The sequence below is a fragment of the Haemaphysalis longicornis genome, unplaced genomic scaffold (assembly GCF_048455015.1).
Source record: "Haemaphysalis longicornis isolate Haplotype H1 unplaced genomic scaffold, Haemaphysalis longicornis Haplotype H1 scaffold_1, whole genome shotgun sequence".
Classification (NCBI taxonomy): Eukaryota; Metazoa; Arthropoda; class Arachnida; order Ixodida; family Ixodidae; genus Haemaphysalis; species Haemaphysalis longicornis.
In genome coordinates, this window is record NW_027526203.1 from 291,195,473 (window position 1) to 291,339,651 (window position 144,179).

General features: G+C 47.1%; 1 protein-coding gene across 3 annotated transcripts; it reads left to right on the plus strand.

The window, feature by feature from the left end:
* Window positions 1-46,676: 46,676 nt before the first annotated feature.
* Window positions 46,677-120,088, plus strand: LOC144147917 (ubiquitin carboxyl-terminal hydrolase 20-like). 3 transcript variants are annotated; one of them, XM_077679598.1, is made up of 23 exons: window positions 46,677-46,947; window positions 47,402-47,465; window positions 57,751-57,886; window positions 57,983-58,102; window positions 60,878-61,100; window positions 63,124-63,193; window positions 64,020-64,133; window positions 65,817-65,895; window positions 70,442-70,681; window positions 73,067-73,261; window positions 76,626-76,810; window positions 79,057-79,207; window positions 80,060-80,174; window positions 85,062-85,127; window positions 88,665-88,791; window positions 96,878-96,947; window positions 98,963-99,068; window positions 102,416-102,497; window positions 105,938-106,046; window positions 108,024-108,129; window positions 115,787-115,867; window positions 115,993-116,115; window positions 119,964-120,088. In XM_077679598.1, exons 3-23 carry the CDS (start codon window positions 57,806-57,808, stop codon window positions 120,011-120,013), a joined length of 2,493 nt encoding a protein of 830 aa, XP_077535724.1. In that variant the 5' UTR covers window positions 46,677-46,947; window positions 47,402-47,465; window positions 57,751-57,805; the 3' UTR covers window positions 120,014-120,088. The 3 variants fall into 3 exon arrangements, with proteins under 3 accessions (XP_077535724.1, XP_077535722.1, XP_077535723.1); XM_077679596.1 differs by having other exon boundaries at window positions 46,680-46,947; window positions 73,064-73,261; XM_077679597.1 differs by lacking the exon at window positions 47,402-47,465 and having other exon boundaries at window positions 46,680-46,947; window positions 73,064-73,261.
* Window positions 120,089-144,179: the final 24,091 nt, after the last annotated feature.

The window sequence follows — 144,179 nt, forward strand, 5'->3', positions numbered from 1 at the left end:
GTGGGGGCCCATTAGGCCTCCGCCACCCCCCTACCCTGAACCCAATGTAAAATAAAGTGGCACTACTACTACTACCTGCAACAAGGTGACTACCATATATCTATCGCGCAGCATGCGAAGCCGCAAGACAAAGGTCCACCACAGAGGAATACCACGCGAGGGAAAACACAAAAGAGTAAGAAAACGCAACGCATGTGGCGCTAAGGTCGTTGACACCAGCTGCAGCGCCGAGCGCCCGAGATGAGAGCACGAGCTCGCGCCGGGCGCCGGCCAGTCGGAAGCTTCCAGCGCCGACGGTGGAAGCAGAGGCGATCCCGTGGTGAAGAACACAGAGGCGGTATGGAGTGTCACCGGGACCCATGGCGCTCAGGCGTTTGGACCAGCGCTGCGTCCAAAAAGGTCATCCCCGACTCAAACCCCTCGTCCTTCTCCTTCGCAATCCAGTCGTGTCGCCGGGCATCGGCAGAAACATCGACGCTTCCAAGAGAGCTGCGTTCACACCGCGAGCGGGAACTCGATGCGCGCTCTACCACCGCCGCCACGACGCGTCACCTGGCCCTCTCAACGCTGAAACGCCACGATTGTGCCTCTGAGACCTGAGGTGAGAATGGACTCGTGCAAGCAATGAACACGTACTGTGTTTTTCTTTACTGTTGGACTTGGGCTCTTTCGCTTGTTAGAACTCTGTCCCCTCACCGCAGTTCCCCGCTATTGTTAGTCATATCTGTACACATTGTGTGCATATTGGGTTTAGGTATTTTAAACAGAACGTCTCGTTCACAGTTCCTCTTTCATTATCACTATGCCTGTGTTTAGTGTGAAATCACTCTGAGCCTACCTTGGGAAATTTCGCGCGAACTCGTTCACTTAATGAAGCCTCCAGTTTACATGAATTTATAAATCCCCTGCGCAGCGGTTGATGTGCATACAGAGAAGAAAGGGTGACGGGGAGTGCGACACCCAACGTTAACGCCACGCTTTGAGGCAGAGGCTTCGAAAGCGTGCTGAAGGTGGGAGGGGGGGGCGCTTAAAAAAATAGACGACGACGACGACAACGACGACGACGATGTTAATGATGATTTTGTGAATCTAGAAACCATAGTGCGTTTTTTTCGGCGTCTGAAACGAACACTTTCGTTACAAAGGTCGGCCTTGCCTCTTACAAATGAATCTTGAATCAAACACCATTTATTTTAAGTAACAGCTCTATATCGCCTTTATTCATCCAACGTAATGTAAAAATAGGGTTAGTATTTCTAATGTTACGTAACAGCAATCGTACTCTTGCCTGGCACTCTAACTGCGCTTCCAGGCGCCCTAACGCGTGATAGAATAGGCATTGCGAATAAAGTTACGGAAAGGAAATAATTTACCCTCTGTTACAGGAACAGCAAAACTGTAATGATAGTAATGTGTCAGTAACAGTCTACAAGAAGAAAACAAAATAACGAAAATTTGGAATTAAAGGGACCCCGAAAAGCTTTGTGAAGGTGGCAATCAAATGCATTCAGGTGGTAGAACACATAACGGGGGATTTTTGAGCCAAGTGTGAGCCCATACGTTGTACGGATAATTTGTAAACAATTTTTGAAGATCGCCTTTCTCAGCCGATGAGCGCGACGCCGCAGCGAGCCGACCGCGGCTGACGCAACGGCGATCGCGGCTGACGCATCGGCGAAGGCGCCCCCTGATTCGCCCAATCGCCGGGGAGGTCGGCCGCCGGCGGCGTCACTGCCATCGGCTTCCGGCTGCTCTTCCTCCTTCCTGCGCGATCCCGAGGCAAAGGCGGGTCCGCAGCGATTGACGCGTGCCTAGGCGCAGGCATAGAGTTAATACTACTCACTGGCGCAGGAATGTATACCTAGCGCAGACCGGGAGTCGAGCGTCGCGATGTCACATGACTATTCCCAGTGTTTCCAGCTGCTTTGAAGGAAGCAGAAAGGGAGGGGGAGTCGATCGGCAAGTGGGGAGAGGTGCATTCAATTGCTTCTGGCGCAGCTAATACTGAATGTAGATCAATAATTCCAACTGCATTGCATCGCTATATTGGTGCTACGCGACAATACAGGCCTTTTGTAACTTTTACAGAAGGCTTTTCTGGGTCCGTTTAAGTATAACGATCACAATGGAGCGCACTGACCTTGACAATGATATACATAACGGGTGTGCATGCCGGCGGCTGCGCCGGACACTGCTCCCGCCGAGAACGAGCTACAAACGGCACCTTTCCCTCCAAGGCCTTCTGCTGCAAGAACCCCCGGGTCTTAGGAGGTCGTCTGTGGTACCGGTCTACCGTCGCACGGCCTGAGCCGTGGTAGCAGCTGTAAAAAGTACCCGTCGTCACGCACGCTTCCTAACGAGAGCACCGGCGGCCGCAGCTGAGGGCAGCCAGCACCAGCCTAAACGCGCCTTCTGGAAGGACCACCCGGTCTTCGAAGACCGTCTCCATGGCGCCTGTCTTCAACCGTCAGGCCTCAGTTGTTGTGAGCAGCGAATAAACCGCTGGGTTGTTCAACCACTGCTTCAGCGTTAGCAGCAAGGCCGAACTGCTTCAAGGTGTCGTCAGCCGGTGCATATTGAAAAAAGCGCTCATTGTACGCGAAACTGGGGTACTGGCTTTCGTCGTAAGACCTCAAAGCAAAACGTTAGGCCTCAGTTCCTGCGCAAAATCCGATAGTTGTTGAAGTTGATTAATTGTACGGTTTAACGCTCCGACGCAACGCAGGCGATGAGGCCCGCCGTAGTGGAGGGCTCCGGAATAATTTTGACCACCTCAGGATCTTTAACGGGCGCCGAAATCTCGTACACACTGGCGTTTTTGCTTTTCGCTTCCATCAGAAAAGCGGTCGCCGCGGTCGGGAATCGAACCCGCGTCCTCGTGCTCAGCAGCGTAACGCCTTCGCCACTGAGCCACCGCGGCGGGTGATCTTGTTCAGTTTATTCCAGAACAATGGTGCATACCCACGGAGGGGCACATATATTGGACAACGCTTTATGAATCAATCAATCAATCAATCAATCAATCTTAAAAGAGCCGTAAAGCTTGTATAGACACATCACCCCTCAGTTGTATGCAGAGTTTACGTAACGCGTTACAAGTAATCGAATACTTGTAATAAATTACATTTTTTGTAATTTTGTAATATAATCGATTACTTTTTCGGAACTGTTGCGTTCTGGGTAATTCAATTAAATTTCTTTTGTAATTGATCACCGGCAATCAATTGCTTTGTTTTTTTTTTCAAAAAATCGAGTTGTAATTCTTCTCGGCAGTTCTTAATTGTCCCCCAAAATATGTGACTGCTCTTTAGGGACCCCCGTCCTGTGAGATTTCGCTTCAGCTCATCTCCCATTACACCCAACTCGGAAGCTTGCCCACAGTGCACTGAGCGCGGCCGCACGACGGTGCGCCTCCGGCAACAGCAGCAGCTGCGAATCGCGTCGCTTCATAGAAGGCTAGGATGGCACTAGGATGGAAGCACTGCGCAACTACGAGCTCGTGCAGGATGTGTTCCCACGTTCTAATACCGCCCTTCCCTCCAGAGCACGCATTGAGAGAGTGTTCAGGGTAGCGGCTGACCCCATAACGAGGATACGTGAAAGAATCAGCGACGACAACTTTGAAAAACAACTCCTGTTGAAAGTTAACAACATGTAACACTATATCCCCGAAGCCACAGTGCGCCTCCCAACCTTCACGCAAGCCTGCAACCTTCTCTCTACCATGCAAGCCAGAGTAGTTCGTTGTAGTTTGAGTAAACTTGTGTTATAAACGTTTGAAGAAAAGTAACGCAAAAGTAATCGATTACATTTCTGTAATTCCTCAGTTACTTTTCTGGAGCTGTAACTGACCACAGTAATCGATTACACTTTAAAGGAAGTAATTGTAATTGTAATCGGTTACTTATTTTCTGTAACGTGTACAACTCTGGTTGTTTACTTCCGTAGAACCTCGACTGCCGTCGCCGGCCAGTTCGAGCGTACGTGACGGTTTGCCGTGATGGTTGAGACTTATCGCTGAATTCGAAGCCTGACGCGTCCTCCACCACGCAAACGGCTCACACCGCCGCTGTGAGCAACAAAGAAGGCTGGCGAGCTGAAAATAGAGAGGGAGGCGAACGCCGGCGCTAGCCTCTCAGCTGACCTGCCGCTTTATCGACTGTGAGCTGCCTCAGTTGCGTATACTATAGGCGCCGGCATAGTGCAGAGCCCGGCGGTGTTTTGGCGCGTAAAATGATGAATTTTACGAAATGATGAAAAGCCACGCGATTTGTTTATAGTTCATACAGCTGGGAAACGTCTCCTACAACGCTTCTCCGCAGGGCCGGTTTGGAAAGCCTTGTGGTACGACGTTATCTTGATCGGCCAATTTTTTTAACGCGATAGCGTTATTAGGCTCCTTTCTCGATTTTGCCGTGCCCGCTAGCCGTCCGCTATCAGCCGTGCTCATCAAGTGTCCACGGAAATACGTCACCACTGCCACCCGGAAACTACGACTGAGGCAGCCAGATGCAAAGGTTAACTGGACGGTTGGAAGAAGGGCAACACGGCGGATGTTATGGCAGAAACGGTGCGTTGTGATTTATCAAGCGTCGCGTCTGCGCAGTGAGTTCGTTCTCCCGCCGTTGGTGCATGCGCCGATGAGCCATGGTGAACTGTTCACGTGATACCGTTACTGGGCTCATTCGGCGACATTCCGTAAAGGCTAACTGTCTGCGATCAGCCGTGCTCATGAAGCGACCACGGAAGACAGTCAACCGGGAAGTACGTCTGCGCACCCAAAAGAGAGCTCGCGCCTGAAGCTGTAATAGGGCGTAGTTGCTTAATTAAAAGCGATTGTGGAAAGGTGAAGGCGGGCGGGGAGGCTTGCCGACAGTGATACTGCTGCGCAGAAGACAGAAAGAATGCGTGGTTTCGTCAATTTCCGCTTCTGCGCAGTGAAGCTTCTCCTCCCACACAAAGCCGTTGTTGCTAGTTTTGTTAGGTTAAACATCAACGCTCGGAGGCCATGAATGGCGTATCCAGTCAGCTCCGTTCGAAGCTCTCCCTTGACGACGAGGTAACGCTATCGCGTGTTACATCTTAAGATTTAAACGTAGATGTCCCCTGCAATTTTTTTTACTTGCTGTAGAACGAGACTTCATATTGACAAGAAAGCATACATCCAGGTAGCCATTCACCGCCCACACGATCCAATCGCCCGATGAAAGTCGCTGAATTTTCGTGCAAAACAAACGTTTTTAAATATTCCTTTTTCCCCTTGCGTGCCATGAGCGGAATCTGTTACCTGTTGATGTTGTGCGATGCTCTGATGCCTCATCATTTCTTCATGCCGTACTGAATTCAGCGTGATGTATTCTTTTTGTGCAGTGGTTATCTTACCGATTGTACATGAACAGTTTTTTTTTTCGGTTCAAATTGTTGTACCCATAGAAGTGCATTTTTATGCTTGTATGTTATCCCGTTTTTTCTCTCCCTGTTGTATCGCCCACACCTGCTCAAAGCCTGGCAGCAGTAACCTGCAAATAAATAAATAAATAAATAAATAAATAAATAAATAAATAAATAAATAAATAAATAAATAAATAAATAAATAAATAAATAAATAAATAAATAAATAAATAAATAAATAAATAAATGACGACCACCTCGATGCATTTTATTCGAAATATCTTCCAATAAACTGTTATAATGAGTTTTAGCTTCGAATTATCGAGCGATTTATTCCATTGAATTGCATCTAAAATCGTTCCCAATTAACCGAAAATTTCAAGTAAGCGCCTTGGAATTCTCGAGATACGGCTGTATAGTGAGCGTATGTGTCGCTGACAAGTGCTAGGCCTTCTGTGGTAGGTATGAGAGAGTTTGCCACGATTCTTCCCGGCTCCGCGTGCCCTCCTCCATCGAACGGGCAAGAGCGATCCTTTTAGCGTTGTCGTTAGTCATCCTTGATGCTGATTTGCGGCCGCAAAATCTGCTGATCCGATCTGGTTACACCGTGAGCCAACGGCACCGTGCACAGTTGCGATGAGTTTTTCGCTGGCGTGTTGATCCGTCTGCGGATGGACGAGCGGCTGTTCTCTGGCTAATTACCCAGCCTAATGGCAACGGCGCGCAAGTGCAGGCGCACAGAACGAGAACCGCAGCTGCTTTTAGGCTATAAACAAGACAGCACGGCTGCGTCTTTTGTTGCGTGAAAACCTCTATGCGGAGTCGCTGCATGAAACTTCATCTGTGGTTTGTGCTGACAACCTCCTCACGAATGATGGTTATACGTTCGTATTCGCTAGGACACCGACGTCTGAAACATTGAAAACCAGCGGAAAAGCATGCGCGGCGTAACACGGGATGTGCGATGCCGTTGCTTCTATGGGAGCTGGGGAGCTAAAAAGTGCAATAGAAAATTGCCGTGGGTCAAAATGTTAAAATAAAAAAAACGTTATGCGGGCTATGACTGGGAAATGGAAGCATTTGGCGGACATATTGGAGACTTACACTGCTAGATGCAGCTAAACGAAAGCGCCGCGGACAGGAGCGACAAACTGAATTCAAAGGATTTAATGCGTTCATTTTTCTTTCGCGACTGTAGGATAGGAACCTGCACGGTACCGCTTATCGGATAAGAAGAGCATCGGACTCTTTACTCGTGCGTGGAGCCTGGATCCGGGACTCTACACACCCTTGCGCTCCTTGCTCGACACGCAGCCAAGACAACCAAAGATCACCCCAGAAACCAAAGAGCTTTGCATAGAAAGGCTTCGCATTTAAAGGGCTCGTCCTATTTCATCAATATTGTCGGCAACCAGTATTCAACGAGAAGGAACACGCAGGCCATACGTTGCTGAGAGAATATTCTTGAAAGGGACTCTGAAAGCGGCTAGCTTTGAACGCTATTCAGCCATCGCAAGCGCCGAACGGTTCTGTCATTTGGAGCCCATCAGATGTTTGTTTAGACCTTTTTGAATAAGGCTAGCATTTTAGGGCTTCCTCACCTAGTTTTCGGGCTGTCTGTCAGACCGTTTGGTCTGTCGTTATGTCCAGCCATTTTCCCGGCGCTCTGAGAGCACGTAATTTGGCCTTATTTTTATTTATTTATTTATTTATTTATTTATTTATTTATTTATTTATTTATTTATTTATTTATTTATTTATTTATTTATTTATTTATTTATTTATTTTTGAAATGTACCATCGGGACACGACATGAATTAAGGGTGGCCATGGCACGGCACATGAAAGAAGTGTTACGGCAATTAAGACAACAACAATAGATGAGAATACAAAAAGTATGGCGGCACTTTTTTAATGGCCTGGTTTAAGAGGAATTGGCTGTTAATAGCAGCAACCGCAGCAGGCAGTTCATTCCACTCTCTGGAGGTGCGTAGGAAAAAAAGGCTTCTGGAACGTGTTAGTGTGGCATGTTCCGGATCGACTGCGTTAGGGTGAGTATAGTGTGGGAAAGGCGGAAAGCTAGTCGAATGTACTGATTTCCACATGACTGTGGGTGAAAAAAAAATGTGGAAGAGACAGAGCAGGCCTACGGCGAGAATGAAGTGTACAAAGATTAAGTTTCGCTTTTAAAGGAGCCATGAAAACAAAATACAAGTTGGGTTTATTAGAAAGACTGCTTAGTCCCAATAACAATGATACCAATATCATCGCAATCTTCGAACAAATAACGGATATATTAAAGAAAATGTGTGAAGCCATGGCGACCCCCTAGCCAATTTCTCGCAACTTTTCTATGACGTCACCGAACCTTGTTTGTGCGATTGGCGGCCGCCTAACTGACCTGCCGCGACGACACATGACTCTGTAATTGGGCCTCTAGTTCCATTTGACCACATCACTTGAATGCTAACGTGCAGTTAACGCACTGAAATATATGTTTTAATGTTGGCCCGTATGACGTCATTCTTGCTCATAACACGTCACTGTGGCGCAATATTTGAAAGTTTTTAAATACTTCTTGCTTTTCTTTCGTTAAAAAAACATCTTTTGTGGCTGTAATGAAGCTGAGTGAGATACTGAATCCTAGTTCTTTCAAATTAAACGAAGTTGTATTTTCTCTTGGTGGCTCCTTTAAAGACGAAGGACGAGTGCTGGCGAATGGGATCAACTAAAATGTGGTCCTAGCCAAACAAACTTTCCGCCACACATTCCTCCATGTGAGCGACCTTCGATCGGCATCCCGCGCGCGGACCAATTCGGAGGAGCCATCAAAACAACTCGAGAGCAATATGTCTGCGCCCTCGTCGATGGCCGCCGTTGCGGTTGATGGAACAAGGGCGGCCATAGCCTGAACCTATGCGGATCTCCCGCGAATGAATGGCATTTTGGGAGCAATCCGGCAGCACCGATCAGTCATCCACTCTCTCCATCAAGAAGTTCAGAAATAGTCGCTGACTCCCACGTCGCGCTTCCGGAGTTGAATCGTGTATATCACCTATAATGACACGGAGACCGGCATGTTGACTTCGTTACGCGACCTGCTTCACAATCCGCATCGCCTGGACACCGGGTCGCACCATGGGTGCACATAGCAACCGTCTGGCACACGCTGCTGCCAGGGAGCGACTTCAAGCACCTCCCGTGGTTTCTGGGCCCCAACCCCCTCTCTCCGGTAGGATTGAAAACTTCGGCTTCAGCATCTGAAGATACAAAGCGGACAACGTATGCAAGATACTGCCCCGTATACACTTCGACCTTCTCAAGCCTCTTTCACGCTCGACGGAAATATTCACAAAGTGTTACGCTAATGCCGCCTATACCTTTCATGTTCACTACAAATGGGTCGCCCCGCAGGGTCCGAGCTTTGCCGCTGTGGTTGCGACGGCACACCAAATTAATTTCATCTCATCTGGCTCGGTCCTGCCTTCGACAGAGGCCGCGCGCAGCTTTTAGCCATTGGCCGGATACCTACATCCGAATCCGAACACAGACGTCGTGTGCGGAAGATGCACCAACCCTCGATACGATTATCCAATGCGCTCTTGAGAATGGCCTCTTCAGACTGGTGTAGCAGTCGCTCCGACTCCCCGAGAGTGCACCATGCACGCTCCACCTGCCGGAGTTAACCTTGAGTGCTAAGTGAAGCATTGAGTGAACTGTGAACTCCTTATGAACAGCGAGCCTTTGCCTGAACAGAGAAGCTTGTTTGCCTGAACAGATAAGTTTGTGTGAACAGTGAACATCTACCGAACAGCTGTTTGCCCTACCTTTCTACCCCCTACCTTTTACACCTCTCGCCCGAGGGCATTTGGCCTCCTTACCTCAAAAAAGTATCTCTCTCTCTCTCTCTCTCTCTCTCTCTCTCTCTCTCTCTCTCTCTCTCTCTCTCTCTCTCTCTCTCTCTCTCTCTCTCTCTCTCTCTCTCTCTCTTATGAAGGGGTCTATCACACTCACTTTCATTTTATTGGGTAGCCAGTAGCCAGGGTATTTATTGGGTAGCCAAAAGTAGCCAGGTCTTGATTCATGTTGATTCAAAAACATCTTTAGTGGCTGTAATGGAGCTTAGTGAGATACTGAATCCTAGTTCTTTCAAATTAAACGAAGTTGTATTTCCTCTTCATGGCTCCTTTAATGCAGGGTGTTGAAATGGCATAAAGTACTCTTAACGAATTAATAAACGAGGCTATTCTGAAAAATTTTATCGTGATAATCAAGTAGACTTGGCGAGGATAAAAAATAGAATAAAAATAGGCTACAAAATAGAATTCGCCGACTCAAGTTCAAGCCGGTCCTAAGTTGAGCAAACAAATAGTTTTATTGAGAGGTGTGCTAGGTGAACATTACCGCGTAGATAGCCAAGGACATGGTCAACTGAGTTCGTTTTGTGGTTGACGTGACAAGACCTCAGTAAACTACGAGATATAGGCGCACCTGAATATTTAACTGAGACACTAAAGTCGATAGAGGAATTGTTAAAAGAATATTTTTGCTGTACCTAATTGCGACCGTCATAGAGATATGTAAGTATTTTAGACATTTAAGGGCATTAGCCAGTTATTGCACTTATCTTGAAACGGAAAAGATCAACTTGTAATGCCGATATGTCACAATTATCCTTTACGGCGATAAACGACACAGTCGTATATAAGAAAACAGCAGTCCAGAACGCCAAGAAAATCATAGGGGGTAGTCAACATATTTTCAATTTATTTCATGTTAAGAAAGTGGAACAAAACTCTCATTGCTCTCTCTCTCTCTCTCTTTATATATAGATGTATATATCAGTGTGTCGAACCGAAAAAAATACCGGTTCGGTTACGGTTCTGGTTCAGGCGAAACCATTTAGTTCCGGTTCAGTTCCGGTTCGACAAAATCATGTACCGAACCGGTTCATGAACCGGTTCGGGAGCTTGAACCGGTTCGCGTACCGGTTCAATGAGTTGAATTATCACTGAAATTAAAAAAAAAACATTTAGTAGTTTAAAACGACAGTCAAATCAAAATACAAACAAAAATTGAAAATTCTGCTCGTCCCCAAGGGCAGTGACGCAGTTGCAAAGCAAACTTTAAACAATTACGAGATATTAGAAAAACAGATGAAGTGGCGACGATTTACCACCTACTTTATCGCCCAGACTTTATGTTGTCCTAGCGACTATTCATAAAGCCACCGGCAAGAGATATGACGGTGGGACATATTTTCTGCCCTTTCCTTTTTTGTTGAAATCGCAATCGCCGCTATGGAATCGCCCATCACAACAACCTTGAAGCCTTAAATTTAGGCCTGCGTACTGGCGCGTTCAAATAGCAGCGCCTAATACCAATGGCGCACATTTTTTATAGTGGTAACAAAATAGAAAAATCCTACAACAGGCACATAAATACTACCAATGAATTAGATTATTTGCTCACCCTGAATACGTTGTTAGCTGCCACCTGATAGAATGTATTAGCCACACTTTTGTTAAAAGTAAGCTTTAGTTAACGCTCAGTCACTGCATTATTGCTCTGACCACTGCAATTCCTTTTTAGATAGCTACACCGCATGTGTCCATTACAATCGGTATGTCATCGTACCGCCTGACCCCCGGCCATCGTTCCGTGTGTTACATTGCTGAATCTTATAACAGCTTATGCTGTTACACAATGAAAGGGAAATTTCACGCGCGGAGCATGAGATGGGACTTTTTTGGGTAGACGTTCTTTAATTAGTCCACAGCAGTACTCCCCTCCGGAACGAGTAGCAGTAGAAGTAATGCCGCGAGTTGGGCAGTTAGTACAAGTGCACCTTCGAGAAAAAGCAGATCTGAAAGATTCAAAACTGCGGAACAAGCAGAAAAGATGGTCGCTGGGCGAATGGGACAGTGTGAAATACCGGCCTGCCTTTCTGCACGTGTCATCTTCTTTATTACTGTTTCTGCTTCCAAGACAAGGTCGAGGGGCTGCAGTTTCTTGCCAAAGGATTAAGTGCGCACCTTAATAGTTTTCTTTGACATATCTGTTGTTATTTGTATCTGTAAAAAACAAGAACTTGTCCACTGTACTGTCCTCACAAACTGACCACGAAACTCACTTACTTCGCACTGCTGACACGTTTGGTTGGGAAAGGCAGGGCAAACATCCACGTTTTGGGGTTTTTTTTTACTTATTGGGTTTTACTTACTTTTTGAGAAATATTTTAAAACAATGTGATTCGCCTTTTCTTTTCTGTTGTTTTCCGTGTAAACACACACACACACACAAAAACTGGCGGATTTGATGCCCCGTGTTATATCTCTGTTCCGAGGTGCAGCTTATGTTGCAGGCCGGCAGACGTATTTTAACCAGCTGGTGATATTAAACGTGGATCAAAACCTCGATAAACGGAGGTTCTTGATTTCCATCTACTTCAGAAAAACGGTCGTGGGGAAGGGAAATCGAGGCCACTTGTGGTCAGCAGCAAACGGCTTAGACGCTACAGCTCCTGCAGTCCAACTTGTCTAGTATTAACAGTTTGCCGGTGTCGGACCTTTTAAACAAATTATGAAATGCAAAAAGCTTGCACACATCGGTTGTAAGCTTTCGCTGTTGCGCAGTGGAGCACTCCTGCAGGCTGATTGCTCCAATTAAAGGGACACTGAAGTGATATGTAAACATTGCGGGATTATAGCGCAGATTGTAGTCCGGAGTCCCCAGGCCATGTTTCGACCACTCTGGGCGCGTTTACGCGATTTTATTTAGTAGAAAAATTAATTCGAAAATGCTGTCCTCCTCTCTTTACGCTCGCCCATTTTCTGTGGCGTTTTCGTGTGACGTCGGGAGGAGCCGAGCTCGCAACTGTCTGCGCTACTGCACGGCTCCCCGGCCTTCAGACAGAGTCAGTCGGCCCAGCGTCTCGTCCGCCGGCCGCCAACGGGTCGTCGCAATTCGTTCGCTCAGTTGAAACGAAGCCAGGACACGTTTGTGAATGGAAGAATGTGCCTTTCTTTACTCTTTTAGTTTGTACACTGTATCTAGCTCCAAGTAAAGGTCGCTTCACACAAGCGCTGCACAAGCGCACATGTGCCGCTTCGCTGACTGGTACGCCAGTAGGAAAATATAAGGCCTCTTGAAAGCGGGAGAAGAGTCAGCGAAGTCAATATAGGTACTAAGGAAATAAAATCAACTGGTATTTTTACCGTACAGCGTAAAACTAGGGTGCGGGAAGCACTTTTTTGCGCTCGGCGAACAAGCACAGCGGCCAGCAGCACGACTACGCATATGCGAACGCTTTTCCGTGTAAGAAATGCAATTGCTAGACGTGATATTGTGGACACTTGGGGGGTGCTTACTGCACGAGCGCAAAACAACAAATAGTCACCTAAGCTGCTTGGAATGCTAAAACTAAATAAAAGTGTAAACTGGTTATACATTATATATCTTATATTTCTAGGGTCGGCCGCGCCCTCCTGTGGCCGAGTGGTTTGAAGCGCTAGGTATGTCATCGCAAGTATGTTGCAAGTCACAAGTTCGAATCCCCGCGGGTACGTGTTTTTTTTTTTTCAAAAACTTAACTTTTTCGTTTTCCGCCGATGTTTTCTATATTGAGTTCACCTTTTTTTGGGCTGCAACGTTCATTGCTCCACGAACTAGTTCACAGAACGCGCGCACGCTGGCACTGGCGCGCTAGCGAGTTCTCGTTGGCGTGCTGTTGCCATAAGCACCGACTGCTTGCGGGCAGTGGGCACAGGCCAGAATCAACAGACCCTTGGCCTGGTGCGAACACGCTTTTTACGGTACAGGCAGAGTCCGTCAATGCTTTTCTGGTACAGGCATGAGTGAGGCAAGCTTCAAATATGGGGGAAAAGCGCATGGCATTTGAGCGTCTGCGGGGACGCGCAGGGCGTTCATGCACTGCGTAGGCCTCGGCTAGTGAATGCTACGATTCCAAGCCGTCCTGGGAGGCTTAGCTTATGCACTTTACAGCCGACAACATGGCAGAAGCGCTGTACGATGATTACTGAGATTTTGAGAATGCCCATCCAACAACGCCATCGGTTATGTTTTACAGAACCGAAACCGAAACTTGTTTGATTGCTAACCTTGGGTATCGTCCAATCACGGTGCCCGCTCCTCCCAACGTCACAGCCTTAGTTGGTGCATCGCATGGTTGGTGCGGCCGCCGCAAACCGCGCATGGTAGTTTTTCTTCTTTCGCGCTTTGTAAAATAATTACCGATTTCTCAACCGGATAAACGATGAAAAGTGTGCTAGTTTGAGCCAGTCTACGCAGTGCAAGCAAAAACGGGAGCTTGACAAATTCCCTTCAGTGTCCCTTTAAAGTGTTGAAAATCTTCAGATACGTCGATGACTTTTTAATTGTTTTAGACACTTCATGCTTTATTTTGACCCTTCAGCCATGAACAGCATTGATGCTGCTTTATCATTAGCGAGTTTTAGCTGACCGTTTTTCACGGTCCGCTCCGCTCTGATAGCAAGCGGGAGCGTCATTGCGCATGCGTGGCACGCTTGGCCGCGAACAGCATTAGAGAGTTTTAGGGCCCTATTCTCGACTGCACAAATTGCCGGCAATTCAAACAATTTTCCGGAAGTCTTTTCTGATTGGCTTTCAATTTTGGTCACGTGCTTCCGGTTGACAAAGCGGTTGTGTGTGCTGTCGTCATTTTGACGTTTCATGTCGTCTACGGACACCAGTTTTACAGTTTGTCTTATTTCTCGTTACTAAAGGCGCATAATTCTTGGCCGGCAATGAAAAACCAGACTAAATGCAGCGGATATGACAACGTAAGCCTGTCTTTGCTATTCAACAACAATACTGCTTGTAATACACACCCCCTCTGTGATTGGCTGAGAAGGCGTGACGTAATTTAAACAGTTGGCGGGAACGATTACGTCATGCATTGGCAACTTCAGCCTGCGTAAAAGTGACGTAATGCTACGTAACAGCTTGAAAATGGCGGCTGTTTTTGTCGCAAAATACAAGCCAAATAGGGCACAATATTGCCCCGGCTTACGGCGCCGCGAAATGTGCGGCAATTTGCAGCAGGAGCAGTTTCGCATGCGCGCTGTTTAAAGCATGTTTCCTACCGAAACAAATTATAGTTTCAACTGCTTCCAAGTCAGCGATCATGGAACATACAAATAACATGCAGTATTTTGCTTTTATGTTTGGCAATGAAATAAAAATTATTTGTTTGGCGTAACCACAACATAAGAGGGCAGTACAAGCCTCTCCATGACAAAGAGAACCCAATGCATGGCATTTGTCCATACTTGTCCTAGTAAGCTGTTGGGTCACATAATAGAACTCAAGAGAAAAATAACAATGAAAAGTGACTATTTAGTTCATTACAGCCCTGATTGCAGTCGAGCTTGACGAATGAGTGAATCGGCGACATCGGTGCGCTCCGCGGTTATCAGGCGTAGCGCTTCGCTGCTCTTATGTGTCATAGAAGCGATGGTCGCGGCCGTCTTTTTCTGTGATCACGCCATAAACTTGTAACATAGCAGCAGACGATGGCGTGGCGGCGGTGGCGGCAGAGAAGGTGATAACGCAACAAAGCTTGCATTGAAGCAGAGAGCCCCGCTATGTCAATAAAAGCGATTGAAAGAAATAAATAGATACGGTAAAAAAAATGTGTGATGTTCTTTAGCTCGACATCCGCCTTTCGCTCGCTTTTGGATCAACGTTACTCGATCGCCTTGTGGTGTTGGCGCCAAATTTGACCTCCAGAAATGTGTTTTTCTTATCAGCCTCAGCTACCGTCTTAATTTTTATAGTACATGCCAAGTGTTTTTATATCTTTCTTGCACAATATTTGATACCTTGGTAGCGATCTTTATGAGTGACTCGTCAAATTACACTGCATGTCGTCATAGCTATAGGTGCAGCACGTCACTGATTGCTTACGTCGTGCTATGGTCCCTAGAAATATGAGATAGTCGTGCTTACGCAAAAAAACATGGGCGAAATGCCGGCAATTTGTGCAGTCGAGAATAGGGCCCTTGGTCGCCCAAGCAAAGCAAAATACCGCGTTTCTTGGCCTCATTTAACATTTTTTCATATAATGTAGTCGCTGACAGTACGATTTTTCTAAATAACAATAAAGAAGCCGATAAAACTTGGAATAGCCAAGCCAAGGCTGCCTTTCTCGGCGCTGCATAGAAGCAGCCCCGCGCTTCGGTCGGCGTTTTTCGCTTCTGTTCTAAAGATATTTGAGGTGTGTGGCACCATCGCCTATTCGGATGCGCTTTCGCGGCTTCGTCGCTCGTGTTTCAAATGAACAAACGAAGTTCGCTGTAGCGAGCTCGCATCGCGGGGGCAGCCATGTTAAAATTCCGCAAGGTATCGTAAGCTGCCGCGACCACGGCCGGACTGGAGGAGCGGCGAACGCGCGGAGGAGCGGCGAACGCGCACTTTCATACGGCCTGCGCTTCGGGTATAGTTCCCACGGACCTTAACCCTCGTACAGCACAGGCGGGGTAGAGCGGCGGCGCGCGCGCATTTGCTACTGCCCTTGCCCTGCCGTGGCTACACGTGATACCTGTCCGTGTAAATTTACATGTGCGCGATTAAAATAGGCGACTCCTTCCCCCCTTCTTAATTTTCGGTCTAATAGGGTCAAACAGCCTAACATTATCACTCGGAAGCGCCTAATCAAAAAATTGAAAGGAACATTTTAACTCGGGGCACATGAAGAAAAATATGCGAGGCCTTCATATCTTATCAGCGACTGTATTATATGAAAATTGTGAGGCAGGCAATGAACGCGGCATTTTCCGTGACTGAAATATCAGTTCTTATTTTTCCTTTCGGATGATGCCTTGGTTTGCACGCGCACAGGGCACGACCAGTGACGCGAATGATTTCCCGCCGAGGGAGATACGGTTACCGCTTAGCTAAACGTGTTTCTGCTGCTCACGCTCCGGTCGGGCTGAGCGGACCTCTGGCAGCGAGCGCACTGTCAAAAAAATCCCCCCACCTTCCCGAAGGGGATCGTGCGGAAATGCGAATGCATTGGGTGCACCGATGAGTGCGCTGCGAGTCAGTCACGGAAAGAGGCGCGCGCTCCACTGCATTCATATATATTTCCGAGCGCAGCGAGCGGAGAGGGGTACGCGGAAACACGCCAGCCCGCGCGCGAGCTCTCTCTCTCTCCGCCCGAGCTCCGAGATGCGAGCGCCCTCACACGCCGAGCGCGCTCCTCCTCTCCCCTTGCCCTCCGCTACTCCCGCCCGAGCTACCACCTGCTCCGGTTGCTAGGCGTGCCACAGCTGTTGCTAGGGCGCGGAGCGATAACACCTGCGGGGCGCACGCCGGCCAACGCACGACAACCCCCGACTAAGAAATGCATTCGCATTTAAAACATACAGCTAAAACTCCTAATCATGCAACTGAAGTGCACAACGAGTCTTCTTTTGGTGAGATATAGCAGCGAAGGCATTCATTGGTACCGGTGATATTCCGCGGCAGATCCAAAACACGTGCGGCAAGCGTTGTCGGCTCGCTCGGCCAGAGGCGATGCGTCGACTAAGAAAAAAGAGGGTTGGAAGGGTAGAGGGTTGGTGCGAAGCGCCCTCACTCTGTCAAGAATCTGCTGTATCGTTTCCTTGTTGGGTGCGCAGGCCGTATGAAAGTGCGCGCCCGCCGCTCCTCCAGCCCGGCCGTGCTGCGACCATTGGCGGTGAGATGTTTGAGTGGCGCCCCCTGGCTCTGACGTCGGCTTAGGGACTCGCGCGGCTGTCGTCTGCTACTCTCCGCTTGCGAGGGTCAGCAGTGCCTGTGCTAGAAATCGCCCGCTTTGAAGCTGTAGTGCATTAAAAAGCCTATTTCTGGTAGTTCAGTTACTTTCAGTTGTTTGTGATATCTTCTGACACATCTGGATAATTTAAAAGCTTTATCCCCCACAAGTTTGCAACGCACGAATAGAGCGAGAACAACTTTCTTCAGAGCATCGGTCAAGATCGTGTGTAACTCGTCCTTTCTGGATTATTCGCGAGGTTCAGTGCTCAGAGCTCCTCGATAACTATACAAAATGCGTAGGCTTCCCTATAGTATTTTTCAGATGCTCTTATGACGACTCAACAGTCTAATGCTACGTACCAAGCAGCGAGCCCCGACACGCGCATCGCACAGCAGGGAATAAAGAAGCTGTCTTTGATTTCTTTCGTTGTTGTTGACTTGCCTAAGATGAATGTTGTTTTTTTCTGTGCCCAACGCATTAATTTTTCTGCACCGTTACAACCGTCTTATTACTAGGTTTGGGGATGTTTGGAAGGCTCACAAAGATCGTTTGGGTATTTGTTCAGGCTGTATGGCACACATTCCTTCTTCACAAATTGCCTTTAGTAATGGCTGCGTTCAACAAGGTGGATATCCGCAGCGTGCGTTGTTTATTCAGATGCAAATACAATGAGAAAGTTTGTGCTACGCCATCGCCATCGCGCCCCAGACAACGTTGTCCACAGTACTCGGAGGCGGCTTTTGTGCTCCGTATTTCCATCGTAACCATCGTTATCGTAACGAACTGACTCTCAACCCGAACAATTATGACGTGATTGCGGCGTTTTAGGTTTGATATAGTCGCCAACGAACGCAATAAATAGTATATGTGCATATATTTGAAGAATCGAAACGAATGAATATTTCCAAGATACTCTTTATTGTTTTCCAACTCTTCCAGGTGTAAAGAACAAATCGTGGTCTTTTCGGGATGGCATTCTATGAATTGAGGAAAATTACTCTTACCCTGAGCACCCGGCCCACTAAACAGCTCGATTTTACTGTTAAATAAATTTTTCTCCTCCTGCTCCTCTTGAGTGCAGTTTTCTTTAACGCATATCTGAATATTGGGAATATATGGCTGTGGAAAATGTACCGAAATATTCGTCCAGGTCTGACCAAACATAGTGTTACCGTATATTTACCGTAGGCGTGACTCGCTTTGCTGAATATATATCTACATGCTGTTTAGAAGCCTGGTATAAAACAGCATGCGCCTTACAGTGGGTATACATACAGTGGGTTATTTGGAACTCAACGTACAGTTTCGGCAGCCCATAGTTCATGTCGGCATACTTTCATGCCATGCAACGTAAATTGATGTGATACAATACTTTCGAACGTTCGGCAAGGTTGCACTGCTGTTTTACCTTGTATATGATAACCGGGATCGTAATGCCTTCTTACAAAGCCGACAGCCCCAAAGGCCGGGAATTTGTTTTGGTCTTGTATTTTTGCTGTTATCGATAGCAGCTGGCTGCTCCCTTTCTTCGAAAGACTGGCTGACGCCTAGCTCTGACTCTTCGCGCTCCGCACAGCACCGGCTTCGCAAAGAAGGGGGTGACGCCGGCAATGTTTCTTCCATATCAAAAACAATACTTTGACTGGCGCCTTGCGCTAGTGCATGCGATTTTATGTCTATTATTATGATAAAAAGTTACGGTCATGCCAAATCTGGTGCGGACAAGCATCAGACGTCAACCGAGCGCGAAGAAGCAGCAGGGAGAGCGAGCCCGAGTGAAGCAGACGACAAATGCGAGAATCCCTAAGCCGACGTCACGGAGGCGCGCTTCGCAGCGCCGCCCGTGGTCGCGCTCACCGCCAATAGAGTTTCTTACAGTATTGGCGGTGAGCGCGAACACAGGCGGCGCTGCGAAGCGCGCCTCCGTGACGTCAGCTTAGGGATTCTCGCATTTGTCGTCTGCTTCAGTCGGGCTCTCTCTCCCTGATGCTTCTTTGCGCTCGGTTCACGTCTGATGCTTCTCCGCACCAGATTTCGCATGTGCGTAAATTTTTATCATAATAATTGACTTAAAATCGCATAGACTAGCTCAAGGCGTGAGTTGAAGTATAGTTTTGGATACCGCTGCGGAAGAAACATTGCCAGCGTCGCCCCATTCCTTGCGAAGCCGGTCCTCTGCGGAGCGCGAAGAGTCGGAGCTTGGCGTCAGCTTCTGTATTAAGCAATATTTCGAAGAAAGGTAACAGCCAGCTGCTAGTAACTGACAACAGTGAAAATACAAGACCAAAACAATTTACAGACCTTCGGGGCTGTCGGTTTTGGCAGAAGGCATTACGATTCCCGGCAATCATTTGTAAGTCAAAACAGTCTTTGCAACGTTTCCGAGCGCTCTAAAGAATTGTATCACATCACTTTACGTTGTCATGGCATGAAAGTATGCCGCATGCACTATGGCGCGCAAGAAATGTAGGTTGAATTCCAAATAACCTACTCTGTGCATAGGCGCGTGCTCGTTTTATACCAGGCTTTTAACCAGTGTGGAGGTTTATTGAGCAAAACGAGTCACGTCTACGGTAAAGATACAGTAACACTATGTTTGTTCAGACCTGGGGTAATATTTGGGTTTAATTTCTCGCAGCCATATCGTCCCAGTAGTCAGATATGCGTTATAGAAAACTGCACTCAAGAGGAGGGGGAGGAGGAGAAAACTTTATTTAATAGTAAAGTCAAGCTGATTAGTGGGCCGGGACCTCACTCCAGGACAAGAGAGTAATAGTAAGTTTCTTCAATTCATAGAACGCCATCCCAAGTAGACCAGGATTTGTTATTTACGACTGGCGGGGTTGGAAAACAATTGAGAGCTGCTTGGAAATATTAATCGGTTTCGGTTCTTGTAAAATATGCACGTATGCGATTTATTACGTTCGTTAGCGAGTGCATAAAGCCTTTAACACCGTAATCATGACACAACTGTGCGGGTTGAGAGTCAGTTAGTTATGATAACGATAGTTACAATAGAAATTCGGAGCACAAAAGCCGCCTTCGAGTACTCTGGACAACGTTGTCTGGGGCGCGATCGCGGTGGTGTAGCACAAACATTCTGCTTGTATTTGCATGTGAATAAACAACGCACGCTACGGATATGCATCTTCCTGCACGCAGCCATAACGAAAGCCAATTTGTGAAGAAGGGAACGTATGTCATACAGCCTGAAGAAAATATCCACACTATCTTTGGGAGCCTCCCAAACATCCCAGACGGGGCAGAAAAATTAATGCGTTCGGCACAGAGAAAAAAAATCGTCAGATACAAGTCGACAACAACAAAAGAAATAGAAGACAGACGCTTTATTTCCTGCTGTGCGATACGCGTGTTGGGGCCCGCTGCTTGGTACGTAGCATTCGACTCTTGAGTCTTCATAAAAGAATCTCAAAAATACTGTATGGAAGACTACCCATTTTGAATACTTATCGAGAAGCTCTGAGCGCTGAACCTCATGAATAAGCTATAAAGGACGAGTTGCACACGATCTTATGACCGATGCTATTTTTGTTCTCTCTCTCCTCGTGTGTTGCAAACATGGGGGGGGGATACAGCTTGAAATTATTCAGATGTGTCAGAAGCTGGCACAAATAACTGAATTACTAAAAATAGGCTATCTAATGCACTAAAGCATCAAAGCGGGCGATTTGTAGCGCAGTCAATGCTGCCCCTCACAAACGGAGCGGAGCAGACGACAGCGGCGCGAGTCCCTAAGCCGACGTCAGAGCCAGAGGGCGCCACTCAAACATCTCACCGCCAATAGGAGGGCAACGTTCTGTGTTTATGCTACTTGTGAACTTTCCTTTGTCGACTGTACGCAAGAAGAAAGAACGATAATTATCTAACGATCACCCAACCTAGCGATACTGCCACACGTCGCAACAATCGCGTTAGCTCGCTCAAAAGAAAGCCGATAAATCGGCTCGTTGTAGCGGATATTATGTTGTTTAGTCTCTGCAACTATTCAGTGTGCAGTCATTTAAATTCGCCACAACGCGATTAATATAAGTACAAACAACTTTCGCTCTATCTTGTAAATGAAAACACATGGAGGGCGGCGAGGGTCGTCTGCTTTTGTACTACCCATGCAGACGCGTCGGACACGAGGGGGCGCTGCATGTCGCCACAGCTGACCGGAAGCTGTACGGAAAGTCGGTAGCGGAAAGTGGGGTTTACACAACAGTTAAAAAGCAGTAAATGCAGCAGAAACTACGAAGTGGGCACAGAGAATGGAAGCGAAAAAAACCCCGGAGTCTTATTGGACAGAGAAAATAGAAATTAGGAAGGAAGGTTACGAGAGGCAATGCGCTGCTCTTCGAAGCACGGGCGGGGTGCCTGAACCCGGGCATACACGGGTATCTACAGGCTGCAGGATGAAACATGTACATGCTGCGGCAGTGATCGGGAAACTGTAGACCGCATTGTCAGGGGCTGCACAGAGATACGACCACCGCGGGGTGAGGGGGAAACGACGCTGGCGGAGGCTTTGGGATGGGGGGGAGGGGGAGTACGTTTAAGCTTCTATTCGCCCCGAGCGCGAACACAGTCGGCCCCTGGCGGCGGCGGGACGAACCGCTCCTAGTGTGGATGGCGCTCTCGCGTCGTCTGCTTTTTCACGTTGCGTGCGGCGCAAGACGCGTGCTGCACACGACAAAACAACCAATATGTGTGCTCGTTTGGCAGTAAGCAATGACATAGTTACCTCTGCTAGCGCATTTCCTCTAGAAACGCAATAATCAGCGGCCGTTGCGGGTTAATGCACTGGTTTAATTCCACGAAACATCGCCCTGGTCACCGCTTGAGTGTGAAACGTGTTACAAACATTGCTTCCACGCATTGCACTTTTTGTATTGTTGAGTGCAGTCGTCTGCCGTTTTGGGAACGCCGAAGGGTGCTTTTTGAAGGTGGCGTGGTGATTATTTAACGGATAAAAGTTTAGTACGCGAAACGGGTAAGAAGCGACAAGACCTGTGCATACGCGTGCAAATTCCACACCCTTGTAAAATTGCGCTGTGTCCTTATTGAAAGAAGAAACAAACAAAAACATTTACACTGCACACGACCCGTGCGCTATCGCCCATACATTACCGGACACGTATTTTACACCCGCAAGCGCCTGTGTGATCGTGTCCTTCCCGTACCTTTTCTATAATAAGTACCATTTTTGGACAGTCGTTGTTTAACTGAGGAGAAGGAATAAACATTTATTCAACTGTATCGAGTTGCTAATTTTACGTATTATTTAAAATACGTTTCTATGGATCCGCAAGAGTATTTAGGGGGAATTTTTCGGTAAAATTAAGCAGTTGTGAGTTTGCGTCTGTCATGTGGCATTTCGTGTGTCATTTTCATATATATCATTTTCAAATCCGACATGAATCACCTTGTCCAGAAAGGTGTCTCACTCAGCATAACCAAATGCCTAATATGGTCACATCTTAACCTCTTAAGGTGGACCTGAGTTTAAAGAAGGAGAAAATATCGCGTAATATAATGCGTGTTGTTGCTCACATATGTGGAGGGTGTGTGCCATGACTCGTTTTTTTTTTAATTTTTCCCCACAATGCTTGCTTTCAATACAATTTTGAAAAAGGCGAGCCACAATTCCTGGACAATACCGGACCAAAGGGGGGGTTAATCAGTTTTGAAAATACGTACTGCTTTTTCACCGCTACAGAACACGACGCCTAGTGTAGTTTCGATTGTAAGTAATTCTGATAACCATAGTTTGGCTTTTCGCCCCAGGGAGCACAGGACTGTTCGGCCTAAAACAGGCCGGTGTACTTTGGCCGGTGATTTTCTGTCCGGCCGTTTTCCGGCAGCCATGTTCGGCCCATGTCCAAATGTGGGCCTTTTGGCCGTATACGGCCGTACTCCCATGGCTGTCCAACGGCCAGTATCCGTCGGCCAGTCGACCGGCTTACGGTCATACGGCCAGATTCCAGCCGTAGGGCTCCGGCCATTCCAAAGCTACCCGTGTACGGCCGAAGCACGGCCGCCGTAGGACAGCCGAGATGCGGTCGTCGGACTCCAGCCGGACTAAAGCTACCGGAAATACGGCCGTGCTACGGGCATTGGAGTTCAGCCACAGTACGTTAACTGTACTGAGGCCGGTCACTGCATGTCGCGCAAGCAGATGACTCATTCGCGCAGTGCAGAAGTAGCACAAACCCAGCATTTTGGGTCCAATGCAGCCACATCAAAGTGAGCTCGCGCGCAACCACCAGCCGTCAAGCTTTCAGCGCAGCCTTGCATAATTACCAGCCTCAGTTGACAGGAAAATTCATTTATTAAACAGTGCTCACAAATTGTCGTTCCTTTAATTGCTGTGCCTCTTTTACTGCCGAACACAGAAAATATTCAGTTCTTTGTAGAGTTTGAATAGATGTATTGTCCAGGTCCTGATATCCTCTGTGGGCGGCTTACCTGTAATAAACGGGGAAAGAGGTGAGGGGGGGGGGTGGGGGGGGGCGGAGGGCGCATACTTTAGTGGGTTGAATTTCAGAGAGATAAATTGCGCCGCTTTTGGCAATTTCTTTTAGGGCAATATTCCGGAACACTTTCATGCTATGACTACGTAAACTATTTTTATAACAGTCAATTGACCAATTTTGCTGTATACAAAAACCGGCGTGAATGCCTTTACGAAGCGTTTTGGTTCTCAACAAAACACTCCGGAGCATTTAATATAACTCCTTCACAAAAAAGTATGTCCAGTTTTTGCCCATCTTTCTTGCAAAGACATTTTCTACTCGATCACTTTTCTGATGATCTTGCGCAGGGCTGATCCTAAGAAGGAGCGAACAGGTACTTTCATTTTCAATCTATTTTAATGTTGTTTTCATGAGTATACGTCCACAACACCACTTAATAGTCCAAAAGAACTTAATTTTCTTCTTATGTCATACTACGTTAAAAAAATTCCAGACGCGTTGCGAATGACGCTCTGCTTCAGGTGGCTGCAGTTGTATCCCTCTGTGTTCACGCAAGGAAAGGCGTAAAATTAGAATTACATAATTTGTTTCAAACCAATAACATAGCAATGGTAGCATGCATACAGGAAACCTTGCATACTGCAACGAATAGGGCAATAAATATTTTATTGGTCAAGCTTGAATGCGTAAGGTTCTCAACCCATCGGAGGCAAACTTGCGCCTCTGGAAGTTTATTTATTTATTTATTTATTTATTTATTTATTTATTTATTTATTTATTTATTTTTATTCATTTCTTTATTCATTGTTTTAGTTATTTATTTATTTGATGCCTGCTTGGATTTGCATGCATTACAGAAGGGAGATACATAACACTAGGCATTAAATATGAGACAAAATAACAAAATAATTCTACAAAGCGCGCTGAAAATCGTCAATATAAGCAGTTAATGCAATCATAAGTGGAAGATAATTACACTGCAGTATTGATGTAAAATAAAATGAATCGCGCAAGGCGTCACCTTTAAAGGAAAGTTAATAATTTGCTTTAAGCTAGCGGTCCCACTTTGCGATATGTAGAATGGCGCTTGGACCTACTTCTCCCCTTCTACTCCAGTTTTCGAATGATATATATTCGAAAAAAGTTCAACCTGTGGTTTCGTCTGTGATCTTTTATGTCCTGCCATTTCAGTTTACTTTTACTTTCTCTCATGCTAAGTTGAGCGTGCCAATTACCTAATACGAACCGCACTGACATATTCTGTATGTTTTCGAGCGTATCAACCAGCTCTTTGGTGTAGGGATCCACGAAAACACATGCGTACTCCAAGATTGAGCGCACATGAGTGAAATACGGTTGTTCTTTTCAGTTAGATGGAGGTTCACTGAAATTTCGTCTCAGAAAGCCAAAAACATTAGAAGCCGTAACTTTTATGGTGTGAACCTGCCTATTTAACCTCTAACCACTCCCTAAATAAACTCCTAGGTATTTATATTCCTCGGCCGTTGTCACAGCAGCATAATTAACGGTATACGTATTCAATTGGAATGAAGGTTTTCTTGTATAGGTGCCGTTAACATACTGTTTAACATCCAAAAACTTTTCTGAATCAGCACACCAGGATGTTATTAAATTCGAATAAAGCTGCAGGTATACGGAATCACTTTCATTCGCTATAGTCCGGTAAACTACACAGTACTTTTGAACAAAGCTATAAGGCCAATAGTAATAACAATGCAAAAACCGATTCATTCAGTTCATAGGATGAAATGTACTTCGCAGAAGGTGACATGGAACACCATCATTTGCTTTTTTGCAGTCCAAGAATATTTAAGCTTATATATTGCAAAAGCCAAATCGTGCGTGAACTCAACAATCTGCGTTGAGCAAGAAAATCCTGACAAAATCCGTGTTTGCAAGGATGCTGGCGATTATGTTTAACCAAATGAGTCTTATCCCAAGAGTAGCTAAGCTCACCTTCAAACATCGGAACGAAATTAACAGCTAGGCTTAGTCAGTGACAAGGCTCTGTTGTTATCGCAAATTTAAAATATTTTTTTTTCTAAATAGGCAGTCGTAAAATCCCATGAAGTAACATAGTGCAGGGCATGAAGTTGATCCTACCAATGCACGAGCGAGTCTCTTCTACGTTTATCACCAACAACATAGTGCAACATTGCTTGTCGCAGTTTAATTGTAAGCAGACTAACTTGCGCTTTTGCTCGCACTTGCCTTTCTTTGGTGGGGAGTCCTTGACATGGTGGCGGTTTAGCTCCTGCTGGTGGCCGCTTGCTCGACGCCCTTAAAGGCCAGTTATTCTGGTGAACCATCTCCATCTCGGATCGGACATCTCTGCTGGGTCGATGTCTCCAATGCTCTCCATTTCTTGAGGGGGCGAATAGCCTCGAGTTGATGCGTCGACGAAGCCGGCGGCAGAGGCGTGGTAGCGGCGATGACTGGCGAGGCTTAGCTCACCCGTCGGTGTGGCACAGTCTTCTTGTGGCAATAAATGACATTTCGATGGCCTAAAAGGTTCCCTGCTAATGTCCAGTGAGTCCTTGCACCTTGCCCGTTCACCGAGAACACTCATTACTGTTTGACAAACGATGTTCGTTCATTTAAAACGTAGAAACACGGAGCGGATGAAAAACGCGTCCCCGTCGTTCGGCTCCCTAACGGCTTTTTCTCCGCCCAGGAAAAAAAACGGTCGGTCTCCTTCCAAACACGTCTGTGCATTAATTCTCGGCGCCCAGGCGCGTGCCGTTGTTCGGCTGTATGCCGTTTGCCGAAAAAATGACGTATAACCAGATACCTTACGTAGGCCGGTCTCCTCTTGAACACCGGTTGCCAAATATTCTGTGGCCATTCGCTTGCCGTAATTCGGCCGAGGACAGCTAACCGAATGAAAAACGTATATTCTGGGGCCGTACGTCGGCCGGTATCCTTCATAACACTGGTTGCCCGAAGAAAACGAATATTCTACCGCCGGACGCGCGGTTCACCGTTGAAACAACGAATGCACGGCAGCCGCGCTCCGGCCGGTCTCCTTTCGAACACCAACTGCCGCAAGAATACGCATATTCTGTGGCCGGTCGCTTGCCGTGCTTCGGCCGATTACCGCTTCCCGAAAAAAAAACGGATGCCCTAAGGCCGTAGTTCGGCCGTTCTCTTTCTCAACATCGGCAGCCGTAAGAGAACTGAATATCTGGCAGCCGGTTAGCTGCCGTTGTGCGTCCGTACACGGGCGGACGGAAAAATACCGAAGCGCTGGTTGCCGAATGCTGGCCGTTCAACGCATGATCAGTGGCTGCCAGAACCTGGATGCTGGCCGGACATGCCAGAAAGCGGCCATAGACGGGCCGGTCTTGGGGCACACTTTCTGTGCCGCCTGGGGCGTTACATGCGTTCTCTTCTCGCTGCTCTTGCAACGTTGGCAGGACCCCCCACCCCCCCACACACTTCCCGAAAAAAAACTAAATGCACAGAATTTCATTTTTTAACCAATCCTCAAGAATTAAATGCCAAGACAAAGGCGATATTCAGTTTACAAAACAAAGTAGTTACCGGGAACCGTTGCGCTGATTCGCAACGAGAAATAAAAAGGAAATGTTTTACTACATCTGCAACAGCGCAACTTCATTTATTGCCATCTTTAGGGTTCGTAAGCGACCTTATACGCAAGAATGCAAACATCTCGCTGTTGCAGGCACCTGTTAGATTTTAAAAGGAACGCAAATGGTCAACAGAGCAGCCGTAACAGAAAATTTGTGCTCACTGTGAGGTCCCAGAAGCTTGGTTTGCACACTGTAAACCTGCTTGTCACTTTGCGAAAACCTAGCTAAACATGAGATGTTGATTGTACTGCGTGCGTTGACAATTCAATTCGCAAGTTCACTTTCGACGGAAGCCGTAAATAAGTGATCCGAAACCGTTATTCATCAAACCTTCCTTCAGAGTCACAAAAATTTCATTTAAAAGACCCGTTAGGGCGGTTACATTTATATCTCTGCGCTGATCAAAATTCAGTCATTTTATGTTGCCTTTCGAACCCACACAAAATATCGTAAGCTCTTATAAAGAATGTCGGGGCAGGTAGGTGGTGTTACCATTTCAGGGCATCCCACAAATGCAAGAATGCGTCATGCTACCAGTGAAAGCGATTGATATTGCCGTTGTAAACTGAATTTCAGAGATCGAGGCTTCCTGATTTGTTTCTATTTATGCTTTTATTGAAGGCTCAAAGCCATAGTCTGGAAAGATCGAGCTTGCTACGAGCCACAGCGTACAAGTTTATTGTCACAATTACGGCCATTCCGAGATTCCCGATGAGTCGTCGCTTTTTTTGGCGTAGTAATGAAAAGTGACTGCCGCTTCCATGCTATACATTGAACATTGAGGAACCGAACTACAGCATACCACTCTTGTTTGCACCTTTCGTGCGCACATACGGCGGGAAAAAGGCACGAAGCGCGCCCACAGTGTGCATTCTTACGGGCCGCTCAGCGGAGCATCCACACTAGCAGCGCGACGCTGTCGCCACCTACATGTCGAGCTCGCGGCGAATACTCTGGCGACAACTTTCGCAGCCATGGCAAACTTTTTTTTTTTTTTTTTCATTGCGAATGTGCCTTCCCTCATTCCATCACTCCCTCCTACTCTGCCGACTGTCGCGCCGACAAATATGCCTGAAGTCACAGTTTGCGGTTTGTCTACAAATAAGGTACTGCGGCTGCAAGTAGGAAAGGTGATGAAGCACGACACGTACCATCGAACGAGGGGGACCACAGAGCCAGGGTTCCCAGAACAGAAAATGTCGCTGCGATGGCGAAGTAAACAGAACTCATCTTGCAGACAAACGGCATGTTTGTAAACGAGGAGGAATATATATAGACAACAGCTGCAGACGCCAGGGTGCACTGGCATTAAAGATTAAAGCGGCTAACGCTGGCATGTTTGAAAAGATATCCAAGCAATTCGCCAAGTACCCGTGCACCAAGGACAAACAAGACGAACTGTTGTATTTCACGTTTTCAACGCTCTTTTAACCGAACTCAAGAGGCGTATGAGGATGCCAGGGAGTCGGCCGTGGGACGTGCGCCGGCTGCCCGGCTTGCTCATGCGCCAAGTTGTGTCACAACATTTCTCGGACCATAGAGCAAAGAAAAACTTTATTGTCTTTCATGTCCAGACCAATTGTGGCTCGGCCCCATTCATTCGAGAAGGTTCCTCCGGACAGCTACGCGCTGACCCGAAGGTGGGTCAAACAGTCGCGAGAAACATGTGCGACGACATGATTAGTGGGGACTAGAGTGTTCATTTGAATATCATGTTAGGGTAACCATTATTTTACAGTGAACTCTAACATGGTGACACTCGCTAAGGTTGGAACGTGAATTTCGGCCAGGCCGTTTAAATGTTGTAATTATTACATTAAAACTTCTTGATCCATTACCCCCTGTGAAGATGGAAGGTGGAGTGAATATGGAGGCCGGAATGTGCGGGGCCTCCCCATTGCAACGACTCGAGAGAAGTAAAATTAAAAATATAGACTGGCAACTTGTCTTGGCGACGGAACCACCGCCCCGAGGAGCCGGAGGAAACTAGACACGCAAGCGCTTAAAAAGCCCCCCCAAAAAAAGAGAGTGTGGTGCGAATGTAGACATGGATGACGTGGGTCGCATGGCGTCAAATCTTTGAGAAGCTTTTGTATCTACGTGAAGCGCTTTTAAAAATGGAACAATAGAGCACTGCACGGGCCCGTGCTGACCCGAAAGCCCGCGCGCGGGCCGTACTTGAATTCATGGGCCTGGCCATTATAATTTCCAAAATGAAGTGTAGAAAAAAGCATTAAAAAGAATGTTCTGAGTTTACTTCCACGCGCTTCTTGATGTTAGTTGCACGCATTGTTATAAAAACGCGCACTAGGTCTGATATTCACTGTACTGTAATTTTTATGGCATTGCATGCACTGCACCAAGATTTTACATTTCGCGGTATAACATACCAAAAATAAGATTTCAACAAATGCCGCAGCGGGGAAGGAATTAATTCAGACAACCTTGATCTCATGCACCTATATATGTACACGTGTCTTTCACATGTCGCACTCATCGAAATGCGACTGCAGGCAAAACCTTTCAATGCACGTAAGGTTTGAACGCGGCACCGAAAATTTCAGCACCTCGACTTGTGGCCGAGACAACCACGTGGCGTTGTAATGAATCTGGTCATCAAAGGTGATGGTGTCTCTTATGTAAGAATACGAGCTAATATTACGCCGATTTGATGTGACCTGAAGACGGTGGAAGCTAAAGTACGTGCACTACTTAACCCTAAATTTTTGCATTGCTCCATCACTTTGCACCCATCCCCATTCCCTTGAAGCTGCCCAATGACACCGTCACTCATTTGACAATCTTTCTTAGATAAATTTCGTTAACTCTCTGCGGCTTTATTAGTATTTCCACTCGACCGGTTTACACTTTCCTGGCGAAACATGCTGGCCCCAATTGGCTCGCATCATTTCTGAATGCGTAAAACAACATTCTTTTGTTCTGTGAAACCTCGACAATCACTCGATGTGGCTGGGCATCTATATATTTCTAAATAAAGTTACTGCTACAAACAAATGCGATCGAGGCGCAATGGGATAGACGTCGGCATCATAACGCGAGGGACCTGCAGGTGCGATTCCGACCACGGAAAGCGTTTCGTGCCCTGATGATGATGATGATTGATGATTGCTATTGGTTTCCCCTTTGTATCGGGGTGATGACATGTCATCTTACCAAAAAGGACCTATGTTTTACACTCTTGGTTTAATACTAGCGCTGCTTAGGGCAGGCACTAAAGCTTATTAGGCCCGAAATACTTTTTTTTTCTGTTACAGGTGGTAACTGTCTTAGGCAATATTCCCCTCTCTGCTTTTCGTCCACCAGCATTCTAATCTTCTTTTCGTCCCCTCGACAGCTTTGAAGTTAACTTCCGCTTCTGGAAGCCGAATATTGCCTTCATGTAGATTTGGATGGATACCCTCACATTCTAACACTATGTGCCGCATAGTTTCTGTTTCTTTTCCGCAGACCACGCATACCCCATCATTTTGTGAATACCTCCCCACAAAGCTTTGAGTTCGCAGGCAACCTGCTCTAGCCTCAAAAAGCAAAGCGCTGCCCTGTGAATTATCGTAGAAATTTTCCTTTCTGATGTTCAATTTCTCGGCCCTGTACATCTCTAACGACGTTTTAGCTTCCATTTTTTCCCTCCATTTATTTGTTTCAATCTGCCCAATTGCCTCTTTTTTCGTTACCTTGGCTGTTTTGAATTCTCCACTGTTCTTTCCGTATTTCATCGTTAGCCTTCTAGTCTTCCTTAACCACTGCGTGTCCACGCTTTTCAAAAATAGGCACCTAAAAACCTTAGCTGCCCAGCGTCGTTGATCCATTGCTCTCAACCTCATTTCAAAGCATATTTTACCCTGTGCTTCTCTAACTTCAAACGACACCCAGCCCAGATCTCCCTGAACTGCTTCGTTAGTTGTTTTTCTATGCGCGCAACAAACGTCCTACCGTTCTCTGGTTCACTTCAAGGCCTGATAGAACGTCTGATTTTAAGCAGAGAACAGCATTCGCAAACGTGAGACCCGGAACCATTACTCCTTTCCACATTCCTTTTACTACTTCATATTTGTTATACCCCCACAGCGCTCTATGCTTCATTATAGCTGCATTTCGCTTTCCCTTAACCTTAAGTTGCTCCTCGTGAGTTCTTAAGTAGTTATCCCCTTCGTTTATCCACGCTCCCAAATATTGATATTCCTTCACTCTGGGTAATTCGCCTTGCTGGATAGGCACTACGTCAGTGGTAGCATCATTGAAAACCATTATTCCTGATTTTTCTGCACTAAAATTTAATCCGAGGTCGGTGGCTTCCTGGCCGCTAATATTTATTAGCCGCTGCATAGCGGTTTGGTTATCAGCTAAAAGAACAATGTCGTCTGCGTATAGCATTCCTGGAATATGCTGTTGTACCACTTCACCTTGTAGCATATGGGTTAGGCTCCCTACTTGACTTTCTTCCAGTTTCTTTTCTAACCCTGCCATGTAAAGCATAAACAGTATTGGACTCAAAGGGCATCCCTGTTTTAGTCCCCGATGGATGTTGACCTGCTGGGCGCGTTTCTGTCCTTCCCATGTAAGGTGCACTTTATTGTCTTTATAGATTACCATAAGGAACTGTATTAACTCGTCATCTAATCCCTGGAGTTTCAGCATCCTCCACAGTCGTTGTCTGTTTACGTTGTCATATGCCCCTTTAATGTCCAAGAACGTAATCCATAATGGTCTATTCTGTGCTTTCGCAATTTCAATGCATTGCGTTATCACGAACAAATTGTCATCCAGTCGCCTGTCTAGTCTAAATCCATTCTGCAGTTCCCCAAGTATTTCATTTTCTTCCATCCATGCTTGAATTTCTGATTTTATCGCCTGCATTACGAATCTATACACCACTGACGTTACTGTGAGTGGTCTGTATGAATCAATACTGGCTTTGTCTCCTCTGCCTTTATATATTAAATTCATCCTACTTTCTAGCCAGTCCTCTGGTATTTGTTTGGTTTCTATCACCTTATTGCCCTCATAAACGATTTTTTTTTACTTTTAGGTCCAAGCAAGTTTATCAGTTGCATTGGTATTCCGTCCGGGCCCACTGCTGTGTGGGGGGAAACGTTTTGCCCTGCTTTTTTCCAATCAAGGTTGCTCAAACTTAATTCCCTTTCCGAAGTTTTCTGCAGCGCTGATGTTATCGGTGCAGGCTTCCCTATCACTATTGCCCTAAACTTCTCACTAACCACTCGATGAATGTGCGCCAACGCCTGCTCTCCTTCTAAATGTTTCCCTTCCTCATCAATCAGGAATTTTTGATGGATATCGTTTTTTGAGCTTAGTAATTTTACATGGTTCCAAAACTTCTTGGATGCGCTTTTGTCCTCCTTCCGTATTTCTGCCATCCATTGTTCTCTTTTCTGCTTGATCTTTGCTTGCACCATTTTCTGCACTTCTAGTTTTTTCCCACGGTACATATCCCACTTCTCCTTCACTACCTCCGGTTCCATACCAGTTCTTTTTGCTTCTCTATGTTCTCTCGAAGCCTTCCTTCGCTGGTCAATAGCCTCTTTAATTTCCTTATTCCACCAGCTTCTCGGCTTTCTCTTCCCTTTCCATCGGTTTCGTTGCTTTGCTTCATTCATCTTACCCTTTATGAACGCAATCATTTCGTCTTAATCCCAATTTTTGCCTGGGTATTTATTGATTTCATCTTCCAATCTATCAGCGATGATCTTTAACTGCTCATTGTTCAAATTAGTTCCTCCTATTGTACCTACTTCTACATTTGTCCGGGTTGCGCCTCCAAAGTGCAAGCTAAGCCGCTTGTGGTCGCTTCCTAAGCTATCTGTTCCATTTTCATCTATCTTAATTTCCCGCAACCTTTCGTATACTGTCTCGGATACTAAACTGTAGTCTATGCTGGACTGTCTGTTACCGCTTTCCAACGTTATTTGTCCGTCACACTTGCTTTCCGTGTTTACTATAACAAGCCGGTTTTCCTGACATAGATCTATCACTAGAGAACCGTTGTGGTCAGTGTATCCATCCAAACCTTCTATGTGGGCATTCATACCTCCAACTAAGATTATTTCGCCCAAATCTTGAACTCGTTTATATCTCTTCTCAAACAGTTTACCATTTCCTCATTTTTCTTCCTAGCACTACTTCCGGTCCACAGATACGCAACTCCTAACCATGTATTTTTCCCCTCTATGGTGCCTCTAACCCATAGATGCTCTTTACAGCTTTCATGCACTCTCTAGTCACTCCCTTGTTTAATGAGCATGCCAACGCCTCCTCCCCCTCTCTTTGTGTAAAGTTGGCTCTCCTGCAGTGCGTTCTGTTTACGACATCGCCATCGGTGAAATATGAGCTGTGATACAATTAGTCCGCTTAACACATGAAGGGAAGCATTATGTATTCAATATTAAAAGTTATAACAATTACTTTAAAAACTACCGTTCTGCTACCCCTGAATATTTTACATTTCAGTTTTGCAGCTCGTTCGTGTATATAGGAAGCTGTTCCCAAGCGGATCAGCGCACATGACAGCACTTCCTAAAAGCGAAAGCTTTTTTAGTGGGACCGATGGCGTCCTGTCAAAAAAACTGATGCAGTTCCCCATAGACCAGTTGGTCGACCGAAAAGCTCTGATTAGATCTCTGGACACACGGCGCGTGCGTGAAACCGGACTTCTATTGTGTCTTCTATTGTGTATTGTGTATTGTGTATTCCGGACTTCTATTGTGTATTGTGTCTATTGGAGCTTCTACGAGAAGCTCCAACTAATGTTAAACTACTTGCATACACAACGCTAATTAGACCTAAACTAGAATATGCTTGCGCTGTTTGGGACCCTCATACATCAAAGAATATTGACTTATTAGAAAAGATCCAAAGGAGAGCTATTCGGTTTGTTTATTCAAAATTTCGTCGCACAGATTCTGTTTCCGAGCTCATGCGTGTCAACGGAATTCCAACCTTGCAGTCCAGAAGACAGTTTTTGCGCCTTAAATTATTGTATTCACTTTATCACCGCAAACTTGCTTTAGACTGTAGTTCTTTCTTGAAACCCCTTGCCACTCGCCGTACTCGTCATTCCCATTCTCTGTCCTTAACCCCAATGTTCGCCTCCACCAATCTGTTTAAATTTTCCTTTTTTCCCCGCACAATTAATGATTGGAACAATACACCCGAAAATTGTCTAAATTCTCTTGGTTCATTTGAGGCAAATGTTTAGTTGTGCATTTGTAGTTGCCTCTAGCGTTCACTGTTTTCTACTTCAGTTCTTGTTTCTGCTATTTGCTGTTTACTGTTTGTATTTGGTTGATACTGTTACCACATTATGCCCCTCCTGCTTGGGCCTACATGGCCTGCAGTATGTTCTTAAATAAATAAATAAATAAAATAAATACGGTTAGTTGAAAACCGCGAAAAAGGAACGGTTCTAAATAAGACAATACACGCATTGATCATCAAGATGGAGTACAATAGTATACCCTGATCTCATAAACTACGTATCGGTATACATTTAGATCGTCCGTAGATGCGTTTACTCAGTGCGTGAAAAATCGTCGCATTGGCGCAGTCTTGTGCAGGAACCAGAGCGCCTCAGCCCAGGACAAATTACCTTGAAAGTACTTCTTGGTCTATGGCCATCTCCACCAGCTCAACGCAAAGTACTGGCGGCGTTGTTCGAGTATCTGGACAGGATTAGTGTCATTGCAGTGATTTGGAGTTTTAAAAAGAGTCTGTTCAATCCCACTACTGACACAAACTGAACGTCATTTTTTTTTTTCTCCTTTTATTTCTTCTCTTTCTTCTGCCCTGTAATCAATCGGTGCTTTTCTTTCCCCCTTCCCCTGCCGAGTAGCATGTCGGTGTCGAAATTTCGGCCAACATCTCGGCTTTCTACTCCAATAACGAGCCTTCTCTCTCTCTTTTGGATCGTTCTTCGTTTGCGATTTGAATCTTTGAAAGTTTGACGATCGATTGGACGCACTTTCAGCGAAGGCTGGACGAAGTTTTGTTATGCACTTTTGATGTAAGAAAGCTTTCGCGTTTCTCTCAAGTTTCTTTAGGAAGGGATGGTGTAGTTCTTTTTAAGCCTATTACTCCAGGTACTAACCCACGAAACACCTGGTAGCTCCAATCTGATCTTCAGGCTCAGCCACGTTCAAGCAACTGGAAAGCAAGGGCCTCGTACGGTTTCGTGGCGCCTACGGAAATGGCACCGCCCACGCTTCGGTCGCCCGAGCAATACTGAAGACAGGGCTTGGAGCTCGACGTCTAAACACCGTGCTGGCCACGTATGCGGCGCCATGGGAGACGGGCAGCGTCATGAGCACTGTACAAGCCACTATCAGAGAAACGTCTCATGGCCTTGCCGTAGCAGCGCGCCGATCGTTTCTCGGCACCAAAATCCTTCGAGAAAAAAAAACCTTGGGAGGGGCGAATTCGGAAAGGCATGCAATTAGAGCTTCGCTTCACGTCCATTTCCACCTTTGCGCGGTATTCGTCAATATTCGTCAGGTTTTTCAAGGGTGAGCTGGACAGACATCGAGTAATTTTTCATCGCAAGTTCGACATAACGCTATTTATTACGTATGGGGTGAATGCAAGCGATAATACGAAAAAGTCGCCTCACGGTTAACGTCGCTTCGGTTAAATTGCGTTCTACATAGTCCACATTGCGTGATAGCGGCAAAGTAGTTGGCAATTTTTTACCACTCACAATGTGGGCCTTCGCCAAGGGAAGTGAAAATGGGGACCATGTTTCCTTATGAAATATATTCATTCATTAATTTCTCACTACAGAAGAACACAGCTCATTCCTGGTGCGGAGCTTCTTCGCGATTACCGGGCCCCAGACGTGCAACACCTTCTTCTACCAGCACCAGGTTGATGATCAGCATCATCGGATACTGTTCGGCCCGCACTAGCACTTCCATGATGTCGATGCCAGTGTCCCACTGGTCCATCTTGTCGGCACACAGCACAGTGTAAAAGCCGGTCACCTGTTCAAAAAGGAGCGTTGCAGCCGAGCCCCAGGTGGTTCCATTCACAAGTTCCACAGAGGCAAGCGTCATATGCTAGGCACAGGCCGGTGGCTCCGCAAGGTGCGGTGGCAGTGGACGCAGGTCCGACAACGGCAAGGCGCGCCGGTTGCCATAGTCTACGTCGAGCACTTTGGCAACCCGTCCTTCAGTCGTCTCCCTGACCTCGAACACCCGGACGCGGTACCAGTTCTCGTCACGCTGGCCCATCCAGTAGGAGCCGCTGATCACGGATTCTTCCGGGGGGGGGGGGGGGGGGGGGAGCTAACGGAGGCATACTGATCAAGCTCCTCTTGAAAGTACGGCATAATAATAAATGTGCTGTTATCATCAATCAACACGTGGCCGTAGAAATCGGACGGGTCGTGCAGCACCGAGACAAGAAAAGAAAACTGATACTCATCCGGGATACAGCGGGGGGAACTAAGGCCGGCCGCTCTGCGGGCAAGGGTCCATCATCCGGCGGAGGGATCTGGAAGGCGCCATCGTCACCATCTGCGTCGTCCTCACTGGAGTACGAGGTCGGTGCGGCATGCAGAGGTGCTGTAGGTGCCATGCTGCAGATCTGCGGGTCAGCGACGCTATTTGTCGGCCTGGTTCCGCTGCTGGTTGGTTGGTTGGTTGGAACCAAAAATCAGTGGCGCGTACCCACTCTGGGGGATTGGCCAAGTCAGATTGGGGAAACTGGTCAAGAATTCAAACTAAGGGTAAAATAGGGCTGTGGAGTGTGAGGGAAGTGATGTTGGCAATTTTGAGGGGGAAAAAAAACTATAACATACTGAAGTAAAAACAGATACTACACGTACCAGAGAAAGAAAGTAAGAAGTGTCTTTTAACAGGGTAGGCGACCGGATTGTGAAATAAAAGCGTGAAGGGCGCGACAAACATCCCCGTGGCAGAAACCTAAACCCGATGCCCCAAATGACAGTAAATTCGATACAGACAAGGAAAGACCCAGGCGCCGGAGAACCGCCGGCAAGACAGCAGGAGAACCGCTAGAGGAGATAGATAGAGGAGAACCGCCGGCAAGATAGAGGAGAACCGCCGGCAAGACAGCAGGAAAAGTTCGATTGTCTCCTCCTCTTGACAAAACTCACATTGGACCGAAGGCGCTATGCGTGCACGGTGAAGGTAGAAATTCAAATTGGGCACTCGGCAGCGAAAGCTGGTCAATGTGACCTCGCACAATCGCGACTGCACAACATCACTCTTCCACGCATACCGGAGGTGCTCAATTTCTGGGCATCCAGAGATACTGTCTGGGTGCAGGCTGTCCAACGAGCTATACCTGCGAAACCGGGATGCAACAACTTGGGCTATGGGGGGCACAGCATCAACCAGCGGTCCATTCAATGCCACACCCGCCAGATAATCAGCGGTTTCATTAAGGTGGATACCCCTGTGTCCTGGAACCCAGACCAGGCGGATTTCTTATACATAGGGTGGTAGGAGCATCGAGAGCGTTCGGCTTAGAGGGGTAAATCTTGGATTAGATAGGGTGGAGCAGACTGAAAGCGAGTCCGTCACAATAATCACTTTCGAATTGTCTTCATTGAGTTTTCTAATAGCAAGGGCAATCGCCAAAAATTCTGCCAAGAATATTGTTGTGAAATTGGGTAGCCGCAAAGAAAATGCCCAGTCAAGTGCAGGTGAAAAGATACCAATACCAGCCTTTCTTTCCTGAACAGACGCATCTGTGGCTACAACCACATGGGTTGGAAACTTCTCTAAATGGGTGATTAGAAGACCAGCTATAGTCTTCTCCGGCAGATATTTGGAATTGGGGGGGGGGGGAAATATTATCAAAATCAATTTCCACCATCGCATTTCGAGGTTCAAAGGAAGGAATCGAGAGAATGTTGACGTTTAATGGGGCTAATAGAGACTGTACAAACACCACCTGCGGGCGTTTGTACCTGGGCCATGGCTGAGCGAAAAAAGGCGTTGGGGAGTGAACGAAGACCATTTGCGACCTTGAAATAGGCAATTCCATTACGCGAAGGTATGCCTCTACTGTCAACACTTTGAATCGGGGAATCAGGGGAAGGATGCGAGCCTCCCAGTACAATACCCGAATAGGGACGTACTTCGGTAAACCCAAACACAAGCGCAAAGCTTGTCGTTCTAGTGTAATCAATGGACGTAGCTTATAAAACGGATAACTTGAAAAAAGGATGGATCCGAATTCTAGAATAGGTCGAACGTATAGGCGGTAGAGCATGAGGAGAATGTCTCTACGCATACCCGACTTCTTGTTGCAAAATCTTTTTTAACAGTGAAACCGCCCTCCCCGCTTTGGCTGCAGTATAATCAATATGAGGACGCCAGTTTAGATTGCTCTCATATATCACACCTAGATATTTCAGGGAAGTAACTTGTGGAATTATTTTCTGTCGGTATGTCAGACAAATGGAAACAGGGTCTTGAACCGGGAATGCCAGGAGGGCACACTTTCCGACGTTTAAGGATAGGCAGAGCCCGTCTAGCCACGATCCTAAGATCGAGGGTACAGCTGCAGGGACTGGTGCAAAGAATGTATATTCCTTGACGATGCGAAAAAGGCTAAATCATCAGCATACAAATATGATTGAATTCCCGCAATAACGGGCACCTCGCTCAGCAACACATTAAATAACACCGGAGACAGGACGGATCCTTGTGGTAGACCTCGCGATTGACTGTAACTCGAGGAGGTGACTCCGTGCTGGGCAATAAAGAATTTGCGGCCTGTTAAAAACAACCTGACCCAGGAAATAATATATTCCGGGAAAGATAAGCGCACCATCTTTTCTAAAAGTATGCCATGTTCAACGCAATCGTGCGCTTTGGCCACATCCAATGTCACCAGTGCTGTGACCTCTTTAGAACGTCGAGCCAGATGAAGGCGGCTCTCTAGGTCTATGTGCGCCGACCATATCGAACAGCCTGGCCTAAATCCCACCTGCCGAGGGCTCAATATGTTAGAACTGGTTAAAAACTTCTCAATTCTGGACAATAAAATTCTTTCAATAATTTTGACAAGGTTAGACGTTAGACGGTCTTATGTTATCCAGTGCATATCCTAATCCGGGTTTCTTAGGCAAGGGGATAATTTTAGACAGCCGCCAATCCAAAGGGATCCAGGAGGCACACAAAGAGTGGTTGACAATATGCAGGAGGTCTTCGGGTGACTCACTGAACAACACCTTTATCATTGGAACTGTAATTCCATCTGGGCCTGGTGCTGCATCAGGTGCAACCGATCGTGACAGGCTGTCTTCCTTCTCTTTCTCGTTGCCAGCGGCACAGTCACCACGTGCAGCCAAACTAATCGGACTGCAGGTGAACCCTCGCCTAAAATATATGGCCACGTCGTTGTAATCTCTAGACACGTGACCACGGAGGTAGCATGCGTAGACGTTTAAGAAAACGGCTTGCTATTCAGCAGTATAGGGTGCGCTGCAATTAGAGGTCACTTACAACCACTCGTTGCAAAGGGTTTCGCCGCACCTTCAGCAACTCCTCGGTGGGATTTACAAATATTATTAAGTGACACTAGTCTGGACAAGACGCGGAGGGCTGCGCCGATCGAATTCGAGAGACGCATGGCCAGCTGATACCGCGTCTATATGCAAGGCGTCTGTAATTGACCAATCAAGAGACGCCAGCAACAATACCTTCCTGTGCCGGGCGTCTGCTGCGAGACGGAACGCGCCCATTCCCACTGAAAGTGGGCAGGAACTCTGGTATAATGGGTGAAAAACGAATTTCCGAATTTCGCCCCTGTCGCAACAGGCGATGTTGGTTGAAAGTGATCGGCCTAAAGGCTGGTTGGAGAAATCACGCGTTATGACTCGCAATTCACTCAGACAAAAATAGAATCGACCTTTGCGCCCCTGGTGCGTAGAGGACGACGAACGAAACGTTTTTCTGTGGGTACGGCCCCCCTCCCGAACCGAAATACTGCGTACGCCACTGTGGGGAACGGCATTTAAGGTATACAGCACATTAACGGAGTACGACGCTACAGCCACGCACGTACACTTCGCGCTTTTTGTCAGATGAGGTATCGGAGGCTTCAGATTTTTGATGTACTTACAGTACACCGGAACTCATCATGCTTTCCAAGCCAGTTCTGCTGTCAGACATTCGTGGCGGGTGCCGATAGCTGCCTCCGCCGCCAGACTTGCCATCTGGAGCTTGCGCTTTCGGTTGTAGTCTCGTCTTCTACATCGCCTAGTGAGGCTGTGTCGAGCTTTCTACAAATTAAAGAGTTCGATGTTCTCTCGCAGTTCCCGCTCCCAATTTTTAACGTACTATATGATGGGGTCACTTGGAGTTTGTTGTCGGCTCTCTCTTCAATTATGCCAATCCATGGTTCTGGTTTTTTACTGAGGTGTCTGGATCCCAGAAGCTCAGTCTTGATGTGGTCTCTTTTAAGGTTTTCCTTTTGATCATGCCAGGAGTTGTTTGGAGCGTTTTCAGCCAGAGCGAGGTCAGGGCAAGTATCCGGCGATGCACTGTTTTTACTCTTGTGGATTCGGGGGGATTAGCTGAGCAACATCGGGTTCTCTTCATCAGTACAGTCAGAGCTTCCCTCGCCTAGAAGTACCTCCATACAGTGTGGGCTGCACTGTGGTCGCCTGTTAGCCCGAATTCATAATCACCTTTCGGAGGAGAGCTGCTAGACCCGCTCTTCTATTCTTCATTGAGGATAGAATGGTAGCCTCGTTTACTGGGTTTCTGAGAAGTGAGTTCCGTAAACGTGCGGTCGTGCTCGCTTGCTGAAAATACGCGTAACGAGGGGGCAGACTCCTCGGCCTCCTTGTGTTGTGTGCGTAATGTATAGCCAGGAAGCTTTGCCTGCAAAGCTGCAAACACTACATTAACACTGCGGTGTTGTTAGTTTCCTGGAGGGCAATATTATCTGGGGGGTGGGGGGGGGGGGTGATCCCTAGAGGCGATGGATTGGTGCAGAAGTACTTGCTTGTGCTTATATTCTCTGCATCCACGCCAGATGCGGAGGGGATGTACTATCGTGTGTGGGGACCAGGGTTCCGGCCGCAAGGCTAGCTCGACTGAACTCCGCCACGGACCGCCGACCGGCGTAGCGGCAGAGAACAGCAAGGAACACACAAACACAACGAAACGGCCAAACTCGCGTTTATTGGCGCTCCACCAATAACGTAGTCGACTCCTCGCTCGTGCCGACCCAGGCGTCCGGCGAGGATCAGGAGGCAGGCGCAAAGCGGGTAAACAAAGGAAGGGGAAAGCCGGATATCCGGTACTCACGTCTGTCCTTGCTCGCTCGACCCCAAGAGGGCCTGGCCTTCCTTCGTCCCGTAGGGTGCCTGGATGTTCCTCCTCGCCGCCCCCGGAGGGGCGGGCGAGGAGGAACATCCAGGCACCCTAGTCCCGCGCACCAACACCGGCCCACCGGGGCCCCGAAGAACCGGTCATGTGACGAGCGATCAGGCAGCCCACGAAGCTGCACAGGAGGCTTGCTCTTTTCTCTCCTCCGCTGACCCTGCCGTCGCCCAGCCTTCAGACCTCCCTGAGTGCTTGGTCACGACCGAAAGTACCAGCGTAACCCCCGCCGTACGCATACACCGGTACAAACCCGAAAAGAAACTCCGACACAAGCAACTTGCGCCGAGGGATCACGTTTCCAACCAACCTTCCCTTACAAGAACCCAAGAAATATTTATTAACAAATTCTATAATTCTATACAGATGCATCATTTTCACCGGAAACAATTCGCAAATGGTACTACCCCCACATCAACCCGAAATGTCCATACTGTCAGCTAGCCGTCAAGGCGGATTTGCACCACCTGGTCTGGATATGCCCCAAATTCTCTCGATACCGGAATTTCACTTCCCCAAATTCAGATCTCTCTACCCATATCGATCCCCTCACATTAGATGAACACACCATTAACCTTATCATACTGTTCGCCACTAATAGCGGTCTAGCTCGAGTTATACAGGGTGTCCCAGCTATCATGCACCAAGATTTAAAAAAAGAGTAAAGGCGTAACTCGAAGAAAACCTAGTGCATAATGTTCGCAGTACTGTGAAGAAGCGGAGAGTAATTTTTTCGTTAAGGAGACTTAATTAACTAATTGTAATTAATTATCTAACTCGAGAAATACTGTCCTAATCACTAAAGTGTCAATGAGGCACTTGTAGGTAACCACGAGGGGCATCTAACTGCGGTATTTTCAGCGATGAACTAATTGCGTACACATTTATTCTGACTGATAAAGAAAACCCGCGAAATATGAAAAATACCACGTGACGGCGCCTCCGCGCGCACCGTAAAGCAACGCCCTCAAACAGGCTGCCTCTGAGTTAGCCAGAATGAAATAGACAAAAGAAAGAAAGAAGAAATCGCGACCGTGTTTGTTCCTTATCTGCACACGCGTCCCGCGAATCTTGCTGCTGCTGCTCCTTCCATGCATGCTATTATCAAGGTGATGCGCTGTCTCTTCGGGCGGGTAACACCCAAAGCAGTTGCTTTCAATCAGCTTTGTTTGGGGACGCTGCTTCACAATGCGCGCGTAAGCGTCGTCACGTGGTATTTTTCATATTTCGCGGGTTTCCTTTATCAGTCAGAATAAATGAGTACGCAATTAGTTCTTTGCTGAAAATAGCGCAGTTAGATTCCCCTCATGGTTACCTACAAGTGCCTCATTGACAATTTAGTGATTAGGACAGTATTTTTCGAGTTAGATATTTAATTACAATTAATTAATTAAGTCTCATTAACGAAAAAATTACTGTCCGCTTCTTGACAGTACTGCAAACATTATGCACTAGGTTTTCTTCGAGTTACGCGATTTCTCTTTTTTTAAATCTTGGTGCATGATAGCTGGGACACCCTGTATAACGATAGCCTACACCAGCGAATGGACCATTCAATGCTGTACAATTTTCCTGTGAAAAATTGATGCCGCCTCCCGACGACCACGAACTCGTACGAGCCCTCTTCAACCATGAATCCTCCCCTTCCACCTCCCCCACAAGGCCTCCGGACTTCCTTTTTGAATAAAAGATTTAACAACAATTCCCTCCTATGATAAGAATCCGAAGGAATAAATGGAAAGTATGAAAGTAAGCCGTCCACGTATGCACCAATTCAATGATGCAGCAAGCTTTTAGCCCCAATAAAATTTCAAGTGAAAAGGTAGAGGCAACTCTAAAGAAATATCAACTTGTAAGAGCACTGGTAATGGCACTTGGGCGGTAGAGGTGGGGAAGGGACCAGCGTCGCCGAGAGGGGCAGAGCCCCCTCCGGGAAACACCGTAGGGGGCTCCGGCCCCCAAGCCCCCCCTTTCCGTAGTCTCCGCCTGTGGTAGTGGTGCTTACTGCCTGCTTCAGTTAGTAACCCTGACTATACTCGGTTACAACTTAAGAACGGCACCGAAGTTGCTGCTGTGCCTCATCACCGCAGCCGGATGTCACTCCGCGCAGCACAAGTAGCGCGTTACTGGGAATATTTTGAACATGGCACGAGCCGTTTTTGCATCTTGTTGGACCTAATATGCTTATAAACTACTGCAGCGACGGCAAACAAACTACGTGAGAAAAGGCAGACGGTATCACGCATTCGTGGCAGTCTCCTTTCAAAACGCGCGCGCCCGTTGACATCCGGGTCCGTCGCTTAGGCGGAGTGATACCGTACATGAGCTGGTGCCGTTCTTAACTTGTTCCCGAGTATAGTGCTGCATTTACTACCTCCAGTTACTAAGTACCTAGTGTATACTGGGGCAAGTAACTTAGTGTTCCGTTAGTGAAAGCTGTACATGTTTTTTAAGAGTGTACTGTGGGCAATTATATACTATCTGGGATATGTCGGTGGATCCTGGGCAGTGATGTGATGTTCTCGGTGGACGACCGAAGGTTGATGACTGTTGGACTTCGAGCATATCTAAAAGGGCATGTATCAGCGTAAAGAAAGGATTGTCGACGCTGAGCCGACTGATGGCCGACTGATCTGCAACGACAAGCTGACACTGGACATTCATGCAATTGGCAAATTGGTCAAAGGTTTGCTGTAATGCCTAGCGAGCTCGAAGTGTGGGAGTATTTGCTTTGGCCGACTTCTGGCTTGCCTTTCTTGCCACTGTCCGAATCGTTTGGAGAGCTTAATTGTTGCCGTGTTGCTGAGAGTTGGAGCTCAGTGCGTAACTCTGTCATTTTCCCGGTCAGTGCACAGTCACTGCAGGGTGTTTCAGGGGGCGAGCAGTGGGAGTAAGAACACTGACCCAGGCTCCCAGCTCACCTGACTGTCGTTGCTTTCCGCGTCGTTATCTGAAAGGCGCGACCAAAAGGTGTCTTCGATCTCAGACGGCTCCGATTAGATTTGCGGCGGAGACCCGGGAAGAACGGGGCTCTGGACGGACCTGTTCTGGTAACTTAGTCCGTTGCCCCTGGATTGCTTCAGGCTCCTCGGGTGCTGTCTACCTGTCGCTGCGCGGTGTGTTCCCTGTCCCATTCTTCCTGAGTAGATAGAGCTCCTTGCATCTTTGCTTGCACTCCTTGTCGACCGTTAAGTGCCTGTGCTGGCACAAAGGGGTTGCACAAATGTCGTTGCTCAGGATTGCGCACCCCGCATTCGTCACAAGACACCACGGTAGGGTTGGGAAAACGCCCGTGCGGTGTGCGAATTAGTGGCACGTGAATCCGTACGGCACAGTCTCCTTCTGTGTAGCAGTGGGTTTCGGCCCTTTTGTAGCACATTTAGAATAAGACCTTAGAGCTCGGCTCTGTATTGACGCCGGAGTTGGTCTTGCCAAGTCTTCTGCATGCCAAAAATTCACATCCCGGCAGTCAGAGGTGTCCCAGGATGCCTTCCGGGGTGTAGTGAACGATTACGTCGTGTATGAATATGACAACAAAGGACAGCCTTCGTTGCTCGCAAATGAAATAAACTGTTCAAGCTAACTGGGAAATCTGCCAGCCAGATCAGAAGGATACCTTTCACGAGGTACATTGCCTGCAGATGCCTCAGCGCTGGCGCCGCTGGGGAAAATCCGTTCCAATCTGTAATAGCAGCAAACTGCGAGCACACTTCAGCGTAAGCGCTCAAGCCAGCTAGGAGAGAGTGCAGGAGATTGTCAATCATGACGAATTTAACAAGGTTTCACTGCGGAACTTAGCTGAAGGATCTTGTGGCTCTGGCGTGCTCCTTCCTTCAGTGCTGTCGTATCGTGTCGATTGTTCTCGCTTTCTCTGGGTGCTTGCTTTGTACGAAGCATTGTCCGGCGCTTCCTTCGCAAGCTTTTCAGTTTTAACAAACTTCTCTTTTAAGCCGGATACATAATCACACGACGATTTCATCAGGCTTGCGGTAGCATTCAATGACAGTGTTGGGCTCTGCAGTTCCCTGCTGGTGGCGTTGAAGCGCTGCAAAACTCTATCCCAAACCCCGGCCATCAACGCGGTTTGCAACGTTACCATTGCCTTCAGCACAGAATTTGTCTCGTGTTTCGTTTCTGCTGATTCATCATGACCTTCGGATAGTTCGATCAAGGCATCTCTGATTTCTTTAGAACCTGCCACGAGAGCCGTCGTTGCATCCTCTCGCGCTGACCACCACGTGTCTGGGACTTGGGATTACCGTGGTCGCGTTTTCTATCAAGTGAGCCTGGAGTTACAGCCCAGCGATCAGTAGACACAGCAGTGAAAATGTAAATACGCTCTACAAGCCCAAAAAAATCACAGCTTCCCCACAAGAACGCAACGAACAACCTATTCGAAGTATTCACTATTAAAATGGGTAATCTCTGTTTCAGTCAAAGGAAATCAGTTGGAGGCTTAAACTTTTTCGAACCAAACCACAAAATCTTCCATTGTTTTCCGATCCTGAGGGGGCCCCTAAGCCCGGAGGGCCCGGTTCATTTGAATCCTTTGAACCATGGATAATCCGCCCCTGCCAGTGTGTTCTTTCAGTACGCGTTACGTTCTTGCGCGAGGCGTTTGAAAACGAGTGTCCCGCGGTTTTAGTACCGTGACTACACGAAACGACGACGACGACAGCAGACGCCGACAGCCCGAGACCCTAAGGGGCTTCTCCCCTAAAACAAAATTTTCAAAATTCCCGCTTAAACAATAATGCACCAATTTTTAGCAAAATTATAAACAAACTTGTGATAAAAATTTGAAGCATGCTAATTATAAGACGTTATTTTTTGTGTGTGTCAAAAGCAAAGAGATAGAACGTTATAAAAAGTTTCCTGCTAGAGGCGCTGCCGCAGAAATCAAGACAAAACATTCCTCACCGTGGCAAAAACCGAACTGCTCAAACTACTTTAATCACAACGAGAAAAAAAAATCTTCTTGCTATAAAATTTTTGTATTTTTGCTTGGCAAATCTAGGTTTAAACAGAAAAGTACAGCGAGTTTGACTAATATCTTTTTCTTTAAAATGCTACTGGCTTCGCATCGAGTCGGCTGCGGATAGCTTCAGGAAGTGTGGTTGGTTTGCCCTTTAGTTTCGACGGCCAATGCTAAGAGGATACCCTGGGAGACGGCTACTCAGCATTAGAAACTGGCTACTTAGGGAGGCCAGAGTTTTCCTTCGGCTTAGAAAACTACGCCGCATTGCCTTTGTAGACTGCCTTGTGTGACCAGCCGCATCTGAACTGAGGTGAGCACCAGCGCATGTTTAAGTGCTGTTATCGAGCGAAGCAACGGCGGCGCCCATTGCTTCGCTGCTTGGAACAGCGATCGCTCGGGCCTTATAAACCGTGTCGGGGAATGCCGTTTCAACCTCTCGAAGCGTACCCTAAGCGGGTTGGTCTTGTGTTCTCACAGCACTAGCATGTTTCCACGGTGTGCGCAACCACGGGGTGGCTTCTTTATTATCTTTTGTTTTTCTTTGGAACCGAAAGCAGTGATGTCTTGAGGGCACGAGTTGATGTCGGCTCTCTGCGCCCATCGATTTGAACTTGGCACCATTTTGAATGAGTAGAAACGACAGAAGAGAACGTGTTTGCCGCATTCTCTACTGACATGCCGTGCAGAAAAGACAAGCCCAGATTCTTGCATGTAAAGAGAGAAAATGACAAGCTACGCTGTCCTTTCCTTTCCTTGTTTTGCAGAACCTGCGCCCTGCATGGTCAAAGCGTCGTTCCACAAACGTATCAGCGTTAGCAAGGAAACAAGGCATGTGCTGTGTTCTTCCCCCCTTTTTTTTTTTTGGGTGTTAACTTGAAAGAATCGGCCCGTTCCTCGCGTTGTTTCTTAACGAGCAGTGCGCTGCGTCCTTGAGTGACAACGGTGCTCTAACGGCGGGAGGCTTGTAAGGAGCGCTGCCCGAACACCTTCCGTCTGTCATGCTTCTAGGTCGTGTGACAGCAGCTGTAAGAAGCTGTTGGAACTCACTTAGTTGGCCGCCCCGTGGGTGTGTGTCATTTAAGGACATACTCTCACTGACACCTAAGAGGCGGCTTTTGCAAGGAGCACCAAGAGTTTTGCTTGAACGTTTAAAAGTCGTGAGGTTGTTGGCCTAATAAAAGCAAACGTTGAGTTTTGCCTATTTGGTAGGATTTAGGCACCTGTTCGTTCTTCCTCTCATACACCTGAATACCTTAATGCACAGTTGAAATTCGGGCTATCTTTTTTTTTTAGGCCTCATACAACGCGGCAAAAACACATTTGCAGAAAAAATAATGAAAGCAGGATGAAACATAGCCATTTTTGCCAATTTACTCCCCAAGGATGCCACAGCGGTGGCTGGCTAAAGCATACTGCTAATCTTAACGGCACCAGTTCGGTTTTGGTCGTGGCAGTCGTTTTTGTGATGGAGGTGAAAACCAAAATAGCTCCTGTGTCGATATTTTGGCACACATTAAAGATACCCAGATGGTTAAATTAATCCATAACACTCCACTACGGTGCATCTCGAAGTGCAAGATGTAAAAATGGCATGTAAAACCCCTCACAATTTGGTTTCTTGTTTTCTTTACTCTCTAAGGAGTATTGTTACTAACCTGAAGGTACTGGCCTATCTTCTTATGTCTAGGTTATGCCCTGGTCATTTTGTCTGTACATTAATTACAGGTATCAGTGGGTTAATGTCTAGAAAGTTAATGTAGTCATTCTAACTGGGACATAATTGCCCTAAGTGGCTAAGCATATGAAAAGGAGGCAAGTACATGTGGCTTTTACTAAGGATTTTTCAGCTGAAGGGCTAAAGCATGTTTTGCCCAGTGCAACCTGTGCTTCGAAACACTTGTTGCAACAGTGACCGGAATTGCATCAACAGCTACTTTTGTTTTTAATTTGACCTGCAACTAAGACTTTTGTTGCCCGCTGTTACTCATGGGACACCGTCCTGTGATATGTTCCGTCATTCAAACAAGAAAATGGAAAAGTTTTAGTGTGGCAGTGTTATCCTATTCAGATGATAGAAAACCAAAGTTGCTGATTCTTAATCCTGGCACGTTGTCACGTTACCTTTAATTTTCTTAAGAAGGGCATCTCAGGATGCCTGCATGCTGCAAGAACTGCTGGAAGACTTTTGGTGTAGCAACCAGGGGGCGGTATTCTTGTGTTTTCCCATTTTGATTGACTGATTGTAGGATTTAACGTGCTGACGCAACGCAGGCGATGAAGCACGCCGTAGTGGAGGTCTGATTAATTTTGACCACCTGGGGAACTTTAACGTGCGCCGAAATTTTGCACACATGAGCGTTTTTGTTTTTCGCCTCCATCAGAAAAGCGGCCGCCGCGGCCGGGAATCGAACCTGCGACCTCATGCTCAGCAGCAGTTTGTCCATTTTGCGTCTGTTTTATTGTGACGTACTTCCAGTTGTAGGTGGGCGTTGGGTTGACTTTTGCGCAGCTGTTCTTGTAAACACATTTTAAACGACTAAGCCTATTTTAAACTATTTTTTTATGTGTTTATTGTTCCGTCAGTGAGCCAACAACAAGGCTACGAAAAATTGTCTACTCCGAGAAGTCGCGGCTTGTCATAGCTTCGCTGTGCTTGCGTGGCGTCACATCCGGGTGTTCGCTTTTAGCCAATCAGGGCTTGCTCAAAACGGACACTTTTTAAATGGACATAAAACGGACAAAACACAAGACTACCGCCCGAGGTTGCTGCCGAAGCCCCATAAATCAAAGAGCCTAACTGCAGTTGACACACTGAAACCCTGTAGCAGGCTCCTCAGGGGTGGTGTGACCACAAAGCTACAAAAATTGCACACAAAAGCTACAAAAAAAATTGCGGTGTAACTGCAATCATGTCATGGAAAACAGCCCTAAGATGACATTGTTTTCACTCATATGCTTCCTGTACCAATCAAATCTGAAGTGGAAGTTGTATTTCACTAGTTTAGTGACATGCAGTTGTTTTGGTCTGTTTTTTAAATGCATTTATCATTCCCCATGTTGTAAGACTCACTGCACATTGTGGAAAGAGATTTGTGTAGGCTGATGAGATGTGCAGCTCCTGTGCAGGTTGCATCTGTGCATGTCTGAACATGTCATCGAGCAGTGTGTGTACTGGAGTGTTTTGTCAAACCAAGTTTCCACTGCCTTTTAATTGGGCTTCCTTGCAAAAGAGGGCTGGATCACACAGGCACATTTACAAAGACGTGAACTGTTTCAGTCAGCCCCCTTTCTTTTCCTTTCACATGTGTGCAAAAGCATTCCAGAATTTTTATGCATTCGCTGTCCTGATAGATGCATCCTGAAGGAGCATAACCACATTAGACGGCACTGGTATGGAGCACCGTAACGGCGAAATTCAAACCAAGTGCTCAGCGTAGCTTGCGTTAGTTTCTGTTCATGTTAAAGAGTTGTGCCCAAATAACAAAACACTGCTAAAATGCAAGACAGCAGACATGCTGGGCTCACTGAGCCAAAATAATCATATAAAGAGAGCTTTGCTGCGCATACAACAGATGCCGTACTGACTTGCACACGGCCCTGCCATTTGTCGTTACCAGCCAGCACGTCGTAACTTCCACAGCATTACGAATGGCACAGGAGGGAAGGAACTCCATCCATACCGATCGCATTAAAATAAGATTGCCCGAACTATGCTGCAAAGAACATCGATTCGATTTTTTTTTCTTTTCCCAATGTTTATTTTATTGGAAATCGTGCATTTTTTGTGTTTGTGATATGACAGTAATTTTTTACTGCACTTTCTGTTTAACGAAGTCTGTGCGCATTGTGTGTATGTACCAGGAGCCTTTTGGCTAACAAAAGTGCTGTATTTTCATCCCCGTAATCCGCCCCTCCATATAGCGTACACCCCATTGCTGCGGCCATAGTGAAAAACAAAAAGTATCCCTGCATATTCCGTTTATTGGTCATGTAATGAAACCTTTGCCTTCAGAAAAAGCTAGTACTTTATACTATTAATAGCATCAAGTTATATTATGAACATACGTACCTGTAATCGTCAAACTTATTTTCTTTATCCTGCTCATGAAGAGCGCATCATTCCGCATTTTTTTCTTGGAAAAAGAAAAGTAACTGAAAACCGCCACTATTGTATGAGGAGGCACATCTACCCAGCTGATTAGATAGCTAAAAAGCTTCCCTCTCACTTGTGCCAGTGGTGGCCCCTACTATCTGATCCCCTTTGACACTCTTTCGCTGAGGGGAATCTGACCTTGAACTAGCATGATAAAGATAGGATAATGCCGCAGCCAGGCCAGGGCCAGGGCCCCGACTGAACAGCGAAACTTTGCTTGCTTTTTGCATATGGCAGTGAGCCAACTAGATTGCAGTAGGAGACAGAATTCTATGCCGGCTGTGATGAAGAATGCATATTGACACGCAGCACATTGCTGTGAAGCAGCATTCTGGGCAGAATTCGTACATTACTCACACTCCAATTTTACTCTTCAGATTTATCAAATATTCGTGTGGGTTGTACGAGTGAAAATGTGGTAGACAAAAACATGGTCTCAGGAAGGCCATCATTTACATGCATTTTTAAATGTAAAAAACATTGCTGGCGAACAGCACTTCATTGAGGAGAAGAGCAGACTGTATCGCTGCGCTGTCTTTCATGCACATAGGAAAGATGCACTTGACACGCTTGTTTTGTCCTCGTGGCAACCCGGAAGTGCTTCAGAAGTTCCACACTGCACTATCTGGGGATCAACTTATGAGCACTTTGGAGAGAGCGAAAGATGTGCATTGGTGTTGCTGTCAGTGCCCATCAGAACCCGAATCACTTCCATCACAAACACCACATTAGACATGCACAGTGCGTAAGTGTGGCCAGGTTACTTGCACAAGCAGCTGAAATTTGTTTAGGAACTTAGTGTTACTGACAACTACCAGGAGTGTTGTAAATACCTGATTCATTTGTACTACTGAGATGAGTGGCACGTGATAAAGCATTTATTGCTGATAATGGAAAAGTGGAGGGATGCGCTAGTTCAACATCTGCATTTAGCACATTCTTTTTATGTCTGTGGCATACGTGTACATTAGTGATTGACTACTTTTATGTGCTTGTTTGTCAGGCTACAAAAATGGCAACTCCCAAACAGCTCGTCAATTGGCAGTGAGAAGCATTCACAGAAACAAATTCTTTCTTTCTTCTTTTTTTTTTTCGTACCTAATAATCTCATGCGTGTGTTGGTTGGCAAGGTTGGCGTTGACAGCAGTACATTGATGCAACCGCAGCCAACATCTTCATGCACTCTGTTTAGTTAGAAAACAGATTATACATATGGTCCAGCAATTTTTTATTATTTCTTGGCTTCAGGGAAAATGGCAGGTGCGACATGGGGCATTGGAAGCTTCCGGGCCATTCTGCAATTTGTGGTACTTCTTAGAGCAGAAATATTTTTCGTAACATTTCAAGAGACATGTCGTGTAGAAAAAAAAAAAAGCCTTGTGCAAAGTATGTGAAATAAGTTTTTTAGTATTACTTGTACAGTTTTGCCCATTTCTTGAGGTAGGTGAATATTTAGAGGGGGGGGGGGGGTGTCACCATTAAGGTAAGCTGTAGCACAGAGTTACGGGTGTTCTGCGGATCATCCCTCTTCCCCTTGTCTGGGATGTTGCTAGGACCTGGGTCTGAGAAGTGTGCCCTCAGTTTTGGCAATTCTCATAAACAGTAACAAATCGTCTGCATAATTTCATTCCATACTTGCCATTCAAAGCTACATGTCATTTTGTGGTGTGAGTAATTTGTGCATTCCAGGAGGCACACTTTTTTTTGTCAGTTGAGGTTAGCAGGATGGCTAAGTTCCAGCACATATTTTCCATTGCATCATCGCACCAGTAGCTCCATGGCCTATGCGTTACTTCACATAGCGTGAGGAAGCAGCTTTCATTCTTGCCACTGCAGCTGTTTTTCTGATGAAGGTGGAAAGCAGAAAACATAAATGCTCACAAGCTTGAGGTATACTAGGGTATCAAAAATCATTTACTTGGAAACTTCATAGTGTTTAGACATGGGGCACTCTGTGTTAAGTTCTATGTTCTGGCCATTTACATAACAAGCAAAAAACACAATGAAGTGCAACAACCAACCATAAATTTGTTAGAAGTGGGGGTCAGAAAGTGTCATGGGAACTGCTTTTACCCTGGTGGCCACCTTAATTCATCAGTATTCCTCCATCATAGTGTACTGTAGCCCAGGTGTTGTTTTTAAGGGTGCATACCTAATTTGGACCTTTTAGCGGAGGACATGGTCATGGGGCAAATAGCCAAAGCAAAATGGAAAGCTGGGGTGGAATTCTGAGTTTTGTCGTTCTTGAAAATGTCCATTTTGTGTTATTTCAGTCGTAATGTAGTTGCACTTGTGATGCCTCTGACCAATGAAATGCACAGAAACCGATCCCCTGCCTTGCTGGGGCTGCATCGCATTCGGTAATTTGCTTTCAGCCAGTCAGGGCTCACTCGACATGGACACTTTGAAGCGGACATGAAATGGGCAAAACTGAAAATTCCACCCCTGTTGTGAACAAAGGACACTTCAGATATTCAAGCTACTATTTGTGTTGCCTGAAAAGCTTTCGTGTAGGTAATTTAACATGAGGGAAGCTAGAGCCAACGTGAGAGCTTGGTTTCTTTGATATTGTATTCCATGTAAAATTCATCGTCATCATCAGCCTGTTTATGTCCACTGCAGGATGAGTGGGGTTGCCACCTTCCCCAGAAAAAAAAAAACAAAAAAAACGGCCCTTAGAATGTTGAGCTTGCATTGAAAAAAAGATGCCATGTATTTTGACATGCAATGCCGTTTATTGTAGCATTTTCCTAGAGAGAAATCAATATAACATTTGGACTAAAAATGACAGGTTTTAGTTATTGCTCTGAACGCGCAGCACTGAAAAGTAGCCGCACATACTTCTTCCATTAAAATCTCTTCTTTTCATATGAACTGTGGCAGCAATATTTCGTTGTCTTGTTCCTCCCCTTGGTCCCTCTCCATCTCGGGAAGTGCGCTCGCCTGCATATTGTCTCTGCTTACGTGTCTTTGCGCAGCTTGTCAACACACATGTATCGTTGTTCGTAGTTGCTGAATTGATGCTTATAATATGCACAAAAAAAATAATCGTGGCACAATGGCCAGAAGACTGGCCAATGACGGCTGGTTTTAAGTACTGACCTGCTACCAGCCCGCTGTCGCAAAAACCGTTTGGGCCTCTCTAAAACTGGGCAAACGACAACTCTAAGAAGGAGGGCCTCTCCCATAGACTTCAGACTGCTCCGGCCTTGGGATATCAGAATCCACTCCTTGCCCCGAATTTTTGTATTTCATCCCTCTATCGAGTTAACTCGCTAACGTACAAATAACCTTATATGGTTATATTACTGTTCTAAAAACAAGCCTAGGGAAGGTATACTCCGGAACAAGTTAAGAACTGCAATGGAAGTTGCCGCTGTGTCTCGTCACCGCAGCCGGCTGTTACTCCGCGCGCCGCAAGTAGTGCGTTACTGGGAATATTTTGAATATTGCACATGCAGTTTCCATGATTTTTTGGACTTAATATGTTTTTAAAACTACTGCAATGAAGACAAACAAACTATGCGAGAAAAGGTAGACAATATCACGCATTCATAGCAATTTCCTTTCAAAACGCGCGTGCCCGTCGGCATCCGGGTCCGTCGCTTAGGCGGAGTGATGCCGAACATGGGCTTTGCCATTCTTAACTTGTTCCCGAGTATAGTAGTACATTTGGACAGTGGTTAATTTTATTTTAGCACTCAATTCAAATGAGTGTGCCTAAATTTAGGCAGTAAAGCTGTGTATTTTAATTGGGTGTAAGTTTATTTTCCACTTCATTTGGCCAAATTTTAGACGTGTTGTTGGTGTTGAATTAATGACAGTCAAATGTATGTTGGTTTTGTGGAGAAATCAACAGGTACAGGGCTTCTTCTCCAGCACCCTTTCCTGTTCTTTATCGTGCTGCAAGTATTAGTGGTGAAGCTCGACCACGGGCGGCGCTGCGAAGCGCGCCTCCATGACGTGACTCTCTCATTTGTCGTCTGCTTCACTCGGGCTCTCTCTCCCTGCTGTTTCTTTGCGCTCGGTTGATGTCTGATGCTTGTCCACACCAGATTTTGCATGTGCGTAACTTGTTATCATAATAAAACACTTAAAATCGCATGCACTAGCTCAAGGTGTTATTTAAAATATAGTTTTGGAGACCGCTATGGAGGAAACATTGCCGGCATCACCCCGTTCCTTGCAAAGCCGGTCTTGTGTGGCAGCTTCTGTGTTCAGCAATCTTTAGAAAAAAGAGAACAGGCAGCTGTTAATGACTGACAACAGCGAAAATGTCAGACCAAAACAAATACCAGCCCTTAGGGGCAGTCTGCTTTGGCAGAAGGCATTACGATTTCCGGTAATCATATGTGAGGTAAAACAGTTTTTGCAACCTTTCCGAACGATCGAAAGTATCGTATCACATCACTTTACGTTGTCATGGCATGAAAGTGTGCCGACTTGCACTGTGGCTGCAAAAACTGTAGGTTGAGTTCCAAATAACCCACTGTGTGTATAGCCGCATGCTGGTTTTATACCAAGCTTATAAACGGGATGGATTTTTATTGAGCAAAACTAGTCATGTCTATGGTGAGGATACAGTAACCCTATGTTTGTTCAGACCTGGAGGTAAATTCTGTACTTTTCCCACAGCCATGTCTTCCCAATGTTCAGATATGCGTTATAGGAGAACTGCACTCCAGAGTAGGAGGAGGAGAACATTTATTTAACAGTAAAATTGATCTGATTAGTGGGCCGGGTCCTCAGTCCAGGACAAAAGAGTAAGAGTAATTTTCTTCAATTCATAGAACGCCATCTTGGGTAGACCAGGATATGTTCTTGACGCCTGGAAGGGTTGGAAAATGATAAAGAGCTGCTTGGAAATATTCATCGGTTTCGCTTCTTGTAATATATGAACGTATGCTATTTATTGCGTTTGTTAGCGAGTATGTCACACCTTCAACACCGTAATCATGTCATAATTGTTTGGGTTGAGAGTCAGTTATGATAATGATGGTTACGATAGAAATTCATCGCACAAAAGCTGCCTTCAAGTACTCTGGACAACGTTGTCTGGGGCGCGATCGCGGTGGCATAGCACAAGTCTTCTCATTGTATTTGCATGTGAATAAACAACGTACGTTGCGGATATGCCCCTTGTTGCACCCAGCCATAATGAAAGCCAATTTGTGAAGAAGGGAATTTACGCCATACAGCCTGAAGGAAATATCCGCACAATCTTTGTGAGCCTCCCAAACATTCCCAATACCTACTAATAACACGTTTGTGACGTTGCAGAAAAATTAATGCATTGGGGACAGAAAAAAAACATGCATCGGATACAAGTCAACAACAACGAAAGAAATAAAGACAGCCGCTTTATTTCTTGCTGCGCAATGCGCGTGTAGGGGCTTGCTGCTTGGTACGTATCATTAGACTGTTGAGTCTTTATAAGAGCATCTCAAAAATACTGTATGGAAGACTGCACATTTTGAACACTTATCGAGGAGCTCCGAGTACTGAATCTCGAATAAGCTAGAAAGGGTGAGTTACACACAATCTTCTCACCGATGCTCTGAAGAAAGTTCTTCCCTCTAGCTCTCTCCTCGTGTGTTGCAAACTTGTGAGGGATACAGCTTGAAATTATTCAGATGTGTCAGAAGCTGGCAAAAAATAACTGAACTACTAGAAATACATTTTTTAATGCACTAAAGCATCAAAGCGGGTGATTTCTAGCACAGGCACTGCTGTCCCTCACAAGCAGAGTGTAGCAGACACACCGCCAATAATGCACAAAAGGGGGCGAGAACATGCATACACGCCCTCACACACACGGTGCGCTACTTCAGAAAAGGATAATTTTTCTGGGTCACTACAGTGGTGGAGGCATCGTGGGAAGATATGTGGGACGCTGTTATCATGATATGTACCGTTTCCAGAGCTTACTTTTTTTTTTATGGAGAAAGACGTGATAACAATGCTAGGATTTAATCTTGCGTACCTAGTCGGCATTGTTAGAGCTTGTTGAAAAGTGTGACCTAGGTGTCTGTTAGTGAGAACTAGATATATTGTAATTGCAAGAGGTAAAGTGGGTGCTTAGATTTATTTCTGCTTGCAATGATGTCGTTGAGCTGCCAATTTGGGCCACTGTTACGTCAAAAGTAACTTATGTACTTTTGAAGTTTCTATGAAACTTCAGAAGTGTTTAAGTTGCTTTTGGAATCTGCTAAAATGACAGAAGAAAAGGGGAAGAGGGAGTGGATTTAATGGAAAACTTGTAGATTACCAACCTAAAGTTGATGAGATCTTGTTTGGGATCAGTTAGAAAGTCAGAGAGTAAGGCTTCCTTTGTGTTCTTCCAGAGCCTGTAATCAATACATGCCTTTGAGAAAATCATTTTCTTCCCAGCTTGTTTTAAACATGTTTGTATGAAATTTTTTTGAAAGTCAAATTATTAGGAATTGCAAAATAGTCAAGAATTAAGCCAGTTGGTACAAATTTATGGTGGTGCAGCAGTGCAAACAGACGGGACAAAGAACGAAAACAACATGAGCACTCGTATTGTTGTTTTCGTTCTTTGTCCCGTCGTCTGTTTGCACTGTTGCACCACTGTGAATTCAGAATTTCACCCACGGACTCGTAGCACCCACGGACTCGTAACCAGGGCTGGATTGTGTTCATACATTTTAATGGCTCTTTTTTGTCTGAATTGTACACCATTTTTGTTAGACGGAAACTTATAAGTAGGCAGCAGGGCAGCTTCAGTTTTCCTGTGTAATTAACTAATTAAGCATTGTAATGAAACATAACTAAGCAATGCAAATAAGCATGATCTAGTGTGCCCTGTTTACAAGCCTTTAATTAGTCCCATGATGCTGTAACGCCATTTTGGGCACTTTTTTTGTGTTTGGCGTGCATGTATGGTCGTCTTGTTTGTGCTGGCCTGTGAGGAGTGGTCTCGGATGTGGGGGATCGCAGGGTGCAGTGATGCAGTTGGGCGTGAGGCACAGGCCGTGAGGAGGCGGGAGACACCATGGCTGCCCCCCTCAGTGCGTGCCCACATGTCACCACTGTCGGGGACTTCACCAAGGAGGACATTGCCCGCAAGCAGGAGGTGAGTGCCCTGGCTGTTCAAGAGTAGTGAATGGCATTCTGGTGTGAGCGAGGCATTGTGTGTGTGCCACTCACTGGACTGTCCTTGGGCATGCAGCAATGGCGCTGTGAATCCTGTGGAGCCAGCGGGCCCAGCCTGTGGGCCTGCCTGTACCGCGACTGCCTCCATGTGGGCTGCGGCGAGGCGTTTAAGGATCACAGCACCCAGCACTTCCAGGTGGGTCGCTTTTTCCAGTGGGCGCTGCTGCATGGGCCACGGGCTGCACTCCTGTATCTGCAGCCTGTGTAGGCTGGCATGGAAGGCGTGCCTTGCAAGGTTGCTACTAGTATCGACACTCATTGGCCATGGCACTCAAGTGTTTCCTCATCATGGCATGCATGTGTAAAAAATGTTCACTTCTTTAGTTATTGTTGAAATAACATTCTTTTGCCTCAGTCTTCCCAGCTTTTCTTTTTTCTTTGGCTGCGGGTCCAAAAATGGGTAGGTTTTCAGGTTACATACTAGCATCATTGCAATGTAACCTGGAAATTCATCCACATACAAGCCACCACTTAGCTCTCTTAATACGTAACATGGTAGCTGTATAGCCTGTCTCCCCCTCCAGGAATTACTGCCTTGCCCTCCACTATGCCCATACATTATGCAAGGTGTAGCTACTCTGATATTACCAAAGGGTGCAGCCAATTTCTGGTTCCTTGCAAACACGACACTGCACATAGGAACGTAAAGTGTCAACTTTGCTACATGAGATCATTTTCTTTCATGGACGCAATGCTTCATAGACCCTTGCAAGGCTCTTGTGAAATTTTCTTTTGTTACATTTTCTTCCCACATGTTTCACTTTGAAAGCTTCGAACTCTTCTGAGCAGCTTGAGCAACCCAAAATAGTTAGGGTCAAAATTTTGTTCTCAGGTAAAACCAGATTTGACCCGGTGTTCCCCTCTCCCCCATCCCCCAAATAAAATTATGAAAATTTCCTCAAGACAAATTTCTCCCTGAATATTTGCCATTTCAAAACATGTTTGTGGTCACAAGTTTGGGCTGTCGTCTGAAATGATAATCTTCTGGTTGAATAAAATTGCAATCTGAGAAATAATTCCTGAAATAAAGACAGGAAATGTCTATCTTAGTGATTCATTTGGCTATTTCAAATAAATTCTTTCTGCTTCAGTGACAGACCTTAGAATGGGTTTCGACTGGGCATATTTGAATAGGATTTCCAGAACACAAGGACAGACCTCAGAGGAAATTTCTGCACAATATTGTGGGAACCCATACCATACCAAGTGCCCAGCTGAGATTTATTTTGAAATGCAAATTAAAATGGAGCTGTGGCTGTGAGTCGTAGCTTGACAAACGTGACTTCTGGACCACTTGTCCACAGTGCATGCATTAAGCGTGTTTGAGGGGATCAGTATACTTAGGGTGGTTCGTTTTCGGGTTTTATATTTTTTCAAAATCGAGGGGGGGGGGGGGGGGTAAAAATCTGCTGCTATATTCAAACTTATAATCAGGGAGAAATGGGGTTGTTTTGTAAAGCCATTCTGAAATTCAGGTTTTTTTGGGTTAAATCTACAGACGTACTGAGTAATACATTAAATTCATTTTATCAGTAGGTATTACGAGCTTCTTAACTCTAACACATCAAAATTGGTGTTTAAAGCTGGTTCAAGCTGGTTTCAAGCTGGTTCAAGCTGTTTCAAGCTGGTAATCGGGGAGGATATCAGGGTTTTCTAGCAAATACTCTCCGAATTTTGACGTTTGTTTGTTTGTAAACGAATCAGTAATGACAGTAAAGAGAATTGATAACTTTTAAGAAGGGAAACTTTTTATTCCCGAAAAGCTGGTCAATTTTTCACGCATCCTTGTTTGCATACATTATCATCTTCATACGCAACATGTCAGTCTTTTCCATTCGAGACCTGTCCAATCATTGAACATATCTCAACTTGGAGAAAGTTCTCTCGACAACACAGCTTCCATTGGCTAGGCACAAAAATGCCAGTGCAGCATTGCCAGCCTGACGTAGTGAACAGTGTAGAATCGTGCCAATACTCAATGAGTTCGAAAGCTGTGTTTGTGGCGCTCGCTTTCAGAAAGTGCTGGTTGAGAACGGCGGACTACTATCAGCGCACATTCCTGCAGATGGCTACTTCAAGAAGCTGTAATCGGGAAGAAATTGGGAGAAACCGATTCTCCTGAAGCATGTTTGGGGTGTAGAAATCGGCTAAAATCTGGTTTTACCCTATAATGAACAACCCCAAGTGTACTCCACGAATTTTTATATTACCTAATTGATGACATGAATTTGATCAGTTGTTGAGTAGCCTTTTTTAAATCCACCTTGTTCTCTCGGTTGGTTGAATCTAGGCTTCCACTAGTGTGATTAGCTGTGCTTTGCTAAACAATTTATATGCAACCAAGACTGCCTAGGCTGATGGTTCAGTTATTTTAAGCTCTTTGACTTAGCCTTCCTTGTGTATCAGAATTATGTTGGCATTTTTCCAGGCTAGGGCCGCCTCTAAAGTCCTGGGCCATTCTGGAAATAATTTTGCAATGTTTCCTAGCACAATCTTCTTTAAGTTATCCATGCTTTTTGTTTTTCATTTTCTGCAGCCTCTCCTTTCTTCTTCCCACACAATATTTGTAAATGTTTTCCTGTTTCATTATCGGCTGAAAAAATTATACGGGCCTTATCTTGCAACAGGAGTGGCCTCCATGGAAGCTGCAAGTGGTGTTGCTTGTAATTTATAGCTGGTTATATTTCTTCAGTTGCGCCCTATATCCGAGAGCCTATCAACTCAGATTGCAATCGGCACATTTGGGCTCCATTGTTTGCACGTAATGTTTGTCAATGTCAAAAACATAACGGTGTTTCCTTTTACCACAAAGCGTATTTTGTTTGTCCTGTTTCTGTGCGGTTGAAGAAAGACGTGAACCAGCAGGTGGAGGCTTGCCTCTTACCAGGTGTTCCCCATGATGTCTTGGCAGGGCTGCTGTGAGCACTCGGTGACGCTCAACCTGAGCACCCTGCGGGTCTGGTGCTACCTGTGTGAGAGTGAAGTGTTCCTGGAGAATAACCGGCCTCCCCTGCTGGGAGCATCGCCCCGCACCAGTGGTCAGCCGGCTGGCCACACTCGTCGGGCAGCCGCTGCCACGGCCACCGCCGACTCGGACGATGAGGCCGACAGGGAGAACAGCCTCAAGCCCAGGGGTGGGAAACCCAGCAGTGCTCTGAATAGCTTTGTCTTTTGTGTCTAAAGATATGAGTGGCGCATGCATATCAAAAAGGCTCTGGTGCTGCTCATAAGCAGCAGGAAGGAAGCATATTGATGACGCCCATTCCATTGTCTCCTTGAGATCCCAGCTTTAGGGTGCTTCCGCAACTTGAGAAGCACTAAAAGGCAAAGGTCGGTGGAGGTTAGGGCTCTGAAATTGATGCTTTTGCTTCAAGAGCACTCTGGTGCTCCCCTTTTTCTTTTTAACAGCAGAGCTGTTTAAGCTTGTAGTTTCGCCATCGAGCGTTACCAGAAAACTCAGCCCAGCCGAGTGCATGTGAGCGTACGCCTCGTGAGGAGCACATGGCATCGTCCAGGCCGGAAAACAAAATTAAAAAAAAAAAAAAGCACCGAGCGCACATGAGCGTGTGCCTTGTGAGGAGCACCTGGCATCAGCCAGCTCGACCTTCGAGAACACACTGCCCAGAGTTTGTGGCATGATCTCTTGCGTGCTCTTCTCGCCAGTTCACGTGCGTTCGTGCTTGAAGTGGGGAGCCCAGACTGAGTGTTCGCGCTATACACGCCGAGTTCACGAAGCCGGTTGCCACGGGTTCTAGCGTGTGCTAACGTGGTCCACTTTAGGAGAGATGTGAAAGCCTGCGGACAAAGCGATCCGGGCTTGCCAGTCGTGGAGAACCTTCAGCGGCCAGTTCGGAAATCCATGTGAGGGTCAATAGCCGGGTCTTTGACGAAGAAAGAAGGGCCGCCAGCTCTGCTGTTTCTCCAGCTTTGCACCACTAGTGCATGCTGAGCAAATTTGTTTCCTAGTGGGACAGTTGTGAATAGTTTGTGTCTTACATACAGTGTTCTAGTGGAGCTGAAGTATAATAACACCCGTTCATACGATATTTAAAGGGACACTGAAGACAAAACCGAAATGGGCTAAAAATAGATAGATTGGCATCTGCAGATACACCAGTCTCTAGGGCCTTGAAACTAATCACGTAATTAATCAAGAAATGAAACTATCGGTCGCCCAGCAGAGATGGCGTAAACGAAGACTGAGCGGATGTGCCAAGAGTCACGTGACGAACAACAGAATCAGAACCGCGCTCAGAAGCTGTCAAATAAACACATAAAATCTTTCTTTGCACGGTAACTTTCATAAGTCATGAACAATTATAAATGTACAGGTATAATAAAGCCGTGCTGACATTCACAAGCTGCCAAGCCGTGGTGCCGGTGCCGGTTACGTTGGTTATTGCAGTTTCGGATAGTCACATGTCTGTTATCTTCTTGTTTACATCATGGCAGCAAGTAGTGTGTCAGCCCTCCACAGTTCCGCTCTTCTGTGGACAGTAATTTGTGTCTTATAGAACAAGTTTTTTGCTCCCTCACATAGCACTGTCTGCCCGAACAAAGTTTTACACCCAGGCCGGCGGCCGAAACTGTGTGTGTGTGTGTGTTGTGGTCACGTTCGCTTCATCATGAAATTCGACGGTGAGCTTCTGCGGGCGGACTGTGCTTACTGTGTAGGAATTATCTCTAGTGGCGATTCAACCCCGCACCAGGTATGTAGAGTGTGCACGATTTGTTTAAAACCTTCTCGACTTGTGTCGGAGTGAAGTGACTTGTTAGCCCCCATAAATCGCAGGGAGAGAGTGCTACCCTTACGATGAACAGGAGGCAATCGATCGCCTGTTAATTTCGCCCTTCAGCCTCAAAGCGCATGCCGTAATGATGGGTTTGTTCAAAATCATTAGTAGCTTGTCTTGAAGTTGAATAAAATGTCTGCGTCAAACTGGGTTAACATCATAGCAGCGACAACTTCGTGTGTGTGAGAAACAGTGCACAGGAGCCATACCTTGCATTGGTTTATTATGCTTCCACCACATTATAATTGTATGTTTACATACCCACTTGGAATTGTGCGGAAGAGTTGTGTTTAAAAGGTGTGATCTGTATGCTGGGAAAATCTCTGTAGATATTGGAGCTCATGAAAGGCATTCTTGGCTCTAGGTCTTACGGGCCTGCAGAACCTTGGGAACACCTGTTACATGAATGCAGCCCTCCAAGCCCTGTCTAACTGGTGAGTACTGCTTAGTGAATGTCAAAAAATGCCAAAGTTGTTTTCCCACCTGTGGTGCAAGCGCTTTGCGGGAAACTGAAAACTAGGGGTGCAATGACAGGGTGCTCACTGATTGGGCTGGCATTGTATTTGGAGATTCTGTTCGGCTATCATCATGCATCGTTTCCCTTCTCCCCCCCCCCCCCCCCCCTCTGCTTTCCAACAGCCCAGAATGAGCAGTACCGGGCGTTTGTCTGCATTTCACTGCTAGTAATGTTGATTTGTGTTTATAAGGAAGTATCGGTAAGAGTTCAGGAGAGTATTGGTTTGGGCGAGTTGGTACATAGCGGCGTATTGAAGCGCAGCAAAGACGAGGACAGGAACACAGATGACGACACGCATAGCGCCCTGTGTGTCGTCCTGTGTGTTCCTGTCCTCGTCTTTGCTGCGCTTCAATATGCCGGGATCGGTAAGAGGCACAGTTTTTGCTAACAATGCGGCAAAAGGGACATGTTGGCATTTCGTTTGAAGAAAATAGAGTGCTACTGAAGATGCCACAAGGACACACCCTAAAACCGACACATAGAGTACAAAACGGTTCGTACTCTACGTGTCATTTTTAAGCCTCGTCGTTGTGTCGTTTTCAGCAGCACTTTATTTTTCCAAGACAGTTCTTGCTGCAAGGGGGTTCTGATGCCTAATGGCCCTAAATAAGGCCACTGTAGATATGGAATGCAGCACCTTTCGCCCCCTTTCTTTTTTTAGGCAGCAGTAATGTCGTATTGTATCTTGTACACATGGGGTCTTGTGGTCATGGGCGACTGTGAAATTTCCCCTCTGTTGGCAGCCCCCAGCTGACCAACTTCTTCCTGGACTGTGGAGGACTGGTGCAGTGTGACAAGAAGCCAGGGCTGTCCAAAAGCTACATGCGTCTAGTGCGGGAAATGTGGCACAAGCGCAGGTGAGCACTCCAGGTCAGCTTGGCTGGGTGGCAGTGAGGGAGGAATGGCCGCGAAATATCACAGACAGCGGAGATCGACCAGTAAATACAGGGTGGCAGTGTCGGGTTGAAATAAGTTCAAAGGACTGGGGCAAATACCAGAGGCAAGCATGAAAGGTAGACCCGCAAATAATTTCTCGGGACATTTTCGGGGTCGCATGTTGAAGCAGTGGGGATGAGAAGGTTGCTTAAAATTTTCCCTTGGAAGCACCGATTGCCCAAGTGCCCGCATGTTACAGAACAGGGCCTGAAGTGGCTATTTTGCAGGTGTAAACTAGCTAGGTTGATGGCTTACTGTTGTTACGAGTAGTCTATGTGCAAAGTAAACATGAGGAGAGCATTGAGTTGACAGTTGTTGCAGTGATGTACATAACAGCTATCAGGTTTTGTGTGTTATAATGTTAGAATGGTGGTTACTGTGTGGAGAAGGCGAAGTGATCCAGTTTTTTGCAGTTGTGACTTGGTCAATTAGAAGTCACGTCAAAGACCTTTATCATAACACTAGGTTAAAGGGTCCATGAAGACAAAAGAAAACTTCGTTTCATTTGAAGGAACTAGCCTTTGGTAACTCGCTCAGCTTCATTCCAGCTGCAACCTTTTTTGACGGAAAAAAAAAACACAAAGTATTGAAATGCTTCCAAATTTTACGCTGCAGTGACGTAATATGGGCAGGAGTGACATAAAATTGGCCAGCTTTAAAAACACAGTTATCAATGTGTTAACTGCTCGTTAGCATTCAAGTGATGCAATCAAATGGAACTATAGTTCATACCACGAGCTGCATGCAGCACTGTGGAGGCTACATTGTAGTCAATAGAGGGCCACTGAGGGCGCCTAACTCATCGTGAAGGGGTTTTGAAAGGACCTTTCAGTCTCCCCTCTCGCCTATTCTCGCTTTCCTTCGCGGTTAGTGAGGCACCTTTAGTGGGTGCTCTATTGACAACAATGTAGCCTTCATAGTGCTGCACATAGCTTGTGGTATGAACTATAAGAATCCCACTACAATTGCTCAGTCACGTTTCTTGGTGGTGGCTTTGGTCAGCGGCTGGCAATCATGCAAACAAGATTCTGTGGTGTTGCACAGAGATTGCTGGAAAGTGGCCGAAGGAGTCGTCACTGCTTTATCTGTTTTTTTTATTAGCTCGATTATTCTTTTGAAGTTTGTGATAAAATTGGTATCATTGTTAGCAATCTTTTTAATGAAGTCTTTTCTTTTGTTAGCTGTCTGTCTTCATGGTCCCTTTAGGCTGAGGTGAGATTGTTAGTACTACGTACGTTATAATAATTAGGGGTTTTCAAAGTTGAAGTGTCAGTATCCTAGCGATGTGTCACCAGGTTCCCAAACGAAATTATTAACATCGCTTTTGACTGCAAATAACCTGGAATAATTAAAATATGTGCACCCCTTTTTGAAGCCTCTTTGCGGTCATTGCTTTTTCATTTTGCATTTGTTGACTAGCACAATCTTCTGATTTGGTCAGCATTTTCTCTGCGCTAGTTGAGGCTTGCAATAGCTGAATGACCAGAGTTCAGCATATTTGCCTGTGAAGTTCTGGAATTTCATTTGCACCTTTAAGGCATATGTCTGCAATGTGTAAAGAAGGCATTTTAATAGATGAAGCCTTTGTTTTTTTGTGTGTGTAGGCCCAGCTACGTGGTTCCATCTGGGATCGCGTATGGGATAAAGATGGTCTACCCAGTGTTTCGAGGTTACAGCCAGCAGGTAACGTGCTCTTGAATTTTGCAGACAGTTCAAGCAGCATTTTGTGCTCGTGTCTAAATATTCTTTCTTGGGTAGATCGACCGTATATGGGTTGTTGCAGTGAGCACATTCAGAATTGGTTCTGTCGGAACCGCTTGCTTGTTCTGGCTTTAAATTCACACGAGCTTGCGTTTTATGGTGTACTTTAATGAACACCAAGATCGGCGATCATACTTAGCAAAAGCTGTGGATGAAGACAAGGTTTATAAGCGTTTGTATATGATGCTAGAGCCTTTCTGTTTGTCTTGGACTTGGATCCGCTAGTTCTGCACCTGTTTCTCAGTGCAGTATGATGAATCCAAGTGCACAGTGGCTACTTTATTAAAGAGCTCTTAAAGTACAAAAATTATTATGGTTATGATAATAAAAATTATGGGACTTATTTAGTTTATATTTCTGATTGTAGATATAAATCTTGTTTTCATATAAAGCAGGTATCTTATAATTTATTCAAGTATTATGATTGTTTTGTGGCATCTTTTGTAAAAAAACTCTGGTGCTTAGATGCAGCTAACCATAGTATCGTGGAACTGTGTGGAAGACAAGAATTGCAATAAGACTATAACATCTTTGTTTTGTCTGCATTGGAGCCGTTACGACCGTTATGACCGTTAAAATTTCAGCTTTGAAAAGTGGAAACAGAAAAAATGGTTTTGTCCAAGCTAACTTCTGAGCAATGCCAGCACTATCTGCTAATGCCAGTAGTGATATAGCCTACATTTCCCTGTCTGGGCATCTGTAACCAACATGGACCTGACCATCACACGATGCACAACCAGCAATCTCTGCTGTCCATAACCGGCATTCACTTGTCCATCATGGGACCCTTTAGAGTGGTACACAAGGCCGCACAAAGACCATGAGGAAAACGCCACAAGGTCGCTGGCTTGGAGTGTTATTACAGGATGGTACACACCTGTAAGGCAGATGTAATAGCACAATAGAAAATGGTCTCATCCGAGGTGGTGGTGTTGAGAGTAACTAACCGAAAGGGATGTCGCCAGAAATGGGATCACTGGATGTGGTGACAACACTTCCAATGATGTCATTACCCGTGATTCCATCATCAACGTTTTGTATACCATAGGCTAATTAACAGCTTTCACCGAATTTTGTCTGGTGACCCGGTTACGAATAAGTACGATCGCTGATGTTGGGGTTTAGTGCAAAATTCAAGTCCAAACAAACAAGCAGTTTGGACAGAATTTGAATTCTAAAGCATTCTTAATAGGCTTACACCACCCTGTATGTATGCAAACGGCAAAACATTCATTGTGGCTCTGCCTGTTGCTAAAAAGCTGCCACAGATTACCAGTTGCACTGGGGTTATTTTAACTTATCCTGGTGGTTTTCTTTTTTTTTTTTCTCCTCTTGTCTTTCTAGCCTAGCCTAAATAGCTACGATACTGGTGACGTAAGCAAACAGCATGACATAAGTCGGCGTTGTGTTGTGCTCATGTACAGGTTTATCATGCACAATTTAAGCGGGCAGTGATGGGATGTCAGTGGGCTTGCTGTGGCGGCAATGGGTGTGTCACGTAAAATCTACGAGCAATGTAAGCAGGGGGGCGGGGCAAATTTAGCAATGTTCTGTGGCCTAGGCCGTTGAATGAAAGAGGGATGATCTTGCTGCATGTATTTCCAATGCTTCACCCTTCTTTACACGAAATAAAAAAGGTAGATATGCTTTCAGCCTTAAATGGCTTGCTGGAATGTGTGACACAGCCACCAAACACTATGACAAACCATATACAGTCTACGCCCGTTACAACGGACCCTCTTCATCCGGAAAAAAACGTCCGCTGTAGCCGAAGTATGCAGTATCCGACGAGCGGGGGGGTATGAGCCCTAAAGTGGGTACTTTGACCGATATTGCATATACATAGTACAGACATTGTTGTTTCTACACGCCTGCAGCACCTCTGCACAGTGTTTGCGCAAGGGGAAATAATCGCGTAAACGCAGTTTCCAAAGCTTAGCACCGGCACTTGGAAAAGGCCTAGCACATGCAGTCAAGTGTGGGATAAGCTGAGGAAATAAAGCAAGAATATAAGTAGGAGCAATCATCAACCAGCTATAAAACATCAGTCGTGGCCATCAGAATTGGCTAGGCTCTTTTAAATCCCTTCACAACGAGGCAGGTTTTCCCGAAACCGTTCGTCAAACAAATCAGATCGCTGCCTGACGTTCCCCCAAGGCAGCTTCCACATTTTTAGCGATTTTAGTCTGGTCATTGAAACAGATGTTATGAAATAATGATGATTGATTGATTGTGGGGTTTAACGCGCCGACGCAACGCAGGCGATGAGGCGCGCCGTAGTGGAGGGCTCCGGATTAATTTTGACCACCTGGGGATCTTTAACGTGCGCCGAAATCTCGTACACACGGGCGTTTTTGCTTTTCGCCTCCATCAGAAAAGCGGCCGCCACGGCCGGGAATCGAACCCGCGACCTCGTGCTCAGCAGCACAACGCCTTAGCCACTGAGCCACCGCGGTGGGTAGATGTAACCTGATGACGAACAGCTGTGAAATCGCAAGTTAAACCAGCTGGACTGTGAACGGTTACCGGCAGATTGCACAGAACCAACCCCCCCCCCCATTTGAGACATTTCTTACCTTTTTTACCGAAAGGAACGGGAACGATGCATGTGTGGGAATAATAAAGACTGAACTCCACTGAACGCGTGTTTTTTATTACGTAAAAAAAACTGACGAGGGCAGACTCGCTTCCAGGTGCACCACTTTGTGTATTCGATAGCGCTGTTTTCAATCTCACCGGAGTCACATTTATCGGCAACGGCCTTGTTCTTGACGGTAGAGCAGACCATCTGCTTAGACAGGCCTGTACTTCTGGTGATGTCAGCCTGTTTTTGTCCATGTTCGACACCATTAATTACGCTTAATTTATCCGACGGGGAGATCAGCTATCCTGCCGCTCATGCCGCTGGTCGCACAAAAAAAAAAAAGCCACTGGCACAGGCTTGGCTTGGCTGCACCAACGACCCGGCTGCTAGCAATTTTGCCAGGCATAACAGTTTTCATGCCAAACTAAACAAAGAAAAAGCATATTGGGTGCTGGCCCCGCAGAAGTGTGCTATAAACATTCAGTCGAAACAATTTTCGCCTAAAATTTAGTCTGTTGTAGCCGATAGTCCGCTATAGCCAGGTCCGTTATGAGCAGAGTGGATTTAAAACGCATGGGGACCAGACAAACCAACAGAAATTGGTCTGTTGTAACTGAAAGTCCGTTGTTGCCGGATCCGCTGTAACGAGCGTAGACTATAAGTGCTTGATGGTTCAGGAGGCACAGTGGGGCATGAAGGTTATACAGAAAGTGAGCAGGACAATGTTCTTTGTCAAGCTGTGTTTTCTGAAACTGTGGGTTCCATTAAACAACTGCATCTTTTATAACTAAATTCTGGATTATACATACCAGCATTTATCATTAAGGTTTCATGCACTAAGCTCCGTAGGCAAACGTTGTTATACCAGACTCGAGGGAAAAAAAGACAAGTTCCATATAACCCAATAGTTGACATAATGAAACATGACATTGGAAGGACAAAAAGAAAAAAAAGAATTTATAAAACTTGTCTACGTGTGTAGCAAATAAAGGCCGCTGAAGAATGTATATATTGTCCAATTAGTTTATTAGTTCAAAGTCTGGAATGCAGGGGGCCATGTTCTGAATTTTTCTGGCTGCTTTACTCGCCGCTTTTGACAAAAGAAGGTCATCTGAAAGAGCAGTTCTCCTTGAACCCTCTTCCTCGCTGATTTGCTGATGTTTGCTATTGTTACTCAATGGCTAGTCTGCAGGGCAGCTAGATTTAGTGGATTGCTAGCGTGTTTAACCTGTACCACGTAAGCATGAAAAGGCAAGAAGACAATGTTAATCATGCAAAATGGTGTCCGTTGCATCAGTGAGGGAACTTCAGCTAACATGGTCTGGAAAAACCTGGAAAAGTCGGGCAATTTGACCTGCACCGTTTGCTAGACACCCTGGTTAAGAATAACATCAGTGGGGTATTTGCTACGGACCAGAGTAATGGTGCCTGCAGATTTTCTCCGAGATCTTTTATGTTTTGGGCATTCCTCTTGAGGCATGACCAGGCATAACTCACTTCTGTGCAAGTCTTCATTAGCCATAAATGAGAGGGCAGGAATTCTTTCATAGCCAATTCAAATCTTTATAGGTGGGGTTTCATTTCAGGCCACAGCCCCACTTTGGGACCATAGATATTTAAATACGTTGATAAAATTTCAGGGTAAAGTTGGCTTGAATGGGCAAATATTGGACATTAGTATTTAGTTTTCTTTAGAAACAAAGGATCCTGTGCATGCATTTCTACTGTCACTGCATTTATTCTGATAAAATGTGGCAAGCGTTCATGTGGCCTGATGGTCGGTCATGTGGAACTGCGCAAGAACTATCCATAGCTGGCACTGTTCACGTGGCCACCCAGTGTCCACCAGGTGTGAGGCTTAGAGAGCAAGGCTGGGGCATGCAGGATGCGCAGGAGTTTCTGCGCTGCTTCCTGGACCAGCTGCACGAGGAGCTGAAGGCCCCCGTGGGTGCCTTTGCCCGGCTGCCTTTGGGCCGGCCCCGGTCCCCGGCGGCCGACTCCTCCGAGTCCAGCCTCTCCGAGGAGGACGAGGAGGACTTCGAGACGTGCGACTCTGGCCTTAGCAGCGAGAAGAGCTCCTGTGGGGACGACCAGGACCTGCTGCTCAGGTCGCACGGGGGGCAGGTGAGCCGGCTGCGACGGGGCCCTTTTCCCACAGGTGCAGGAGCGGGGCTTGCGCTTGTATTGTGGGGCCACACCTAGACATCAAAAGTCTGCTAAGGCATAGTAAGGTTAAGATCAGAAAAAGTTCACCTTGAATTTCTCTTTGCCAGCATTAGTTCAGGTTAAATGGCAGCGGATAGCAGTCAAAATAAGTTGAGTTAGTCAAAAGGACCAGGACACACAAGTATGAACTTGTGTACTCAAATGTTGCGAGTGACTTGGAGCAAAATTGTAAGCTTGTCGTAAGGTGAAGCACAGTTTATTTGATCAAAGCTGCGGTTGGCTCTAAACAGGTGCTTTTGGCTCAGGTACGAACTAGTACCAGTTGTCAGCTTGTTGAGAAGAGGTAATGAAAAAGGAATTTAAAAATATAGCTTGCATGGGATGTGTTGTATATTTGTGACCACTTTTTCTTCAAGCTCAAATTAATATGATGGTTAGGCTGAAGCACCATGGCATTTGGTGCCTTTTTCTGTCCACATGAAAAAAAAAAAAAACAAAGAAAAGCACCTGAACTTGTTTTTGTGTTTGTACATGTTAGAAGTTACATAATGCGAAATTTAAGTGTAGGATTTTTTGGGTCGCTGAATCTGGAGCTTTCATTTATTTATTTTTTATTATTATTATTCTTTTGTCGAATATTGTGGATGAGACTTGCATACCAAAAGAGAACGAACTAAGGGCTGGAGCCAAAGAATTCTGAAAGTGAAACCACAAACCTATGTCACTTGGTCTGCCTCTAGGGCAATTTCATTTAAGTTACTACTCTGAGGAGAGCTAATGCAACCCATCTTGTTTTATTAAGTTTCTGATGGGGCATAACACCCTGTAGCATGAAAATCATTACTAAGATATTGGTTTGGGATTATAGGTTTGGGGTTGGGGTTGTCTTAGACGACACTGTCTGATTGGCGTAAGCAACGGTGTCTTACGTGACCAAATTTAAATTTATTGAGTGAACGCCATATTTCACGAAACTATTATTTTCTGCCTTAACAAAAGCATGCCAGGTGCAAATACGGTCAAAAGCAAAGGAAAGGCAGAAAACGGCCCAGCGCGGTATGGTGGCGCAGTGTAGGAGGACTGACGATAACACTAGGTTTCGCTTGAAGACCTGTTCTTGTGACATCGTTGCAGACGCCACGAAAACAATGTTTTGGCAAGAGAATCAAAATTTTAACTTAAATTTATTAATTTCTTAGTGAATAAAGCTTCGTTTGCTTCGGGACAAGCGCTGGGGACACTATAAAACGCAAAAAATCTTTCAAATAAAACAAACTTGTATTTTGTCTGCATGGTCTGGTAATGAAAGTAACAAGCAGTAATGTTTTTTACTGATTGAAATAAAACTGAGTATAAAAAGTTGCATAAGTAGACAGAAAAATAGCTCTATTTAGTGAAAAAAATTTTTTATATTGCAAGGCTTGGTTGTTTTGCTCTTATGCATGTTCTGAGGGGCAAGTGAACCGGAAACAAAAAAAGGGGTTTGGGGGAAGGAGCATAAACAACTTTGTGGTAAATACTATTCAGATTCGAAATAAACTCTTCTGTGGAACCAATTTTAACAATGCATGTGTAATTATGGGCACTTCTTAACAAAGGGCTGGTGCTGTGGTAGGTCAGAGGGGCTGTAAACTTGAACGTTAGGCAGTAAATTTTTGTGTAAAGTGGAAAATATGTGCACATTAGTCTGTTTTGTGCAATATTGGATTTACATGTATCTTTGGTGATGCGTGAAAAGGATGGGAAAGCTTGGTAGCTTTTACCGTCGATTTTCTCTATGATATTCTTTCTACGATTTATCTACAGTATTCTCTATGACAGTTCCCAGTTTTTGATGCCTTGATAGGCATCCAAAATTGGGAACTGTCGTAGAGAATGTTAGAGCGAAGCTTGCTGTGCCTCGCTGATGGCATCGGGCGTACGTACGAAATGCACTGCAGGAAAGCCAACCTTAAACACACAGCAGAAAAGCATAGGTGATGATGAAATACATTCTCCAAGCAGGGTTGGACTTTGGCTCTGGATTTTGGTCATGTAGGGTTGGATGCTGGCTTTGGACTTTGGCCTAGTTGAAGTGGACTTTGGCAGCTTAGATTTCGGACTTTGGGAGAGTAAATTCTGGACTTTGGCTTTGACTCAGGTTGCATGGGGAAAAGCTTTGCGTTTTAACCATCTTTCTTTTAAAAATGGGACTTTGGTTTTTTTTTTTTTTTTTAAAGCTAATGCTGCCTAAATGCGTACATGTTCCGCCATTTTATCAAATTATTTCCAAGTGTGGCCTCCGCATTCTTCAGAGCTGGCCAGTCCCGATTATATGTATGGGTGGCCTGTTATTTTCAGCAGGAGGGCATTCGGTTGATGGCCGCGGTGGAAGAGAAAGCCGGTGGTGACTGGCCGTCTATGGAGTCCACATCCGCCAGTGGAAGCAAGGGCCTCCGGGCGCGCAAGATGGCCGCTGCCCACCGTCTCTGCAGCATCGTCTCCGATGTCTTCGATGGCCGCATCCTGAGCTCTGTGCAATGCCTCACCTGTGACACTGTGAGTAACTGCAGTTAATGTCTGCAGTGCACCGTTGCCCTGTCAGTCATGCTTCCCCACACTCTTGCAGCCACTGCTTAACACTTCCGGGACCGTGGGAAAATCGCTTGCTATTGGTCAGTCCGGGAAATATTTTTTTCCTGCCACAGAAAATGACTGATGCTAAAGTGTAAGGTATGAAATGATAGAGAAAGGATTCGTCTTTCCAACAGTATTAAGTTCAGACAACAGGTTTATTGCGAATCTTATAAAAATAATCAAAACAAAACAAAAGTAACAAAAAGAGAAAAAAAAATGATAAAAACGTCAATGTTTTCCTTATCTGATTACAGCCTATAATGCTAGACCAGAAGGCGGCTATGATAAAAGCCGTCACATCGGGCACGAAGCTGAGCGAGTCCTTGTTCGCATCAGAAAGATGCATTAACGTCCAATTGCGGACTTATTTGCAGTAAAGTCTGTTTGAAATACGGGTTGTGTATTTTGAACTGCAATATGCAATAGAGTAGATGCGTGACTTTTCCTTTTTGTCTCCGGAATGTGGTTATTTTGTTGGGTACTGCCATGCGGCGGGAACCAGTTTCGCCAGCTATTTGTCTTGGGTAAGTACAGGGCACAATATTTGCGGTAAATGCTCACTATGGCTAAAACAAAATATTGGTTATAGCGAGCAAATCGACACGCCCATTCAATTTCGTTATAACAAGGTTTACCTGTACTTCGTACTAGGTGTCTAGGACTTACTAGGTCTAGGTCTATAAACCTATTTCATGTTTGCAAAGAGAGGGAGACTGTATGCATTCTCCCACAAAGGGCCCACAGTTGCGGAGGTGCCGCAATAGACCTTTCCAGAAACTGCAGCGCCGCTCCTTCCCCTGGCGGGCCCACGCAAGGCGTCATGGGAACTGCGTGCGTGCAGGGCGAGCGGCGATGGGGTGGTCACGCTGCGCGCCGCGTGCGTGAAGCGAGCCCGTCAAAGGACAAAGTTTAAGTAGAGTGAAATGCTGTGCTTGCAAAGTTATGTTGCGCATCAGTTAAAACATCTTAAAACCGTAGAACCCAAAATAAGAAATAAACTCCGCATCCCTCTGAAACTGCCTGCACCACATAACTTTTTGTCGTCTGCTAGCGTGCAGAGTGGAACCAGCTGCTGCCAGTTAGTTGAAAAGCGTCTTCGCGCTTCTGGCTGCCCGCGGGAAAACAGAAATTTCTCTACACGAGGAAATTGAAAACAAATGTGACACTTTAGCGCCCCTAGAAAAATACTAATAACCAGCTCTTGCTTCCGGCAGCCCGTGGGGAGCGGAGTGGGAAAACGAAGAAGCCCATATCGTGTGCACACGTTATTCGTGATGCATTTCCGCCTGTGTAAAGCTACACTCGTTTACGACCTGTCTTAGCGTTTGTAGTTTACGCGATACTGACAATATGGCGCCAAGGAAGCTGCAGGAGGCGGACAAACGTGCTGTGTGCTCGGTTGGGACAACAATACGCTACGAGACCGGTATGTTTCATTGCACAAGTTTCCGAAGGACAAGAAAGTTAAAAAGGAATGGGTTCACCGGATAAATCGCCAGGGTCGTGATGGCCGATGCTCTTTGTGGGAGCCGTCCGAGCATCACAGGATATGTGGAACCCATGTCAACTCGAGCAGACGCAAATGTTACATGGACCGTATGCAACCATTTTTCGACACCGGGTCTTCTCCGAGAGGTGTCTTCCGGTAAAGACAGGTAATCCCAGCATTAGAACATAAATTACTCTTTTTATATATTTTGTTTCCTAGCTGCCACGAAGTGAACGAAACGTCGCCCTCCTAAGCGCCCATCCCGCTTCCAGCTCGGCATCCAAGACGAACTAGTGATATGTCGCACTGTCGAGATACTCCTGTCAGCTCAGAGTAATCAACGCCCGTTTTGTAATAAATTTTAGCACAAAGGGCGTAACAGGGCGAAAAGGTAATACTTTCGCTCCAGCAGGCAACGATGCGGTTTCTCCAACGACAGCGACTGCCTGCAGACCGTTTCTTGCGGCATTGGAGGAACGGGGTTTCTGCTGTTGTGGGTTCAGCATTTCGACTATCTCTTTTCGGTCGCTCATTGTGTAATTATTATTTCCCACTGTTAAGGTGTGGTGTACTTCCTTTGTGAAAACAATTAGACAGCTCGTCATAGCTGACCCAGGATTCTTGATCGAAGATGAGGTCCGTGAACTTGGCGTTAAATTAAACAGACCCCCCCATGTTAAATAGTCGGCGTCAACTGACAGTAGCAGAGGAAACACGCACACGGCAGGTCGCCAAACTGAGGAAACACGTTGAGCGAGTTATTCGAGAAGTGAAGAACGTGAGAATACTGTGGTATGTTTTCCCAAATGCGATGGCTGACAAGCCAAACCAGATATGGAAAATTTGTTGCTACGTACCCGAACAACTTCACACATCAACCACTTCTCAATCGATAAGCAAAATGTCAACTATGCGTGTTTTGTATTAGAGCCCTCTGAACAGTTTTACCTTTTAGTCGGCATTGGTTAGTTTTGCTAACGGAATAAAAGTGTACGTGTGTTTTATTGTAATGATACCATACTAGCTGCCTCGTCTGTTTTTCGACTGAAATAAACATTTCTATTTTCCTATTTACACACAGCTGAAAAACGCAAAAGAGCTCAGGATTGCACAATAAGACTTTCCTCCTTTTAGGCAACAGTACTTGGAACAAATACAGACATAGTGTAGCATGAATCGATGGGATGCACACTGCAACTCCCCAAAATGTAACAGTTTGTTGAAGAAATGCGAGCTATGGTAAGAATGCTGAAGTGTGAAAAAGAAGCCAGTTATCAAAACAGCTGTCCAGGATAGCAGATGTTCTGCATGCATCGCACAATGTTAAACGCGGAAGCTGCACCGTCAACAAATGCTGCCTCCACAGGCGCTGTCGCGCACGGCACGGTTCAGCACGGTAGAGCTACATGAAGGGCGGCCCGGGGGACAGCGGCGGCGGCTGCTGCGGCGCTCACAGTTCCCAGGCTGCTTTGCGGCCGCCGTTTGGGGGCGCGCGCAACTTTCCGGAAAGGTCTATTAAAACTGACATCTACAATCACACAGGGTGCACTGTCATATTTATTATTCTGCTGCCTTTCTTTGTTTTGTTTTATTTTTGTTATGGCACTTCCACTACATTTTTCATGTTCCTTTTTGTTACTGTAACGGCAGTTGGTACTGCTGCCAGTGCTAACACGTTTTCGCGCTCGGGAGTCGCGGTGTGGTACCACTGATGGCCGAGGTTGTTTTTGTTGGGAAAGCCGCCTTCTCTGGTTGGCGGCGAAGGTGTGGTGAGCGAACGTGGGGCTCCCTGTGCAGGTGTCGACGACGCGGGAGACCTTCCAGGACCTGTCGCTGCCCATCCCAGGCCGGGACCACCTGGCGGTGCTGCACGCTGCGCAGGGCAGCAGCGGCGTCCCGGGGGCCCACACCCGGGGCGCCCTCGAGCCCCAGCAGGGCTGGCTCTCCTGGATCTTGGGACGCATGTTCTCCTGGGTCTTTGGGCAAGTACTAGCGCCTCTTCACCCCCCCTTTGGGTCAGGTTTGGGAGGGCAGGAGGACAAGAGGAAGGACGCTGGCGTGTGGCGCAAGAGCAGATTATATCTCGAGCCACAAGCTGGGGGTGTTCTTAAAGGAGCCATGAAGAGAAAACACAAGTTTGGTTCATTCAAAAGATTGTCTCGTTAGAATCATACTGACACCACTTTTAACGTAAACTTCGCTCAAATAAGCTACATAATTAGGAAAAACGAGAATGGTCATGCGACCAACCAGCTCATTTCCCGCAACAGAACCTGTGATGTCACATGAGCTAAGCTCTGCGATTGGCGGAGGCTGGCAGAAGCAGACGCAAATTAGGTAGAGCTTACAAACTAGACGAACGAGCGATTTGCGCTTAAATTTAGGGCACATTCTTTACAAAGCAATAAGAACGATGGGACAAACAGTGGAAGTTACGAAAGAACATGTAAACATAGAAGTACTGATGCGTTCTGCTGTTCGTACTGCGCACAGCATGCTTTGGTTTAGCTGCACAGCACTACGGGGCTTGGGGTTGTCTCAGACGACACTGGCCGATTGACGCAAGCAACGGTGTCTTACGTGACCCCATTTGTCGAGCGAGCACTGTTTCAGGGAACGAAAATTTTCTCCCAGAACAAAAACAAGCCAGGTTTAAATGCGGGCAAAAACAAACCAAACGCTTGCCACGGTATGGTGGCGCCATCTAGGTTACGGAACGTAAAGAAATGCGGGAACAAACCAACACCGCTGTACAGGGTGGAGACAACCTTTGAACGGTCCCGTGCCGCCGCAATTGGGCCAACGGGCTCAACGCGTTATTCTTTTCGTTTCCCACGAGACCTAGCAACGCGAAACAGACAATATGATTCAAACTTCTTCAGTAAACCGCGTTGCGGCGATAATTTTAGCGCGGTTTTGACACAATGACTTGCGAGCGAGCAACCGAACATGGCGGCGCCAGCGTTACGTGTCTCTGCCCCGTACGGCGGATGCGTGAATGAAGGTACTCTAGGCTGCAGAGCGGTCGGTTCCTGTGATGTCACTTGGGACCACGAAAACGCACGATTTAGCGGGAAAATCAAAATGTTAACCTAAATTGTTTAATTTCTCAGTGAATAAAGCACCATTTGTATCTGGACAAGCGCTGGGGGCACTATAAAACACGAAATCTTTCGAATAAAACCAACTTGCATTTTCTCTTCATGGCTCCTTCAAGGAAAAGTGCAAATAACAGACAAAGGACTAATAAGAGGGAGGTGACACATGGGGCTATGGGGCTTGAGATTGGGCCTGTGTTCCAGTGCGCAGCACTTAAGCGTTGCTACTGTGCTTTGACGGCGTGGCCAACCTCCTAACCGAATGAAGCACCAAAGACAGAAGGAAAACGGAAGGGGGAGGGTGGTACACCGAGGCGGCGTGAGACGCTCCCCGGCGGTGACGCGCTAAGAGATAACCGCACTAAGATGCCACTGAATATGAGCCCGCAGGAAAGCAGAGGATGAAAGTATGGCGAAAGTGTGAGGGGAGGAGGCAGTGTGTAGAGGCCGCGCCACAGAAGCCCAGCACACGTTGCGTGATGCACGTACACCAGTCCTTAGGTGTCCTCCGCGTTACATGGCTCATCCGAACCACATGACGTTTCCCCTGGAGTTCAAACATGATTTACAACATGATCGACGGCAGTGACGCACTGTGAGATAATGGCAGAGTAGCATGCGCCGCCGTGCGTTCGCTGATCATGTGATCACTTCCTGGGACGCAGCAGCTATGCTCCATGACCGAGAAAACTGCAGTTCGCGCTGCGAACATATTTCACATTAGGGAGTATAGTAATAGTCAGCCATGTTTTATCTTTTGCTTGTTGCTTGGGCTATGAAAAGGAAAAGCAACTTTCCAACACGCCAGGGTCCGTAACGTCGTCACAAGCTCGGTTGAGATTTTTGTGTGGTGGATGAGGTTGAACTATTAGTGATTTCTCAAAATGAGCCTGTGGTGTAGAGCCATTTCTTAATGGGCAAATTTATGGCTTTTTGTGTTGATTAGGCATCGTGAAATACCTCGCTTGTATGTAACGGCTGCCTGTTCGTATAAGCGACATCATTTATTGCCCTGACCATTTCTTTGAAAGCCTTTTTTGTGTTGACTAAGAAGAACGCATTCTGTGCATCTTTCACAGCGATACCAATGGTTGAGGGGTTATTTTTTTTCTTCTCTCCCCCCTGCACAGGTGGTTATGGGGCCCAGGTGTGGCCCTTCAAGACTGCTTAGCTGCTTTCTTCTCGGCAGATGAGCTGAAGGGGGACAACATGTACAGTTGTGACAAGTGTTGCAAGCTCCGAAATGGCATCAAGTATTCGAGGGTTCTGCAGCTGCCAGAGGTGAGTGTACCTGTCACTTTTCCTGCATCTTCAGCATAATTAATGAGACAGTTTAGCACATAAGACAAATCGTTGTTATTGCTTTTATTCTGGAGCTATTGGGCACTGGTATTGTTGGTACTGGTGAGAATGCTTAAAGGGCTATAACTGAAATAGCTTGGGAGAGGCTGGTGGAAGAGGAAAAGGAGTTCGTGGGGCTGTATCCTGTATCCTGGAATTTTTGCTCATGGGCCACTTGCCACAGTGTATTTGTTGCGTTGTCGTGCTTGTTTAATTGAATGTTGATAGGGGGCCTGCCATCCACGTAGAAAAAAATATTTTAATGACAAGGGTAGAAGCTTTGCACCATTTGGCTTTCTTCGTTTACCATCCTGCTTCAAAATGCATTATTGCATCAAAACTGCTCCAAAGCAGTGCTGCAACATCTGCTACCAAATTTGAGGAGCAGTTTTTGTTTGTACACAATTCAAATGGGCATGTAATTTTAAAACCCGTTTTTCCCGAAAAAAAAAAAAAAAAACGGTGCGTGTTAGAATTGGGTAAATATGCTATGTACTTAATGTTGGCACAATCAGGTCATGGAAACAAAACAGCGATGTGTGGCCTGGCGTCATTAACAGTGGCGGATGGTTGGGCTTCGCTTACTATATCGAGTGTCCCTATCCTGGTAGTGATTTTCAGTGGCATGTTTGGACTGTTTGATGCCAACAATAATCCTGAATACTCGAGTGGGATAAAACTGGGGCTTTACTGTTGTGAGTGCTTAGATAATCGCTGGGCCCACCAAGCTGGTCAAAAAGTGGGCCCCGTGTTGCAAGTCTTCTGAAGCAATGCTTGTCGGCTTATGCGCAGGTGCTGTGTATTCACCTGAAACGGTTTCGGCATGAGGTGATGTTCTCAAGCAAGATCAGCAGTTACGTCTCCTTCCCGCTGGAGGGCCTCGACATGGCACCATTCTTGCATTCAGGTCAGTAGCAACTGGCTGCGTAAATAGAGCGGCAAGATTTTCTATTACCAGTCGCTGCGCTTTTACACTGATTTTACATTCTTCTCTTGTTATTTTGTTTTTGTGTGTGTGTTTATTTATCCGTGGGTGCAGCGCATATGATGTAGGAGTACGCAAACAGTGGTGCAGTGGTAGAGTAAAATAGGGGTATTCAGCACTAAGCAATAATGGGAACAGTACAATAACGTAGAACTTATTAAACTTGGGCTTTCATTGAATCAGAGTTAGAAGGCTGCAAAACGTGTATTATTAAGTTTACTCCAATGAATAATGGTTCTAGAAAAGAAGGGGTGTGTAAAACGTGTAGTACACATGCAATATGGCATGTTGTTAATTTGGGCCCTTGTCTTCTTTTGTATTCAAGGTTTACTTTCCTTTTTGTATTTCTTCCAGTATTTGCTTACAGTGCTGCGTGGTCAGCCTTATAAAATATGTTTTTTTAAGGAACGCTCCGGAACGCGTTAATTCTCGAATCGCTCAAATTGCGAGTGTAGAGCCCATGTTCTGAGATTTTGCCTAATTTGCAGAATAGTTTTTTACAATGATAAAATTATGCTCAAAGGTTTCCTTTCTCTTTTAACAGGCTCTACCTACGATTTGGTGACATAGGCTGTCATGAGCAATGTAGCCGAAAATAAGGAGGTGACAGTTTGTTTCAGTGACCCCCACCATCGCCTCCTGTATTTTTTCAATGTCAAACACATCAGCCCCGAGCGGCCAACCAAGCCCTCTCCTTCTACTCCGGCCACTCTCCCCCAATTTCTAGCCTTCCCAGTGCTTTAGTCACGTGACCAGTTAATCTCGGGGCAACGCATGGTGGAAAGCGGCAACGTTGGTGAAATGTGCTCCGCAGCGGGTCTGCATTTTCTAACGCTGGCGAAAGTGCCGTTACTTCGGCAATGTCGAACATCAGTTGCCTTGGCAACCAGGCACTAGCCGTTGTCGTATTCAGTTACGGTCGAGTGATCCTGGTTAATCTCAGGGCCCCACCTGATGACATGTGGGCACCGCAGGCGTACCACTCACTCCCATTGGGAAGTGGGTGATGTGTTTAGCATTAGCATTGCAAAATACAGGAGGTGATGCCCCCACCCCCACCACTGTGGCTCAGGGGCTAAGGCGCTGTGCTGTGGAGCCCCAAGGTGCAGGTTCGATCCTAACTGCAGCGACCGTTTTTCTGATAGTGGTGAAAAATGAAAACAACTGTTTGGCAAAATTTGCGTGCACGTTAGTCCCCAGGTGGTCTAAATTATTTCAAAGTCCTTCACTAAGGCGCATCTCATAGCCGAGGTATAGCTTGGCACACAAAACCCGCACAGTTTGAATTTAAGCTTAAATGACTGTAGATGATTACAGCAAACCTAATCATACAATGCTGAACAGGGCCATAGCTGGCATCATTGGCACATTTTGAGTTTAGAAATCTTGTGAAGCAGTTCTTTGGTTATCTGAAACGCTTTTCAAAGATGGTAAATTAGTGAATCCAGCCCTTACATAAGGTTGCCAACCATTGTGGCTTTGCATAAGTCAGATAGCTCAGAAACCAGTCTCCAAGAGATTCCTCCCCTTTCCTGCAGTCTTCATTGGTGCTTCTGCATCGTCATCGCAGTACCAATATCGCTGCTACCTGCGACCTAGTTTTGATAGTTTCATGCGCTCACGGAGAAGAATGTCAAGGCAGTGTCAGTGTATGTAAAGGATCGGGTCTTGCTCACAATGTCCCGGAGAGCACAAGTTAGAGAAGTGGCAGCTTCCGCAGTACTTCCAGGCATGGAGAATCGAGAGGAAGCATTAATTGAGCCCTGAAAGGATCCTCTAAAGGGGCCCTAAACAGGGTACCAAAGGTTGCGATTTTACGTGCGCAATCGCTGGAGTACTATCCAAGCAACGTCCTGCCGCAAAAATGGTTGAAAAGTGTTGAGTATTAGCCGAGTTATCGTTCATTAAAAAGGGCCAGCAATAAGGCCCTTGCCCTCATGCCTCCAAAGCACTGTGGAAGCGATGACGTCACCGACCAGGCGCAAGACCACCTAGAGAAACAGGGCAAGGTTCGAGATGTGTGCGGCCATTGGCTCCGCTCGGCGGTACGCCATAATGTTTTTTAAGCAGTCGTCGCGCAGGCTTTTCCTGCAACTGCGGAGTGGTGCCGGTTGGCCCGGTCGAACTAATACAGCTCCTCGCGTCGGCTGTGGTCGCATCGGCACGTCGGTTTTAGAGTAGGGGGAAGGCCAGATAGGCGGGTCCCAAGCACAACATGTTCGCTCACGACAGTAATCGAAGATTTACACCGACTACTAGCGACACGCTAGCGTTTCCGCATGCAGCGCTGTCGCGGCGAACAGGTCCCTCTCAGGCCCAGGCCATGCCCAGACACTCGGAAAAGGCATAGCATCACCACAGTTATACAGTCACTGCTTTACGAAGCCACGCCGACGACGATCACCAGCGCAATCTTTCAACCCCTCTCACGCATTTATAAACTGATTTTCAGCAATAGTCCCGGTCTGGCGGGCGGTGACAAGTTTAAGCTACTGCGGTGGATGCAGTGTCGTGCATACACAGTGGTGTGGGCTCCCACTCGACCGTGCAAGCCGGTGTTTGCTCCGACTGCGCGTGTAGCGGCGTTTCCGCCTGCAGAGACTCTCCGTGTTGTTGAGTGTTATCCATACGTTATAAACGACGCGCTATATCTACAAACTCAGCTAAGATCGTGTGGCGCATGGCGACGATCGACATTCGTCCCTACTGAGCTACACCGTGCCGCCGGCGCAGGAGCGCCGCACGCACCCGCGTTTGCCCCAGAGCTGGGAACGTTGATTGGATACAGCATTTAAAGGGGCCCACCCATAGCGACGCTGTACTGTTCAGTGCTTTATGCATCATAGAGACTGTGTCACAAGCATTCTTCCGCACGTCAGAGCACGGCAGTGTGGTGGCGAGGAAGCGGTAGGCGAGCAAGGCAAGAAAGAAAGAGTCTTTGTTGTGTGTTTGTGCGGCCCCTGCTTTACGCAGAGGTGTAATATTTGGTATACGTTATCATGAAAGGGTACTCTAGGGATTGCGCGATTGAAACAGCCACCTTTGGAAATGGCCCCTTTAAAGCAGGGGTCTGCAACCTGCGGGGCAGTACAGTCAGAACCCGCGATAACGAAATCCCGCTGGTACGAAATTCCCGCGGCAACGAAATATTTTCGCATCCCCGGCGAACGTCCATAGACGCCCATGTATTTTATATCTCGCGGCAACGAAACGTTTTCGGAAACTGATCCCGCGTTAACGAAATTCGGTGCAAGTTTGGTCGCCATTTTACCTACCCGTTGGAGGGTAACTGTATCCAAAAAGTGCTCAAGTGCATTTTTTTTTTGGACTCAAAGTGCGTAAACTTCAGCCACAGCACGTTTGCATGGCCGCCGCCATATTTGTTTACAAAAGACCGCGCAGCCGGCGGCCGTGGAGGCAGCCTCGCAGCGGCACCACCAGGGGGCGACACATGGTGACTCAAGTCGCGGCTTCGGCTTGGGCTACGCTAGCCCACTACCGCTGAACATAGCGCGTGTGTTTGTTGTTTGTGTGTGGCGATTGGCATGTTTGCTCTCAGTAAGATGCCTTCGCCAGCCCAAAAGTGGTTTTTATTGCTACGAGATAAGGCAGCCATCAGCGCCCAAGTCAGTGGCCCAAGGGAGGATAGCGCCGACGAGTTTGGAAACGCCTGCAACTAGCTCAACCATTTTGAAAAGCAAGGATCCCACCAGTTTTCAATGGCGCACGTGCGCAAAACAAAACAGTGACAGCTGTGACCTTTCTGGACGTCTAGAAAGCGGTGCTCACTAAGTTTTGGAAACAGTATTGGTGCAACGAGGTGCCACTGTGTCTGGCAAAGTTCGTAAACAGAAGAAGCTGGACTCCACTTGCATGATCGAACGTACTCGGTGCCGAGGGCCAGGGCGGAAAACGTGCAGAGAAGGTGAACCTACGGAATGTTTTGGATGCGTTTGACACGATCTCGTTCTTGGGCGCGCACGACGACTCGCAATGAACCACTTGTCCAGTGATAGCTGAACTGTGACGTTTTCTGCAAGGTAAGGCTCACGAAGTAATATAACCGACTTTAGGAAATAAATTTTTGGTTTGTGGCCAATTTTCCGGTCGTTTATGTTTCATTCTCGCGGCAACGAAATCCCCGCAAAAGCGAATTTTCTTGCTTTCCCCGGCGGTTTCGTTATTGCGGGTTTCGACTGTATTATGTGGCCTCCGGCACTACACCAGACCCCCTTCCCCTTCCCTTGTTTCTTCCTATCTGAAGGTCGAAATGACAGTTTTGACCTCAAATGGGGTCGGAGCTCGTGACAATCGTGCTGAAAATAAAGATGATTATGATTTCTATTCAAGTTTTATACACCTCTTTCAATTTCTCGAAACTTTTCTCTTTGTCTTCAAAGCCCCGTCCTGTCCCCTCCTCTCCCCGATCTGCCATCCGGCCCCCGCCGTGTTGGCCTCATGCAACTCAGCCCTCTGCCTCGAAAGGTTGCCAATCCCTGCTAAGCAAAGTGTTGAGTGTAACCAGGCAATGAGTTGTATCATAGCAAAGGGCTACAATAAGTTGGGCCACCTCGGTGTTCTATAACATGCCCTGGAATCTCACACACACAGGCATTGTCACATTTTGCCTCAGTCATAAACACAGTTTCCGTGACCGGGAATCAAGCCGACAATCTTGTGTGTGGCAGCATGCCTCAGCCATCTCATGCCGCTGCAGTGTGTATTTGGTGCAGTCATAGCCGGTTTCAGTAGTGTTGTGAAGCGTTGCGAGTGTGCAATTAATTTTGTGAAGCATTTGTCATTTTGCAGAGTGCCCGCGGGCTGCCACCATGTATGACCTAATGGCTGTCATCTGCCATCATGGAACAGCCGGCTGTGAGTATCAATGACACTTTCAGTGTGGTGTGGAAACGTAGTGCTCTCAGAGGTTGCCTTTTGCTGTGAAGTTTTGTGTGAGCTTGTCAGCGGCAGTTGACCGGTCTGAAAACATTGTGGCTTTTGGACGTGCCACCACATTATACTATTCCAGTATAGTCACGCTGCCGCAGTATTGGTAGCAGAAAAGATGAAGTGGTCATACCCATCCAGTTTAACCAGAGGAAATGCCTATCATATCTATTCAGTTTGGTGTAAGGGTGCTGTTTAATGCTCTTTGTTAATTCGAAAATGTTGAACTGTTACGGGAGCTGAGCTCACGGTGAGTTACAGTTACAGTACTAGCAGCTACAGTAGTGAGTTACTAGTGAGTTACAGCTACAGTACTAGCGTAAGTGTGGGATTTATGCTATTTTGTGTAATACAGTGTAACCCCAATAATACAACTTTCAAGGGACCACGCAAAAGTGTCGTATGACTAGGGTATTGTATCAGCAGAGTACAGGCAAATTCCGTCCTAATAGACAGTCTCACGCAACAGATGGGCTAAGGACTTATTTAAATTACTATATTTAGCGCATTCTCGTGTAACTTGCAAACCCCTAACTGAAATCCCAAGTTCCTAAAAAAACCCTCCTATTTTGTGCCCCCACCTCCCTTCTCCCGCAGCGGCTGCGCTAATGCGCCATGTGCCTTGCGTGCGCGCGAGATAAGCTGGGAAGGCCGATGTGGCCGAGCAATACGAGAGGGGAAAAGGTGAGGGAGTGGCCTAGGCCGCAGGCAAGTGATACAGGGAGGGTAAGTGGGCGAGGAAAGCGGGACTTCGTTCATTACTCAGGGGTATAGCGTTGCACGTGCGTGTTTTCACATTTGTCGGCTCGATGGTAGCATCAAATTGGCGGTCCACAGGGTACATAGACTTTGACTTCTCGTGGTTGGCGCATCAGCGGTCTGCTGTCGCGTTGGACCGTCGAAGGCTCCCGCAGCCTACCCGCCAGTACCCGCCAGCTTGCTCGAGTCTGTTCAGCAAGTGGTCGGGCCAGCTGAGGACTGTTTCTTCGCACATCAAGCAGCGCAAAACGGGGGTTAAGAAATAAAGGTTGGCACGAAGCAGCGTTAAAGCTGGGGAAAAACGCCGGTTTATCCCCCACCAGGGTCTGCCGTATGAAGCGGACTGTGTGCACCCGAGCATTGTATAATCTGGGATTTTAATGCATTGTGTCTATGGGGAGTTTGCCGGGACTGCGGTGATCCGTCGTAAAACCAGGGGATGTATCATCAAGTTAAGGACGGAAAGTTGGACTAGTTGATTAGTCGATACTGGGTACATTGTACTAGCGCAAAAGACAGACCACACGAGTAAGAAAATCACAGGACGAATGCTAGACATCAACTGAATTCATTACAAAATATACATGCACACTACGAAAACGGCGCACGTGCAAAAAAAAGGGGGGGGAGAAAAGGGACGCTTATTCATCAACACGTGTGTGGGTTAATCTTTGCTGCAGGAACCTCACTTTTTTAGTGGGCAATGCCACAGAAGGGGTGCTGCTGATACTCACCTTCTTGATCAATACAATATGCCTCGTAGATTTCATGTTCGCGTTGGGTGCGTGACCTGTGCAAGACCTGTGTTTTTTCGAATGCTGGAGTGCATTTGCACCTGCGACAATGGTCGGCCAAGTTCCCCCCTCCCATTACAGCCAATACTGCTGAGCGATGCTCTCTAAGTCTGTCATTCAGGCATCGCCCCGTCTGGCCAATGTAACATTTACGGCAGGCCAGCGGAATGTGATAAACTACACCAGTGCTGCATGGCACAAAGCGCGTGGCATGCTTCTTCGAGCACTCAGGTCTTTTCGTTATGCTGTTGACTTTGTGGCACATTTTCGCCAACTTGTGGGGAGCCGAAAACACAACGGGCACTCCGCATTTTCCTCCGCATCGTTTGCACAGGTCACGCACCTAACGCAAACGTGAAATCTACGAGGCATATTGTATTGATCAAGAAGGCGACGAGTGTATCAGCACCCCTTCTGCGGCATTGTCTACTAAAGAAGTGAGGTTCCTGCAGCAAAGATTAACCTGCACACGTGTTGATGAATAAGCGTCCCTTTTCTCTCCCTCCCCCCCCCTTTTTTTTTGTGCCTGCGCTGTTTTCGTAGTGTGCATGTGTATTTTGTAATAAATTCAGTTGATGTCTAGCATTCGTCCTGTGATTTTCTTACTCGTGTGGTCCGTCTTTTGCGCTAGTACAATGTACCCAGTATCGTCGGGGTTGCACTGTACTAAAACTAGTGGCAGGCGTTATCAAGCAACATTCTCATTTCATTTGGATTACTAGCGACCTGTTTCCCACCATGTGGCTGCATGCCCTGCTGCACGAACTGCTGTGGGCTGAGGCACATTTTGCTGAAAATTACTTCTAAATCAACCGGATTCTTCGGTCTGCAAAACAGCTTTAATGGCTGATGTGGTTAAAACTATTTAGAGCTGTCCAAAACTATGCTGGGGAACTCACTGGAATTTGTTCATTCTGAAATGTCGCGAATTCGCATTTCAGTCTCCATCCATCACAGTTTGTAAAATATGGGACACTTGGGATATAATACCGGCGCACGTTAAAGATCCCCAGGTGGTCAAAATTAATCCGGAGCCCTCCACTACGGCGCGCCTCATCGCCTGCGTTGCGTCGGCGCGTTAAACCCTACAATCAATCAATCAATCAAACTTGGGATATAATACGATTTGAATGCATTTTTGCCGGAACGTAATTGCCTGCAGCTTTCATGAGCCAAAGTTACCCTGGATTCACTTGCCAGGTTGCAAAACATGGCCGACTGGGTTGTCTAATTATTGCACCTTCAATATGTGAACACCTCATGAAGGAAAAAAAAAAAATGGGAAGAAATGTTGGCTTCCTTTACCTTTTTATTTATTTGTTTATTTTTTGAGCACATCCAAATTACTTTTTGATATGTGCCCTTTTGATAAATCGGGCTAATTTATTCCTTGGTACCTTGTCAATGAAGTGTTTGTATGAGCTTGTAGGGTGAGTGGAAAGGTGTATTTTAGACCTGTGCGTGTCGAATAATAACAATTAGAATATTTTATCGTGATAGTAGTATGCAACTTGGTCTTAAAATTTAGTAAATGCTCATCCTTGCATTTTTGGCATTGGCTACCAATGGAGCCACAAATGCTTAAATGCTGCATATTGGCAACGTACCTAAATTATGGCCCAAAATTTTCTGGCACCACATTTGCACTTTACATTCAATTAGGTGCATGAAAGTAACCAAATTACTTTTTACATTCTTCAGAATTTAGGCATAAAGAGTATACAGCGGCACTTGTTTTCCTTTCCGACTTTTTTTTCTCCTTCCTTTGATTTCTTTGTGCATGCTCAGGATCTCTGGCCTTTTTTTTACATTGGTGATAAATGCTCGTGTACTCGTTGTGCTGTACCTAACATTAGGTGTTGGCTGCAACATTTCTTGATGTTACATAGTTCCAAACACTGTTATTTTCCAGTTGGTCACTATACAACATACGCACTGAACCACCTCAATGACCAGTGGTACGAGTTTGATGACCAGTACGTGACATCGGTTGAACCTCAGGTGGTTCAGAACTGTGAGGCCTACGTCCTTTTCTACAGGTATGCAGTTGTTTGCTCTCCCCTGTGGTGCCAGTTGCTCATTTGTTTCTAAGCTGGGGTCAGACTTCTTTGATAGTTGATCCTCAATCGTACGCCAATTTCTTGTGGTGCCTGACGTGATATGACTGGGTAACCATTATGTGGAGCCCTACATATGTGGTCCGTGTATTAAAGGAACATGCATAGAAAGTGTGCCTGACTTGGTGATTGTAAGCCCTAGCATAGGCAGTGGATGCAGTGCAAGAGCAGAATAAGCTGCCTGTGTTGTGCAGGCTCAAGGAGTAGTGACTGCTCTATCTCTGCTTATCCATGCGCTATCAACCATTTTACACATTCATGAGGCTCTGTTGTGGGTGTGGAAAGGGGGTGCTAGCACAGGTGCCAACGTATTGTGTCGCAACAGCAAGAAATGCCCATCAACAAATGTTGCGAGGCACACATTGGCGGATCCGGAGGGGGGTTCCCAGCATAAGTGTGTTGAACACTTGTGCAATGTTGGTGCACTGTTTTTGCATACTATTTACCATAGTTCCGTATGTATACCTTGCCCTTGAATATGACCCACGCCCCCCTTATTGTGGGCACTTAAAAAAGAATGTGGGTTAAATGGCTGGGATATCATCATAGTTATGACCAAATAGTATGTGCAGTAAGAAAGTGCAATCATTTTATTATTCAGCCTATCTCTGAGTTAATTAGTGCAACAAAACTTCACAGCATTATCGTGTTATCCTTGTGGATATACTACATACTACAGTATGTTTCAGGAAATTTGCATTACAGCTTATTTTACAGCCATTTTCTCATAACTTTTCTGGTTATGGAAGGGGCAACATAGAAGGGGTGACATCTTATTTGTTATAAAAAAATTGGGGCAACGAAGACTGAGCAAACAGCGAAGCTGGCTGCCCCGCCTAGCTTATTCTTGGTTCGGCTAAGTTTATGCGTGGTTGTGCTTGGAGACTCGATCAAGTTTTCTGCATGGTATCGTCGTTAGCCTCCGAAAGAACAATAAACACTCGGTCATTAAAGTATGCACAATGTACGCGTGCCCACCGGCTTTGCGGTGAAGCTCCAAGAGTAATATAGTGGAGGATGCAGCGGGACAAGCATTTGCTCAAAATTTTCGCACTCGTTTGGTGGCCACCGTTCAGCTTGTGTGGTCTGGTGTGTGAGACTAACTAAGAAGCTGATTAATATTATCGCTTCTCGGCCTTTGGCTTCTTTTATTTTGGCATTAATTCTTCTCTTTGCACTGTCAAAACTGCACCACTCGTCGCAACAAGCGATAGAGGGAGCCAGCCTGCGACGCATTTTCAAAGCCATGCTTGTACCTAGTGTATCGTGCCTTCGACAGGTGGCGACACGAGTCCCACCCAAGTAAGGTCCCTAAAATTACTAAGGTAGCACCAACTGCTCCCTCCTTCTCTGCCGCTCTGCTCTTTTTTCTTTCCTCTCACCCGCGGCGCCGCGCGCCCTTAAACTCCGTGGCGGTGCCGCCATTTTTTGTTGGCTGCTTCAGAGCAGACGCCCTGGAAACGCTACGGGCTGCTCACTGCAGTTTTTCTTGCAGTTTGCTCTTGTTTTCGTGCCCCAATCGCTGTTTGGTAGCATTTTTAGGATTTCTAGATCCCCGTTTTACCAACACATACGAAGTGAGGCTGTGTTGTTTAATATTTTTTGTCTACAAGGGGATATTAATGCGGGGTGGATGTGGTGCAGGATCAAGCGTGAGCCTTTCAAATTACTTTGTTGCGGTAACTCGATTCTTCCATTTGCGTGATTGAGTTGTGGTCGTGTAAACACTGCACAGAGGGCCTGTGCACATGGTTCGCGGCAGAATACAGAACGCGTCATTCGCAAATGTAGTTCGAGCGCTGCGCTGGCTGTCTTACGTAATTGTTTGTGAATCATTAAGTGTCGCTCAATCTGTGCCCGCATTTACTATTGACATACATCCTACCTTAAAGAAGCTATGAAGACAGAATACAAGTTTGTTTTATTCGAAAGATTTCGCGTTTTATAGCTCCCCCAGTGCTTGCCCAGCTGCAAATGATGCCGTATACACTGAGAAATTGATCAATTTAAGTTGAAATTTTGATCCTCCCGCCAAATCGTAGGTTTCGTAGTCACAAATGACGTCAGAAGCGCGTGTATTCAAGCGAACTTCCACTGCGTCATTCGGGTTTGCGGCCTTGCTGTCCGTCAGCCCTCCCAGATGGCGCTGCTATAGTCATCCACAAACCGTTGTCCGCCGTTGCTTTGTTTTTGAACGTATTTGCACCTGGCTTGTTTTTGTTACTGTAAAAAGTGATCGTCTCTTGAAACCTGGGGTATCCTCGACAAATAGGGTCACGTAAGACAACGCCGCTTACGCCAATCGGCCAGTGTCCTGTAAAACAACTTCAAAGCGGCGGAGTGCTGTGCAGCTAAAGCAAGCATAGTGCGCCCAGTACCAACAGCAGTGCGCATCGGTACTTCTATGCTTACGTGCGTTTTCGCAACTTTCATTGTTTACCGCACCATTCTTACTGCTGTAAAATGAATATGCATTACACTTAAGCGCAAATAGTTCGTTCGGAAAGCCTGTAAGCCGTGCCTAATTTGCGTTTACTTTTTCCGTCCTCGGCCAATCGCACAGCTGAGCTCATGTGACATCATAGGTTCTGTTGCGGGAAATGAGCTAGTGGGTCGCATGGCCATTCCGTTTTTTCCTAGTTATGTAGCTTATTTGAGCGAAGTGTGCGTTAACGGTGGTGTCAGTATGTTTCTATCGAGGCAATCTTTCAAATGAACCGAACTTGTGTTTTCTCTTCATGGCTCCTTTAATTCTGGGCATTTACGGGTTCCTTGGCGTTTTTGTAGCACATGTTTATTTCACCTTCACGTAGGCTGCTGTGAATAGATTAAATGCACACCACTTTTGTGTGCGGGTGCACGTACACCGAAGTGAAAAATTCCTTGTGCCGAATACATTAAATTGCACGTGTGGCCGTACGTTCAGTTGCGAACCGAGTGAAAAACGCAAGCTTGTAAATCTGAGGACAGGCACCAGAGAAGACTTTGTTCAATCGATCAGGTAAACTGTGAAAGTAGATTGTGGCCTTATTTCTCATACGAACAAGAGATCCAGTCCCTCCAGAAACATATATATATATATATATATATATATATATATATATATATATATATATATATATATATATATATATATATATATATATATATATATATATATATATATATATACCAATTGCTCATGCAACTAATTATGGCAGTTAATTGCTCAAGCAATACCTTTTTACCAGACGTGATCGCATATAGCCATTATTAATGGAGACAGGGACACACAATTATTTTGTACTGGGATATATTCTGGCACATTTGTACATGGCACTCACACAGGAATACACTCGATAAAAAGCCAAAAGAGCAACCATATCACAATGATTAACCAGATAAAACAACAACATGTATCACAAAAATAGTCTGGTGCCACAAAATAAAAATTTTATTGGATAAAAGGTCCGTAATGACGTGATGCAGGTGGCTTGGGCTGCTGAGGTGGCTTTCTGTGAGAACAAATGCTGGTATAGTGGCATTTGGGCTCAGTATTTTTACGCCAAGCTTCTCCAATAACCGTTGCTGAAATTGGTCCTTTATGAAATGATACTATTGTGAAGGAAAAAAAAAATGACACCACCGAGTCTGAGATGCACCTCAAACACTCCGCAAGTATGACAATAATGCATTGCAGAGGAGAGCTAGCGACCGTTCAACCGCAGCCTGGTCAAATTAGTGTTTGTGCATATCTGCTCAGTGCCGCATCCACGCTTAACTAACTTACAATAAATGTGTTTAAAAAGCGCTTGCCGGACAAAAATAGCTCTGCTGAAATGTATTCGTCCAGTGTGTTTTGGTTCACGTCGCAATGACCCGATAGGCTACGCGGGGGACAATTAAGTTGAAGTAAGCGCGCACACTGCAAATAAACGGCCTCTCGTGTAAAACGTATACACGGAAAAACGTATAAACGTAAAACGTATAAACGTACAGCCGTTGTGGTGTGAATATGCATTTCAAGTGCCCACTCGAATGTGCACGAATTTAGCAAAGCGACAACAGAAACTGCGAATCAAATGTACATATGTCAACGGCGCGGAAACTAAATTAGCTTGCCTTCAATTTTTTACCTAGCGGCAACTTTTGTATTTGTATTCTCTCTAAGCCGCAATGTGCACCGTACCGACCGAGCTCATATTACGCACAAAATCGCTCCAATGATATAACAACGGGCTTACAATACTACCCGGGTCGCTTACACGCAAAACATGACTTCGCACAATAAAGAGCTTACACGCACTCGACCCGCTACACTGTCACACGCAAGCTGCCATCGACCAAAACAAGCGCGATTTCAGGTACTCGAGACACGGCAACCTTACAACCGACTGGACGTGCTACGCCGCTGATAATTATGCTGGGAAGTAAGCGCGCACACAAGAAATACACGGCCTCCGGTCCAAAGCAAAGCTTACGACGTGACGACTTCTCCGCTGCGCGTAATGTCTACTCAGAACAAAGGGTGGACGACCGTTGTGGAGTGAATACACATTTCTTTGTAAGTGAACGCTCAAACGCGTGCAGAACTTATTAACAAAGCGAGAAAAGAAATTCCAAAACTTACCTCGCAAAGGCGTGATAACAGCGTCTGGTTGAAGACACCCGTCCAAATCTATGCAGCCAAACTTTTCTCCTTTCCGTGTCGTGTTTCGTGGACACAATTACGAGCAAAGTCTTTTGCTATCCGTGGCCGTATTCGGGCAGTCGAAGGCACAACACATCGGCATCGCGAAGCTCCATAATGTGACACCGACGCGACACTTGTTCGAAATGAGCAGCTAACTTTTCGGTTGCTATCTGTTGTTATACGCTTGCGGCTTCGTTAATGCCTGCTCCAAGGCAGCCCCAGCAGCCCGCTCAAAAATGGCTAAGTTAAAAGGGTATCCGGCCACGAAGGGGGCGAAAAGGAAAAAAAAACGCGGGAGCAGGCGGCGGAGGCGGGGGCAAGTTGGCCACTGTCCAGTGGCGCACGGTGTGCGCTGGCGGAAAAGAAAATGGCAAAAAACGAGTGAGGGAAGGGGCGTGGGCGAGGGCGAAAGACGGAAAGATCATGACATGGCGCTACGTTAGCTATTTTAGGGGCCTTGCACCCAAGTGCGGTGAGGGCCAGGCTACGGTGGTGCGGGTGCGCGCAATGACGTCATTGCTCGGCGAGGTTTTCTTGCGCGCATTCGCCGGCCCAACCACCAGCTTAAACAGCATCGCTTTTAATTAAAACTTACTGTTGCTTATGTGAGGTGGTGAATAAAGTGACACTTAACACGGTTATAGAGTTCTGTCTTAGCCATCAAATGAGATTGAATCTTTAATCAAAAAGCGGCGTTGACGTTGTCGGTAGCAGTGAAATGGCACATGAATTACCATCAGCTGTGATGCATCATGTGGCTCCCTAACACATGCCTCAGGGGTAAAACGCAAAGAAAAGGTGAGCGTGACTTTGTTGAGGCAACACCTGGGCATGCCCAGAGCCACGGAGCAAGATATAAAGAGGAGCGCCGACTGTGGCCCAGAAAAAATCTTTTGCTCGGGCCGATAATGTCCACGCGCCGCCGGCCGCCCAGCTTTCCCTTTGCTCTCTTCCTCCTTCGTTCGCCCTCTCGTCGCTGTGCGTCTGTACATGGCTCTTCCCTTCTTCGCTCTCCCCAGAGGCATCTTTTCTTGCGCAGCGACGTCTGTCTTATGCCTGTCCTACTATGCAGGAGGCATGCGTGCATGCGCGGAATTTAAACACCCGTGCGTGGCCGCAATAGACGGCGCAGATAATCACACGCCGCCGCATACATGGCGATCGCTTATTCCCGGAACGTTTAGTCTGACATTATGAAGATCCACTAAAAATATTGTACTAACCCAGCACGTGTAAGACGCAACTGAACGACGACGACTTCAGAAGCACCAAAGAATGAGCAAGAGTAATATGGAACGCCACAACATAGTCTAGCGTGATTCTGCTTACGACGAATCGATACAGCGCAAAGGTTACCCTCTGTTGTTATCCGGCTCTCTGGCCGTGTGCTTAATTATTTATGCTGCTTCTGCGCACGAACAACGCTTACGAGGGTCGCCCGGAGTCTCCATCGGCAAACGGCAATGATGCACATTTCTGTGCCAATGACTGAATTGGACGGCTGCCCTGTTGTATCAAGTGTACAAAAACACTGTCAGCTTGATAATGAACCCAAGAATATCAAACGCATCCTTCATTTTAACTCATGCCGCAACTTACCGCCCGATGTTCACTGTCGCTCTACGGTCGTGTTATCTCGTCGATAACACCGCGGTCTCCAAAGAAAATGCTGCGATTTGTATGGCTGCAATTTTTTGGCCTACCAAGGTTCCCGGCGGGTTTTTTTTTTTTTTTTTTTTTTTTTTTTTTTTCCCTTTTTACTTTAAGCGGCTGTTTAGCTAAACAACCGGCTCGTTAAACCTTTTCTTTCGGCGAGTTATCACGAAATGAAGGCTTGTGAAAAGACCGCACTGTCAGGGACTTGATCTTGAGCAGATTGCTACGTCGCGGGCAGTCGCGGGTGATGTTATCGCATTTCTGTTCTTTTCTGATGAGCGTGTAAGTGCCGGCCCGTGTTCTAGGCACACTCTGTTTTGGACGCAAGTTGCAGAACTGCGAGAAAGCTGAGGGAACTTTTATAATCACCAGTGATCAGAACCAGTTGCTCCTTTCGCCTTTTGTAAAACCTGTTAAAACACAGCCAAATTGGTATTCCCAAATTTACAAAACGGAGCCACATTTTCGGCAAGCACCGCGCAAAAGGTAGTGTTTGTATAGCAGCCATATGTTTGTATGTGGTCTCTATATTTTGTTTTCCCGCCATGCAAACCAATCCTTAACGTATCTTTGCCGTACGGCTACTTAATTCCTTCGGGTCCGGGTTACCCGGAAGGTGCTGTCGAACAAGTTAATCAACTGTGCGAAGGAGGCGCGCAATGAACGCGAAGCGGCGCCAAAGCAGGCCCAAAGCAGTCCGTGCCCAAAACTACCGTCGCCAAAGCAGACGACAGAGCCGACGGAATGCGTTCCGCCAACTCGCCCGCCGGCGCACGGGGAATGCCGGCCGCTTAGCCGCCGCCGGCCCATTCGCTGCGCCATCTACATTGTGCTCCGCGAGTTATGGACATTAAGAGCCCGCCGGAGAGAGCGAAGTCGGCGCTCCTGTTTATCTTGCTCCGTGCCCAGAGTCACACGAAAAGCAGAGTGGAGCTGTGATAGCAGCTCCTGTTCAGCTGATGCTGTCCTTGATAACACCTCTGGTTAAATTGGTTTGACATCAGCACGAGCCACAATGAGCTTTGCACTCGGGCTGCTTCTGCTGCTCTCACCCAGTGGCACAGCAGTCGCCAGTGAGTCAGGGTGGTCTGCGCACTGCGGAGGGACGTGCGCCAGTCAATTGGATGTTAATGCTTTTGCATGCACAACTCACAAGAAGTGCTTACAGGTCCTCAAAAAGTGTGTTTTTTTTTTTAGTACGTGTACTGGAGCATGAGTCTGTGCCACCTGCCGAGACCATATTACTTCTGTGAAGCCCTTGCTATTCATATCATCCATTGTGGCGTGACAATGTGCTCGTAATGGCGAAAATTTAGCCCATTATACATGTATCATGATTCTATCATTCAGATCCTTTGAATGTGTCATGAAGATTCTTTAAATGCAAAACCCTAAATGTCCATTGGGCAAGTCTTTACTGAGCTTCTTGCAGCCTATTGGCACGAATGAGTACGCTACAGTGACAAGCTGTTCGCTTATATGGGCATTGAAATTCATCACTTACTCCTGTATTAATACATTTTGTTGAACTGAGAATTCTGCTTGTTGAAAACAACCAAGTTCAGGGTGCGGCAATGGGCACTATAGCCTTTGAGGTAGCCTAATAGCCTAAACTTTAAAAAAACCTCCAGGGAAAGTTTCGTTGTGTGACATCATTATATAACTACTTGTGACTTGCAGGAAGTCTTCAGAAGAAATGGTGAACCGTCGGAGCCGCACGTTCGAGCTTATGAAGCGCAGCCGAAATGAGGTAACTATGTTTATTTTTGCGCCCTCTGTTGCCAGTTTCTGATAATACTGTTCAGCAGCCAATTTGTAGGACCTGATGAGAATTGTTAAAATTTCCAATTTATAAGGGTCTGGAAAAATGTCTGAAAAAGTTTGGCTGGGTTAGGATGGTCCCCTGGGGGAGAAAAAAAAAGAAGAAAAAAAGTAAGGCAAAATACAGTTGTATTCCGCAATAACGAAACCGCCGAGGAAAGCCGATAATTTTTTTGCTGCAAGAATGAAACACTAATGACAGGAAAACCGCCCGCAAACCGAAAATTTATTCCCGAAGGTTGGTTATATAATTTTGCGAGCCTTACCTTGCAGCAACTTCACAGCTCAGCTCTCACACTACAAGAAGTGCTTCATTGCTAGTCGTGCGTACCTAAGAACAACCGAATGGTGTCGGGTGCATCCAAAACATCCAACGGGTTCGCCTTCTCTGCACATTTTCCTCTTCCTCAGCACCGAGTATGTCCGACTATGCGAGTGAAGTCCAGCCTCTTCTATTGAAGAACTTTGCCAGACAGTGGCACCTCGTTGTTCCGATGCTGTCCACAAAACTAAGTGAGCACCGCTTTGCTGACGTCCAGAAAGGCCACAGCAGTTATTGTTTTGTTTTGCATATGTGCGCCATTCAGGAGTGGCGTTGTTGCTTTAAAAATGGTAGAGTGAGCTGCAGGTGGTTCAAAACTCGTCGGCGCTATCCTCCCTTCTTCCACTTGGGGCACTGACTTTGTCAATGATGGCTGCCTTATCTTGTAGCGATAAAAACTTTCTGCTTTTGTTTGAGAGCAAACGTGTCGATTGCTGCACACGCAACGAATGCACGCGCGCTGTTCTGTGGTAGCCAGCTAGCATAGTCCAAGCCGAAGACGTGCAGTGAACCAACATTTGTCGCCCCCTGGCGGTGTCGCTGCGAGGCTGCCTTCACGGCCGCCTGTTGTGCGGCCTTTTATGCAAACAAGTATAGCGGTGGCTATGCAAGCGCACTGTGGCAGACTTCGCACACTTAACACACCTTACAAAGTTCAAACACTTCGAGATCGAAAAAAATGCATTTGAGCACTTTTTGGCCACTGTTAGCCTCAAATGGGTAGATAAAATGCCTACCAGACTTGCAGCGAGTTTCATTAACGCTGTATTGCTTTCCAAAAACATTTCATTGCCGCAAGATATGAAATACATGGGCTTTTCGCCAGGGATCCGAAAATATATTGTTGCCGTGGGAATTTCGTAGCTGTGGGATTTCGTTATCGCGGGGTGTGACTGTAATCGGGCATGTCTGAAATTCTGGCCCCTGAATGTTTGGTGCTGGAGCAGTTAAAATGTTTGCTGCTGTTATGAGCATTTTTACTTCCTCGTGAGATTGTTGGTGTGTGTTTTTAGGGCAATTTTAGGTTGGCACATTACATATGTGTGTGTTGTCTACCTTCAAACTCTTTGTTGATGCTTGACACATTCGTGAATATTTCTGCACCGTTCCCAAGCATTGTAACATCTTCAGGCTGAGTGGGTGTCAGATTAATTTTTTTTTTTTTTAATGCTGGGATCATTAACGCAGGATGTGTGAGTGGACTTGAATTCGCTCTTGGTGTGATGGCTTGGCAAAGTGTATGTATGCACACACGCACTAGCCTGTGCACACTGGCATGTATGGCAAGTTTCTTTGAAATTCTCACGCTTGCTCTAACCTACATTTTCTGTAGTTATAGAAGCTACGTGAAATTTGTAAGGACAAAGAGACAGCTGGTTCCTCAGACCATTAATGTTTTTGAGCACTTCATTAATGCTTCTAGCATTAGAAAAATGTTTTCTTTCTAAATTTAACAAAGTGAATGCTAGATCTATCTCTCCTGACTGCTTAGAGTGAAACTCAGAGGCAGTCCTGCGTGTTACGCTCGCAAGGTCACGCATTGTAGCTTTGTTTCTGTGCACTCTTACAAGATCCCCCTAACATTTCACTTGTGGGGTTCTCATAACTGGCATTTCTTTCAGCCTGGCCTGCTGAGCTTCTACATATCCAAGCAGTGGGTGAACCGGTTCAACACATTTGCAGAGCCAGGTCCCATTGACAATGGGGATTTCCTGTGTGTGCATGGAGGTGAGCTTCTCATGCAGCATCACTGCATCACATTTCTCCTGGTTGGGTTACCGTATTTACTCAGTTCTAACACACACCTTTTTTTCTCGGAAAATGTGTCCCAAAATTGTATGTGCATTAGTCGAGTACCAGGTAAAACAGGGCTAGTTGTTAATTATCTTAATTATCATTATTGACATAGCAAAGCAATCATAATAACTCATTTGCACGAGCAAAGAGTCAAAGATTGCGAGGCCCATGGCAGTGCCACAATAACAAAAAAAATCCGCTGGAGGTTTATCTCTGTGCGTAGAGCAATGGCACCTACTGCATGCAAAGTATTACATGCTACAGCAGCGCATGCACGCCCAAAAATGAAATTGCACGCACGCGTATCCTTTCGGGAGCGTGTTATTTTCAAGGTGCAGAAGCCATGTGCAGCTGGTATGGAAGGCAGAACATAGAAGTATTACTCAAGTGCTTGCGGCTGCTGCTGTAAGTCATAAAAAGAAAAGCCGCAAGAACACAAGTAAATTTCACCTAATTAATGTATTCTAATTTAAAAAGCAATCTTTATTTTACAAAAATTTTTGAATAGTAGTAGTTTAGCGAAGTTCAGTTTCTGTCTCCTAGGTGCCGCGCACATCGACTTGCCCCTCAGCTTCCACAGAGCAGGGGGGCTAGCGCCGCCCGTATTCTGAAGCGGAGTTTCGCAACTGTATATATTGAGTAACTCTGGCCCCCTCTTGCTGGGTCTTTTATGCAAACAAATATGGTGTCGACCATGCAAGCGCGCTGTGGCAGAAGTTTATGCGCTTCGAGTTTGAAAAAAAAAATGCATTTGAGCACTTTTTTGGCACTGTTAGCTTCAAATAGGTAGATAAAATGCCGACTGGACTTGCAGCGACTTTTATTAACGTAGGATCGCTTTCTAAAAACATTTCGTTTCCGCGAGATATGAAATACATGGGCTTCCATGGAAGTTCGCCGGGGATCCCAAAATATTTCATTGCCGCTGAAATTTCGTACTCGCAGGAATTCATTCTCATGGGGTTTGACTGTATATGAATATTCACGGTGCACTTTTTTTATATATTTCAGATTTTTTTATATTGGACATTTCAGATTTTCTATATTTCGTCTACATTGAATGAATTTAGCAGATATGAGTTCTTTATGGACCCTGTGCTTTGATCATTGATTGATTGGGGGGTTTAACGCGCCGACGCAACGCAGGCAATGAGGCGCGCCGTAGTGGAGGGCTCCGGATTAATTTTGACCACCTGGGGATCTTTATCGTTCGCCGAAATCTCGTACACACGGGCGTTTTTGCTTTTCGCCTCCATCAGAAAAGCGGCCGCCGCAGCCGGGAATCGAACCCGCGACCTCGTGCTCAGCAGCGCAACGCCGTAGCCACTGAGCCACTGCGGCGGGTCTGTGCTTTGATCATGCGAAGGAGTGCATGAAGGTTGCACTCCTGCATAGAGTGCAGGAGGTTTGAAGACCTTTTAAAGGGCCTTCAAACTGATCAAAGCCCATGTAATTATGTGTCTGTGAAAGTTCAAAACGTGCATGGTGTTAACCAAGAACACTAGCCAAAGCAGTGCATTTCACAGGTTTGCACCATCCTTTGAGTATTGCACAAATTTAATGCTTGGGTTTAATGGTTTTGAATGTCTGTCATTAAAGAAATGCTTCTCTGACAAGTATTTGCATTTGCTTCTAGGCTTGATTCTGAGTGGGTGCTACTGCATAGGCTTAAAGGGGCACTGACACAAAAATTTCACATCTTTTTTTTTTTTTTGCAATAAGTAGCTAGTGACCTACTTATCACCTGTAGAAACCTCATTTGCTTCAGCGTGCGATGGTTGTTTAATTAGAAGCATTTTCAATGCGGCCAGTCGCAGTTTCAGCGGCTTCCGTGAAACGATGGATTTTGTGTGAACAAAGCTTGACCACGTGACCGTCGAAGGGATATCACAGAGCAGAGCTGCCGTAGCACTGTCGAATCCGCATCGCTGGCAGTTTCTGTGAATGCCCCCACGTACTGATCTCGTGAGCCGCTTAATTAAAAAGTGACCGTGGACGTGATGCAGGCGCTGCGAGTACAAATGCTACCGCGGCTAAAGAACGACGCGCGATGCTCGAGACAGTGGGTGGCAAGACACGCGCTGGGAGCAGCCGGCCGGTCTGCCTACAGGTCCGCCTACAGATGTGTTCGGCATAGCACTGCGGCCGATATTCGATTGCCGCTCTCGTAAGCGGTGCAGATGACAATTTTTAATGCAACCCGCCATCGCATCATTAACTCCTTTCTCATATAAGCTACCATGGTTGGGACTTGGGTACAATTTCGTGCAGCGGTAACAAGCTATCACTCGAGCTACCTGCGCCACCCGCCACGGTGGCTCAGTGGCTAAGGCGTTGCGCTGCTGAGCACGAGGTTGCGGGTTCGATTCCTGGCCGCGGCGGCCGCTTTTCTGATGGAGGCGAAAAGCGAAAATGCCCGTGTGTACGAGATTTCGGCGCACGTTAAAGATCCCCAGGTTGTCTAAATTAATCTGTAGCCCTCCACTACGGCGCGCCTCATCGCCAGCGTTGCGTCGGCGCGTTAAACCCTTTAATCAATCAGCTACCTGCACCGGCCTGCACCACTTCGCGGCCGTGGCCGCCGCCTGCACAGCGACCGTGCGGCTCGCTCAGTGGGCTTTTCGTGTCTCCAGCGCATTTTCGCGCATAATGTAAATAAAAAGTAATAAAAAGAGAGTGCCTGGAATCGCTGTAGAACTTTGGTCGCGGCCAGCTGCCCAATGAGTTGACGAAACCACGGCGCCTCCACCGCCAACAACGGGCCAACGATCGGGTCGTTCGTTCTCGAGAGCAGAAGCTCCGCCCTCCGATTGGAGCGGCGAGTTGGCGAAAAACGCCGGCAGTGCGGAAGTGGCAAACACAAACTCGTGACGTGTTTGGATGTTGTTTATTTACAAAATATCCACGGGATGTCGATTGCGCGTGGTCCTCTGCTGGCTGCTCGGTTGCGTTTCGCACACTTTAAAATTGATTTTAAATATGTTCTAGGCTGTATTCCCCGCTGATATTTTGCAGATGATGTATGTGTGTTAACACCAATCTATCTCCGAAGTTATCTCGCCTTCAAAATTTTGTGTCGGCACTCCTTGTTGTGTCAGTCAGAAAGATAGATAGGCACTAAGGAGCCAAAAGAATATAAGTTCTTTGTCTGGCAAGGTTCTTGTTTTGCTGCGTTTTTAGCGTCAATATGGCCACGTGGGTGCCGTGCTGCAGTGTGCCACAGTCATCAGTGCATGTTTAGGGTTATTCCACAGGTTTTTTGAAATCTTTTCTCACAGGTGTGCAGCCAGCCAAGGCTCAGATAGCAGAGGAACTCTGTGTACAGCTGTCTCAATCTGTCTGGGAATACCTGCATGACTCGTAAGTGGCTTCATACCTACCACTGAGTGTGTTCCACATGAATTGCTCGTTTTTTAGATAAGAAAAACTTTGACACGAAGATCTTTCCAGCTGAGTAACTTTTCTTTTTACCCCTGTCAACACGAATTCACATATAGTCCAGCCCACTTATAATGAGTACATTTGGAAATGGAAATCAGTTCATTATATCCGTTTTTCACTATATCTGGACATTAAAATGAAGAGAAAAAAAAATGAATACGAAGAAGCTAGCTACCTGCGGATGTTGTACCGTCATTATCCAACTCTAGTTTACCGTAGTAGTAGATTTTGGGAGATGCAAGCGCCGAAACGGGGTCTCAGTAAAACGCGAACGGCAACACGGGCCGCCCAATGCCACAGATGAGGCGAGCCAAGGAGTCTGTGAGCGAGCTCTTTGCCTACAAGCTCCAATGAAACAGTAATGTTTTCTTAGAAGCAGGCACTTACTGTTTATTGCACTTATCTCGGACTTCTCAATGCTACGCCAGACTTTGTAGCTTAAAGATTAAACTTTTCTGTTTGCGGTCTATGTGCCAGCGCTCACATGGTCGTCCGGCAGGGGAGCACTACGGCAACCAAGAGACGCGCGTGGCATACGAATGCGGGAAGAGCGGCGAGCGCCGCGAATCGTGGAGCTTTTCTTTCCTCCATGGCCACAAACAGTGACTACGCAACCAGAACCAGCGGTGAACGCTATGATTGGCCGGCAGCGTTTCTCGGAGCAACCCATTGAGCAACAGTGGGAGCGTGTCTTGCAGTGAAGCATCCTTCTTCTCTGCAGTACGAACATGGCGACTGGCGTGCCTTTCTCCGTGAGGCACGGTCTGCGCGTTGTGGGTCAGCAGCTCTGTTTTACTTTCTGTTTATTTTAGCTCTGTCCAACTTTTAACTACCATCTTGTACAAAGTTTTTTGCGTTTCGGGCAAGTTCTATTCGTTACATCCACGCTGGCCCTTCAAAATTTTTCGTAAAAAGTGGAATGAAATTGCATAGCACGTATACAAATGTTAACAGGAAATTAAGATTTGTTCGTTATAGCCGAGATTTCGTTACAGTGAGTTTGCTGTAAGTGGGCTATACTGCATTTTCAAATTGCAGTTGCTATTGAGCTGTCTTATTAAAGCATCATGGAACCTCAGTGGGCATGGCTGTTAAGGCTGTATCCTAGCCCAGTGTAATGAAAAAGTAGCACAAGGACTACAGAACGGTAGAAAAAAGTTTAGCATGCATTAAAACATGCCGTTGTGGGGTACACAGTGTCCTGTGGGACCTATTTTCTAGCTGTGAGACTTAAGAAGTGTAAATGATATTTGGAGACTTATTTTGGTGCTGGATCTTCAAACAAAAGGTTTAACACTTTTGTGACCGTGGAAAAATTGGTTGTTTTTTGGGTAGTCCGAGGAATATTTTTTTTCCTGCCACAGAAAATGATTGATGCTAAAGTGTAACATATAAATTGATAGAGGAAGGATAGGGCTTTCCAACAGTATTAATTTAAATAACAGATTTATTACAAATATTATCAAAAAAATTATCAAAACAAAAAAGTAACCAGAAGAAAAAAATGATGAAAACATCAATGTTACTTTGCACAGGGTAAACATAAAAAAAAATTGAAGTATACATTTTGAATACAAGCCCTTATAGAATAATACTGCGAATATGAGCTCTGTAAGTACAAAAGTTGTTTACATGCATACAAAAATATAAGTGCTAGTGCCTATTATGCCACTGCGTGAAGCAGTTTTTTGATGTGGTGAAACGAAGGTTGGCTCCACTTCGCAGCCGGTGGCAAGTGGTCCCGACCGAACGAAGTCGGCACTCAGCAGATAAGAGCTGAGGCCTTTAGAACAGGCCGGATATGTTAACATGAATGCGCAGCAGCGATAGAACAGCCCGAGGAGAACGTGAAACTTACCGGGGGATACCTGCTGATGTTCCAGGGCGGTTTGACGCAGTTTCGCTGTCTGTACTGAAGTCTGACAAATCTAAGTCGTCTTATGTGTCTGTGCTGCTCCCATCATCCAGAGATTACAGCTTAGATGCATAGGAATCTGTCAAAATTCGCCATTCCCATGGAGCATCGGCAAGCGGCATCGACGTTGCAACTGAAACCACGTGCGCCTGGTAGCGAAGGAGCTGTAAAAATCCCCTCATGGCGAGGAAAAGAAACTCGGAAGTGAAGCTGATGAAATACTTCCTCTTTTACCCTTTGGATGGCGTTAGCTGACCAGAATCACTCGGAGAGCGCCAAAATTTGAATTTGTAGTCATCGATAACATACTATTGATGGGAATAGGCCCGGTCACGAAAGTGTTAAGTGGCTGTACTCTACCATTGGCAAATGCTGTTGACTTAGACGCCAGTTCACAAGTCCAGTGCTAGTAAGAAAGCACTTCACTGCCAGGAAGCGCCTAAACAGCTGTCCCCATTTCTGACACATTGCAACCGATATTGCACAACAGTACCTCTGCTATAGAAGCACATTTTGCAAGTGTGGTACATCTGTATGTCTTGCTTTAATTGTTCCTAGCTGCCATGAATAAGCACGTCCTACTGTTTGCATGCAGCTGTTGGTATACATGGTCTTGTGGGTGGGTGTGAGCAGGGTCACTGCTTTGTCAACATTGGGATAGCAATAATTTATGGAATTTTGCATTGTCTCCGTATACAGATTAGAGGCTTCCATTTGACTACCTAGCTGGCCTTTACACGTGGAATGCTATGGGATGCCACTGTTTCTATATCGACCTGGCAACAGAACCCGGCAACAAATGGGAAAAACCAGTTATTTGCACTGAAAGCTGCTCTCAAAAGAAATTCATCCAAGTCTTATTTGTGGCTTCACTACGCTGTTTAACTTAAGTAATTTATTATTTTGCTATTCAGCACGAGTCAAAAGCCTTAGTTTATCTGCAGTTTGTGGCACAAAAAGAAGAACCATGGGCCATTTGTGGGGTTTTGTGCAGTGAGTGCTGCACAACGCAATTGCCCCTTTCAAACAGCCCTCTTGCGCAAGTTCTGTCTGTTCCATAACCTCAGGCTCTGTGGAACCGCAATCTATCTTGATGAAAATACCATACAATTCCTCAGCTGTCCAGGTGCCGTCTGCTCCCAGCAAACTCCGATTTCGGTGCTACCACTAATGCACTCCTTTAGACTGCTCTGGATGTTTCAGTGTTTCATCCTAATGCACTCTGCCTTGATGAAATGCTTTGATTGTACGCTGCAACAAAAGGATCAAAACCTGGGAGCAAGGGAGAGTTGCGCCAGAAACCTGCACGCAATGGCTGCCTTGGTTGTTTGCAGACTATGCCACGAACTTGGAGCAGAGAGTGGTTGCCGCGGGGCAGCTGACGAAGCTTGTGCATAGCTGCGCAGAGGAGAGTGTGTGAACAGAGTGTACTGTGACCGTGCAGGTTTGGAGGAGGACCTGCCTGCACCCACCTGTACACGTGTCCCACGTGCACCAGTGAACGGGAAGCTCTGGAGCGCAGGCGAAAAATTGAGCTGGACACCTTCATCACGGTGAGCAGTGCCCAGCATGCCCTGGAGGCTTGAGCTATGGATTGCCTCGGTGAATGTGCTTCATCGTCATCAGCCTGTTTTATGTTCACTACAGGATGAAGGCCTCTCCCTAAACATCCAACTGCTCCTGTCCTGCACTCCCCGAGTCCATTCCCTGCTACCAAATTTTGTTATCTCTTCCCCCTGTTGAGTTATCTGTCTTCCTGTGCTTCTAGTCCCGTCTCTTGGGAGCCACTCCGTAACCCTGGTGGTGGTTGTCAGTTCTTCGCATTGCGTGCCCAGACTTGTTTCTCGTAATTTGAGCTAGGCTGTCTTCCACCCAAACTTGCTGTCTCACCCAAGTTACCCATTTCCCATTCCTAAGCATTACTCCTGTCCTTCTTTTTCTCGTGGCCTGTTCGGCTGACCCATGTTTTCTTTTAGGGTCCTTAGTTTCTGCTTCATCGGTCATCACTAGGAGTACACATTCGTTGCATACCTTTCTTTTAGTGACAGCGGTGCCTACTGTGCATTCTTTCAAAGTGCTTGCTAAATACACCCTATCTCATGGTTTGGATTGGCACTAACTTGCTCGTCATCATCATCAACAACCTATTTAGGTTCACAGCAGGACAGAGGCCTCTCCCATGTCCAAGATGTGGTTATAATTATCCACCTCTTTTAGTGTATCATTACCTGGGCTGAAGGGGACATTTTCTGCATGTCTATTTAACATTTTTAGATTTTTTTTTCCACATTTATTTTTAACCCTACTCCTAAGCTATCTGAGCACAGTTCTTGAAGCATCATCCAACAAGACAATGTCATCTGCCAATCTCAAGTGGCTCAAATATTCCCTGTTTACTCGTATCCCTGACTTCTCCAAATCAAGCTTCCGGAATGCACCCTGTAGACTTGCTGTTAATAATTTTGGTGAGATGTCTCCTTGTCTGACACCCTCCCTTGTAGGGAACTTCTCACTCTTTTTATGTGCTTGCACGTCTTCAGTTTTAGCACAATCCCTCAGTCAGGGATGTTGAACTGAAGAACAACAGGTTTTGCGCAATGGTTGCCAAGTGCGCAAGCAAAAGGAAAGGGCAGCATTATTTTAAACCAGCATGATACCGCATCTTGGCACCAGCCCTTAGCAGTATCACCAAATTTACCATGGAAGCCTATGTAACGAGCAAGAATTACAGCCCATGTTTAAATGCTCCTATGCACGCAAGGATTGATGTGAATAGTGCTAGTGGGCTTGGGAGCCATCGCCATGGATGTGCCTGAACCAGAGCAATCCATTGTGTACTTCGGCCCGATTATGCAGTGTCATATGAGAGCATTAATTCTCTACAAGCATGCATGTGCATTCACCGATAACACGTTCACCGGTAACACATGTGCATTCACTGATAACACGTCTCGTTTGCAGAGAAGTGGGTTAACAATTAGCACCCGCTATCTGATTTTGCCCAAGTGAGGAAATGTAGAGCATGCATGAGGGGCTTTTGATATTTGCTCCAAGCAAATCCTTCACCGCAACCCCTAATCGTAGGCTTGTGTTTGCCAAGTTCAGAGCGCATCTTAAGTGCATCGCGTTGAACACAACTCCTCCAAGTTTGTGACTAGCCATTGAGCCATCTAATCATTACCATCGACTCTTGTCATGGTCAGTGCCTTGTCTCCTCAGGCACATGAGGCCTGCAGTCACATTCCCGGTAGCCCAGTGGCTAACTAGTGTGCCATGATTATGGAGCTTGTTTGGGCAGAGATGGAACAGCAGAGCTTGAGGCTGTCTAACTATCTGCCTCGCTCCCCCCCCCACCCCCCTTTCTTCTTTTTTTTACTCACCATACACCAGTGCTAACTGCAACCCCTGCAACTATTTGCTCCTGTCTTTCAAAAACATTTTACAGTTCTAAATTCAAAGCCTGGGTTACAAGGGACACGCAGCCTTTTTTCTTCCTCTTCTGTTAAGTTTGCGATTCCCTTGTGCTGCAGCTAAACCGAGAGTTCCAGCAAAACCAGGACAGCCCCGGAGTGGTCTATGCAGTCAGCATGGCCTGGTTCAAGCAGTGGGAAGCATTTGTTCGGCGCAAGGACACGGGTAAGCGTTCCTGCCACTGACTTCGCACTCACTGTGGTGTACGAGCAGCATTGTTTGTTGGCTGATATATTTTGCTTTCATTTGAAGAGAAGTTATGTAATGAAAACTGGATGTATTTACTGCAGTCAAACTCAGTTATATCGAACTCTCGAAAAAGCACCTATCAATTCGACATACAGGATAATTCGATATCAGCATGCTAAGGGATTGGACGTAATAAAGGCACATACCTTACTTAATTTACGTTATTGATGAAACTGCCTTACTTTAGCACGAAATAGTCGTGTAGCTTGAACAACCTCGCTGCCTGAGAGTGTATGCACTTCTCCACATTGATTGTCTTGAGAGTCAAAGCAGCTGTGGCCGCAACCTTTCACATTCGCGAAGTGTCGGGCTAGTGTGAGTGCACCAATCACCTCAGAGGTTGTGAGCCGTTGCTTTCCTTGTTGCACGCTTTTACTTGCGCTTGATATGATCTCGGCAAGGTAGTCTTTCAAGCTCTTGCATGGTCACAACACCATCAGCTGCACACCCAAACTCGCCAACCGTTGATACATCAACGGCGTCTGGATATTCCGACAGCTCGCTCCACACTTCGTCGACACCGGCGTTGGCTTCATTGCACTCCTCAGGATTTTCGATGTCATCGCTGGTACGCACAAGCGGCACATCTGAAGCGATTTCGGGGGGTTTCTTCAGTAACATTTACCCAGAACCTACTTCGAGAAGGTTAATTAAAGCTCCCTGCCAGTCTTGCTCTTAAGAATTTTGTGCACTGCAGGTACCTCAGACATCTCACCGCGTTCGACTTGATTTATGATTGCCAGCTTCACGGCGAAAGGCAAATTCGGCCGCTTTGCGCTAGCTAGAGCCATCAAATAAGCATTTGTGACACTAGCGCTAGCCACCACAGCTACACTTGGGAAGCAAGCCCACAAAGCACGAACGATGCATGCGCAGCGAACAAAAAGAAAAAGCATGGCAGGCGGGCCAGGATCATTATGGGTGTGCTCGCGAAACGTCTCCTCCGCCGTGAGGGAAAGCCAACTTGGGGAGGCACCTCTGCGGCATTTGGTGTCCGATAAATCGGGAGTTGCTGGTATTTTTCTCTCATATAGGCATAATTTTTGCTATATATTCTCACTGCAAATATACTGTGACCAGGAATAGTTCGATATGCAGGATAATTCGATGTAAACGGGTTCAGTATAGTCAGGTTTGTTTGTAGTAATTATGTTGCAGCCAAGGGTGGGCTGAAATTTTAAACTTTCAAATGTCGAAGTGAATATTATGATGTTCGATCCACTCTTGCATCAAATACAGTCTAGTCCACCTATAACAGCATCCAAGTGCCAAGGAAAACTCATTGTTATAACCAAGAATTGTTATAAGCAGCTTGCACAAAAAAATGACAAAACAAAGATCAAACCATTTTATTGGCATGCAAGCAAGGTCGTACCGCTACATATTTGCAGAAAAGATACCATAGTCGTTGGGCTTTGTTTGCTTCATGCGAAGCTGGCGCACATCTTTTTCAAGAGCATCTATAGGTGCTTTGCCTAGCTGAGCGAAAGGTCCTTGGTGGAAACGGAAGTCCCTGAAAGGCTGTATCATGCGTCGGGCCTCCTGCGAAGACCCTACCTGAATAGGCTGCTCTACCGCATCGTCCGAATATCACTGTTGGCGCTGTCGCAGCGCGTTCCTGAGCAATGATCACCTCTTCAATGAGGTACTCGGGATGTTTCCAAAACATCAGCCCTGACGTCCCTTCCACGGAAAAATGGAGGCAGTTGAAGAGGCACCCAGTCCAGTTCAAAGCAGTGCGCACGTGATATAACAGGCGAACATAGCCGAATGCGCAAGCGAGTGGCAGTGGCACCGGCGGTGCGAGTTCGCGAGCAAATGCGGGGACAGTGCTGAAGTGGCGGCGCCAGGAGGGGTTCGGAAGGAAAACTGCTCTTGCCCTCCCCTCGCTTCCTTGAAAGTGGCGTGGTGGCGCAGTCATTTTCTGGGGGTATAAGGGATGCGAGGCGCATCACTGCTCATGGCGCATGCCGTTGGCAACTCGAATTTTCGGTGCGCTCTGTAACCGCATTCATTCGTTACATCCAATATCGCGGCACTAGAACATTGTAATAAGTGTAGATGGTTTATTTTACCATAGACAGCATACGAAAGTTGACGGTGCCATAGTTGTTCATTGTTATATCCAATATATTCTTATACAGTCGAGTCCACTCATGACAATACCGCTTATAGCAATATACCGGATATAACAATGAGCAACGATGGTACCGTCCACTTTTGTATGCTCCCTATGGTAAAATAAACCGCTTATTGTGATGCTCCAGTGCCGCGATATCGGATATAACGATTGAATCCGGTTACAGCGTGCACCGAAAATGCGAGCGGCCGCTGGCTCTCCGCGCCGACAGCACGCGCAGTGAGCCGTGATGCGCCTCGCATCCCTGCCACCCCTCAGAAAACGAGTCGACTGTGCCGCTTACGAGGAAGCGCAGGGAAGAGGAGAGCAGTTTTCCTACCGAACCCCTTTCGCGGAGCTGCTGTTCTAGCATCGTCCTCGCACCCGCTCGCAAGCACTCTGGTCCCGCTTGCTCGCGTGTTCGCGAGTTGTGTCACGTGCACGCCGATTTGAATTTGACTGGGTACCTCTTCAACTGCCTCATCTTTCCGCATAAGGGACGTCAGGGCCAGTGTTTTGGAAACATCCAAGTACCTCATTAAAGAGGCGATTGTTGCATGGATACGTGCGGTGACAGTGACAACTCTGGCGACGCAGTTGTGCAGTCTTCTCAGGTAGGGTTTTAGCAGGATGTCCAACGCATGATACAGTCCCTCAGGGACTTCGTTTCCGTCAAGGGCCTTTCGTTCAGCTAGGGTAAGCACGTATAGGTGCTCTTGATAAAGATGTGCGCCAGCTTCGCGTGAATCAAACAAAGCTGACCGACGACGGCATCTTTTCTGCGAATAAGTAGTAGTACGACCTTGCTTTCATGCAAATAAAATGTTCTGGTCTCTGTTTCATCTTTTTTTTTTATCGCAACTCACTTATAACAATTATCGATTACCGTATTTATTCGAATCTAGGCCGGCCCCGATTCTAAGCCGACCCCCGAAAATCCGAAGCCACGAAAAAAAAAAAAAATACTTACCTCGAATGTAGGCCGTACAAAAAGGTGAGGTCAACGTTCACAAAAAGAAAACACGTTTATTGAACATGAAGATGCGGTGCTGGGACTCAATCACTTTCTCTTCAAAATCACCGGGCAACTTCTGGGCGATTGAAGTTCGACGACGAAAGCTAAAGCCGAAGCGCTTCATGAATCTCTGTAGCCAGCCCCGACTGGCTTTGAAGTGTGCCCGCGATAAGCCTGGTTCCCTTGAAAGCTCCCTTGCTTTTGCCTGGAGCACTTCTGTCATTACTGGAAGGGCAGCTGCTCACTGCGTCGAACGAAGTCAGCCAATGCCATCTCCATTTCGTGGTGACGGCCTTCTCGTGGTCCGGTGAATGCCATCCTCGTTGCGGCGCACGCAAATATCCTCTCCCATTGCGTCCTCCAACGACGGACATTTTTTTCACCCACGCCGAAGTCCCGCCCGGCTGGAACGTTCGACGACAACTCCGCGGCTAAAACAACTTTTCTTTTAAAAGCAGCACTATAATGGCACCGCTTGTTTGGTGCCATTGTGCTGTCAAAACCAAACGCCACACCGCACGCAGGCCACTATCCGCACAGTTCAAAATGGCGGCATCGCCCCCATCTGTGGCCCCTTAAGTGGCTACTGGCTCGTCTAGTAATGGCTACAATACTTTCTTGTAATGGCTACAATACTTTCTTTTCTGGGTGGCGCTAGCTGCACGCCACTTCCCTCAATTTCACTTGAAAATTGGCGCGTGTTTCAAAATCCTCGAATCCAAGGTGACCCTGGAGTTTGATATATCAGTATTTCAAAAAAACTATCTGCTTAGATTCGAATAAATACAATATAATGGTGGAACTTTCTTGGCACCTAAATATTGTTGTAAGTGGACTCGACTGTAGAAGTATTTAAAACCTCAACTGTATTGAAATTCGAAAATAGAAATAGGTTGTTGATGTGGCTCAGTTAAACCTTGTTTCAGTGAGCTCAGATACAGGAAATGACATCACCCCTATTATTACCTATGAGGAATGCTCACTAGGCTCTATAAAGTGCACTTTGAGCTGTTGCCGCCACCCCCGTGCCTTCAGTAGCAGCAATAGGCTTAGTTGCAATTCACCTGCATATATTGACAAGGGAGACTAATTGGCAGCTTCAGCTGCTAGATACGCAGCTGGAGGATAAAAGAAAGGGGCCTTTGGGGTGGTTCTATCTCTTGGCTTTGAGCCAGCAATGCATACTATTATTGCAGTTGTGCACATGCAGGTCTGATCAACACCTTCTAGGTAAGAAGGCCTGTGCACTGCTTTGCTGGACCACTTCACGTCAAATGAAAGACAGGTTTCATCATACTTCAGTAATAAACCTTTCTTTTTAGACATTTTGAAGAGTGATGATTTGGCAAAGTTGTAGTCTGGGTGTTTTGATTTTTTGTTATAGCAGGGACGGCATACGAAGGTTGTGATGTGGCTTTTGTGCTGTTGATTCCAATGGCGCACGTTTGGTCCCGACCACATTGGCAGTTTTTGTTACAAAGGATAAGCTAAAATGCCTGTTTGTCAAGATACCAAACAACGCACCTTAAGCATCCCCAAGTGGTCAAAATTAATGCATAACCTTAGAAGGCTTTACCAGTGCCTTCAAATTGCATTCACAAACCAGCTCCAATGACATAGCCCATACGTACTTCATATCTAGAGACTTCCCTACATAGGTGCATGTTTGAATCCAAACACTCACCTGGTCATCTCTGCATGTTTGTTTTCAATGCATCTATGAAGCCACAACCATGCATCAACTGTTTAAATATGGCCTATAAATGCTAATGCATGTAATACAAGAAAACAAAATCTTAAGGAGGAAACTCCTATGAGGAATTTCAGAAGGGTTCTGGTTCTGGCCACATTCGTTGCACTTACGCATAGTCCTCCTTGGCTTTCTTGTGTGGCTCATTTACTGTCGTGAGATTTCATCGCAACACACAAAAGCTATGTGGGAAAGCCAACTCTCCTTATGGTGGATTTGACTGAACATTATACATCCCCATCAAAGTTGGCTTCACTGCGGTAGACAAATGCATTATTGGGGTGGCATTCTTTCAGGAGCAACATAAGCAGTCTTACATCAAGGTACGAGGGCCCATGTGTCGCTATGGAGTACCACGTGTTACGTCATAGATGCACAATTTCATTCTAAAGGAAGTAGACGTGTAATGCTTACACATAAAAATTGTCATTCCACAGTTTCAGTGTGGTAACCCAGCTGATCGAATGAGGGATGTTCCTCTTAGCATGCCTCATTAAAGGGACCCTGCAACTCTCTTTAAGCAGTGCAAGTAAACCTGCGCGACGTTTAGATTACACTGCCAGGAATGCCTGAGCCAAATATTACACGTGCACGTGAAGCGGTGAGCGCGCAAATCACTGTGAAAGACTCGGAAAAACCAACCGCGCTCTCTTTAGTTCTCATTATGCACCCCTGGCATGGCCTAAGCGACGTCATTGAGGCTATGGCTGCCCGATCGGCTGTCACTGGTCAACTTCGCGGCTAATTTCTCCCATTTCCGCCGTCGTCATTGCTGTGTACGAACCTCTTCTATGCCTGAACCTGTAGGCACAGTTTTGCCGTTTCTTTTGTGTTTTGAGTGTGCGCGGAGTTTGAGTGATGAGCTCAATACTTTCCTTTCAACGGGACCACTCGACTACAAACGTTTATTGCTTCAAAAACGCTCTACCAGCCCGAGCGCGCGCTTGCAAGCAGGCACCCATGCCAGCTTTTTTGTGGCACCAGACCGGAAATAGGCGCCCCCATGTTGCGGAGAAAAGGAGAAAACTCCCCGTCCTGGGATATATCGAAGGCCGTGGAAGAGAACGCCGTGAGCCGCCCTCCTCTCTGAAAGAGAGCGCGCAGCTTTCGTCGGATTGTCCGCGGTACAGTTGAGAGGGAACAATTATGCGTGATTTCTCATCGCACGTAGTTTCGGTGATAGTGAACGGATTTTCATAATTCTTGCGGGAGGAGATTGTTGGTACAATAGACTTTACCCCAAAATACATTCCTAGCAGTCGATGGTAACTGTTGCAGGATCCCTTTAAGCATGAGTGGCATTGGCTCCTAAAAACAAAAAAAATCTAAAACTTCAAGGAGTGATGCACACAAAACTAAGTAATTCTTTTGTTGAAAGGAGACAGTGTCAAATGTTCCTTTTTTTTTTTCCTTGTCAGAATGTATGTAAATTCCAAAGAAAAAGTGAGGCGGTGTTTAGGACTTCTCTGTATTCATAGCAAGCCACGTACTTAGCTTTGGAGAGCCAATATCAAATTCATTAAGAGCGAGAGCTGGGCAAGTTAATAATTCCAACAGGAGGCAACAAAAAGAGTTGTCTTTTTTTTGTCCTCATTCCTTTGCGCTGTTTTCTATGATGACTAACATTAAATTTAGTATTAAATTTATTGTATCTTCAAAAGGGACCTATTACCATATTTACCCCTATTCCAAGGCACCCCCGATTCCAACGCTGACCCGGTTTGCTTGACCAAAAGAATAAAAAAAACAAACTTAGGTTTGTACTTAGGTTTGTACTTGAATCGAAAGCGCCTGCAATTTTAAAGCCTATTTTTCCCCAAAAAGCGTGCGCATTGGAATTGGGTAAATACGGTATTGAGTGGTATGATGGGCTTATGGGAATTTGAAAATGAACCAGAAACATGGTTTGCTCTATTACTCAACACATTTCTTGAAATATTTTTTGTAAAATAATTAATTGTGCTGAAAGGCCTTTCATAGAGATACCATGCTATGTTGGGTTTGGTTTTTTTTTTTATGTATCTGTATTCGTGTCATTTGCCAGTACTTTGCCTTTGTGGCAGTCAGTGTTTAAGTTGGTGTCCACTGTGTTGTAAGTAATGAATAATGACAAAATGGTGTGATCTAACATGAGCTGTACTCATCTTTATGGGTTTTAATAACACTGATATTTGAGTTGCGACTTTGCCTACCACACATGTGAATATCTTCACTCTTTTTTAATTGGGAGCTGATTATCACAGGCAACCACATAAATACTGTCAGCCACAGATTTTTGCAGAATGCTGGGAGAATTTTCCCCCTACTACCTGTCAGTGAGGCAGCATCTTTGTTTCCCTAAAAAGTTGTTTTATAGTGAAAGACAGTTTGCACACGGAATATTTGTGTGCCTGCCAAGTAGCACAGCAAATATATTTCTTGCCTTCATGCTCCCTGCATCTCATGAACTTTTGGGGCCAGTGGTACACAAGTGTATGGGCCAAAAGTTTCTGAAATTTTTTCTTTAGACTGTAAAAATGTATCTCATAGGCCTTAGGGCCATCAGGTGGTCTATACGACCTACTGTGCGCCATTCGGTGCACTATGGCCAATCTGCAGTGCACGAGGATTAGCAGAAATGTTGAATTTATTCAGACAAATCAAGGCACCCTTGTGCAATTCCTGATCTGAGGGGGCACTGATCTTGCAGAGGCACCTGGCCCAATCGACAACTGGTGCATCTGTGCGGCTCCCCGAGGCTCGGGCTCCCTTCAGCAGAACTTGCGTCCTGGTAAGCATAGAGCTGGATCCGTGAGCCCAGGGTCCTCTGTAGTGCACCAAGTTTTTGTCATTGGTAACATGGGAGTGGCAGTAAGAAGCATCTCGCTCCAATCTGGTCACATTTTCCGCCCCCAGGCAGCGACTACGGCTCCCTCTCGGAGGCGATGTGGCAATTCCTACAGGGCAGCTATGGAGGGGGTCCACAGGTGCTCTTGCACACACGCACTGCAAACCCTCCTAGTCAGCAGCCTGCACCAGGTGGGTGGCACTACTTGGCAACTTTGTCCTCCCTTCCACTTTTTCAAACCCACAGCGAAGAGCTGGACCTCACAAACAGTCTACAAGCATGATGCATGACACACTGAAGTCTGTTAAAAGAAAAAGTGCAGCTGAACGTCTGGTGGAAGACCTCGGTTTAGTGGAGCGTCATGCTCAGGGCACAGTTATTGTGAGAATTTTATTAGACTACATGAAGGGACCGTGAAGAAAAAATACGTTTAGTTAATTCAAAGGACAGCATTGTCCTAGTACCAATGATGCCAATTTTAATGGAAACTTCAAACAGTTCATCTAGATATCAAGCTAGAAAACAGAAACCAGAGGAACCAGTGGCAACTGGCCAGCCACCTTCTCATTCTGACATTGCAGGGACTACACAATCGGCAATTTGTGCAATTGGTCTGTGCAGTTGGCAACTGCCGTCCAAAGCCAACACCAAGAAACATGACTTAGCAGTTGTGGTGGCACCTGTGGTTCTGTTTCACCGTACCACCTGAGTGCTAACATGGAATCAACACACTGAATACTCAGTTATTAGTACTTAAGCATGAAATGCGAGTTTTTCACTGTTTCTTATATTTTCGTGGCAACAGCATCCTTTGTTGATGGAGTGAGGTTCACTGAGGAGCAGGTTCTTTCAAATGGAGGAAGGTTGTATTTTGTCTCCATGGTCCCTTTAAAGACTATGTGTGATCAGCATCATTTAGCCTGCACCAAAGCCGCAATGCACAGGGTTGCTTTCTTTTTCTTTTTTTCATTTTGTTCTTCCTTGGAGCACAGCTATTGTACGTGACACTGATTTTATGCACAGCAGCCTAATGCCTTGATCACTGTCTCCATGACAGGTTCCATTTGATGAATCTTGAAGTGCAAGATCAAACTGAACGAAAAATACCTAATATAAAAAATAAATTGATTTGGGGAAAATAAAGCTTTCCAATGCAGATGAATATCTTGAGGCCTTAACAGCGAATCAAGCATGCTTGCGGTGATCCCCGATAAATATTGCGCTCTGTGTTACCGAAAAGATACGGGTGCACTGCAGAAAGTGCTTTGCGCAAGCTGTCTGCTTGCATGATTGAGTGTAGTCTCTTTTACATCTCTGTTCTATGTGCAGTTCTGTTTGGTTACAGCAGCTGTGCACCTGATGGAGGTGAATTACAAAAAATGCCTCTGTCTGCGACAATTTTACACAGTAAATAACTTTGGATCAACAACCGTAATCAATCTGCAGCCCCTTGTTAAAGTATCTCATAGCCTAGGTGCAGCTTTGGCATGCTAAAGCCTACTGTACAAGTCGGAATATGGGTCGAAGTGTTTTCCACAAAAATTTGCCGAAAAGTCACTCCCCACCTATATATTGGTCACTGGCATAACGTTAGTTGTCGTCTGGCAACCCATTGATCCCATCCAAACAGCTAATGTACAATTGCCACTGTCATCAATCAGACGTGGTGCCATCTTTTGTTGCTTCTCTCGCCGTCAGTGAACGCGCGCATGTGCTATTTTCTTTTTACTCAAGAGGAGTACTGGCACTTGGCGCCAGTTCGCCACATCATTGAAAAGAAAATGTATTGAGTGTGCCCAAGCCAATGGCAACATGTCCACCCAGTGCCAGTTCAGTGTCAGCAAAAAAGTGTACACTACTGGTGTGAGCAGAAGGGGCGACACTCGGAAGACCTCGTTTCGTGGGCACCACGCTGTGCACTCGGAACTGGAGGACAGAGTGGCGACTTTTGTCCGCAAGCACCGTGCGAGTCTCTGCCATTGACAACCACGCTGGTTAACTGCAAGGCTGTAGAGGTCGCTCGTCTGGCCGGACTTTCCAGGAAGCAGTTCAAGGGCTCCTCTTCTTGGGTATGTCACTTCGGGCAACAAAAGGGTTCCGCTCTTCATCAGAGAACATTAATTTGCCAGAAGCTCCCAGAAAGTGGGATGAGAAGCTGGCCAGCTTTCAACACTTAGTAATCTGTCTCCAGCGAGCGCATTATTGTACGTTGGGCCAGATTGGAAATACTGACAACATGCCAGTGTGGTTCGACATGCCGTCATCCACAATGTGTGTGAGCACGGAGCAAAAGAAGTGAAGCTGTTTTCAGTGGGGAGTGAATGTTCTCATTTTGCCATCGTGCTGGCGCATATGGCTGATGGCGGAATGCTGCTCCCTTTTGTCATTTTTAAAAGGAATACTATTCCTAGGAGGTCTTCCCACCAGGCGCCGTTGTCCGTGTAAGTGAAAAAAGTACTACATGGATGCAGCCCTTATGCTGGATTAGGTCGAAACTGTGTGAACCCGCTAGGCACACTGTTGAGGCGTCCAAGCATTCTAATGCTGAGCACTTTTAGAGGCACCTGATTGTGGTTGTAAAGGAGGTGCTTCACAACAGAAGGATGGACCTTGCGGTCATTCGGGGGGCATGACGTCCACCCTGCAACCGCTGGATGTGATGCTGAATAAGTCCTTTAAGATTGTGTACGGGAGCAGTACAACAAACGGTTAGCCAGTTACAACCCCCAAAATGCCTGCTGGCCACCTGCGCAGACCACCTCTCACCATGCTGTGCACATGGGTGCTCCCATGCTTGGCGCTCGCTTCCGGATGAGAGGGTCTTGTGAGCATTCATTGCCCTAGATGCACCAAGGACGACAGAAGCACAGTCGTACAAGAGTTGAAACAGCTCCCATAAGTGATCTGACGAAAACAAAACAAGTGCTAACCTTAATAAAATGATGTTGTGTGCCTGTTTCCATTTCTTTATCTTACATTTCTCAGCCGCAGGGCTATGTTCCGGCTCGGCTTGTATTCCGACTCGTACGGTAGTTGCCCTGTCTTTTCTGTTTCTCCAATGAGGGCTGGTCACACAAAGTAGAGGCGTGCAGTTCTAATGAAGCAATTAACGAGCAACTGTCAGCCCAGGTTCAAACTGGATCCGTCCTTTCCTGTCATCTGTTTGAAATTCTCGCTGAAGCTGAGCATGCACTCAGTTTCAGCTAATGCCTAAAACAAGAAGGAAAGGAGAAGGTGCCATTTCAGTGAGCCTCAAAAGGGCCTTTGCTCATTTTTGCTATTTGAGTGATCTTGCGCGATTTGAAAGGCAACTGGCTAATACCTGTGCTACACGAGCATTTGAAAGGACATTTTAGTCAAATGACCTTCGAAATTTCAAATGCCATAGGGACTGGAAGGAATTCCGCCAATCTACACAATTCTCAAAGGCAGTTGAAAGTTTCCCCATTCACCCGCCTTGTTTTGGTGTTGCCACTGCTGCCCAGTTTTGTCCTCATAACTTGACAAAAAATGTGATTTTAAAGGTAAACTGGGCAAAAAAAAAATTATTAGTGATAAAATTGATAACCTACAAACATGCACAAAAGAGGCAGTCCTTTTCTTTTTTCCGCACCACCGGCGTTGAGAGTACCAAGTTACCTTGCAATCATAGATCGAGTGATAGAAGAAAAAAAGTGAGAAGTCATTAAGAGCGTGCACTTAAATCGAGTGAGAGTAAGACTTTTCGTGCTTCAAAGGCCTTTGAGAACCTCAAAAGTCGTCGGTGGTGCTCCTGTGACTCAAATGGCATTTCAACCAAATGCCTTTAAAAACCTCATGTAGCAGCTCAAAGGTGGCATTTGAATCGAATGATATTCGGTTCGAAAACTTTCGAAATGCCTGTGTGGCAGGGGTATAAGAGGTGAAAGAAAAATGTTTTTCAGCTGTCATTTACTCGTGATTTTTGAGACTTGCAATTGAACATTGTATTTGCAGCCTGGTACTCTTGCAGATGAAGTAACTTCATTTGTGAAATGTTCTCTTTTTTTTTTTTTTCTAGGTGCCACCAGACAGACAAGCACTGAGGAAGCTCCGGAAGAGCCTTTGTAGGCAGCAACCCTTTCAAAACATTTCTCTTGTACATAGATGACCACAATAAATCCACACAGCAGATTCCACAGCACACAGGGAGACCTACCAGATTTTTGTTTTTGTCCTTGAGCAGAGGAATTATTGAGCGTTATGTCCTGTATTTCAATATGGTGAATTCAGGGTGTCGAACTGGAACTGAACCGAACCGAAAATTGGAACCAAACTGGTATTTTTGCCGGAACTGAACCCAAACCCGAACAGTTATTTTTTAAGCACTCGGAATCCGAACCGGAACTGAACAGAAACAAGAAATAATGGTTACCGGTTCACAACAAAACAGTTCGACCATGCAATGTTGATAATGCACGGACAATGTCATTTGGTGCTTTTCTCTTTCGCACCATCAATTTCATAACTTCTCACACGTTTTCCCCAGAATATCAGTCAACACTTGCAATGCTTCCTTCGTCGTCACAACATGAGGAGATGTATGCACACCAACGTTGCAATGGTATGCTACTGCTACTAGCACGAGCAGAATGCAAGTCTGAACAAACAAAATTTCGCACTCTTGGCAGCCTGCTGGAGTTATGAAACATCGACTTTTCCCTTCCCACACTGCGACTGTGTAAGGGCAGTCGGGCTGCAAGATTGCAGCACTGCGCAACGGGGAAAGCCAACACCCAAAACATTCATACTTGTTGCATTTAGTAATTTTCGTTTAAAAGGTCGCACACCTTGAGAGTGTAAATACTTGACAAGTGTGACCCTCAAGAACTGCTCTGAAGCTTTCACAACCTTACCTGTCATCACTGGGAAGGCAGCAAGTGCTGTGGTGGTTGGTTTAATCGTCAGTGTTTTAGGGCCTGTAGAGTAGACAAGTTCCAGTTTTTTTAACGTATCTCAATAAGGACAATAGATTACCAGAGAAAACTGTGAGCGTATCGTAGGCACTTGGTCATTCTGCAAGAAACTGTATCCTCCAAACTTGCATTCACTACGTAGTTTGTCCTGGAAGAAAAAAACAGCACTAGAGTAGATGACATATGGAAAGGCAAGCCTCTCCCGTGCTCTCCCATTTGCCCATTGCTATTCCTTTCTGCTGTTTCATGCCGCTGGCCGCGCCTGTCAAACCGTTGGACAGTTGCGTTCGTCGCACGAAATCATACCGTCTTCAAGCAAAGCCCTGTCCTTCGCTTCAAAACAGAAAAAATAATAAATAAAACGGCGCGCTTACTTTTGTCGTTTGGCCTGCTTTGGGTCTGCGGTTGTAGGAGACGTGAACAGCGCATTCGGAACTTCACAGCGGCAACATTGCTGACTACTCGTTACGACAAGGCATTCTCACACCCATGAATCACAAAGGGAAAACACCGTCCACACCAACGTTCTTGCCAGCACCACGCCGCAAACCACGTTTCGCGATGGGAAACGTTCTGCCCGCGCGGCTGAGTGCAACTTGAGGGCAATATGGTGTCGTCGGCGCCGCGCAGGTAGCGCCGCCGCACGTTCCAAAGTCCTGTGAATACACCCTATACAGACCGAATGTACCATACTAAGACTGCGTCACAAACATTTACGCTCTCGCAAATACACCACATTTGTAAACAGAGTGACTGCTCCACATAAATATGTATTTTCAACGCATAGAAACGGAAAATCTCAGTGGTGAACATGCCAGAAAAGCAGCGGCGACAGTGGGCCAGAGCCTCCCACGACTGCTTTCGAAACGAGCCGCTAGGGGGATTTCAGTGGCGTCTGTTGTGGCAGAGTGCCCAGCCCAGATTTGTTGCACGAGGGGCCGATTCGCGCCTCGACCAAATCGCCCGCGGCAGACATCCCCAAACTTGAAGGCACCACAGAGTCGCCTCTCCTTTTCCCTTCTGAATGGCTGGGCCGAATCATGCCTCGGACAAATGACCCACGGCAGACACGCCGCTACATGCTTGGAGACGGCGCTGCTAAGACGGCGACAGCTTCGCCTTCCCCTTCCCCGTCGTGGCGGCTCGGCTGGCACAATCGCTTTGCCTCCATTCGTTGGATTCAAACTTCGCCAGCGAGAGTCCTGATTGGAGCGATTCAAATTTCTTGCGGCTGCAACGAAGTCCCAGGGGTACAAAACCCGCCCGGAAGCACAGCGAGGCGGCACTTTTCGGAGGCACCGAGTGGAGCAGTGCTGTCGCCTTTGTGTGATCCATGTAACGCTTTTGTTACCCTTGTACGTACTGTACATAAATGTTGCTTCAACTTTTCATTGGCCCGAGAACTTCATCGCTCTGCTCTGCGCTGCGTCGATAGCGGGCGGAGCAAGGCAACATCGCTACACCGGTGGCTGCGGTGAGAGGGCCAGTCCCAACAGAGAAAGGTTGTGTGAAGCTCTGTGTATAGCTTTTAGTGTTTCAAGCCTAGAGAAAGTGTTTTGAAACCAGAGCTAGTGCCGAGGGTTTAAGCAAGGCACTGTGGGAAATTACTTGCGCGTACCTTACTAGTAGCTCGATAGTATATGAACGGCAAGTGCACGCAGCAAGAGGCTAGTGCGAACAATCGTCATCATCACCATCACCAGCCTATCTACGCCCACTGCAGGGCAAAGGCCTCTCCCATTATTCTCCAATTACCTCGGTCCTGTGCCAACTGTGACCAATTTATCCCCGCAAACTTATTGATCTCATCTGGCCATCTAACTTTCTGCCGCCCCCTGCAACGCTTGCCTTCAAATAATGAAGGACCTTGAAGGAGTACTGACACGAAATTTCAAAGCTGAGATAACTATGTAAAACGCTTCCTTTATATCAGGAGATATCTCCCAGCAAATTTAAACAGCAACCGTTCAGCGAAACATATTTAAAATCCATTTTAATCTTCGCCCGCACGAGAAAGCCCAGAGCGGGCTGACGTGACATCTGCTACGTGCCCCAAACTGCCGACGTCGGGGCTCCCGTGACGAAGCCGACGCGCTGGCTGTGGTTGGCGCGCGCTGCTCGGGCGTGTGTACACGTCATGGTTTTGGGACTGACGTCATGCTGCCCGGGCCTGTGGGGACGGCGAAGACCTCGGCCGGTCTGGGCACTCGCTCGCGCGCGCTTACAGAGAGGCAGCGATACGGCAAGAATGGTGACGCCATGTCATACATGCTGTCATGGCGGCCGCTCGGCGTTTTTTTGTCGAAACCGAAACTGGCGCGAATAAACGACGCCGTAAATGAATGTTTACGCTGCGCTCGACCGTCTAATCTGTCATTCTATGTTTAGTGGGCTGGTAGGCACGCATAGCAGCGAAAAAAACGTAACATAAAAATTTGGTGTCAGTACTCCTTTAAAGTGAAGGAACTCGTCGAAATTTGCGAGGAGCTAGGCCTTGACATAGGCCCTGCAGAATGGAAGCATGCGATTCTTGAGATCACGCGGAAGGAGAACGTAACAGCTGAGGAAGTCGATGAGGCCAGGGCTGAAATTAAAGAGCGACGTGAGCGCGAGGAGGCCGAGGAAAAAGAGCTCCGTGACCGCGAAGAGGCGGAATGGCAGAAGTGGAGGCAGGAAGCCGAAGCCGAAAAGCAGGAGCGGCTCGAGTTGAGGCTCCGGCGGTGCTCCGCGGCGGCCAGCGTGACTTCTCCAACGGTTCAGGCGAGTGGTCAGAGAATGAGGGACCAACTGCCGCCGTTCGTTGTTAATAGGTCAGGGTCGGAAGACTGAGCGTCCCAGGACAAACGCGAAGCGACCGCAATCGTATTCTTGGACAGAGAAACGAGCCAGGAAAACGACAAGGGCGCAGAGTTAGAGGAGCCGCGTCGAAATAACGATTTCGAAACTCGCAAACAGTCCGCGAGTAGTGGCCAGTGCACGACACTTGTGAGTTCGCAAGCGGGGAAGCTCGCAGAAACTTGACTCTTGAAGCTCTTCCCCAGCGAGCGAGACACGAAAGGAGGCCGAGCAGCCTGGCCCGAGCTGTGAGACGACGGAAAACGCTCGTGGTGGCTTAGTCGCGCCGCCAGCGGCTGGAGCGGGTTGCATCAAACCTTTCGGTGGAGAAATCCAGCTGTCTGCGCCGCGCGAGAAGCTGTTGCGCGAAAACGAGTTCAAGGTCGTAGCGCTGCCGAGAAAGAGATTCAGTGAGCTCGTAGCGAACGACGCTAACAGGGACAGTACCGTCATCTCGGAGAGCAAAGGGGTACCTAAACGAGATAACGTTCCAGCTGAGACTTCCGAGAGAGGGCCGTACGATTCCACCGACCCTAGAGTTCCTCTATATAGCTCCCTGCAGGAGCTATATAGAGGAACTCTAACCGACCCGCACCGCGAACTAACAGCAAGTGAAGCCCAGATGCTACGTAAGATCAAACGAACACCTTCAGACATAAATCTCGCTGGGCGAAGATTTTCCAACAACGGCACCCCGACTACACAGAAGACTGCAGGCTATGCGGAGAGACTAGTGCCACGTGGGCCTGCCCAGACCTCTAAGCAGGGGCCGAACACCAAAAGAACCCGCCACTGACTTCCAGTGAATCATGGGAGGCCGCCCTCGCCAGCCCCGACTTACAGATCCAAAAGGACCTAATCAGCTGGGCGAAGACGGGAGCAGAAGCCACTGGATCCCTGGACAAAGGGTTCCACCTATGATTCTCCCATCCTTTTCTCCCCTTCCCCTTTCCTCCATCTTTACTTCAATAAAGTTTATTAATACAGTCAGTCGCGTTCATGCGATCGGCCTCGGTTTAGCGATCTCGGCAGAATGCTCAGAGTCAGTGGAGGCCTTTGAGACTGCTTCCAAGAGGAGCGTGCGCACTGCGCGAGATAGCGAGACTTGCCCGCGACGAAGCCGCACGAGCCCCCGGAAACAAAGGGCTCCTTCGGGTGTGAGCTTTAACTCGGGCGATGTTGTGGCAAAGCCTGTGAGCGGGTCCAGCGGGACACGAAAGACGCGCGAGCAACGAAGCCCGTGCGGCGAGCGGACCGAAAGCTCTGGCGGTAGCTTAGACGAGCCGCCGACGGCCGAAGCGGGTTACGTCATCCCCATCGGCGGGGAAACCGAGCTGGCCGCGCTGTGTGAGGCGAACTCGACATTGTCCCCAGTCCTCGATAACTGGCATGCAATCAAGGTAGTGCACAGTTCTAACCTTCGCCCGCATTCTAACCCTGTGGAGCGAAGGCACTCAGTGCGAAAGCGAACGTTGAGAGATCTCTGCTTTGGGCGAAAGCGCGATTGGGAGGCTTTGCTTTGGGCGATAGCGCAATTGGGAGGCATGCATGCCTGCCGCTATGTTGGCCTTGATGTCAGCTCCGCACGAGATTACGGGCATCAGCCCTGCGAAGCTTGGGGAAAGAGCATAGGTGTGCGCAGAGTTCTCGATTTGGGGGGGCAAAGTCTTATCACGGCGCCCCCCCCCCCCCCCCCCACCTACAGCAACTCCAGACCTCTTCCCACTGAAGGCCTAACGGTCCGAACGCAGTGCAAAGAGGGATAGTTATAAAATTTTGATTTCAATACGATGGAATTGTAACACACACAAAATATTTCTGAGCAGAAACTTTTACTTTCATGTGTTACATCGGCAAGGTACGGGGCAAATTTGGCGCCCCCCTTCAGATGATTAGGGGGGGCGGCCGCCCCCCCTGCCCCCCTTGTGCGCACGCCTATGGGAAAGAGAACGCGTTTCAAATGAGACGAGCCGGGGGCGAAGAGCTAGTTCTAACGCTGCGTTTAATTGTTACCCGTTCAGAACAGTCCGTCCCGTCATGTTGAGCTTCGGTCTCAAAAACGCGCCGTATGCTTCTCGAAACTAATGGATCACGTGTTTCGTGGCCTTTCTGAGTACGCGCTCCCTTACCGAGTCAGTAGTATTAACTCTATGCCCTTACCTTGACGATGTCGCCATCTTTCTAGCACATGGTAGGAGCATGTAGAACACTTAGAGTCGTAGTGATCAGGAAGCAGGCCTAACAGTCAAACCGTCGAAGTGTCTGCTAGGTTGCGCCGAAGTGACGTAACTAAGGCATGTGGTGTTAGCGCGGCCGACGAAGATTGTCAGAAATCAAAGTAGACGCAGTCGTGAACTATCACCAACCAACGACTAAGTCCTAGATAAGGGCTTATTTTGGTTTGGCTGGATTTTACCAGCATACGTGACAGATTACTCCGCACTTGCTAGTCCTTTAACTGACGCTCTTAGAAAGACTGAGCCAGTAAGGGTGGAATGGGGCACAAAGAAGGAGGACGCGTTTCAAACGCTGAAACGAGCCTTGAGCGAGGAGCCAGTTCTTATGGGCCCCGACTTTTCAAGGGGTTTCGTAATTCGCAGTGTGATATGCGAGCGACCCTGGCATGGGAGCTGTACTACTATGCCAAGAGGACGCGAACGGCCGGGAACGACCAGGTTTCTACTTAAAGGTCAACTGCACTCATATTTTTTTTGTCCAAAATCTATGCTCTTAAAATCACCATAGCGAAATCCTTAGCTTCGTAATCACAGAGAGCGCTAGCTACCGCCGTCCAAAGCACCTCCGAGCAGACGACGTTTGCACCTGGCGGAGAGTCGCCGAAACAAGTTCAGAGCGGCCTGTGACGGAGGTTGGGGAACCTGTCCCGTGAACATGGAGGAAAGAAAAGAGCATGGAGCTCGCGCTTCTCCGGCGACTTGCAGGGCCACGGCCGCTGGATAAAAGGCGCACCTTGCGTATAGTGCCTAGAATATCCTTGCGTGCGCTCTCATCCAGCGGCCGTGGCAGGGCGCTCCGGCGACTTGCAGGGCGCTCCGACGGGCGCAGGGATGCGTTCGCCCGGGGTTTCTCTGCTACACCAGCGCGCTGTACCGCCGTCGCCATCCTATGTTTAAACTAACGGCATAGGCAGTAATATCCGCCATTTTTTTCAATACAAAAAAAAAAAAGAGAGATTAGAAGCCTACAAACTATTCACGCGCTTGCGAGCGTCTTGGAGTTAGCAAAACTTTTTTTACTTGAAAATAATATTTTTACTCTAGGAAAAAAAAAAATTGCGCGATATAGGCACTTGCCTTACATTTGTCATTCCTATTGCATTTACAACAGAAAAAAACATACATTTTATACATCCTTGACCACTTGCACTTCCGCGTCCAATATTGGCCATATTTTGGCTGGCCCAACGCCACCTCCATCCTTTAGACCTTTCCAAAAGTTTCATGACCTAAATATACTTCTTGTAGACGCGGCTATAAACATTTGTGCTACTTTTGCCTCAGTCGCTAAGTGAACCAAAATCAGCCTTTCTCGTAGTAACAAATACATCCGCAGAAATATCGGCCGTCGTCTTCGCGAAGTGCGAAAACTAACGAAACAGCTCCTCTTCTAAACAATAGGGTAGATTTTTCAATTACCAACTGAAGTATTTACTTTGAGCGTTAGATTTAGCTTATTTGAAAGTAAAATTTTTTTAACAGCACGTCTCTGGTTAAAGTACAAAACAGTGGTAGATTGTATTCGTGTTTAGTGCATCATTTAGCTGTGGAAGCTGGCTTATTGTTTCAGACCACTTTTATAATTCGATTCTCGATGTGCAGCAAGGCGAAAAATACTGGGCCGATAATCACGAAGCTGTTTGTACGTAATGTATAGTAGAAATAGTGATTGATCTCCGCCCGCGTGCGGTTTGTTCCTTTCAAAGAGAACGGTGGGACAGCCGAGGCGCCGGCTAACCAAAGCTGCTTTTCGATATCGTACGAGCAAGTAGCTTTGGAAATCAGGGTCCGATTTTTTACTTGCAATGCCAAAAATTGCTACTCCGGCAGTTATTATGATGGGAAAAAAAATTACTTTCGGGCGGTCTACTTCATCTCGATTGATAGCAACGGGATGCTGGAATTGCGCCTAACTCCATTGTCATGGGCAAACGTTAGTGGAAGTTCTTCTGTGGAAATAACGGAGCGAAACGCGGCGCTACCACGCACATTTGAATGCGGCTCTGAGCGGCCGCCGGTTCTGGCGCGGCCGGCACGTCACGTCCGGCCGCCGGTATGGCCACCTTTTCAATTCAGTTTCGGTTCCAAAAACGCCACTGTCGCGAGCCGTTTGCGTCGCGCGCGCTGTTGTTGGAAGCGCAGTATTTTGCATTTCGCACCATTTTTATATGTACTATAAGGTGACATTATTTTCACGTTGTCGAAAATTTGAGTGCAGTTGACCTTCAAGCCTTGCCAAGTTAACTCGCAGAGAAGAGGCGTGTACAGTACACCCGAAAATGAATGTGGCTGCGTCGTATGGACAGTGCAGAAGTTGGCCTGCTATGTAGCCGGTTCCCAGTACAGATGTACCCAGTACAACAAGGGTACAGCTGTTGTGACATTTCAAAGCAAGAGCCTACCGTATCGAATTGGTCTTAGGTCTTTCACCGTTCGGGTACTTCCATATAAGGCTCGTGTATGTACGTGCGAGACATGTCATAAGCTCGGCCGCCGGAAGGACCAATGCCAGAACCACGACAAATCAAGGTGCTCGACATGCAGGGGAGAACAACATGAAGAAGGTAGCAGCTGCCCTAAACAGGCTCTCAAGTGCAGAAATTGTGGAGGCGCACACTTAGCTACGGCGAAAGACTGTCCAAAGAAAGTAGAAATTAATAATAAAATCAACCAGCACATGAAGCAAAGAAACTCTTCCTCAGCTCCAAGAAAGTTTGAAAATTCGACCGCCGGATCACAGGACGCCGGGCAGCATAAAAGCGTTAAGCCTCCGGTCATCACGGCCGTGCGGCGGGACTTGTGCACAGGTATTAGTGCATCTCCACGGGCTCGTGACAACCCAAAGCAGCATGGCCGGTCTACCTATGCGAATGTGGTTGGGGCCGTGAATGCACGGGCCTCACAGCCGACCGCCCCAGTACGCGAAACCGCAGTCTCGAAATGCTCCACTGACTCCAGTGGGCCTATAGCTGAAGGGGAGCACCAGAGGGTAAACTTAGAACCCAGCAAGGGCAAAGCACATCCCTCGGACTATCCTCAACAAACGAACTTCGAAGCCATACTGGAAGCCCGCATGGCTCAGCTGGAGGCGAAAATCATTACACAGGTTCAGACAATGCTTGAGAGGACAATCGAAACGTGCGTTCGCTCAATAATGGAAAAGCTAATGCTCAGTCGCATGTTCCCTCTTGGGGCACCACCAATTTTAGCGACGGCGCTCACAGGCGCAACTCCTGTGGCGTCACCAAACGCGAGCTCATAGCAGCAAAAACATGGCTCTGCATACTTCGTGTAATAGGGGCTCCGGGCACGGTTGGGGCGATGAGGCTAAAGCCTCGACCGTGAGTCAATGGAACTGTCGTTCGCTGCGGCGGAAGAAGGCGAATTTGATATTGTGTCTTGGGCTGAATCAACAAAACTCACCTGCGGTTATAGCTCTTCAGGAGGTAATGGTCCTATCCCTAAATTTACAGGATGCGAAGGCTACGGTACGGCAAACGATCATAAAGAACGGGCACTAACAGCTGTATATGTTCAAAGAACAATGGTTAACGTCCAACTGGATACGGACTCGTGGTGCTCACCCAACACCAATGTGACGGGATGCCGTGTTCAACTTTCCCCGCAAAGGACCGTCATCGTCTTAGTCTACATTAAGCCAGAGAATTCCCGTACGAAACTGAAGAATCCCCTACCGGACACAAGTTTCGTGGCACATTTTTAAAAGCTGTACCCTCAGGACCTTGTCCTCGTGTGCGGAGATTTCAACTCGAAACACACGGCGTGGAACTATGCGACATGCAGCCGGAGGGGCAGGAAGGTTATGGAAGATGCCAACCACTTTAATCTGTCCCTGCTAAATCTGCCACACGTGTACACCCGTATTAAACAAACAAGCAGATACCACGCCAGATCTCACCTGGACGTCCAAACCTCTGCTCTGCATGTGGAAGGCTGAAGATCCGATGTGCAGCGATCACCTTCCTATAGTTGTCACCATTAGGACCGGAAGCAACAAATCAGGAAATGGGGCACACACAAAGAGAGACCACACACTGGGTTCGCTGTAGGGACATGTTCAATACGCTGCCAATGACAGCGAATGTATCCGACCTGACCCAAGCGATGATGGAAGCGAAGCGCAAGGCTACCAAAACATTAAGCGTGCCAGAAGACCATCCGGATCTGGACAGGCATCTGTTGTCTCTGTGGAACCGTAAGCTGAGACTTTTGGGTGCTTACCGGAAACGCGGACGACCAAAAACCTCAGCATGAAGCTCCGCCGCATTCAGGAAGAAATCGAGAGCTAAACAAACCAACTCGCATCTGAACAGTGGATGGACACATGTCAGCAAATGAATGGTCGGACAAATTCAGCTCGTTCATGGGCCATCCTTCGCGCACTCTTGGGGCAGCGTAAGCCCAACAACGCAGCCGGAAGAGTGGCTTTGAGGGAAGGCGTCAGCGCCCAAGTCATGGCCGAAAAGGCAGCGAACATCATCTTCCCGCAGACGTCCACCCCGAATGCCGACACGTATGACATGGACATTGGACCTCCGGATGCTCTATGAATAGTCCATTTACGATGAACGAACTGGAGCGCGCGATTCAGCGGGCGAACGTGCATGCGCAGTGCCGCAGGGTCCGACGGTGTCAGTGTAGCGCACGTTAAAAACCTTCCCACCTCGTACAAAGAAGCGCTGCTCCAAGAGTTTAACCGACTGCGGATGTCCGGAACGCTGCCAGACGAATTGCTACATTCTATCGTGAAGCCAATTCCGAAGCCGGGAAAGCCTCCGAACAGTCATGCAAACCTTAGGCCGGTGTCTCTCACGTCATGTCTGTGCAAGATCATGGAAAGCATGGTGAATGCCCGCCTGATTTGGTGGCTAGAAGACAACCAAAAATTGGCCCCCACTCAGTATGGCTTCCGACCTGGTTTAACCACTCAGGACATCATGCTTCGCTTAAAAAACGACGTTCTCGACCCAACGTCTCCATTCCCGCGCATTGTAACAGCATTCGATGTGAGGAAAGCTTTTGATGCCACTCCTCACACCTCCACCATACAAGCGGTGAAAGAATTCGGAATCAGAGGGCGCATGCATAACTTCATTACCGCCTTCCTAAAAGATCGGAACCTTCAAGTTCAAATCGGAACAGAACTTATATACATAAGCTCTGTTCCGAAACCAAATACAACCGGGTGGGAGTTCCAAGGCTCCGTCATATTCCCCACTCTGTTTAATATTGTGACGTCAGGCCTCCCACAACAACTAGCTTGCATACCCGGTATTGAACATGCAATCTATGCGGATGACGTCACGGTATGGACAAAAACGGGATCTCTCGGAGAACAAGAAACAGCCCTCTAAGCCACCCTAGACTCCATTGACGTCTACACAAACAAAGTCGGCCTGTCAACAGCCCCCGAAAAGACAGAATTTGTCGTTATACATGGAGGCAGGCGTTCGCAATCGAAGACTGCGGAGAAAGAGGCTATCCAGCTACAACTTCGACAGAGTTCAGTACAGCGGAAAGCCGTAATCCGCATTCTCGGAATGCTTTTAGAGGAGGTATGCACATCCAACACGTGGCAGGCACGCATAATGAGAACAATGAAGCAGGTCACGCACATTTTCCGCCGGATCCCAAATCGAGCGTGGGGAGTAAAAGAACGAGAACTGCGCCGCTCCATCCAAGCATTCATCCACTCGCGCATACTGTACGGGGAACCATATCATTCCCTAACGAAAACGCAACTACTGACCCTAGAGCGCCGCAACAACGAAGCTCGCAGGATTGCAACCGGCCTTCCGAGATACACTCCCATAGATGCTCTCAACAGCTACAGCATGATTAATACTGTTTCGGATCTCATCGAGGTACAAATGCACACGCAAGTCGCACGCTTGCGGTCGACATCAGCGGGGAGGGACACATTGGCGAAACTTGGGCACAACGTCAGTGTACTTCCCCCACTACCTCAACAGTCACCGCCATGGGAATGCATTTCCCTAACAGATGCAAAGCCGTTACCACGGAACATGGGAAATGATCAAGAAGCCAGAAGACGGGCATACGCCAAACGTCACGGGAAGTGGCTTCGTTGTCTAAAAGACCACTCCGGAGGCGAAAAAAGTCGCGTCTTCTACACCGATGCGGCATGTATCATGCACCTTCCCAACTTCGCCACAGCGTGGGTTAATGAGGACGGCACATCACAATGACGCAAACTTCACATCACAAAAGAACCGAGACACAGCACCGGGGCAGAAATTCACGCCATATTGGATTTAATAAAGCACCTGAGCTTTCAGGACAGTTCAGAAGACCGTAGTCTGAAGCACATCTGTCATGTCTTTACGAACTCGCAGGAAGCGTACAGAGCCTGTGACGACGCTCGGCACACGTCCACTGTAGTCAGCCACTTTCGTCAGTACATCAGCGTGCTCCGCACCTTGGGCCACGACTTCACAGTTCACTGGATACCTGGCCACTCGGGCATCCCGGGCAACGAAAAGGCAAACCGACTAGCGCGCGCTCTACTCCAATCCGCGCAATCGGGACGCCCTAGTTCGGAGGACGACATGAGCACGAAACAGAGACGCCACCAACAAGTTACGACCCAAGAGACGCCATCGTTCAAGCTAAGAAGTACCGCCATGAATACTTAGCGAGCGCCTACAACCCCTTGGGCATCGCTCCTCTTCTGGCCATGCCTTTAGTCGTAGGCAGCAAGTCACTATCCGACAAGTCCAGTCCGGCACACTCTTAACCCCCTTTCTGCTGCAGCGTTTCCGTAGACCCCAAAACGCAGGTTTATCCATTCACAGCTTGGGCTCGTGTGACCTGTGCCTAGTTCGAGCGGACCTGGAGCATCTGCTTTGGGCCTGTCCGCTCTACTCACTGCCCCGGACTCGAGCCCTGGCGACTCTGCGGCCCGGGGTGCGCCCGACCTCCCTGCGAGCTTGGGCCTGCCCAGACTCATCTACCCCAATTGCGACCGCCGTCGAGCTCTGGCGGGCGCTTGACAAGTTCCTTCTGGATCCAGCTCCTCCGCCCACTGGCGCCAGGCTCCTCGCCCTCGGGCATACCGACTGAGGGGCACACCGGAAGACCTCCGCCATGGACAATGGCGCCGTGGGTCCCCGATCCGCAACTGCCCAGGACCTCGTTTCTTCCTTTTTAATCCCCTTGAGGGTTTTTTCCTTCCTTTTTCATTTCACAGCAGCCCCCAGGGGCAATTCAAGTGAAATGAAGACGTGAAACAACAACAACAACCAACTGCAACCGGAGGAGAAGCCAAAATGTTTTCTGAGTAAAAAGAACGGTGGGTGGTCTCCTCAGTCCAGGAGGCCGCGCGCCGCCGCTGCCCGTGTGGCCCGCTGGATCAGTGGGAGCTGCTCCTGCAGGTCCGAGGTGGTCAACGCGCATTCCCACTGCTCGGGGGTAGGGGTAGGGAGAGGAACAGGGTGTTGAGGGCCCAGGAAGACGAGGTGGGCAGTGGTGGCTGGAACTAAACAGTCTGGGCATTTATATTCGAAGCGAGGGTGATGTAGGAGAGAGTGGTGGAGTTATAGTATGTGCTAGTTTGTTGTCGGCGCCAGGTTCGTGATTCTTCGACGGAGAGGGTAGGGTGGGGCGGGGGTTACCTTCGACGAGCGCGGCGGTAGTGTGGTAGGATGTCGGTGAAGCAGGGGGGAAGAGGATGGAGAATGGCCGTCGTTGAGTCCGAGCAGCCTGACCCTGTAGGGAACGCCCGGAAGTGAATCTCGCGGGCTGCAGCATGTGCTGCTTTAATCCCAGGGAATGAGGCATGTACCGGGGTCCATACAATGGATATTGTAGGTAGGTCGGGAAGGCTTTCAGGAGCTTGAGCGCCGCCGGTAGCACTCTTCCCAGGAGGTAACATCGGCAGGCTTGTTGAGAATCAGTGATTATGGTTGGGGGGTGGTGGGTGTGTGGGTGGCCGCCGCGGGAGCAATGGCGGTGGCTTCAACAGGGAAAGGAAAGAAAGAAACGAAGGAAGCTCACACTAACGAGTAAGACTTGAAGGTAGCGAAGCTGTACGAAGAAACCTTCACGACCATCACGAAAATTTAATTCCGCGACTGCAGCCGATTTGCTTTTTCCATCATTGTTGCTATAAGTGTGAGCTTCTTTCATTTTTTGGAAGTGATAATCATTGGACATCACCTTGGAAGGGCGAACGCTATGACGTGTCTTTGTCGTTCCAAGCAATGGTTGCCGAGATTACAGCGAACGCTGGAGATTTTTTTTTGCCAATCTTGGTCAATCTCCCCAAGGGGGTACGCTTGGCTTGACAAACGTGCGCCGGGGACGCTGGGTGGTCATCGCGAGGCATGCACACACAAGTGCTCGGAATTTTCTTGTTTTTTTTAAACTGCCGGGTGGTCGCCGCAGGCCCGTACTCACGTGCGCGCGGTAGGCAATTTCTCGGTATTTTTAACTTCGGCATGAAAAATGACGATTTGTAAAACAGCTTCGCTCTAAAAATGGGGTAGTGGTGTGCCTGCTAGTGAAGATTCCGACTGCTGCCGTTATTGTTCGCTGTAATTCCTACTCCTATTGGAATTCTCCGTTGCTGCTGTTATTTACTATAGTTTGGTCCGTAGCTCTCCCTTGCCATTACGCGGCGGCTGCGCTCTATCACACATCGTCAAGGAGTGAACCAGAAGCCCTAGGAAACTATTTCCGCCTTCGTCTATTTTCTGTGAATTCGCCGTGTTGTTAAAAGTCGGGCAACAGCAATGTATGCACGTAAAGGTCTGACGAAACACATGTAATTTGGTGCTTAGTTTACAAAAATTCCCACCAAGCTATTTGATATTGTGAACAAGGTATAAAAATGGGCCAAGTTGAACACTTCTTGGCCTAGTTATTACGAAGTGAAAGCAAAATAAATGCCCACAGTTTTTCACGAAGTTTGCCTTTGCTTGAGATTTCGCCGCCTGCCGGGTAGCTATATATCTACTGAGTGATTGGATTCGCCCTTTCGCTTGCTCTAAAGGGTACGCCATCGATGGCAAGACTGGGGGGCAATAAGGTAGCGAATTGGGCGAGTTAGAAAGTGCTCATGATTGTCAGCGCGAACGCAAACAGGACAAGAAGAGTAGGAATGACACAAGCGTTCTCTAACAACTAAAGTTTTATTAGGAAAACACGTGTTGTTTAGGCAAAAATGGGATCAGAAACCAAAAAGCAAACACACACAAGCACGCATACACATGACTTGTCTAGGAATGCAACCTCATCTTCTGCCAGCGCAATTGGAGGGTGGCTCACGCAGGTGTCTCTCATCACCACGACTCTGCGACTGAACTCGGGACCGCAGCCGCACTCCTTGCAGTGGCGGGACAGGTGCGAGGGTGGTACGCCCTTAAGAGACCCAGCATGTTCTCTAAGCGGACGTTCTCTTAAAGCGCCGGCGAAGCAGCCGTTAAGGCCTAGCACCAATCGCGTGGTTCACTTGTGCTGAAGCGTACGCACTGACGGTCCAGCCGGCGCTGAGCTTTCAGGAGCGGGAAGCAGCCATTTCACCCTCGCCTGTTCACGTGGCACTACGGCGGCAAGGCTTTGAGGTAGCGAAGCCATAAGAAAGGTGCGCTTGCACACCGGCGGCTGAAGGTCACTTGCGACGCGATGAATAACCTTGAAACATGTAACGTAGTAGAGCCTTCGCTCTAAAAAACACTTGATGGTATCGAAAGATGAGAACATTGCACCCAGTTGAATAAACGCGTGGACAGCCTTTTACCCTCTCTAATGTGTGGCTTGGGCGTTTCCTTGCCTTGATTGCACTCTGTAGCATTGCGCGGACGAGGTTAGGCAGTATATATAAAAAAATAGAAGATTGCTAACAAATGAGCCAGGTTTGAAGCTTTTTGCCTCACACTCGGCAGCAGGAAAGCTTTTTTGCTAAAGTTTATTATGCTTGATTATCTGGGCATCTACTTGTAGTAGTAGTGGAAAGAATTCACTCTCCGGGTTGGCGTTGCAATGTGGGAGAGAAAAGAATAACACTTCAGTGATCCCTACCGAAAAACCATCAGGGCCATGTGTACTAAATCCGGTTTGTCTACAACGGCAGCGGATTTCGTGATCATGCTTCATTCTACCATGAGTTTTCCTCGCAGGTCACAAGCCTCGTCGGTGACAAGGTAACTAGCGCATAACAGCTAAACTTTTTAAATGCCTTTTTTAGGTCATAGGCACCACTCAGCAGCCGTGCTTGAGAGCGTGTAGCGGATTGCATCTACTCAAGGGTGGTGTTACGATTCAGCGCGCGGCTACCCTTTTCGCGCTTGCTGCAAGCTTCGTGTAGTGCACCTGTGTCATGCGGAAAGCCAAACTTTCTGGAAAAAGCGATGACTCAAGCCGCGGCAGTTGCAAAACACGAAACCGGCGGTTTTTCGTTGGGACTTACACCAGCGAAGCGGACGCTGCTCGCCAAGATCTCCTCTCCCCCTCTGTCAGATTCAATGAGCGCCGCTGCCGGCCCTCACGAACCCGGTAAAGAGTGCTGTGTGTGTGTCTGTACTATTTTCGGGTCGTGTACACAGAAGCGCTGGGAAAACCCTCCAGCCGTTACGACTTCTGTGTATAAAACCCGCCCTCTCTTTGGATAGATTTGTTGGTTTTACAGCAGGGAATCCATGCTGTCGCTCTGCTCGAGGAACGCTGTAACCTTGCCCGTTAGGGTATTGTTCCTGTATTGCTTCGGCTCATTTTTCGCCATGCAGTAAACCAGTCAAGTTTGCCTTCGGCTTCTTGTCGTTTCACTCACTACGTGGGCTGGCCTCAGCAATTTTCACCGTGACCACTGACTACAAACTTACTGAGTTGTCATTTTCTTCACTAAAAAGTTCGTCCTATCACCAAAGCGTAATATTCATCACCAGTAACGTCAAAATAAAAGGGAACGCTACAGCGAACGAGTGCTTGGCAGCCAAATGATGCCTATTTCGTCCCTATGTAAAAAGTGCTTTATGAAGCGTTTTGTTTTATTTAGGTATGTTAAACTGCACAGCCAAAATTATCGTCATACTGAGCAGCTTCAATGTCCACAGCTTTGACAGCAGATGTACTCTTCTTTATGCACTGAAGTGGGCGGTGGGGGGAGGCTTACTGATCTGAATATTTAATGAAAGCTATAAAGCGTGTGAAATACTTGCTCAATTTACCTAAAACCACTTGTATACACACTGCCAAAATTTACAATCAGCAGTAACTGGGGCATTTTTCTGCTTGTTGCCCCCAAACGCCGAGTCTATCGCGGCTGTTAGATCGTTGCCATAAACGTTCCTTTTTGCAGTACAACATTCAGAATAGCTGCTACACGCGAACGCACCCAGGAAAACAAAATAAATACAAAGAATAAACGTTGTGGAGTATTTGCAGATATACCCGATTCACCACCCTTTACCCGAGGGGGATCACACTTAGATGAATTCCAGCTTCACTGCGACTCAAGACGCGGCTATTTCGAAGTAGAACACTTCCGTTTGACCCAAGCAGCAACTTTCCAACTAAGGTTATATCACGGATCGTAGCGTGGAACGCAACATTACCAAAGTTTCACAGAGTATCTTGCGCGCGTATACACAGCGGTGCAAATGCACGTGCCAGAAAATCGGTCAGCTACCACAGCGCGCAGGGTGCGCAAGATGGCGGCGCACTGGGTGGAATTGGCTTAGCGTTGTTAGAGCTCATGTAAGAGACCATGAACCATTTTAAACTTGCCCGGCTTTACACTCTGCTTCGTTGTGGTGGTGGTGGTAAAAACTTTTATTTGAGCTTGAGGGGAAAGGGAAGGGGAAGTGGTCAGCCTCCCATGTCCGGGAGGCCGCGAGCCCGCGCCGATTCCAGAGCTCGTTTCACCAGGGCGAGTTGCTGCTCCGGTTCCGCGCTGGTCAGAGCGGACTCCCACTGCTCAAGGGTGGGGGAGTGAATGGGGGTTGGGTGATGCGGGCAGGAGAAGACTATGTGGTAGGTGGTAAGAAGAAGGTCACACGCTTGGCAGTTATGGGGGAAGAGGGATTGGGAGATGTGTGAGAGAATCGTGTGATTATAGAAAGTTTCTGTCTGAAGGCGGCGATAGACATAGGCTTCATGAGGGGTAAGGGATAGGTGGGGAGGAGGGTACCTTCTTCGATTGTTTGTGTAGTGGGAAAGGATGGAGCTATACGTAGAGTCTAGTGGTGTTAAGGTGGTGCTTGAGGAATCTGGACGTCCTGTGGTGTCTAGCCTTGCAGAGGGTAGTGCCCGGCTGTGGAGAGCGCAGGCTGCGGCATGGGCCGCTTCATTCCCAGCCAGAACAGAGTGGCCAGGGGTCCAACTATGGTTATCTCTATTTCTTCTGGGAGAGAGTGCAAAATGGGAAGAGCTTGAGGGGGTGCCAGGCCAGCTTGATACCACCGGCATGCTTGCTGAGAATCAGTGATGATGGTCAGGTAGGGCTGTTTTTGGTGGGTGGTGGTCGCGTGAGCGACGGCGAGTGCCTCTGCTGTGGGAACTGGTAGCTGCTTGTAGGTGGCTGCAGTGGCGAGATGGCCGGTAGGGTCCAGGGTGACGAGGGTGGTGTGTGAACCGTTGGGAGTGTGGGCGATATCCGTGTAGCCTGAAGCACATCTGTCACATCTGAAGCACATCTGTCTGAAGCACATCTGTCATGTCTTTACGAACTCGCAGGAAGCGTACAGAGCCTGTGACGACGCTCGGCACACGTCCACTGTAGTCAGCCACTTTCGTCAGTACATCAGCGTGCTCCGCACCTTGGGCCACGACTTCACAGTTCACTGGATACCTGGCCACTCGGGCATCCCGGGCAACGAAAAGGCAAACCGACTAGCGCGCGCTCTACTCCAATCCGCGCAATCGGGACGCCCTAGTTCGGAGGACGACATGAGCACGAAACAGAGACGCCACCAACAAGTTACGACCCAAGAGACGCCATCGTTCAAGCTAAGAAGTACCGCCATGAATACTTAGCGAGCGCCTACAACCCCTTGGGCATCGCTCCTCTTCTGGCCATGCCTTTAGTCGTAGGCAGCAAGTCACTATCCGACAAGTCCAGTCCGGCACACTCTTAACCCCCTTTCTGCTGCAGCGTTTCCGTAGACCCCAAAACGCAGGTTTATCCATTCACAGCTTGGGCTCGTGTGACCTGTGCCTAGTTCGAGCGGACCTGGAGCATCTGCTTTGGGCCTGTCCGCTCTACTCACTGCCCCGGACTCGAGCCCTGGCGACTCTGCGGCCCGGGGTGCGCCCGACCTCCCTGCGAGCTTGGGCCTGCCCAGACTCATCTACCCCAATTGCGACCGCCGTCGAGCTCTGGCGGGCGCTTGACAAGTTCCTTCTGGATCCAGCTCCTCCGCCCACTGGCGCCAGGCTCCTCGCCCTCGGGCATACCGACTGAGGGGCACACCGGAAGACCTCCGCAATGGACAATGGCGCCGTGGGTCCCCGATCCGCAACTGCCCAGGACCTCGTTTCTTCCTTTTTAATCCCCTTGAGGGTTTTTTCCTTCCTTTTTCATTTCACAGCAGCCCCCAGGGGCAATTCAAGTGAAATGAAGACGTGAAACAACAACAACAACCAACTGCAACAGGAGGAGAAGCCAAAATGTTTTCTGAGTAAAAAGAACGGTGGGTGGTCTCCTCAGTCCAGGAGGCCGCGCGCCGCCGCTGCCCGTGTGGCCCGCTGGATCAGTGGGAGCTGCTCCTGCAGGTCCGAGGTGGTCAACGCGCATTCCCACTGCTCGGGGGTAGGGGTAGGGAGAGGAACAGGGTGTTGAGGGCCCAGGAAGACGAGGTGGGCAGTGGTGGCTGGAACTAAACAGTCTGGGCATTTATATTCGAAGCGAGGGTGATGTAGGAGAGAGTGGTGGAGTTATAGTATGTGCTAGTTTGTTGTCGGCGCCAGGTTCGTGATTCTTCGACGGAGAGGGTAGGGTGGGGCGGGGGTTACCTTCGACGAGCGCGGCGGTAGTGTGGTAGGATGTCGGTGAAGCAGGGGGGAAGAGGATGGAGAATGGCCGTCGTTGAGTCCGAGCAGCCTGACCCTGTAGGGAACGCCCGGAAGTGAATCTCGCGGGCTGCAGCATGTGCTGCTTTAATCCCAGGGAATGAGGCATGTACCGGGGTCCATACAATGGATATTGTAGGTAGGTCGGGAAGGCTTTCAGGAGCTTGAGCGCCGCCGGTAGCACTCTTCCCAGGAGGTAACATCGGCAGGCTTGTTGAGAATCAGTGATTATGGTTGGGGGGTGGTGGGTGTGTGGGTGGCCGCCGCGGGAGCAATGGCGGTGGCTTCAACAGGGAAAGGAAAGAAAGAAACGAAGGAAGCTCACACTAACGAGTAAGACTTGAAGGTAGCGAAGCTGTACGAAGAAACCTTCACGACCATCACGAAAATTTAATTCCGCGACTGCAGCCGATTTGCTTTTTCCATCATTGTTGCTATAAGTGTGAGCTTCTTTCATTTTTTGGAAGTGATAATCATTGGACATCACCTTGGAAGGGCGAACGCTATGACGTGTCTTTGTCGTTCCAAGCAATGGTTGCCGAGATTACAGCGAACGCTGGAGATTTTTTTTTGCCAATCTTGGTCAATCTCCCCAAGGGGGTACGCTTGGCTTGACAAACGTGCGCCGGGGACGCTGGGTGGTCATCGCGAGGCATGCACACACAAGTGCTCGGAATTTTCTTGTTTTTTTTAAACTGCCGGGTGGTCGCCGCAGGCCCGTACTCACGTGCGCGCGGTAGGCAATTTCTCGGTATTTTTAACTTCGGCATGAAAAATGACGATTTGTAAAACAGCTTCGCTCTAAAAATGGGGTAGTGGTGTGCCTGCTAGTGAAGATTCCGACTGCTGCCGTTATTGTTCGCTGTAATTCCTACTCCTATTGGAATTCTCCGTTGCTGCTGTTATTTACTATAGTTTGGTCCGTAGCTCTCCCTTGCCATTACGCGGCGGCTGCGCTCTATCACACATCGTCAAGGAGTGAACCAGAAGCCCTAGGAAACTATTTCCGCCTTCGTCTATTTTCTGTGAATTCGCCGTGTTGTTAAAAGTCGGGCAACAGCAATGTATGCACGTAAAGGTCTGACGAAACACATGTAATTTGGTGCTTAGTTTACAAAAATTCCCACCAAGCTATTTGATATTGTGAACAAGGTATAAAAATGGGCCAAGTTGAACACTTCTTGGCCTAGTTATTACGAAGTGAAAGCAAAATAAATGCCCACAGTTTTTCACGAAGTTTGCCTTTGCTTGAGATTTCGCCGCCTGCCGGGTAGCTATATATCTACTGAGTGATTGGATTCGCCCTTTCGCTTGCTCTAAAGGGTACGCCATCGATGGCAAGACTGGGGGGCAATAAGGTAGCGAATTGGGCGAGTTAGAAAGTGCTCATGATTGTCAGCGCGAACGCAAACAGGACAAGAAGAGTAGGAATGACACAAGCGTTCTCTAACAACTAAAGTTTTATTAGGAAAACACGTGTTGTTTAGGCAAAAATGGGATCAGAAACCAAAAAGCAAACACACACAAGCACGCATACACATGACTTGTCTAGGAATGCAACCTCATCTTCTGCCAGCGCAATTGGAGGGTGGCTCACGCAGGTGTCTCTCATCACCACGACTCTGCGACTGAACTCGGGACCGCAGCCGCACTCCTTGCAGTGGCGGGACAGGTGCGAGGGTGGTACGCCCTTAAGAGACCCAGCATGTTCTCTAAGCGGACGTTCTCTTAAAGCGCCGGCGAAGCAGCCGTTAAGGCCTAGCACCAATCGCGTGGTTCACTTGTGCTGAAGCGTACGCACTGACGGTCCAGCCGGCGCTGAGCTTTCAGGAGCGGGAAGCAGCCATTTCACCCTCGCCTGTTCACGTGGCACTACGGCGGCAAGGCTTTGAGGTAGCGAAGCCATAAGAAAGGTGCGCTTGCACACCGGCGGCTGAAGGTCACTTGCGACGCGATGAATAACCTTGAAACATGTAACGTAGTAGAGCCTTCGCTCTAAAAAACACTTGATGGTATCGAAAGATGAGAACATTGCACCCAGTTGAATAAACGCGTGGACAGCCTTTTACCCTCTCTAATGTGTGGCTTGGGCGTTTCCTTGCCTTGATTGCACTCTGTAGCATTGCGCGGACGAGGTTAGGCAGTATATATAAAAAAATAGAAGATTGCTAACAAATGAGCCAGGTTTGAAGCTTTTTGCCTCACACTCGGCAGCAGGAAAGCTTTTTTGCTAAAGTTTATTATGCTTGATTATCTGGGCATCTACTTGTAGTAGTAGTGGAAAGAATTCACTCTCCGGGTTGGCGTTGCAATGTGGGAGAGAAAAGAATAACACTTCAGTGATCCCTACCGAAAAACCATCAGGGCCATGTGTACTAAATCCGGTTTGTCTACAACGGCAGCGGATTTCGTGATCATGCTTCATTCTACCATGAGTTTTCCTCGCAGGTCACAAGCCTCGTCGGTGACAAGGTAACTAGCGCATAACAGCTAAACTTTTTAAATGCCTTTTTTAGGTCATAGGCACCACTCAGCAGCCGTGCTTGAGAGCGTGTAGCGGATTGCATCTACTCAAGGGTGGTGTTACGATTCAGCGCGCGGCTACCCTTTTCGCGCTTGCTGCAAGCTTCGTGTAGTGCACCTGTGTCATGCGGAAAGCCAAACTTTCTGGAAAAAGCGATGACTCAAGCCGCGGCAGTTGCAAAACACGAAACCGGCGGTTTTTCGTTGGGACTTACACCAGCGAAGCGGACGCTGCTCGCCAAGATCTCCTCTCCCCCTCTGTCAGATTCAATGAGCGCCGCTGCCGGCCCTCACGAACCCGGTAAAGAGTGCTGTGTGTGTGTCTGTACTATTTTCGGGTCGTGTACACAGAAGCGCTGGGAAAACCCTCCAGCCGTTACGACTTCTGTGTATAAAACCCGCCCTCTCTTTGGATAGATTTGTTGGTTTTACAGCAGGGAATCCATGCTGTCGCTCTGCTCGAGGAACGCTGTAACCTTGCCCGTTAGGGTATTGTTCCTGTATTGCTTCGGCTCATTTTTCGCCATGCAGTAAACCTGTCAAGTTTGCCTTCGGCTTCTTGTCGTTTCACTCACTACGTGGGCTGGCCTCAGCAATTTTCACCGTGACCACTGACTACAAACTTACTGAGTTGTCATTTTCTTCACTAAAAAGTTCGTCCTATCACCAAAGCGTAATATTCATCACCAGTAACGTCAAAATAAAAGGGAACGCTACAGCGAACGAGTGCTTGGCAGCCAAATGATGCCTATTTCGTCCCTATGTAAAAAGTGCTTTATGAAGCGTTTTGTTTTATTTAGGTATGTTAAACTGCACAGCCAAAATTATCGTCATACTGAGCAGCTTCAATGTCCACAGCTTTGACAGCAGATGTACTCTTCTTTATGCACTGAAGTGGGCGGTGGGGGGAGGCTTACTGATCTGAATATTTAATGAAAGCTATAAAGCGTGTGAAATACTTGCTCAATTTACCTAAAACCACTTGTATACACACTGCCAAAATTTACAATCAGCAGTAACTGGGGCATTTTTCTGCTTGTTGCCCCCAAACGCCGAGTCTATCGCGGCTGTTAGATCGTTGCCATAAACGTTCCTTTTTGCAGTACAACATTCAGAATAGCTGCTACACGCGAACGCACCCAGGAAAACAAAATAAATACAAAGAATAAACGTTGTGGAGTATTTGCAGATATACCCGATTCACCACCCTTTACCCGAGGGGGATCACACTTAGATGAATTCCAGCTTCACTGCGACTCAAGACGCGGCTATTTCGAAGTAGAACACTTCCGTTTGACCCAAGCAGCAACTTTCCAACTAAGGTTATATCACGGATCGTAGCGTGGAACGCAACATTACCAAAGTTTCACAGAGTATCTTGCGCGCGTATACACAGCGGTGCAAATGCACGTGCCAGAAAATCGGTCAGCTACCACAGCGCGCAGGGTGCGCAAGATGGCGGCGCACTGGGTGGAATTGGCTTAGCGTTGTTAGAGCTCATGTAAGAGACCATGAACCATTTTAAACTTGCCCGGCTTTACACTCTGCTTCGTTGTGGTGGTGGTGGTAAAAACTTTTATTTGAGCTTGAGGGGAAAGGGAAGGGGAAGTGGTCAGCCTCCCATGTCCGGGAGGCCGCGAGCCCGCGCCGATTCCAGAGCTCGTTTCACCAGGGCGA

Excerpts from the sequence above, each read along its gene's own strand:
- LOC144147917 (XM_077679596.1), top strand. The coding sequence starts at position 57,806 with ATGGCTGCCCCCCTCAGTGCGTGCCCACATGTCACCACTGTCGGGGAC. Across the intron at positions 63,194-64,019 it reads CTCCAAGCCCTGTCTAACTG|CCCCCAGCTGACCAACTTCT; the intron begins GTGAGTACTGCT and ends CTCTGTTGGCAG. Across the intron at positions 79,208-80,059 it reads GGGTTCTGCAGCTGCCAGAG|GTGCTGTGTATTCACCTGAA; the intron begins GTGAGTGTACCT and ends GCTTATGCGCAG.